We start from the raw sequence: 126,580 nt of genomic DNA on the forward strand, positions 1-126,580 counted from the left end.
TAAAATAAAGTGGTGATCCTAACTGAGGATTAAATATCAGGAATTGTGAAAAACTGAGTTCAAATGTATTTGAATAATATGTAAACTTCCGACATCAACTGTATCATTTCATACACTTCTATATCCCACTCAAGGTGTATATTCCAACCAACTTGGTGTAACTATCAATCATTACCAACATGTATTTCTTCCTTTTACAGTCCGGCATGTGAACAAAATAAATGTGCATATTTAACCAAAAAGCCTTAGGGGACTGGTAATCCCCCCTTTTGACACGTGACTCACATTCTGATTAATGGGAAAAAATGGGAAATAAGAACACCAGATTAAATAAAAATAAAACAAACATTACAACAAATCAAATTAAAACTACCCCCTTAATATCTCCAGAAGGAAAAAAATTGTACCTCATAAGGTTATAGTAAAATAGACTAGAGACAGGCTTTCCTCATTCAGGGGAAGCGCTCGCTCTCTCACCCCTGTGGTCCGAATCACACATAAGACTATTGACTAATTATAAACTTCTTCGTAATTATCCGTTTTAAATATTAGCTTTAATCTCACGCAATATCCAAATCAAATCAAATTTTATTTGTCACATACACATGGTTAGCAGATGCTAATGCGAGTGTAGCGAAATGCTTGTGCTTCTAGTTCCGACCATGCAATAATATCTAACAAGTAATCTAACCTAACAATTTCACAACAACTACCTTATACACACAAGTGTAAAGGAATGAATAAGAATATGTACATAAAAATATATGAATGAGCGATGGCCGAACGGCATAGGCAAGATGCAGTAGATGGTATCCCTAGTCTTTCTAGTGAGGGTGATCAGGCCACACCAGAAAGTCAGAACAGAAGTCAAAATTCAATTTGTGTGCTTTTTAAAGTGCATCCTTTGTTAACCGTAAAAAAAACACTAAAACCAAATTAAATAAACAAATAGTGCAAATTCAAATTCACACACAATTCACAGACCCACTCTGACTCTCACTCAGTCAAAACAGAAAACAAAGGTGGTGCTCCAAAAAGATAGACCAAAAAATCGCTCTTGACGCTGTGTAAAATGTATCGATTTATTTGCTCAAAGTTCTGGTTCAGGTGCCATGTCTGTTTCTCTGTAAAATGACAAATCAGCTGCTGTGGTGCAGTCGAAGTAGGAAAGACACACTCACGCACATTGACAAAGTTCATGTAGCCTACTGTTACCAGTTAGGCCTAATATGTTGGCTGTATATTGTATTAAATATATTTCATACCTGTTATATACTGCAGTAGTCTAATTAAGAAAGGGGGTTTCAGGCAAACATTTAGACACTAGGCTACTTCAATATAGCCCAACAATTTGTTAGATTGGCTTTTATAACACATATGTAAGACAATAGGCTAACGAGTAACAGCAAAAGCACTAGCTCATGTCAATCTAATATCCCCCATAGTACAAAAGTTGACCTATTCTATTTTGTGTGCAAAATAAATATTCCAAACATAAGGACAGTTGTGGGCACGATAGATCCCAAATTAATACAACCACTAGCTTCAAAAAACTTTTTTACACAATGAGGCTGATGCAACAGTTCAGAACATTTAACTTAAAATATAATAAACTATTATGCAAAAAACATCATTCTCAAAAGTGACAGCAATTACGCATTTTTATGGTGAAAATTATCTTCCCCAAACATGAAATTTGCACGCTTTGTATGTATGCCAGTTTGGCTCTACACCCCTTGTAAACTGGATTAATGTGCTTAATTTTAAGAAATTATTTGGCCACTTTAGTTGTGATACAAACTTTATCAAAACATATAAACTATGGGCTAGGCTACATGAGGTGTGCAACTATGATTAAAAAAAGGTACAAAAAAAGGCATTGTTTCTTGCCTTAAGCTGTGCATCATTCACAAGTGACTATATATAATTCAAAGGGATAGGCTAATATTGTCACTCAGACTATGTTACGGCTTTCTAGGTGGGAAGGAGAGTCGGACCAAAATGCGGCGTGCAGATTGCGATCCATGTTTAATAAACAAACGTAAAACACGAATCAATTACAAACACTACAAAACAAAGAACGTAACGAAAACCGAAACAGCCTATACTGGTGTAAATAAACACATAACAAGGACAACAGGACACTGAGGACAATCACCCACGAAACACTCAAAGAATATGGCTGCCTAAATATGGTTCCCAATCAGAGACAACGATAAACACCTGCCTCTGATTGAGAACCACTTCAGACAGCCATAGACTTAACTGGAACACCCCACTAAGCTACAATCCCAATACAAACACACCACATACAAAAACCCATGCCACACCCTGGCCTGACCAAATAAATGAAGATAAACACAAAATACTTCGACCAGGGCGTAACAGAACCCCCCTCCCCAAGGTGCGGACTCCTGGACGCACACAAAAAACCATAGGGGAGGGTCCGGGTGGGCGTCTGTCCAAGGTGGCGGCTCCGGCGCGGGACGTGGACCCCACTCTATCAAAGTCTTAGTCACTCCTCGCGTCCTTGGATAGTCCACCCTCGCTGCCGACCATGGCCTAGTATTCCTCACCCAGAACCCCACTGGACTGAGCTCGGGACTGAGGGACAGCTCTGGACTGAGGCAGCTCGGGACTGAGGGGTAGCTCGGGACTGAGGGGTAGCTCGGGACTGAGGGGTAGCTCGGCACTGAGAGGAAGCTCGGCACTAAGAGGAAGCTCGGCACTGAGAGGAAGCTCAGCACTGAGAGGAAGCTCAGCACTGAGAGGAAGCTCAGGCAGGTAGTTGGATCTGGCAGATCCTGGCTGGCTGGCGGTTCTGGCAGATCCTGGCTAACTGGTGCATCTGGAAGAGTCTGACTGACTGGCAGATCTGGAAGAGTCTGGCTGACTGGCAGATCTGGAAGAGTCTGGCTGACTGGCAGATCTGGAAGAGTCTGGCTGACTGGCGGATCCTGGCTGACTGGCGGATCTGGAAGAGTCTGGCTGACTGGCGGATCTGGAAGAGTCTGGCTGACTGGCAGATCTGGAAGAGTCTGGCTGACTGGCAGATCTGGAAGGGTCTGGCTGACTGGCGGATCCTGGCTGACTGGCGGATCTGGAAGAGTCTGGCTGACTGGCGGATCTGGAAGAGTCTGGCTGACTGGCAGATCTGGAAGAGTCTGGTTGACTGGCGGATCCTGGCAGACTGATGGATCTGGCTGCTCAATGCTGACTGGCGGCTCTGGCTGCTCCATGCTGACTGGCGGCTCTGGCTGCTCCATGCTGACTGGCGGCTCTGGCTGCTCCATACTGACTGACGGCTCTGGCTGCTCCATGCAGACTGGCAGCTCTGGCGGCTTCTTACAGATTGGCAGCTCTGGCGGCTTCTTGCAGACTGACAGCTCTGGCAGCTCCATGCAGACTGGCAGCTCCATGCAGACTGGCAGCTCCTTGCAGACTGGCAGCTCCTTGCAGACTGACAGCTCCTTGCAGACTGGCAGCTCTGGCTGCGCTGAACAGGCAGGAGACTCAGGCAGCGCAGGAGAGGAGAAAGGCTCTGGCAGCGCTGAACAGGTGGGAGACTCCGGCAGCGCAGGAGAGGAGGAAGGCTCTGGCAGCACTAAACAGGCGGGAGACTCCGACAGCGCAGGAGAGGAGGAAGGCTCTGGCAGCGCTGGAGAGGCGAGGCGCACTGTAGGCCTCTCTCCTCCAATTTCCCCATTAACTCATTCACAGTCTCTGCTTCGCTCACCTCCAACACCGGCTCTGGTTCTGGTCTCCTCCATGGCTCCTCACGATAAACAGTGGGAGTTGGCTCAGGTCTGACTCCTGACTCTGCCACACTCTCCCTGAGCCCCCCCCCCAATACATTTTTGGGGCTGACTCTCGGGCTTCCATCCGCGTCGCCGTGCTGCCTCTTCATACCGGCGCCTCTCCGCTTTCGTCGCCTCCAGTTCTTCCTTGGGGCGGCGATATTCTCCAGGCTGTTCCCAGGGTCCTTCTCCGTCAAGGATCTCCTCCCAAGTCCATTTCTCCAAGTAATGCAGCCTCTCCCACTGCTGCTGCTGCTTCTGTTGCTTCTCCTGCTGTTGCTGTTGCTGTTGCTGCTGCTGCTGCTGCTGCCTCTGTTGATTCTCCTGATTCCAGCGCCACTCCGCTTTCTCCGCCTCCAGTTCTTCCTTGGAGCGGCGATATTCTCCAGGCGTTGCCCAGGGTCCTTCTCTGTTTAGGATTTCCTCCAAAGTCCAGAATTCCTTATTTCGTATCTCTGCTGCTCCTGCCTGTTGACACGCCACTTGGTCCTGTTGTGGTGGGTGATTCTGTTACGGCTTTCTAGGTGGGAAGGAGAGTCGGACCAAAATGCGGTGTGTAGATTGCGATCCATGTTTAATAAACAAACGCAAAACACGAATCAATTACAAACACTACAAAACAAAGAACGTAACGAAAACCGAAACAGCCTATACTGGTGTAAATAAACACAGAACAAGGACATCAGGACACTAAGGACAATCACCCACGAAACACTCAAATAATATGGCTGCCTAAATATGGTTCCCAATCAGAGACAACGATAAACACCTGCCTCTGATTAAGAACCACTTCAGAGAGCTATAGACTTAACTAGAACACCCCACTAAGCTACAATCCCAATACAAACACACCACATACAAAAACACATGCCACACCCTGGCCTGACCAAATAAATGAAGATAAACACAAAATACTTCGACCAGGGCGTGACAGACTATTCTTGATTTAATCTTGTCTTTAAATATAGTAAATAATATACAGTATGTGGGAAATTTGTTTTGATTTAGAATGGACCATTATCATGCACCTGTCTCGAAACAGGGGTAGGGGGAAAAAAGCCTTTAAAAAGCTGATGGGATCCTCCTCTGTTTAATAGAGGCCATCACTCTGTTTTCACGCACAATTGCATATCCTATAGAAATGTTACGCAACATGAGCATATGAGCTCTCATGAAGTGTTTGATAAGATTTTCGATCACATTTGCATTGATAGAGTGATTAGAGGGTGTCAGGACCCGGTTTCGAACCTGGGTCTCCGGAGTGAGAAACAGTCACTTAACCAACTGAGCCACGAATAGTCAGCAGAACCCAGAAGATGAGGCAGACACAGCAGTACTTAAGACGGTGTATTTAATAAAGAAAAAATCCTAAAATACAAAAAATGGCAAATCCAAAAGGTGGTAGGAAAAACACAAAAGACCTCAAAAGAAACTCACCAAAAAATAAACAAAAACAAAAAAACAGAATACCACAAGAACTTCACCCGGAATCGACAAGAGCACACAGAACACTAGGGCAGGGTGCTAACATACAAACACAGAGCACAGAACTGAGGGAAACAAAGGGTTTAAATACAATCAGGGGAAACGAGACACAGGTGCAAACAATAATGGGGATCAAGGGAAAAACACAGGGACAAAAAGCACAATGGGGACATCTACTGACAAAAACCCGGAACAACCCTGGCAAAATCCTGACAGAATCCCCCTAGGAACGGCTCCTGACGTTCCTACCAGCTCTCTCAGGGTGGAGGACCCTGAACTGACGAATGAGGTCAGGGTCCAGGATGTCTTTGGCAGGAACCCAGGAGCGCTCCTCAGGACCGTAGCCTTCCCAGTCCACCAGATACTGCCAGGACCGCTGCACCCGGCGGGAATCCAGTATCCGGTGGACGGTATAAGCCGGCTGGCCTCCAATGACACGAGGCGGAGGGGGAGGTCTGTCTGCCGGGACAAGGGGAGAAAAACAACAGGTTTTAACAATGACACGTGAAATGTGGGATTAATCTTAAGGGATCTGGGTAAGTGTAGGCGATAAGAAACTGGGTTAACTCTCCTGGCAACCTTGAAGGGACCGATGTATTTTTGGGACAGCTTGCGAGACTCCACCCGTAGAGGTAAGTCTCTTGTGGAAAGCCAGACTCTCTGGCCGGGGCGCAGGGTAGGCCCGGGACGGCGACGTCTGTTGGCTTGTTGTTGATACCTCTGTGAGGAACGCATCAGATTAAGACGGGTCTTCCTCCACATAAGCCGACAGCGTCTGACGAACCTCAAGGCTGAAGGCACTCTGACTTCTGCCTCCTGGTCCGGGAACAATGGAGGAGCATAGCCAAACTGACACTCGTGCGGGGACATACCAGTGGAGGAGGAGCGCAAGGTGTTGTGCGCGTATTCGGCCCAAACAATAAAGGATGACCATGTGGACGGGTTGTCACGAGTCATACATCGGAGGGTGGTTTCCAGCTCTTGATTCATCCTCTCTGTTTGGCCGTTGGACTCCGGATGGTACCCTGAAGATAGACTGGCAGAAGCCCCCATGAGTTGGCAGAAGGCCTTCCAAAACCTTGAGGCGAACTGGGGACCTCTGTCAGAAACCACATCTTGAGGAATGCCGAAGACTCGGAACACATGATTAATTACCAACTCAGCCGTTTCCTTGGCAGAAGGTAACTTAGTCAGAGGGACGAACCTGGCCGCCTTTGAAAACCTGTCGATTATGACTAGGATAGTAGTATTGCCATGGGATGGAGGAAGTCCAGTAATAAAGTCCAATGAGATATGGGACCAGGGTCTGTGGGGAACAGGTAAAGGGTGAAGGAGTCCTTGAGGGCGGAGGTGAGAAGATTTGCCCTGGCAGCACACGGGGCAGGCATTGACGAAAGTGGCAACGTCTTCTCTTATGGTAGGCCACCAGAACTTACGCTGGATGAACTCCAAGGTGCGACCTACGCCCGGATGACAGGTGAGGCGAGAGGAGTGCCCCCACAGAAGGACCTGAGTCCTCACTGCCTTGGGGACAAACAACCGATTGGCAGGACCTCCTTTAGGGTCCGGTTCGCTAGCTTGAGCACGTCTCACAGTATCCTCAACTTGCCACGAGATCGGAGCCACAATCTTAGCAGCAGGAAGGACAGGCATGTCCGTGTCATCTCGAATGGCAGGAGCGTAGACTCGGGACAGGGCATCCGGTTTGAGATTCTTCGACCCGGGCCGATAGGTGAGGATAAACTGGAATCGATTGAAGAAAAGAGACCATCTAGCTTGTCTAGAGTTCAATCGCTTCGCCTGCTGGATATACTCCAGATTTTTGTGGTCCGTAAGCACTTGAAACGGGTGAGAAGCCCCCTCGAGCCAGTGTCTCCATTCCTTCAATGCCATCTTAACCGCTAGGAGTTCACGATCCCCACATCGTAGTTCCTCTCAGTCGGGGTAAGCCGGTGTGAGAAGAAAGCGCACGGATGAAGCTTCTTGTCTTCACCCCTCTGAGACAGGACAGCTCCAACACCAACCTCAGATGCGTCTACCTCCACCACAAATGGTTCATCCGTAGTCGGTAGTATCAGGATGGGAGCAGAGAGGACGCGCTGCTTGAGTCCTTGGAAGGCCGTCTCAGCTTCTCTTCCCCACACAAACCTTGCATTGCCACCTTTGGTTAAAGCTGAGAGAGGAGCTGCCACCAAACTGAAGTTCTTGATGAACTTGCGGTAAAAGTTTGTGAAGCCCAGGAAACGCTGAACATCCTTAACGGATTTGGGGGTGGGCCAATCCGCTACCGCCCCTACCTTCCTAGGGTCCATTTGGACTCGACCGGGTTCCACTACAAATCCCAGGAATTGTACTCGGGATGAATGGAATTCACATTTTTCCGGCTTAACGTACAGATGGCTGTCCAGGAGGCGTTTGAGTACTTGTCTGACATGCTTAGTGTGTTCTTGAAGGGAGCTCGAAAAGATGAGGATGTCATCCAAGTAAACGAACACAAATATGTTAAGCATATCCCTAAGCACATCGTTTATGAGCGCTTGGAACACCGCTGGGGCGTTGGTCAGGCCGAAGGGCATCACCAAGTATTCATAGTGACCAGTAGGCGTGTTGAAAGCGGTCTTCCACTCGTCACCAGGTCTGATCCGCACAAGATGGTATGCGTTCCGCAGGTCAAGCTTAGTGAAAACAACTGCTTCCTGGAGCAGCTCGAAGGCTGTGGCCATAAGGGGTAGCGGGTAACGGTTACGGACGGTTATGTCATTGAGTCCCCGGTAGTCGATGCAAGGACGTAATCCACCATCTTTCTTGGCCACAAAGAAAAACCCTGCTCCCGCCGGGGAGGTTGATGGACGCATGAGGCCTGCTTCCAGAGAGTCCTTGATGTAGGTATCCATAGCAGCTCGTTCGGGTGGAGATAGGGAAAAGATCCGACCCCTGGGGGGCAAGTGCCCGGAAACAGGTCGATGGGGCAATCGTAAGATCTATGGGGTGGTAGCATGGTGGCCCTCTGTTTGCTAAACACCAGTTTGAGGTCATGGTAACACTCGGGAACTCGGGTCAGGTCGATGGATTCTAAAGACTCGGGAGTAGAACTCGGGAATTCTGGAAAATACAAGTAGCTTGGCACGTAGGACCCCACTGCTTGATAGTGCCCACAGACCAGTCGATGTGAGGGTTATGGCTGTGAAGCCAGGGGTATCCAAGGACGAGAGGGAACTCGGAACAGGAGATCAAATGAAAGTTCATCAATTCCTGGTGTTGTGAAACTGAAAGTCTCAAGGAGGTAGTGACATGAGTGACAAGTCCAGATCCCAAAGGGCTTCCATCCAATGTAGTAACCCTCATGGGGTCACTTAGAGGTTCAGAGGGAACGCCATTCTCCTTCGCCCAGACACCATCCATGAAGTTACCTGCGGCTCCAGAGTCTACCAAGGCTTGAAGGTGAAGCTTGTGGTTGTCCCAGGAGAGGGTGACTGGAATGAGCAGACGGGAGTTGGACGGATGGGAGGAGGTTATGTTTCCCGTTACAGTTCCCCCGGTCTGTACGGGACAGAGCGTTTCCCTGGAGCCCGGGACACGTGGAACGGAAATGGCCCGGTTTGCCGCAATATAGACAGCGTCGCTCCCTCATCCGGCGGTCTCTCTCAGCCTGGGAGATGCGTCCAATCTGCCTGGGTTCCGGTGGAGCCAGCGATGATAAAGGTGGGGACTCGGAGCTGGGACTGATAGGGGCTAGAGGTCTACGGTTGAGTTCTCTCTCTCTCAGACGCTGGTCAATGCGTGAGGCCAACTTGATCAGGGACTCGAGATTGTCCGGTGGTTCCCGAGTGGCCAGTTCATCTTGGATAGTGTCGGAAAGGCCTTTCAGAAAGCACACCGTGAGCGCCTCGTTGTTCCAGCCACTCGCTGCTGCCACCGTGCGGAACTGGATGGCATAGTCCGTCACGCTGCGCCAACCTTGATGGAAAGTCAGGAGCTGTTTGGCTGAGTCAGAACCACTGCTTGGGCCTTGAAACACTCGTTTGAATTCCTCAGCAAAGGCAGAGTAGCTGGCACAGCAGGAACTATGGGCATCCCACACAGCAGGGTAATGATATATGCGATCTTAGACCGGTCGGTGGGAAACGACGAAGGTTGCAGCTCAAAGGAGAGAGAACATTGAGTGAGAAAGCCTTTACAAGCACTTGGATCACCTGAGAACCGTTGGGGAGGTGGAAGACGAGGTTCAGCCAGGGGGTTAACTGCCATGGGTACGTGAACCTGAGGTACTGGGACGGGAACCGTTGCCGGGGTAAGTCGATCAGATATCTGCTTTATGGAAGTCAGCATCTCCGACAGAAGATGAGAATGTCTAGCCATTAAGGCCTCTTGCTGAACCAGGGCGGCTTCGTGGCGTTGGACAGTCTCCTGGTGGTGGGACAGCGTGGCAAAAGGTCCTGGGAACTGGCTGCCTCTGGGTTCATTTTTGGCTCTGTGTTTCTGTCAGGACCCGGTTTCGAACCTGGGTCTCCGGAGTGAGAAACAGTCACTTAACCAACTGAGCCACGAATAGTCAGCAGAACCCAGAAGATGAGGCAGACACAGCAGTACTTAAGACGGTGTATTTAATAAAGAAAAAATCCTAAAATACAAAAAATGGCAAATCCAAAAGGTGGTAGGAAAAACACAAAAGACCTCAAAAGAAACTCACCAAAAAATAAACAAAAACAAAAAAACAGAATACCACAAGAACTTCACCCGGAATCGACAAGAGCACACAGAACACTAGGGCAGGGTGCTAACATACAAACACAGAGCACAGAACTGAGGGAAACAAAGGGTTTAAATACAATCAGGGGAAACGAGACACAGGTGCAAACAATAATGGGGATCAAGGGAAAAACACAGGGACAAAAAGCACAATGGGGACATCTACTGACAAAAACCCGGAACAACCCTGGCAAAATCCTGACAGAGGGACAATAGAGTGCTGAGTGCCAGGCCATTTGCAAGTTTGGTAGGCTCCTAATGACCATCAGCAGCATCAGAGCTTGGAGGAGCCTAATAACCGTGATTAATCGGTCACTTGACTGCCTTCATTACTCATGACCGCCGGTGTGGCGGTAATACGTTCAACACAACAGCCCTAGCAATAGCCATCTACTAGACATATGTGCAGTGCTTTTTACTAAACACAAGGCATCATGTATTATAGTAAAGGTCAATGTGTATTTGAATTGTTTTATCAATGTTTATTCACTTCTGAATCTCACTCTCTTCAGCCCAGCTAGTGAGTTTGAGCTGTAGTAGCAAGTGACTATGGTGTCGGATTACATTACATAGCCACCGCACTGAAGGTTGGAAAGCCCTCCTTATTGCATTCGCTGAAAGGCACCACTTCTTGGCAAAAAGATATGCATTCATGTGCCGCACTGTCCAACGAACCACAACACAGGTAATCTATCCGCATCCACATAAACTAGTTATTTCATTAACAAAGAACGTTGTATGTTGAATTCAGTTCCTTAATGTAGCCTTTGAATGTATTACACAGTCAAAACATTATGGAACTGTCAGTCTCTCTCAGTTTTCTTCTTTTGAATTATATGTGTGTTATGTACTTGAGTGAAGACCCAAAAGCGGTTTTAACAGAAAACAGAGTTCTTTTAATGAAAAAACAAGAATGGCATAGATCCTCTTCCGACGTTGTCAATGGAACAAAAGAACGTTAGTAGAGTGCAGGATGCACCTGCCAGGCAGACTCCGACAGGATAGGACAAGGTGGAAGCAAACGAGACGATAGCTTGCTTCTGGCATGAAAAACACAAACAAGAATCTGACACCGAAAGTAGCAGGAACAGAGAGAGAAATAGAGACCTAATCAGAGGGAAAAGAGGGAACAGGTGGGGAAAGGGTGAATGAGCTAGTTAGGGGAGATGTGGAACAGCTGGAGAAGGAGAGAAAGAGAAGGTAACCTAATAAGACCAGCAGAGAGAGACAGAGTGAAGAGAAAGGACAGGAACAGACATAATAAGACATGACAATGTGGCCTAATATTTAAACATTTAGATGAGTGGGGCAGGGGGGGAAAACTTAAAATACACTCATTTTAAATATGTAGTTATAAGGTATTATATAATCCAATGGTCATCTATAAGGAATTCATTCAATGAATTCATTCAATGAATTCCTTTGTCTAATATATGTATCTATTATTTCACCACTAGGAAGGGTTCACTTAATTTTAAGGGTTCATAAAATAACATTTATTAGGCATTTAGGGGTAAGAATAAAATATATGCCTAAAACGTATTAAGCCCTTTAGTCCTTTCAATAAACCATTTGGAAGACCTTATTAATAAGAGCTGTCCTAACCTGTTAGAAGCTATCAGCTGCAAGCATGCGTTTGCATGAATCTGCCTGCGTCAAAGTGTGGAAAATGGTTTGGAAATTATGAAGATGTATCAATCAATCGCATAGCCTGTCAGTGTAACGTAGGTGTTTGTGAGCAAAATGAACATTTTGCCTTCTCTGGAAGATAATGGAAATAATATTCTTCTTCTTGTTTTTCTTATTTTTTTAGTGGACCACCTTTGTTTGATGATTAACCTTGCTTGAGACCTGATGACTTGATTTAGCTTGCCAAGCTAATGTATAGGCTTTAGCTCAGTGGGCTAACACAGTCTTGTAGTAAAAAGGAGATGTGGGTTTGAAACTCGGTGGGTCACACTGGCAGTTATAAATTGATCAAGCAATGCCAGGCAATGGCTAAATAGGTACTACGTTAACTCTGAATGGAGGGAGTTTACACTTGATTTAGGAATTGGCAGTCCCATTCAAGCTCATTCCGATATCACTCGCTACCTGCAAAATTCCTGCTGCAAATTTGGCTCCTGCTTTGCACCAGTCACTGCGATCTAAGACTTCCAAGACACACCATAATGCTGGAACAAGCCCGGTGGCCAACAGACTGATCAAGCCTCTCTCTAATACAAAACACCCACCAAAATACTGTCCAAACACTACAGTTCACCTCCTGTTCTCAATTATAACTTCTTTAGAGGACATCAAAAATCCACCAACTCAAAATGTTGTAACACGATCTGTCAGATGCTTTAAGACAAGAGGACTCTCACCACGTTGTGGAGCCCCCAAAAAACAGACGGTTCTGTCTGACTGAGACATATTCCACACTTCAAGACACAGCCACGCAGAGCCTCTTGTGTCAAGTGGGCCACACACAGCAATAGAAGAGCTGTAACCAGTCAATCCTTCGAGGGAACCATTGCATCAGTACATCAATAGAGGTCTGGTTATGCTGCAGGCGGTCTCTCTGTTTATTGGCTAACTCCCCTTATTTTTAGAGGGAGCAGAGAGGGATATGTGCTAATCATGTTAATGGAAAAATTAAAACCCAAAGGACAGCCTGGTAGCTGGTTGGATGGCAACATCAGTGTTCTAGCCTTCACATGGTCAAGCCTGGAGTCACATTCATTGGGGACCTATGGAGCATACATGTCTGTACAGTACATGTGAGAAGTGATATTTTTTTATTTAGGCTACTATAGCTCATATGATTGATATATAATTATTGCTGGTAGATTTCATACCGGCCGCCCCACAGCTGAGGGTAGGACAGCAAATACTTTCCATAAACTGCAGTGAGCTCAGTAATGCCGTACAACAAACTAGTAATATGTCGGAACCTAGTCTCCATTCTTCCAGTACACAATGCACCTTCTGATATGTCCATTCATATTGTCCATGAACTTCAATCCAGTTAGCAGCATATGTTGAACGATTTGAGTGAGAACACCAACTTGGCACTGGCCCAAATGTGTGACCACAGTGATTTCTCTGCTTGCGTTGATGTTCGAGGTGCTAGGAACACCATCAATTATATCCTTTCTGCTAGGGATGACAGGATGTCGATCTTCCTCTTCCTGCTCTGGACCCCCTGGACTCCTCCGGTGCCTCTTGTGTTCTTTGTCCTCATCAGAAGACACAGCATAGAGGTTGTGAGATCTGAGTGGCAGCTCTCTATTGTCACATCCTACTTCTTCTAAGCAGCCTTTGAGTGAGTCATGACTGCCTATGACTGCTGTACACCCTCAAAATATGATCTGATTACCTGGCATTGGTTTATTAATGAGGCACGCAGTTGCACAATAATTCAAACCCAGCATATTGATTTGAATCCCTTACATATTTTAGCAGTGGTGCCATCTGCACGGTGCTGCAAATCGCTGTATAGGATGATATGTTGGTTGTCTGAGAAAGTTAATGTTTCCCAAGACAGACACTTGCAGCATGCAAGTAAGTATATCCTCCAACCCCTGGGTGTTGAATTGGAGTAAACGAAATAGCTTAGCTCACTTTGTACCATATAGTCTGGATAGGCAGACAAATGCTGATCAGCTGCACAGGTGTGCTGAGTAAGAAATGCTGCAGTGCTGTCCTCGGTGAGCAGGCTACTGCGGTGAGAGGAGAGGTCAAGGGATCTGAAATGACCAGGTGTGGGGAGCCGAGTTGTCCATGGTGCTGAAATGGGAGACACAATTGAGCTATAGTACACCGAGCTATCTATGGTGCTAGAGTTGCCAACATGGTACTTAGTGGCATTATCCATGGCACTGTATTAGTAGCCAACACGGTACTATAGTACACCTTGCTGTCTATGTTGATGAATGGCCAATTTGGTACTTAGTGGAGCTGTTTATGGGTCTGAGATGAACAGCGCTCTGCTGTGTTGAATTGATCTGTCTTTGGTGCTGAAATGAGAGCTGTTCATGGGTCTGAGATGAACAGCGCTCTGCTGTGTTGAATTGATCTGTCTTTGGTGCTGAAATGACAGCTGTTCATGGGTCTGAGATGAACAGCGCTCTGCTGTGTTGAATTGATCTGTCTTTGGTGCTGAGATGACAGCTGTTCATGGGTCTGAGATGAACAGTGCTCTGCTGTGTTGAATTGATCTGTCTTTGGTGCTGAAATGAGAGCTTTTCATGGGTCTGAGATGAACAGCGCTCTGCTGTGTTGAATTGATCTGTCTTTGGTGCTGAAATGACAGCTGTTCATGGGTCTGAGATGAACAGCGCTCTGCTGTGTTGAATTGATCTGTCTTTGGTGCTGAAATAAGAGCTGTTCATGGGTCTGAGATGAACAGCGCTCTGCTGTGTTGAATTGATCTGTCTTTGGTGCTGAAATGAGAGCTGTTCATGGGTCTGAGATGAACAGCGCTCTGCTGTGTTGAATTGATCTGTCTTTGGTGCTGAAATGACAGCTGTTCATGGGTCTGAGATGAACAGCGCTCTGCTGTGTTGAATTGATCTGTCTTTGGTGCTGAAATGACAGCTGTTCATGGGTCTGAGATGAACAGCGCTTTGCTGTGTTGAATTGATCTGTCTTGGGTGCTGAAATAAGAGCTGTTCATGGGTCTGAGATGAACAGCGCTCTGCTGTGTTGAATTGATCTGTCTTTGGTGCTGAAATGACAGCTGTTCATGGGTCTGAGATGAACAGCGCTCTGCTGTGTTGAATTGATCTGTCTTTGGTGCTGAAATGAGAGCTGTTCATGGGTCTGAGATGAACAGCGCTCTGCTGTGTTGAATTGATTTGTCTTTGGTGCTGAAATGACAGCTGTATGTCTTGCCAAGGGTTTTCAACATAATTAATCGGATTCACATCAAAATTGCAGCGACGTAAAGTACTTAAGTAAAAATACTTTTTCTCAAATTGTATTTTGCTAACTTTTACCTGAGTCATTTTCTATTAAGGTATCTTTACTTTTACTCAAGAATGACAATGTGTTACTTTTTCCACCACTGCAAAATTGCAATATTGACAATATTATAACAACAAAAAATGTATCCCCTTTTTCTCCCCAATTTTGTGATATCCAATTGCGATCTTGTTTCGTTGCTGCAACTCCCCAACCGGCTCGGCAGAGGCGAAGGTTGAGTCATGCATCCCCCGAAACATGACCCGACAAGCCGCACTTCTTAATCACACACTCGATTAACCCGGAGGAAAGCTGCACCAATGTCTTGGAGTAAACACCATTTAACTGACGACCGAAATGAGCTTGCAGGCATCCGGCTGCCACAAGGAGCTAGAGCGCGATGAGCTAAGTAAAGCCCCCGGGCCAAACCCTCCACTAACCCGGATGACGCCTGGACAATTGTGCACCGCTCTATGCAATATATTTTATTGCATCTCAGCCGCATTTAACACCCTAGAGTCAATTGACGCACCAGTGCAAAAGAAATCCCATCAAAATCCATCCGTTTTGCTCAGGGACCACAAGTGTCATGGGACCCATCTGAAGGTAACCCGTACCAGTTTTAAAAGACAAATCGAAGTGTGAAGGTAGTTTTGTACCTACCCAAAAAATGGGGTTAAATAATTATGTGTTAAAAATATCTCCTAGATTTAGGACAGACACTTCAAAACCTTATTTCTTCTGATTATTTTTTTGACTGTCCTTGAATGTGTTATTCAATGTGTTTCTATTTAGTAGTAAAGGCCAAAATTCCATGTCAGTTTAGAACCCCCCCCCCCCCCCCCCAACGATTTATACTTTAAATATATTTTGATATATCATTTTTAAACTAGTTTTATGGTCTACTATAGCGTTTTTTATATTGTCACTCGCGACCTTTGGAGTCCAACATTTCACACATCCCCCACAGAGGTGGCCAGTAATTAAGCGTTTTATATCTACCGTTTACTGTCTGCATATTTAATGTACAGTATGCCTGTTTGAATCATGGAACAGTACCTTTGGGGATATGGTGTGACCATGCATACATACTTCCATAAGAAATTAGAACCACTGTAGAAACTGATAAACAAATTAGATTGCTGTAAGAGTGCTGCACTAGTATTCAGATGGCTGAGCGCCACATCAAACCAACAGCTCTCTGTAGCAATAATGGAAAGCAAGCAAACATCTTTCAGCACCGAGGCAAACACTTCACCTGTTACTTGTGTGATTTTAGTAGCCTAGCGGTGGTGGTGGCAGTGGTAAAGATGAAGACAGTGAATGATGAGCGTTCATTTGGCAGAAATGGGCTGGACCACTACCACCTCCCATTCAATCCACTTTTGCAAACTAGCCCGGAGTTGTACGACATCCTGGGGAAATAGACGGTAGCCTGGCTGAGAACTCAAGCACACGCAGGCTTCATTCTGAAGCCCAAACTGACGTGCTGACTTCGGAACTTTGTCACACATAAAAATGAGACAGTAGAGAGAGACAGAGAGAGAGAGTCACTACAGCCCATATGTTAACGAAGGCCAGAAAGTATCACAAGAGAGTATCGTTCTTCGAAGAGGAGGACGAACAGTGCTGGTTAGAGGAAAACGACGGTGTGCATGAACATGACCTAATACCCGTTCAACAAGTCCGGAACTCGTCGGGATATTGTGCTTATAATATGTGAGTAAACTAGCCTACTGTCTATGGAGAACTCATTTTAGGCTTGATAACGTGGGCACGGGAACTGTTGATTAACATGTTTACTTAAAACTGTAGAAATCTCATGAATTATTATTTTATGACACAGACTACTTTAAATATACTTTTCTGCCTTTGGTCCAATGAAAAATCATAACTTGTCATGTGCTCTTCGAAGATCAAGACTATTCACATTTGTTGCACTGACGTCATATAAAGTCCTCCGATACGAAGCTTTTAACCTGGTAGCTAATAGTGCAATGGTGTTGTTTTGGGCCAAACGCAAATGTAGAATTATATCCTATTGTCGTAATCTTGCTGCATTTTTTTGGACATTGGCAGCGTTTGTGACAATACTTGCGCCACTTCATTCGCTTGTCACACATGACATTGTGCAGACAAGAGAGCGTCAGTTTGGTTGATAATGCATGACATGCTGACTAGACCGCGTCCGCGTGCGCCATCGCATGTTCGTTTTGTCCACCCACACCAGACGCGATCAGGACACACAGGTTGAAAAATCAACTAAACGAACTCTGAGCCAACTATATTAATTTGGGGATAGTTCGAAAAGCATTAAACATGTATGGCAATTTAGCTAGCTAGCTTGCTGTTGCTTGCAAATTTGCCCTGGGATATAAACATTGGGTTGTCACTTCTCCTCAATCAGGCTTCTTCTTCTTGGGTACAATGATTGAATAACATTTTTTTGTGTACATTTATTTTGCGACGCGAGCGGTGTTGTCAGCATGTAAGCCGACATGTAGCCTACACACACTACATGACCAAATGTATGTGGACACCTGCTCGTCAAACATCTCTTTACAATATCATGGCCATTAAATGGAGTTGGTCACCCCCCCCCCTTTGCTTCAATTACAGCCTCTACTGTTCTGGGAAAGCTTTCCACTAGATGTTGGAACATTGCTGTGGGGATTTGCTTCCATTCACCCACAAGAGCATTATTGAGATCAGGCACTGATGTTGGACGATTAGGTCTGGCTCGCAGTCGGCGTTCAAATTCATCCCAAAGGTGTTCAATGGGGTTGAGGTCAGGGCTCTGTGTAGGCCAGTCAAGTTCTTCCACAACGATCTGGACAAACCGTTTCTGAATGGACCTCGCTTTGTGCATAGGGACATTGTCATGCTGCAACAGGAAAGGGCCTTCTCCGAACTCTTGCCACAAAGTTGAAAGCACAGAATCGTGTAGAATGTCATTGTATGCTGTAGCTTTAAGATTTCCCTTCACTGGAAGTAAGGGGCCTAGCCCGAACCATGAAAAACAGCCCCAGACCATTATTCCTCCTCAACTAAACTTTTCAGTTGGCACTATGCATTTGGGCAGGTAGCGTTCTCCTGGCAACCGCCAAACCCAGATTCGTCCGTTGGACTGCCAGATGGTGAAGTGTGATTCATCACTCCAGAGAACGCATTTCCACTGCTCCAGAGTCCAATGGTGGAAAGCTTTACACAGTTTGGAACTCGGTAGTAAGTGTTGCAACCGAGGACAGATCATTTTTACACACTACGCGCTTCAGTGGTCCCACTCTGTGAGCTTGTGTGGCTTGCCACTTCGCGGCTGAGCTGTTGTTGCTCCTAGATGTTTCAACTTCACAATAACAGCACTTACAATTGACCGGGGCAGCTCTAGCAGGGCAGAAATTTGACAAACTGGCTTGTTGGAAAGGTGGCATCCTATGACGGTGCAACGTAGAAAGTTTCTGAGCTCTTCAGTAAGGCCGTTCTACTGACAATATTGATCTATGGAGATTGCATGGCTGCGTGCTCGATTTTATACACCTGTCAGCAACGGGTGTGTCTGAAGTAGCCAAATCCACTAATTTGTCCACATAGTTTTTGTGTTTATACAGTTGAAGTCAGAAGTTTACATACACTTAGGTTGGAGTCATTAAAGCTCTTTTTTCTACCACTCCACAAATTTATTGTTAACAAACTATAGTTTGGCAAGTCTACTTTGTGCATGACACAAGTCATTTTTGCAACAATTGTTTACAGACAGATTATTTCACTTAGAATTCACTGTATCACAATTCTAGTGGGCCAGAAGTTTACATACACTAAGTTGACTGTGCCTTTAAACAGCTTGGAAAATTCCAGAAAATGATGTCATGGCTTTAGAAGCTTCTGATAGGATTATGGGGTATTATGTGTAGACTGCTGAGTAAAAAAAAATCTTTAAACAATTTTAGAATAATCAAATCAAATTGTATTTGTCACATATGCAGTAATGCTTTCTCACAAGCACTTAACCAACAATGCAGTTAAGAAAATACCCCCAACAATAGCTAAAAGTAATAAATAATTAAGGAGCAGCAGTAAAATAACAAGTGAGGCTACATACAGGGGGTACCAGTACAGAGTCAATGTGCGGAGGCACCGGTGTCGAGGTAATTGAGGCAATATGTACAGTTGAAGTCGGAAGATTACACACACTTAGGTTGGAGTCAATTAAACTCGTTTTTCAACCACTCCACAAATTTCTTGTTAACAAACTATAGTTTTGGCAAGTTGGTTAGGACATCTGTGTGTATGACACAAGTAATTTATCAAACAATTGTTTACAGAGATTTCACTTATAATTAACTGTATCACAATTGCAGTGGGTCAGATGTTTACATACACTAAAGTTGACTGTGCTGTTAAACAGCTTGGAAGAATCCAGAAAATGTGATGTCAATGGCTTTAGAAGCTTCTGTTAGGCTAATTGACATCATTTAAGTCAATTGGAGGTGCACCTGTGGATGTATTTCAAGGCCTACCTTCAAACTCAGTGCCTCTGCTTGACATCAAAATCAAAAGAAATCAGTCAAGATCTCAGAAAAGAATTGTAGACCTCCACAAGTCTGGTTCATCCTTGGGAGCAATTTCCAAATGCCTGAAGGTACCACGTTCATCTGTACAAGCAATATACGCAAGTATAAACACCATGGGACCATGCAACCGTCATACCGCTCAGGAAGGAGACGCGTTCTGTCTCCAAGAGTTGAACGTACTTTGGTGCGAAAAGTGCACATCAATCCCAGAACAACAGCAAAGGATCTTGTGAAGATGCTGGAGGAAACGGCAGTACAAAAGTATCTATCTATAGCCACAGTAAAACGAGTCCTATACCGACATTACCTGAAAGGCCGCTCAGCAAGAAAGAAGCCACTGCTCCAAAACCGCCATAAAAAAGCAAGAACACGGTTTGCAACTGCTCATGGGGGCAAAGATGGTACTTTTTGGAGAAATGTCCTCTCGTCCCATGAAACAAAGATATAACTTTTTGGACATAATGACCGTCGTTATGTTTGGAGGGAAAAGGGGGAGGCTTGCAAGCTGAAGTACACCTTCCAACCATGAAGCATGGGGGTGGTAGCATCATGTTGTGGGGGTGCTTTGCTGCAGGAGGGACTGGTGCACTTCACAAAATAGATGGCATCTTGACAAAGGACAATTATGTGGATATATTGAAGCAACATCTCAAGATATTAGTCAGGAAGTTGAAGCTTGGTCACAAATAGGTCTTCCAAATGGACAATGACCCAAAGCATACTTCCAAAGTTGTGGCAAAATGGCTTAAGGACAACAAAGTCAAGGTATTGGAGTGGCCATCACAAAGCCCTGACCTATATCTTATAAAACATTTGTGGGCAGAACTGAAAAAGCGTGTGCGAGCAAGGAGGCCGACAAACCTGACTCAGTTACACCAGCTCTGTCAGTAGGAATGGGCCAAAATTCACCCAACTTATTGTGGGAAGCTTGTGGAAGGCTACACAAAACATTTGAACCAAGTTAAACAATTTTAAGGCAATGCTACCAAATACTAATTGAGTGTATGTATGCTATGCTACCAACTAATTTAGTGTTTGTTAACTTCTGACCCACTGGGAATGTGATGAAAGAAATAAACGCGGTATTAAATCATTCTCTCTACTAGTATTCTGACATTTGACATTCTTAAAATAAAGTGGTGATCCTAACAGGATTTTGCCTGTGCTTAGCCCTATTCCATTTCTTATTATCCTAAAAAACTCCCTAGTCCTGCTGATGACAACCATACCCATAACATGTGTTGTGTTGGATTTGCCCCAAACATAACACTTTGCCCATATGTCCTTAATACATGAAGTTCATTTCTTTGCCCCAAAAAATGCAGTTTTACTTTAGTGTCTGATTACAAACAGGATGCATGTTTTGCAATATTTTTATTCTGTACAGGCTTTTTCTTTTCACTTTTCACTCTGTAATTTAGGTTAGTATTGTGGAGTAACTACAATGTTGTTGATCCATCCTCAGTTATCTCCTATTACAGCCATTAAACTCTGTAACGGTTTTAAAGTTAGCATTGACATCATGGTGAAATCCCTGAGTGGTTTCCTTCCTCTCTGGCAACTGAGTTAGGAAGGGCACCTGTATCTTTGTGGTGACTGGGTGTATTTATACACCATCCAATGTGTAATTAATAACTTCACCATGCACAAAGGGATATTCAATATCTGCTTTTTTACCCATCTACTAATAGGTGACTTGCTTTGCGAGGTATTGGAAAACCTCTCTGGTCTTTGTGGTTGAATCTATATTTGAAATCCACTGCTCCACTGAGGGACCTTACATATAATTGAATGTGTGGGGTACAGATATGAGGTAGTCATTCAAAAATCTTGATAAACACTATTGCACACAGAGTGAGTCCATGCAACTTATTATGTAACTTGTTAAGCACATTTTTACTCCTGAACTTATTTAGGCTTGCCATAACAAAGGGGTTGAATACTTATTGACTCGAGACATATCTGCTTTTCATTTTTTATTAATTTGTAAAAAATTCTATAAACATAATTCCGATTTGACATGATGGGGTATTGTGTAGACCAGTGAAACAAAATCTAAATCTAATTAATGTAATATAAATTCAAGCTGTAACACAACAACATGTGGAAATAATAATGGGGTGTGAATACTTTCTGAAGCCACTTTACATCTAGCACAGTCCTTTGGTAAGTCATTTCAAAAAAATATTTTAAAAGTCAGTAACTATGGACGTAAACTCTGTGTTTTGGGTGTTTTTGATGATTAGCGAGCTGGTGCCACCTTACATTGTCAGGCTAAGCTGATTTTACGGCTGTATATTAAAAATGACGTTAGAAAAGTCAGTAGAAATACTTTAAAATGAACCTGTCAAACAGTAGACCTACCATGCCTTGCTTTAATGTGATTTGCGTCTTAGGTGTAGAGACCCTAGCCTGGTCTCTGATTTGTTTGTGCTCTTACCAACTCCATTGCTCATTGTCAAGCTCATTGTTTGGCATGACAATCAGTGACAAGGAATTGGCATGATATCACAACCAAACTGGCACTCAGGCTATGGAGACCCAATAGAATTAGAATGAGTAGAATTTATATACTGTATTTCTTCAGTCCATGGATTATTTTTTTGTGGTCTCTCAATATGGCAACACAATAGCCACTTGCGTGTTAAGAATAGTGAGAGAGGCACAGAATTCGGACAGTATTTTCAGCAGAAGATACTTTCTTGTACTCTGTCTGTAACGGGTTTCTTCCAACTCCTCCTCTGACGAAGTGGTGGAACAGGGATCGGACCAAAATGCAGCGTGGTTCGTTCGATACATCTTTAATGATGAAAAAAACACAAACAATACAAAACAACAAACGTCGAAAACCGAAACAGCCCTGACTGGTGCAACAAACACAGAGACAGGAACAATCACCCACAAACACACAGTGAAACCCAGGCTACCTAAATATGGTTCCCAATCAGAGACAACGATAATTACCTGACTCTGATTGAGAACTGCCTCAGGCAGCCATAGACCAATCTGTACACCCCACACAACCCCAAGACGAAACACAATACAAATAAACCCATGTCACACCCTGGCCTGACTCAATAAATGAAGATAACATAATAAATATAGACCAGGGCGTGACAGAACCCCCCCCCTAAGGTGCGGACTCCCGGACGCACATCAAAACAATAGGGAGGGTCCGGGTGGGCGTCTGTCCATGGTGGCGGCTCCGGCTCGGGACGTGGAACCCACTCTATGAATGTCTTAGTCCCCCCTCCTCGCGTCCTAGGATTGTCCACCCTCGCCGCCGACCATGGCCTAGTAGTCCTCACCCAGAACCCCACTGGACTGAGGGGCAGCTCGGGACAGAGGGGCAGCTCGGGACAGAGGGGCAGCTCGGGACAGAGAGGCAGCTCGGGACAGAGAGGCAGCTCGGGACAGAGGGGCAGCTCGGGACAGAGGAAGCCCAGCACTGAGAGGAAGCCCAGCACTGAGAGGAAGCCCAGCCAGATTGTTGAATTCGGCAGATCCTGGCTGACCGGCAGAACTGGAAGAGTCTGGCTGACCGGCAGATCTGGAAGAGTCTGGCTGACCGGCAGATCTGGAAGAGTCGGGCTGACTGGCAGATCTGGAAGAGTCTGGCTGACTGGCAGATCTGGAAGAGTCTGGCTGACTGGCAGATCTGGAAGAGTCTGGCTGACTGGCAGATCTGGAAGAGTCTGGCTGACTGGCAGATCTGGAAGAGTCTGGCTGACTGGCAGGTCTGGAAGAGTCTGGCTGACTGCCAGGTCTGGAAGAGTCGGGCTGACTGCCAGGTCTGGAAGAGTCTGGCTGACTGGCGGATCCTGGCAGACTGACGGCTCTGGCTGCTCCACGCTGACTGGCAGCTATGGTTACTTCATGCTGACTGGCGGCTCTGGCTGCTCCATGCTGACTGGCGGCTCTGGCTGCTACATGCAGATTGACAGCTCTGGCGGCTTCTTGCAGACTGACCGCTCTGGCTGCTCCATGCAGACTAACAGCTCTGGCAGCTCCTTGCAGACTGGCAGCTCCTTGCAGACTGGCAGCTCCATGCAGACTGGCAGCTCCATGCAGACTGACAGCTCTGGCTGCTCCAAGCAGACTGACAGCTCTGGCTGCTCCATGCAGACTGACAGCTCCTTGTAGACTGGCAGCTCCTTGCAGACTGGCAGCTCCTTGCAGACTGGCAGCTCCATGCAGACTGGCAGCTCCATGCAGACTGACAGCTCTGGCTGCTCCAAGCAGACTGACAGCTCTGGCTGCTCCATGCAGACTGACAGCTCTGGCTGCTCCATGCAGACTGACATCTCTGGCTGCTCTATGCAGACTGACAGCTCTGGCTGCTCCATGGAGACTGGCAGCTCCATGCACACTGACAGCTCTGGCTGCTCCAAGCAGATTGACAGCTCTGGCTGCTCCATGCAGACTGACAGCTCTGGCTGCTCTATGCAGACTGACAGTTCTGGCTGCTCCATGCAGACTGGCAGCTCTGGCTGCGCTAAACGGGCAGGAGACTCCGGCAACGCTGTAGAGGCGGAAGGCTCTGGCAGCGCTAAACAGGCGGGAGGCTCCAGCAGCACAGGAGAGGAGGAAGGCCCCGGCAGCGCTGGAGAGGCGAGGCGCACAGTAGGTCTGATGCGTGGTGCTGGCACTGGTGGTACTGGGCCGAGGACACGCAAAGGAAGCCTGGTGCGGGGAGCTGCCACCGGAGGGCTGGGGTGTGGAGGTGGTACTGGGTAGACCGGACCGTGCAGGCGCACTGGAGCTCTTGAGCACCGAGCCTGCCCAACCTTACCTGGTTGAATACACCCGGTCGCTCTGCCAGTGCGGCATGGTGGAATAGCCCGCACTGGGTTATGCAGGGGAAACGGGGATACCGAGCGTAAGGCTGGTGCCATGTAAGCTGTCCCAAGGAGACGCACTGGGGACCAGATGCGTAGAGCCGGCTTCATGGCGTTTGGCTCGACGCTCAATCTAGCCCGGCCGATACGCGGAGCTGGAATAGAACGCACCGGGCTATGCACCCGCACTGGAGACACCGTGCGCACCACAGCATAACACGGTGCCTGCCCGGTATCTCTAGCCCCCCGGTAAGCACAGGGAGTTTGCGCAGGTCTCCTACCTGACATAGCCATACTCCCTGTTAACCCCCCCCCCCCAAGAAATTTTTGGGGCTGACTCTCGGGCTTCCAACCGCGTCGCCGCGCTGCCTCTTCATACCAGCGTCTCTCCACTTTTCTGCCTCCAGTTCTTCCTTGGGACGGCGATATTCTCCAGGCTGTGCCCAGGGTCCTTTTCCGTCCAATATCTCCTCCCAAGTCCAGAAGTCCTGTGATCGCTGTTGCTGCCTTTGTTGCTTCTCCTGTGGCTCCTGCCTGTTGACACGTTGCTTGGTCCGTTTGTGGTGGGTGATTCTGTAACGGGTTTCTTCCAAGTCCTCCTCTGACGAAGAGGTGGAACAAGGATCGGACCAAAATGCAGCATGGTTCGTTCGATACATCTTTAATGATGAAAAAAACACGAACAATACAAAACAACAAACGTCGAAAACCGAAACAGCCCTGACTGGTGCAACAAACAGAGACAGGAACAATCACCCACAAACACACAGTGAAACCCAAGCTACCTAAATTTGGTTCCCAATCAGAGACAACGATAATCACCTGACTCTGATTGAGAACCGCCTCAGGCAGCCATAGACCAATCTGTACACCCCACACAACCCCAAGACGAAACACACTACAAATAAACTCATGTCACACCCTGGCCTGACTCAATAAATGAAGATAACATAATAAATATAGACCAGGTCGTGACACTGTCAGTGGGTATTGTTGGACCTCGACCACCCAGGAATTAAAGGTCATGAATTTCTCCAGGCAGTGACATTTGTCCTCTGAGAAGATCATCTGTGACCTTCCAAGACCTCCCGTTGTCTTTATGTAAATAAATAAAAATCCTAGACAAAAACAAACATGAAGAACGTGAACTGGGTCATTCCACAAAATGAGTGCCTTTGGCATCTCTTTGATATTTTAAGTGGATATTGTGTACAAATATAGAATTTTAAAAAGCTTGATATATTCAATGATGTCCTCTTTATTATGGACCATATGGAAAATTGATTGAATCAGAATAGAAACTGGTTGAATAAAGACTTGCTAAAGTGCCCCAAAAAAATCTGCTTTTTGGCATGCCTCTCAGTGTGACATCCACTGTGAATTCTGGGAATATTTTAACCCACTTAATCCCAACATTTATCCAAGTTTTCAACATCATTGTAAAGCCATAGGTATGTTCTTGCTTTGACTAAGTAATTTCTGAAGATTAGTGATTCAAGGTAAAAAAAAATTGGCTGAGTGCACAGTTTATCAGGTGTTGTAGCGGGTGCAACGAAATGCTTATGTCACTAGCTCCTAATATTGCAGTAAAACGTCAAACAATTAAATGTAAAAAAATTAAAAAGACATGAAGTCAAGAACGGCTGGACAAATCTGATTAACCACCCATATAGCACTGTATCAGTAATCAAATGCAATCTATACATATGTACACCAGGAGAATTTGCACAATATCAGCTCAGAATGTACAGCAGTAGATACTGTATATTAGATTAAGCAATAGCAGGAATCCAGTGTATAAATACATATGCAGTGTGTATAAACAGTGTAACTAAAATACAATGTACAGCAGTAGATACTGTATATTAGATTAAGCAATAGCAGGAATCCAGTGTATAAATACATATGCAGTGTGTATAAACAGTGTAACTAGAATACAATGTACAGCAGTCGATACTGTATATTAGATTAAGCAATAGCAGGAATCCAGTGTATAAATACATATGCAGTGTGTATAAACAGTGTAACTAAAATACAATGTACAGCAGTAGATACTGTATATTAGATTAAGCAATAGCAGGAATCCAGTGTATAAATACATATGCAGTGTGTATAAACAGTGTAACTAAAATACAATGCACAGTAATAGAAATATTATGATGAGCTACGTCGGGATTATAGTATTTAAATTCACGGTGTGAAACAGGAAGTTCAATGTCTCTAGCATATAGCAGTGTTGGGTGTGTGTACGTGTGTGCGTGTGTTTGTGAATATGAGGTGTGTGTGATGGCTTGTGTGTGTTTGTATGAGTGAGTGTGCATCACCTGGTAGACGGTTAGTGGTGGCTGTTCAACAGTCTGATGGCCTGGTAATAGAATCTGTTTTTTAGTCTTGGCTCTGATGCACCTGTACTGTCTACGTCTGTCAGACGGTAACGAAGTGAACAGCCTGTGGCTGAGGTCCTTCTTGGCCTTCCTTTGACACCGGGTGCTGTAGATGTCTGGGAGGGCAGGCAGCGTGTCTCAGGCGATTCGTTCTGGCCTTCCTTTGACACCGGGTGCTGTAGATGTCTGGTAGGGCAGGCAGCGTGTCTCAGGCGATTCGTTCTGGCCTTCCTTTGACATCGGGTGCTGTAGATGTCTGGGAGGGCATGCAGCGTGTCTCAGGCGATTCGTTCTGGCCTTCCTTTGACACCGGGTGCTGTAGATATCTGGGAGGGCAGGCAGCGTGTCTCAGGCGATTCGTTCTGGCCTTCCTTTGACACCGGGTGCTGTAGATGTCTTGGAGGGCAGGCAGCGTGTCTCAGGCGATTCGTTCTGGCCTTCCTTTGACACCGGGTGCTGTAGATGTCTGGGAGGTTAGGCAGCGTGTCTCAGGCGATTTGTTGTGCTGCCCGCACCAACTTCTGGTGAAACTATTGCTTTTAAAATATTTTTTTTCAAATGAAACAGTTAACATCTAATAGTCAAATCATAGTGTAAAAGAAGGTGAGCTGGTTCTACCTTTTTTGGCCATTTTTTGGTGTTTTGTGGTGTAAAACTGAGCAGGTTGAGCACAACACGATATCCCTGTTACCCATAGATAGACAGGATAGAAATGTTTGCAAGCTTCACTTGAACAAATTTATTTTCTTTGGACATTGTCAGGCTACTTACAATAGCGATTGAGGCCTTTGTATTGTATAATTAGTTGGGGCCGAACCTGTGACTAAATGGATTTGTCAGGTCCAGGCATTTTCTTAGGCAGTGTATCAGGCCAGTCAGTGTCCCCACCGGCTGTGACTGTAAAAAAGGCCTGTACCTGTGACTTTACCCGATGCCGAAGTTTGGCTGCCGACTAAGTTATCAGTTTGTTTACTGTTTACTATTCAGGGCCAGTGAAAATTGTCGAAGCAGCGAGTAGAGATGGTGAAGCTATGGCAGTGGATGCCCAAGAGTCTGTGGATGTCAGTCGGTTGAGAGATCCTGAAACACTAACCATGAAGGTTGATTTACTGCGCAGGTGACTCATTTTACAGGACAAACTAACAAAAATGTAAGAAACTGGACAGAATCCTGGATCTCCAGGATTTCACAGCTGAAACAACGCAGGGTATACTGTCTGAAGATGCTTCCCCTCTCAGGCCTCAGAGCCTGTGTAGGAATCTTGAGTACTTTTTACTAAGTGAAGGAGTACATTAACTTTAGTTTAGTTTTATGAAAATTACATTAGTGTCCTATTTTTATTGTTTATTTATTTTTTTGTAAAAGGATCTCAGTTTTTACCCCACCCAGTAGGTGGCAGCAATACACCTATTTGGATGTAGTATGTCAATAAAACCTTAAAGAAGAAGATTGTGCATTCATCCCTTGTGGGTTTTACATTTCCTGTCTTCCTTGTAGGCCAAGTGTTTCCTCAAGTAAGTCTAGAGTTCCCTGCTTTCCCAGTAGGTCCAGTCTATCTTGCCCACTCGGTAGGTCAAGAGTATCTCGGCCCTTCGTTAGGTCAGATGTGTCCTTCTCCCCCAGTATACTATGTTTAAAAAAAATGTATCTTTCTTTTTTTCTACTTTATACTCCTTTTTATCCCCAATTTTGTGATTTCCAATTGGTAGTTACAGTCTTGTTCCATCGCTGCAACTCATGTACGGACTCGGGAGAGGCGAAGGTCGAGAACCATGCATCCTCAAAACATGGACCTGCCAAGCCGCACTGCTTCTTGATACACTGCTCGCTTAATCCGGAATCCAGCCATACAACTGCCGACCGAAGCCAACGTGTATGCGCCCAGCCTGCCACAGGAGTCATGATGTGTGTTTGTCCTACTTTTTAATCTCAGCCCCATTCCCTCAGTATGCCTTTTCCCTTTTGCTAAGCCTTCATTATAAATAAGAATTTGTTCTTAACTGACTAGTTAAATAAAGGTTAAATAAAATGTATTAATTAATTGTATAAAATATTCTGGGCCCTAAAGTGTCCTGCGCCATTGGGCTCGGAAATAACACAGTTGTAGGCATTTGTGCAAGGGATAAGAGGTCATTAGGTAGGCCTGCTTCTTTGCGTAATCAGGTGCTTACTCAACATTGACAGGAGTGCTCTAAACCAAAGACAATGACTAAATTGACAACTCATAAATAAAATGAAATAAACCAAAACTTGTTTCTCAGAATCATAGGTTGTGCATTCTGCAAACAATGTGTCGACTCCGACAATAAGGACGGTAAAAGACTGGAATAATAGTATTTTGAATGCATTAACATAACTCACCATAACCAAACAAACGTTGTAGATTAGACATTTTAGGAATGAACTGTAAATGTGCTACTGGTGATACAGTGTATGTAATGGGGAATTGATAGACACTAACTATCAAACGCAAACAAATCAAATTAAAACAAAGTTTATTTGTCACGTGTGCCGAATACAACAGGTGTAAACCTGACAGTGAAATGCTTACTTACAGGCTCTAACCAATGGTGCCAATAAAAAGGTGTGTGTGTGTGTGTGTGTGTGTAGGTAGGTAAGTAAAGAAATAAAACAACAGTAGAAATGCATTTGAGAAAATAGAAACAGGGCTACAGTGGGGCAAAAAAGTATTTAGTCAGCCACCAATTGTGCAAGTTCTCCCACTTAAAAAGATGAGAGAGGCCTGTAATTTTCATCATAGGTACACTTCAACTATGACAGACAAAATGAGAAAAAAACATCAGAAAATCACATTGTAGGATTTTAATGAATTTATTTGCAAATTATGGTGAAAAATAAGTATTTGTTCAATGACAAAAGTTTATCTCAATAGTTTATTATAAACCCTTTGTTGGCAATGACAGAGGTCAAACGTTTTCTGTAAGTCTTCACAAGGATTTCACACACTGTTGCTGGTATTTTGGCCCATTCCTCCATACAGATCTCCTCTAGAGCAGTGATGTTTTTGGGGCTGTTGCTGGGCAACACGGATTTTCAACTCCCTCCAAATATTTTCTATGGGGTTGAGATCTGGAGACTGGGTAGGCCACTCCATGACCTTGAAATGCTTCTTACGAAGCCACTCCTTCGTTGCCCAGGTGGTGTGTTTGGGATCATTTTCATGCTGAAAGACCCAGCCACGTATCACGGCTGGTCTGGTGGTCTGGTGCATGCCCTTGCTGATGGAAGGAGGTTTTCACTCAAAATCTCACAATACATGGCCCCATTCATTCTTTCCTTTACACGGATCAGTCGTCCTGGTTCCTTTGCAGAAAAACAGCCCCAAAGCATGATGTTTCCACCCCCATGCTTCACAGTAGGTATGGTGTTCTTTGTATGCAACTCAGCATTATTTGTCCTCCAAACACGACGAGTTGAGTTTTTACCAAAATGTTATATTTTGGTTTCATCTGACCATATGACATTCTCCCAATCTTCTTCTGGATCATCCAAATGTTCTCTAGCAAACTTCAGACGGGCCTGGACATGTACTGGCTTAAGCAGGGAGACACGTCTGGCACTGCAGGATTTGAGTCCCTGGCGGCGTAGTGTGTTACTGATGGTAGGCTTTGTTACTTTGGTCCCAGCTCTCTGCAGGTCATTCACTAGGTCCCCCCATGTGGTTCTGGGATTTTTGCTCACTGTTCTTATGATCATTTTGACCCCACGGGGTGAGGTCTTGCGTGGAGCCCCAGATCGAGGGAGATTATCAGTGGTCTTGTATGTCTTCCATTTCCTAATAATTGCTCCCACAGTTGATTTCTTCAAACCAAGCTGCTTACCTATTGCAGATTCAGTCTTCCCAGCCTGGTGCAGGTCTACAATTGTGTTTCTGGTGTCCTTTGACAGCTCTTTGGTCTTGGCCATAGTGGAGTTTGGAGTGTGACTGTTTGAGGTTGTGGACAGGTGTCTTTTATACTGATAACAAGTTCAAACAGGTGCCATTAATACAGGTAACGAGTGGAGGACAGAGGAGCCTCTTAAACAAGAAGTTACAGGTCTGTGAGAGCCAGAAATCTTGCTTGTCTGCAGGTGACCAAATACCATCCCCCATAATTTGCAAATAAATTCTTTAAAAATCCTACGGGTTTGTAGGCCTCCTTGCTCACACATGCTTTTTCAGTTCTGCCCACACATTTTCTATGGGATTGAGGTCAGGGCTTTGTGATGGCCACTCCAATACCTTGACTTTGTTGTCCTAAAGTAATTTTGCCACAACTTTGGAAGTATGCTTGGGGTCATTGTCCATTTGCGACCAAGCTTTAACTTCTTGTCTGATGTCTTGAGATGTCATGCTTCAATATATTCACATAATTGTCCTTCGTCATGATGCCATCTATTTTGTGAAGTGCACCAGTCCCTCCTGCAGCAAAGCACCCCCACAACAGGATGCTACCACCCTCGTGCTTTACAGTTGGGATGGTGTTATTCGGCTTGCATTCCTCCCCATTTTTCCTCCAAACATAACGATGGTCGTAACGATGGTCATTATGGCCAAATAGTTCTATATTTGTTTCATCAGACCAGAGGACCTTTCTCCAAAAAGTACTATCTTTTTCCCCATGTGCAGTTGCAAACCGTTGTCTGGCTTTTTTTATGGTGGTTTTGGAGCAGTAGCCTCTTCCTTGCTGAGCGGCCTTTCAGGTTATGTCAATACAGGACTTGTTTTACTGTAGATATAGATACTTTTATACCTGTTTCCTCCAACATCTTCACAGGGTCTTTTGCTGTTGTTCTGGGATTGATATGCACTTTTCGCACCAAAGTACGTTCATCTCTAGGATACAGAACGTGTCTCATTCCTGACCGCAACTCCAATTGACTCAAATTATGTCAATTAGCCTGTCAGAAGCTTCTAAAGCCATGACATCATTTTCTGGAATTTTCCAAGCCGTTTAAAGGCACAGCCATCTTTTGACCCACTGGAATTGTGATACAGTGAATAGTGAAATAATCTGTCTGTAAACAATTGTTGGGAAAAAATCACTTGTCATGCACAAAGTAGATGTCCTAACCGACTTGCCAAAACTATAGTGTGTTAACAAGAAATGTGTGGAGTGGTTGAAAAACAAGTTTTAATATCCAACCTAAGTGTATGCAAACTTCTGACTTCAACTGTATATACTGTATTCTATCCTATTCTACTGTATCTTAGTCTATGCCGCTCTGACATTGCTCTTCCAAAGATTTATATTTTCTTAATTCATTTCCTTTACTTTAGAGTTGTGTGCATTGTTGTAAATTTGTTTGATATTACATTCAGTACAATACAAAACCTACAAAACCTTGTTAGACATTACTGCACTGTTGGAGCTAGAAACACAAGCATCTACTAACATCTACTAAACATGTGTATGTGACAAATAACATTTTATTTGTACAAATACTTACCAAATACCCTTGGATATTATTAAGCCAATATGAAAAACAAGTAATCGAATGTGCCTTATGCCTATGACTCTCATCTCTGGAAAGAGCAATTGCTCAGATTCAAACCTGGCTGAGAAACCCATGATATGTCAGTGCAAACTGTAGTTGTATTACTCATGCATCTGTTGTGTTTCATTAAAATGCTATTAACACCAGGAGGAGTTCTCACTCGGTATGTGTGGCGCTCTGTCACTGGCTCACCTCTCACTGAGACGGCTGGGGTGGCTGGGTTCTAATGAATACACTGCTGTCCGGCTGCCACTTTCCATTCTGTTGTGAAAGTCGGGGTGGCGTGGGGTGGTGGAATTACGTGGCTGTGGGTCAAGGAACAACAGAGACTGTGCAGACAGCAAAGATGATACCCTAGATGAGCCCTTATGCCAGAACGTAACATTAGCTCCGAGCTTATATTACTGGTCTCTTTGAATGGTGAAGGGTCTTTTAGTAGACTTTGTAAAACAGGGCTACAACTGAAGTCATCTATTTATAGGACAAAGCAGCTTGTTTTAACTTGTAGAGGGGCAATTTTCTTTATTTTTTGGTAGTAAACTTGGTGGTAAGTATGTTTGCAAAAGTCAAGGCTCTTCACAGAGGAAGTAACCATGATGTTGTTTTCTCCGTCTCTGCAAGGAAAAGGGCGGCGGACCTTGAGCTCCCCGCCCAGCGGCGGATGACAGGGGCGCGGGAGAAGGGTCGTCGACCAGCGATGCGTGGGCCGGCCTTCATGTTCAACGACCACACCACCAGCATGACCGCCGAGGAGGAGCGCTTTCTGGATGCCGCCGAGTATGGCAACATCCCTGTGGTCCGCAAGATGCTGGAGGAGTCCACCACGCTCAATGTCAACTGTGTGGACTACATGGGCCAGAACGCATTGCAGCTTGCGGTGGGCAACGAGCATCTGGAGGTGATGGAACTGCTCTTGCGGAGGGACAACCTGGCACGCATCGGTGACGCCTTACTCCTGGCTATCTCAAAAGGGTATGTTAGGATCGTGGAAGCCATCTTGGCCCATCCATCCTTCCAAGCCAGTGAGCGGCTGACGCGGAGTCCGTGTGAGCTGCAGGACGATGACTTCTACTCGTATGACGAGGATGGCACACGCTTCTCGCCCGACATCACCCCCATCATTCTGGCTGCACACTGCCAGAAGTACGAGGTGGTACACATGCTGCTGTTGAAGGGCGCTCGCATTGAGCGGCCACATGACTACTTTTGCAAGTGTCCAGAATGCACCGAGAAACAGGGCAAAGACGCTTTCAGCCACTCACGTTTGCGCATCAATGCCTACCGGGGCCTGGCTAGCCCGGCGTACCTTTCGCTGTCTAGCGAGGACCCGGTGCTCACCGCGCTGGAGCTCAGCAATGAACTGACCAAGTTGGCCAACATCGAGAAGGAGTTCAAGGTAGGACACTTTTGAGCTACTCGCACTCAGGGTTGCAAAATTCTGGAAACGTTCCTAAATTCAGTTTTTTTTAGAAATCTATTTCTAAGAACGTTCTCAAAATTGTTTGGTGTTTCAGAAAAACCTAGGAATTTGGGGATATGTACAGAATTTTGCAAACCTACTCAGAAGCTTAATGTTCAATGTCTGTTGTTTTTTTCTGCATTTAATTTGATGGCATAACCATGTTTATCGGGTTTCTTGGCATCGTACCTACTAGGGCTGGGCGATATGGCCAAAATTCAAATTTTTGACAGTATGACGGTATTTCACTATATTTTATGTTTTTGATTAATAAAAGTTCTAAATTTGCTTTATTAGTAGTATGACCCTAGGGTGGCAACACATATATTCTAAATGATTTCAATGGGTCTTTCTCCATTCTGATAATTTTATAATGTTCAGTTCAACTTCAACCTAAAATAATTTCCTACATTTCCATCAATTTCTGCATTTCCTGCACTCATTTGAGATAATTTCCACACTGCCATGATATGGGCCAAAATACTAGGCCTTATTTTTAACCAAATGTTGCAATTGTGATTTAGATCAAAACCCTTGGGTGAACTTTTGGAATCATGGAAATAGAATGTTTATTAATAATTCTATAATTGGAATATAAATAATAGTGGGCACTTTGAATAGTGTTTGACATTACAATGAATGAAAATGCCATGGATGAGTTATTGTGTCAGGGTGGGAACAAAAAGGAATGTTCAGGGTTTCCTAGGGGACCCTATAATCTTTGGCTACATTAAATCTTTATTCATATCGCCAATTTATTCATGCTTCGCGAACTAGTGATTAGCATTAGTGGCTAAAACGATTTCGCTTAAATTGCTAAGAAAATACAAACTCAATTGTTTGCAGATGTAAGAAACACAAACTAATATTGTAATTATAGAACGCTTGTGGATGTATATTAAGATCAAAATGGAAACAATGTCGTTGACTATGCAGACTGAATGAAAGTGTCTCGTAGTCAAGCAAAAACAAATGCGCTCCTTGAGTGACAGGGGTTGGGACAAGGTCTGTGGAAATCCGCTTGGAGAGAGAGAGCGGAGAGGGATGACTCAAGTAGCGGAGTAAACTATAAAAATGGGCGTTTCACACGGCGTATCACATTTAACAAACCAAACATTAAAATACCGTTATAGAAGGTAAAGTAAAAACCCAAACCGGTCCGTGCATAAATACCGGTATATAGTGAAATACGGTATATCTCCCAGCCCTAGTACCTACAAGATTGATGATTGTTATCAGGTAAAGTCTTGTACAATAGCAATGTGTTGATGCTGCTTAACTGCTCCTTTAATTTCTGCCTCATGTTTTCATTTAACACCGATGTTGTCATGTAATGAATCTTCAACCTGTGTGTGTATGTGTGTTATGCTGCTGCCACCACCAGGATAAAAAGAGCCATAAAAAAGAGACCATGCAGCACAATTGCTTCTCCCTGGTAAATATGTTTAATTACATCAATTCATTGACATTGCAGATAAACATTCTGAAATAGACTTGAATTACAAGAGCAGTTAATTGGAGATAGGGGGGGGGGGGAACTAACATGTCCTCTTAAGAACTGAGGATTTTTTTGTATGGCTTGTAAAAATGAGTTCACTGAACCACATTGCCACAAAAGCTTTTTATCCAAATTTGCTAAGGTGTCCCATGCTGTTAAACATATGAAACATTAACAACCATTTTGAGCTTGTATGATGCAACAAGCTACACTGAATTTGTTTTAAATGAGAACATTTTAGGAAAGGATGCTTGTTTGTAGTCTGGATACCAGTCTTTTTAGCTAACATTCCACTCCTTGCCACTCCCCACTGGGCACAAACTGGTTAAATCACTGTTGTTTCAACATAATTTGTCAATGTATTGTGACGTGGAATCTACATGGGATTGTTTTGAGAGGGAAATTACAACCACATGACTGTCATCATGGTAACCAATTGTCAACATTGACAAACCTTGCATAAAATATGTTGAATTTCTACCTTTGAAACAATGTCAGATCTTCAATGTAATGTCCACTGTAAGAAAAAAACTATAGGCTGGACAACACCTCCTACTGGAAAGTTGATCTACCTATAGATACCCTTTGGCAAGCCCGGTCCTGCTTAGTTTTGATATCTGTCACCAACTGTTACCAATGTGCTATCGTGAGGATGATTGTTGAAAAATCTCAATTCAGTAGATTCACTGGTGTTATCAAAGTCATTTCAAAGTGTAGGCTTAACAGAGCAAATGAAATGTAACCATACTGTATATCATCAATGATGCTATTTAGGCCTGTATGGGATTTGTGAAGTCATCAACAGCTATTGTTCAAATTCAACCCAGGATTAAACTAAAAATAGACAATACATATAGTCCTAGGTTTTCACACGTTACATAGCTCAATATCCGGCCTCATACAGGGCTTGTTATCTTTTTGCTCAGAAACCGGTTTCCTTCCATCTGTTCTCTGAATTGTCATTTTGCCTCTCTCTGTGAGAGATCATATCAGAACATGTTCTATTGAATCAAGCGCAGTAAATGGTTCCCTGCCTCTTACCACATGGTGCAATGCTTCACTTTACAGTTGGATCACAATGTTCAGGTATAAGTAACTGGAAATGTAGGAATCGGACTTGCCTAAAACTGTATTCAAATTGTCTCCCATTCTATTCTGTCTTTGGACAGATGGATTACGACAATCGATCACAATTAGAAAGAATAAAGCATTAGACATGAACAAAGTGGCAGAACAAAATACACTCTGAACGTCGAGTTGTTCCATGGAAATTAAATCAAGAATAAATGCTCTCAGCAAACAATCACATTTGGACTGTTCTCCATGCTCCTATCCGGCAGGTAGTACCGGTGCTTCGAGGCTTAGACCAACAGACTCTTAAACTGCTTCTATCCCTTGGCCATAATACTGTTAAATGGCTAACAACTACTGCTCCCCCTCACACCTACGCTGCTGCTAAAATTATTTTTAAAATGTTTATTATTGAATATTAAAACATACAATCTACTTGCAGTGAAGCCGCTTAACATTTACATTAGATTCAGACATCTAACCGATACCCATCCAGAGCAACCCACAGAAGCAACCAGGGTCCACGCCCTGCGCAAGAGCACGTTGACAGATCTCTCACAAGGTCAAAAACTGGGACCTGTCATTCTATCGTCGTTCTATCCCCAGCCCAGCAAGTCCACTCCCACTTGTCTCCAATCTAATCAAATCCACAGATTGCGAGTTGAAGATTAATACTTTTACTAAGAGTGACCGACCATGTCTCTCCAGATCGCCCAACAATGCTATTTCTAGGGTCAATTTTAGATTAATGTTATGCTTTTTCAGCCATTCCTGAACTTGAGACTGTGTATCCTCACACCATAATCTGAAGAGCTGCGATGATTGTATGACCCAAATATTCAGAAAACAATAGGTGGCAAGAATTTTATATAATAATTTAAGTCTTGAATCTTGTGTCGTTTTATTTATCAACTCTTATCAATACACCCTGTAGCATGAAAATGATACATCAGAAATCTCTTCCCAGCAATCTGCAATCCCAGATTGGTCCTCAAATTAAACTGGTATACTTTCCTATTTATGCTATTTTTAATCCTCCGCCAGTTGTGATCCTTTATATTGGGAAGACAGACCAGTTCCCTACCTCCTCCCGCTGCCACCTGCCTCCTCCAGTTGTGATCCTTTATATTGGAGAGAGACCAGTTCCCTACCTCCTCCCGCTGCCACCTGCCTCCTCCAGTTGTGATCCTTTATATTGGAGAGACAGACCAGTTCCCTACCTCCTCCCGCTGCCACCTGCCTCCTCCAGTTGTGATCCTTTATATTGGAGAGACAGACCAGTTCCCTACCTCCTCCCGCTGCCACCTGCCTCCTCCAGTTGTGATCCTTTATATTGGAGAGACAGACCAGTTCCCTACCTCCTCCCACTGCCACCTGCCTCCTCCAGTTGTGATCCTTTATATTGGACAGACAGACCAGTTCCCTACCTCCGCCAGTTGTGATCCTTTATATTGGACAGACAGACCAGTTCCCTACCTCCGCCAGTTGTGATCCTTTATATTGGACAAACAGACCAGTTCCCTACCTCCTCCCTCTGCCACCTGCTTCTTCCATTTTTGGGGTAATGCTGTAGTCAATTGGTTGTAATCTTGGATTGAGCAAACCTTCCCACACAATTCATGAAAGACATCTACCATTCCAATTTACAATATCATTTAAAAACAAAATACCATTTTCAAACATATTTTCCATAAATACAGGACTTTTATCCACCAGCACATTTGAGTTGTAAAATTATTATTGATTTGATATATTACTACCATGATGCTGCTGTTCATTGATTGCCATTAGTATCTATATATTTATCCTGCTACTGGTCACTATTACTCCTGTTTGCATGTATGTATTATCATTAGTATATTATCATAAGTATTTATATATTTCTGCTACCAGTCACTTGTCAGCCCTGTTTACATGTACTATATACACTACAAGACCAAAACTATTTGGACACCTACTCGTCAAACATCTAATTCCAAAATCATGGGCATTAATATGGAGCTGGCACCCCCTTTGCTGCTATAACAGCCTCCACTCTTTTTGAAGGTTTTCCACAAACTGTTGGAACATTGCTGCAGGGACTTGCTTCCATTCAGCCACGAGCATTAGGGGCACTGATGTTGGGCGATTAGGCCTGTCTCGCAGTCCGCGTTCCAATTCAACCCAAAGGTGGTTGATGTCTGGGCTCTGTGCAGGCCAGTCAAGTTCTTCCACACCAATCTCGACAAACCATTTTTGTATGAACCTCGCTTTGTATACGGGGGTATTGTCATGTTGAAACAGGAAAGGGCCTTCCCCGAACTCTTGCCGCAAAGTTGAAAGCACAGAATCGTGTAGAATGTCATTGTATGCTGTAGCGTTAAGATTTCCCTTCACTGCAACTAAGGCACCTAGCCCGAACCATGAAAAACAGCCCCAGACTATTATAGTTGGCACAATTCATTTGGGCAGGTAGCATTCTCCTGGCCTCTGCCAAACCCAGATTCGTCCGTCGGACTGCCAGATGGTGAAGCGTGATTCATCATTCCAGAGAATGCGTTTCCACTGCTCCAGAGTCCAATGGCGGTGAGCTTTACACCACTCCAGCCGATGCTTGGCATTGTGAATGGTGATCTTAGGCTTGTGTGCGGCTGCTCGGCCATGGAAACCCATTTCATGAAGCTCACAATGAAAAGTTATTGTGCTGACGTTGCTTCCAGCGGTAGTTTGGAAGTCGGTAGTAAGTGTTGCAACTAAGGACAGACGATTTTTACGCGTTACGTGCTTTAGCACTCGGCGGTCCCGTTCTGTGAGCTTCTGTGGCCTACCACTTCGCGACTGAGCCGTTGTTGCTCCTAGACATTTCCACTTCAAAATAACAGCACTTACAGTTGACTGGCGCAGCTCTAGCAGGACAGACATTCGACGAACTGACTTGTTGGAAAGGTGGCATACTATTCCAGTAATTTGAAGGGGTGTCCACATACACTATACATACAACATGATCTGCCTATCATGTCTACACTGACACTATTACACGCACACTCACATACACACTCTCACCACCATGCAAACACCCACCTACCACTTATGCTGTTGCTATACTGTTTACTATTATTATTATTGTTGTATATTATTATTATTATCTATACCGCTACAAGTCACTTTCTCTTAATCCCTGCCTACAGGGATGCATCTTTAATTGTGTTCTTAGAGCAAGGTTGAAACAACAATGTGATAGATTTTTTCAAAGATAATATTATTTTAATTTCCATAATTACTGCACTTTGTTGAACTAATAAAAGTGGCGTCTCGGGAGTATTGGTTATTAGCTGCGTCTATTATAGGATGATAGTACTATAATATTATAGGGATTGAATGAAGCTCAGTGTTCAATTCAAATCTCCCTATCACCATATCTAAGCCAATATAATACCAATCTCGATGAAAATTAGCAAATCAACTTGATTGGAGGTACACATCACAATCGCTGCCTCTTGTGTGAGCTGTTCGGCTGTTACCGAGAACCACATGCCAGATTTTTTAACAGGGTTGTTAGCAATTTATTTTTTTGAGTATTTCATACCCAGCTCAATTTCTAAACGTCAGATTAAAACGAGACTATAACATCCATAAAGTGACTATAGGACTTTAAAATAATGTCTGATTAAGTTTTGTCGGCGCAACAGTTTTTATTAAATGTTTAATTTATCGCCCTCAGTGCTAATTTCTGTCTGTTAAGAACCAACAATGTTCTACCTTTTTGTAGCATTTCTGACAATGCTAACATCAATTTTTAGCCGAAACTCAGAGTTCTAACACCAGATTGGTTGCTCAACACAGTTGCTTGCACCATGCTACCACTGCCGGTCATAATAAGTATATGGAACAAACCTAGGATACTGTATATAGCTAGCTATATGTTGGCATTCAAGCTGAGGTTAATCAATAAATGCAAACAAATATTTTGATTAGCTAGCTAACTAGCTAGCGTTATGTAGCTAACAAGGAAAGCTAGCTAAAAAGCTAGCTATATTTGCCAAGTAAGGTTTTTCACATAAGGCTGAAGTCGTGTGTAAACTGCTGATCTAGACACTTGCGTGTAATCGGAGCACAAACAACTATGCACAAATAAATTGGTCCTTGGCTGCTATGATAGGCAATTAACTTTAGTTAGCAAAGTAACCTTAGTCAACATAAGATTGTAACATTAGCTAATGTGTATGGCCAGTTCATGCACCACAATAGATCATACTTTCTTACACAAAACATAACTTGTTAGTTACGTTAGGTTTAAAACCACCAAATTTTGGGAACTGCCACACGACTCACGTTAATTGGTATTTTGGTATGTTATTGGGATCCCCGTTAGCTGTTGCAAAAGTTACTCTTCCTGGGGTCAACAGAAAACATAAAAAATGACATTATACAGAACATTAATAGACCAGAACAGCTTAAGGACAGAACTACATCGAGCATTGCACAGACCAAGCGAAGTATGGTAGGATGAGGTAGACAGATATCAGACAGGACAAACACTGCAGTTATCTATGCTACATTTCCTCGAAGAACAACCAAGACCACACAGCTGAGAAAACAAATAGTTTTGTTAAGAAATATATACAAAACCTTTTTTTACATACTCAGAGGACCGTTATTAGCATGTTTTAACCACTCCTATAAAACAGGTGAAGGTCTGATTTTAATTATTTCTGAAACAGGACTGAAATGGTAAATATAAAGATCCAGTTCGTTAAAAAAATTGGAGGCCCCTTACACTTCAGTGTTGTGATGCAAACATTCTAGCAAAATGCGTAGGGTTTAGAATTTAAACGGTATTGTCAGATATTATTAATCCTAATCCTAATCCTATTTTTTTTTTACATTGACGATACATTGGAGATAATATAAGGCAAGTACTGGAAACAATAGAACACTATGAAAATTCTGGGAAACCAGACCTGGTATTCATAGCTGACTTTGAAAAGGTTTTTGATAAATTACGATTGGGATTTATAAAAAATGCCTGGAATATTTAATTTTGGAGAATCACTTATACAATGGATTGAAGTTATGTATAGTTACCCGAGGTGTAAAATAGTAAATAATGGCTACTTTTCAGAAACTATTAAACTGTGAAGAGGAGTAAAACAAGGTTGTCCTCTATCGGCATATCTATTTCTTATAGCCATCGAAATGTTAGTTATTAAAATCAGATCCAACAATAATATCAAGTGGCTAGAAATCCAGGGCTTGAAAACAAAGGTGTCGTTGTACTGTGATAAAAAAATGTATCCACAATTTTGATAGAGGATCTAGATACTTTTTCTAACCTCTCATGATTACAACCAAAGTATGATAAGGGTACTACTATATTAGGTATTGGATCACACAAAATAAAACTTTTACATTACCGTGTAGTTTATTAATTAAATGGTCTGACAGTGATGTGGACATACTCAATATTCATATCCTGAAATAAATAAATATTCTCACTACAATAAATTTGAATAGAAAGATAGGAAAAATAGATAAGATCTTGCTACCATGGAAAGGAAATTACCTGTCTATTTGTGAAAAAAATCACTTGGGTTAACTCTTTAGTCCTATCCCAGTTGACCTATTTGCTTATGGCCTTGCCTACACCTAGCAACTTGTTTTTATTTTAATTTTATGAGCAAAATATATTCTATTGTATATGGAATGGCAAGCCAAACAAAATGAAATGGGCATATTTATATAATGAATATGAATTCGGAGGGGGGAAATTATTAAATATTAAAAGCATTAGACCTCTCACTAAAGGTTTCAGTCATACAAAAGTTCTACTTAAATCCGAACTGGTTCTGAAGCAGATTAGTAAGAATGTCTCACCCCATGTTCAAGAATGGCCTTTTCCCTTTATTCCAAAATATAGCTATTTTTAAAACACGCCATAGAAGGTTGGTTTAAATGTCAGTTTAATCCTCCATAAAAGACAGAACAAATAATACATCAAATATTATGGTTAAACTGAAATATACTAATTGATTTATTTAAAAAACACGTTATTTTTACAATAGAAAAAGTTCTAATCTTTGTAAATGATATAATAAATCAGACTGGTGGAGTTATGTCACACATGCAGCTAGCAAAAATATATGGTATTGTCTGCTCTACCCAAAATTACAACTAATTGCAGCATTACCGCAAAAATGGAAGGGGGGAAAAGTAAGGAACTTGTCTGTCGGCATTAAAGAACAAAATTGGTTAAAGAAAATTGTGATAAATAGAAAAGTATACCAGTTTCATTTAAGGACCAAAAAAATTGACAGCTGTGCCATATAGATTGTAAAATATTTGGGAAGTTATTTTTGATGTACCACTTCCGTGACACATGGTTTATGAACAGATACACAAAATGACTGTACATTCAAAACTACAATATTATTGCAACCAATAGAATGTTATATACATGGGGCATACAACCATCCCAGCTCTGCAGATTTTGCTGTGAAGAGGCAGAATCATCAGATAATTTGTTTTGTTACAGTATTGTCCATATGTAGCTTGTTTTTGGTCGCAGGTTCAGGAATGGCTGAATAATTGCAACATTTACCTGGAGCTAACTCTGCAAATAGTACTGCTGGGTGATTTGAAAAGTCATAGTTAATCGATCAATAATATATTCATACTTTTGGCAAAAACAACTGTAGAAACTATGAGAATAGAAAGGTTCAGAACTTTTGTAAAACAGCACAGGTGAAAAATAGATATGAAAACTGGATGTTGTTCATCGATAGGTGGGAGAGGTTGAGTGGAGCTGAAGGGTGGGACTAAAAACAATATGAAAACTAATGCAAAATATAGTGTGTCTGTAAAATGTACCGTGCCTTCAGAAAGTATTCAGATCCCTTGACTTTCGTTACAGCTATATTCTAACATTGATTAAATAAATAATGACAAATCTTAGACATTTTTTCAAATAACAAGTAAAATAGAAACTGAAATATCACATTTACTTACGTATTCAGACCCTTTACTCAGTACTTTGTTGAGGCACCTTTGGCAGAGATTACAGCCTCGATTTGGGGAGTTCCTCCCATTCTTCTCCAGAGATCCTCTCAAGCTCTGTCAGGTTGGATGGGGAGCGTCGCTGCACAGCTTTTTTCAGGTTTATCCAGAGATGTTCGATAGGGTTCACGTCTGGGCTCTGGCTGGGTCACTCAAGGACATTCAAAGACGTGTCCCGAAGCCACTCCTTCATTGTCTTGGCTGTGTGCTTAGGGTCATTGTCCTGTTGGAAGGTGAACCTTCGCCCCAGCCAGGTCCTGAGAGCTCTGGAGCCGGTTGTCATTCAAGGATCTCTCTGTACTTTGCTCCGTTCATCTTTCCCTTGAGCCCGACCAATCTCCCAGTCCCTGCCACTGATAAACATCCCCACAGCATGATGCTGCCACTACCATGCTTCACCGTAGGGATGGTGCCAGGTTTCCTTCAGATGTGATGCTTGGCATTCAGGCCAAGCATTTCATCAGACCAGAGAATCTTATTTCTCATGGTTTGATAGTCTTTAGGTGCCTTTTGGCAAACTCCAAGTGGGCTGTCATATGCCTTTTTTCTGAAGAATGGCTTCCGTCTGGCCACTACCATAAAGGGCTGATAGGGTGGAGTGCTGCGGAGATAGTTGTCCTTCTACAAGGTTCTTCCATCTCCACACAGGAGCTCTGTCAGTGTCCATCGGGTTCTTGGTCACCTCCCTGACCAAGGCCCTTCTCCCACGATTGCTCAGTTTGGCTGGACAGCGAGCTCCAGGAAGAGTCTTGGTGGTTCCAAACTTCTTCCATTTAAGAATGTTGGGGGTCACTGTGTTTTGGGGGTCACTCTGATAAATCAAATTTAGAAGAAAAAGTCCCTATATATATATATATAACATTTTAATATTCAACAATGTTTGCGAACTAGGCCTTTATTACTCCTGTATGAGCGGAGAAATGTACTTGTTAGCAGAGCAGAGAAAAATACTCCTTAGCACCGCCCCAAAACATCTTCCTGCGGCCATGACCTGACCTCCCCCTTGTACAGTGCACAGTATTAAGATGTAAATGTATTTCCGATTTTCATACTTGAGTAATAATAACATTTTATGAAATGTGCATATATATATATAACACTGCCAAGATCATTGCACACAGATATTCTCTTAGGGTCACCACTACTGTAGGCATATGGCTCTTTTTGTCCAGCCAAGTAGTGCTCAGTTACTCAGAAATGCTAAAAGGGTTTTCTAAGAATTTGAGTTGTTTTCTCACTGATGTAGCTTCTATAACAGTATGGTTGCTAAACAAAATACAACTAAGTTTATATTATGCTCGTGTCACATATTACTTTTGTAAATTAGATCTATGCAGACGAGCTTGCATTTCCCTGTCTACAGCAGCTGACGTGGCTCTAACCTGTGTTTTCTCTCCCTCTGTCCAGAATGACTATCGCAAGCTGTCTATGCAGTGTAAGGACTTTGTAGTGGGAGTGCTTGACCTCTGTCGGGACACGGAGGAAGTGGAAGCCATTTTGAATGGAGATGTTACTGCTGAGAAGGAGGCGGGGAAGGGCCTTCGCTCTCTCCTGAGCAGGGTCAAACTGGCCATCAAGTACGAGGTGAAAAAGGTAAGTAGCTAACCGTTTCCTTTATCTATTCTAAGACCTTGCAAGCAGTTGACTTTGCTCTCTAATCTCTATCTTGTAAGTTATTTGTAGAATATACAGTAGTTCAGTCAAAACATTACCAAGACACACCACGTTACATCCAAAGGATTCCATTGTTTCTTGCCTGTGTACCAGATCTGCATCTCTGGCCCTTCTGTCCTTTCTACACCCCTCCACCGGACCTGCCTAAAATATTACCTCGTAAACTTTCACCCGAGCAACAAAAAAAAAAAAAACGAGCATGCCTTCCAACTCAACAGGGCAACTTTTGTAACATTATCTATTTCATATGCAGCATCCATCCATTTTTCATCCACATTTTGTCTCTACACTTTTTGCAACAGTTAGCAATTTGCATTGCTCCGATGCTGGGTGCTTTTGTTTTTTGCCAGAACTACAATATCTGATACTAGAAATCCCTATGCTGTACCTCCACGTTCAGGGGTCAACTAATAACTAAACATAATCTTCCTGTTCAGAGTGCCTAGATGTCACACAGCATAATTCCAACCAAAGCACAGTCAAGATATTGAATGTACATGCACAGTGAGCCTCAAAAGTATTGGGATACGTGAAATGGTACAATAACTATGAGGTTAAAGTGCAGACTGTCAGCTTTAGTTAGAGGGTATTTTCATATATTGGGTGAATTGTTTAGAAATTACAGCATTTTTTGTACATAATCTCCCCCTTTTTAGGGGACCAAAAGTATTGGTACAAATTCACTTATACTGTATGTGTGTTAAAGTAGTAAAACATTAAATATTTGGTCCCATATTCATAGGATGCAATGACCACATCAAGCTTGTGACTATACATTTGTTGGATGCATTTGTTTGTTGTTTTGGTTGTTTCAGATAGTTTTGAGGCCAATAGAAATGAATGGTATATAATGTATTAAAGAGGATGTTTGGATCCTTCCCTCTGTGCACACCATTTCATTTCAATGTGGAGTATTGGGTCATATTTGGAAAGATTGATCAATCTATGAGATTCCAACCTATTTTCAACCACTCAAAAAAGACAGCTAAAAGTTAGTTGAAATCCCAATGTGTTATCACTAAACTTTCAACCATTTTAAAAGCACAACCAAATTCCAATGGAAAATCAATGTCAGATTTTTTTATTTAGATTGTCACCTAAATGTGTTATCGCTGCACTTTCAACCATTTTAAAAGCACACCAAAGTTCAAATAGGAATACAATATCAGATATTTCATGTATTTATACAACAGCTTAATGTGTTGTCACTGTGCTTGATCTAATAGCACAACCAAATGACATTGATTACAGTTAGTTGAGATTAGAGGTCGACCGATTATGATTTTTCAACGCCGATACCAGTTATTGGAGGACCAAAAAAAGCCGATACCGATTAATCGGACGATTTTTATAAATATATTTGGAATAATGACAATTACAACAATACTGAATGAACACTTATTTTAACTTAAATAATACATCAATAAAATCAATTTAGTCTCAAATAAATAATGAAACATGTTAAATTTGGTTTAAATAATGTAAAAACAAAGTGTTGGAGGAGAAAGTAAAAGTGCAATATGAGCCATGTAAAAAAGCTAACGTTTAAGTTCCTTAATTAGAACATATGAAAGCTGGTGGTTCCTTTTAACATAAGTCTTCAATATTCTCAGGTAAGGAGTTTTAGGTTGTAGTTATTATAGGAATTATAGGACTATTTCTCTCTATACCATTTGTATTTCATATACCTTTGACTATTGGATGTTCTATAGGCACTATAGTATTGCCAGTGCAACAGTATAGCTTCCGTCCCTCTCCTCGCCCTTACCTGGGCTCAAACCAGGGACACATCGACAACAGCCACCCTCGAAGCATCGTTACCCATCGCTCCTCAAAAGCCGCGGCCCTTGCAGAGCAAGGGGAACAACTACTTCAAGTTCTCAGAGCGAGTGACGTCACCAATTGAAACTCTGTTAGCACGCACCCCGCTAACTAGCTAGCCATTTCACATCAGTTACACCAGCCTAATCTCGGGAGTTGATAGGCTTGAAGTCATAAACAGCTCAATGCTTGAAACATAGCGAAGATCTGCTGGCAAATGCACAAAAGTGCTGTTTGAATGAATGCTTACGTATCTACTGCTGCCTACCACCGCACAGTCAGACTGCTCTATCAAATCATAGACTTAATTATAATATAACACAGAAATACGAGCCTTAGGTCATTAATATGGTCAAATCCAGAAACTATCATTTCGAAAACAAAATGTTTATTCTTTCAGTGAAATACGGAACCATTCCGTATTTTATCTAATGGGTGGCATCCCTAAGTCTAAATATTGCTGTTACATTGCACAACCTTCAATGTTATGTCATGATTATGTACAATTCTGGCATATTAATTACAGTCTTTGTTAGGAAGAAATGGTCTTCACACAATTCGCAACGAACCAGGCGGCCCAAGCTGCAGCATATAACCTGACTCTGTTTGCACGGAACGCAAAAGAAGTGACACAATTTCACTAGTTAAAAGAAATTCATTTTAGCAGGCGATATTAACTAAATATGCAGGTTTAAAAATATATACTTGTGTATTGATTTTAAAGAGAGGCATTGATGTTTAACGTTAGGTACACATTGGTGCCATGACAGTGCTTTTTTTGCGAATGCGCTTGTTAAATCATCATGTAACGGTTGTCGCCTTCCTCTTCTGAGGAGGAGTAGAAAATATCAGACCAATATGCAGCGTGGTAAGTGTTCATCATATTTATTACACTGAACACCGAAAACAAACGAACAAGCAAATAAAGGAAAATTGAAACAGTCCCGTATGGTGAAAACACTGAAACGGAAAATAACCACCCACAAGCAAGAGTGGGAAAAAAGGCTACCTAAGTATGGTTCTCAATCAGAGACAACGATCGACAGCTGCCTCTGATTGGGAACCATACCAGGCCAAACACATAGAAATATAAACACAAGAACAAAACATAGAATGCCCACCCCAACTCATGCCCTGACCAACCTAAAATTGAGACATACCAAAAGGAACTAAGGTCAGGACGTGACACATCACCCGTTTGGCGAAGTAGGCTGTGATTCAGGCACTGCGTCGATTATATTTAAAGCAGGACAAGCAAGATAAACTAGTAACATCATCAACCATGTGTAGTTAACTAGTGATTATGTTAAGATTGATTGTTTTTTATAAGATAAGTTTAATGCTAGCTAGCAACTTACAATTGGCTCCTGGCTGCACTTGCACTCGCGTAACAGGTAGTCAGCCTGCCATGCAGTCTCCTCGTGGAGTGCAATGTAATCGGCCACAATCAATGTGCAAAAATGCAGATTACCGATTGTTATGAAAACTTGAAATCGGCACTAATTAATCGGCACTAATTAATCGGCCATTCCGATTAATCGGTCAACCTCTAGTTGATATTACATTAAAGTACATGGTGCACAGATAACTTTCTTGATAAAACCATTAATAAAGCAAAAGAGATACATTGATTGTAGAAGGAACAAAACTGAACTACCCCCTACGGAGATCAATGGGGAACCAGTTGATAGAGTGACCATCGGAAAGTTTTCAGACCCATTGGCATACTAGTCAGGATCGAGGCAAAGATAAACGGAGCAAAGTACATAGATCCTTGATGAAAATCTGCTCCAGAGCTCTCAGGACCTCAGACTGGGGTGAAGGTTCACCTTCCAAAAGGACAACGACCCTAAGCACACAGCCAAGACAATGCAGGAGTGGCTTTGGGACAATCTCTGAATTACCTTGAGTTCCCCAGCCAGAGTCTGGACTAGAACCCGATCAAACATCTCTGGAGAGACCTGAAAATAGCTGTGCAGCGGCGCTCCCCATCCAACCTGACAGAGCTTGAGAGGACCTGCAGAGAAGAATGCGAGAAACTCCCCAAATACAGGTGTGCCAAGTTTGTAGCGTCATACCTAAGAAGACTCCAGGCTGGAATCGCCTCGAGTCGATTGTTAGCAAACATTTCTAAACTCTTGTTTTTGCTTTGTCGTTATGGGGTTTTGTGTGTAGATTGATGAAGGGAAAAATTTTTTTTTAGAACAAAGCTGTAACCAAACAAAATGTGCAAAAAGTCAAGGGGTCTGAATACTTTCCGAAGGCACTGTATATAATTCCATAAATTTTTTCAACTGGTACTGGGAGACCTTCAAACGATTCTTGTGAGGCCTGTGGGTGTCCTAGAGCAAAACAACAACATGTACGTTCATGAGAGTATCATCTTTCCATAGAGGGGTCATAATAGTTTTGTAGGCCAAACCGTTCAGACGCTACAGACAATTCTGTGAGATTGTCCTTATCCTGTACCTGCAAAGTTCATTTTCACCTCTCAACTTGTCCCAGGCTTTTAGTACCTCCCTCACAGTACACTCATCCTACTCATCCCAAAAATGTATGAATGTCACACATTTCTCCCTTTCCAAAGAATCTTTAATAATAGACTCGCTGCTCCTTATTTATAGCCGTTCTGGCGTCGCCTTGATTCCTCATTCAACTGCATAATTAATCTGCCATATTTTCCAATTCAATCTTTGCTAGCCTCCTAGGAAAAAGGGAGAGCTGATGTAGGACAACCATGACATTAAAAATCCAAATGCACAGAGGTGTTTTATTCATTAACCTTGCACACTTGAGGATGGAACTTGTTCCTTACTACAGGTGGTAATGCACCTCGCACTGACCCTGAATTCACGAGTCTGTGTCTCGAAATGAACTTGAACAAGTGATTCTCGAAGTCCCTGGGAGCAACAGCTTGTGGGTCAATTCCATTTCGATCCAACAATTAGAATTTGAACTGGAATTGGCCACCACTCCCGTCCATTATCTTTTTCTTAAATTGGAATTGCGTGTCTATCTTTTCCCATATTATTATCAACATGTGTACCCAAACTATTTACCTCCCCTTGAGACATGTTGATGTTCTTATCTTGTGGTGTTTGGTCTTTACAGGGCAAATAACCAAATGTTTACTATTTTGAAATGGTTATGGATTGACTGGGCTGGCAGACAGTGTCAAGGAAACCCACAGAGAGAACTGTCCACTTCGTTAATGTCTCGGTGGGTTTTGATTAAACACTTCCATTACAGGGAACACCACCTCCCCAGTTCTTCCCACACCAGCCGCCACTGGCGAAAGCCTAATGCATTTCTCCCAGATTTGATCAAGCCTGTTAATGTGATTATATGAGAAGCTCTCTCTCGCACACACTCACTCACACACATATACACACACAAACACACTTTATAGGCCCACTTAAAATGCAAATGACCAACCGATGACTGGTGCCTCCACTCCAGCAGTCCCTTTTCCTGATTTCGCCCTGGTGCCTACAGGATATATTCGGAACTGGGTCTTCGTACTCATTTTCCAGACTAAACTGCGTGACAGCCTAGAGGATGAACCAGGCCTGCCACTCAGCCTCTTTTCTTCCCAGACTGCTTGCCCATTGCATTAACTTTTACATGACATATTTTATTTCCGGTTCTCTCTCTCCTCCCCTACAGTTTGTGGCCCACCCCAACTGCCAGCAGCAGCTGCTGACGATCTGGTATGAGAACCTGTCGGGCCTGAGGGAGCAGACCATCGCTGTGAAGTGCCTGGTGGTGGTGGCGGTGGCTTTTGGTCTGCCCCTACTGGCCATGGGCTACTGGTTCGCTCCCTGCAGTCGGGTAAGAGTACCACGTCCTCTGACCAAACCGCCGAGTGTCGTTTACCAACCTGAAACGGTCAGAATTCAGATGTAGTCTTGGTCAGAGCAATGTTGATGGAGTATGTTGTTTACAAGGCTGCACAAAAATAAAATGTATTGTTTCAAAACGTTAAAGAGGGGCAAAGTGCAGTTTTGTTTTTACCGTTTTGCCTCTTATTTGTCAACTCATGCGCAATTTGTCTCTCCTTCACATCGGAGTGCCGGTGCAGGCTCTTTGCATGTCTTGACCAATCAGATTCACTGAAAATACAGGTCACGTGGGCCGTGCTCAAAGCTCAAGGCATGCTCTCCACTTTCCTCCAGTAATTATTTAGCAAGCGTGATAACACATCACTCCCAACAGACACAAGCAAAAACCTATATACCTAATGTATTGCATGGAAACGAGACCATTTTTCAGTGTGATCAACTGAAGGCTACTAACAACAGAAGCTGCAGAGTGTAACCTACTATGCGCCCTGTCCTTCTGGCCAGAGTAAACGAAGTGGTAACGTTGTGTTTTTATAGACTATTTGTTTGTGAGAAAATGTGAATGGGATCAAATTAGGTTAATATTCATACTTGGGCTGACGAGGCCACCTAGACTTTTTTTCTATCCAAAATTATTAGAACGCAGTTATTTACAACTCTACAAAGTTCAAACAAATACGTATGATTTGCCCTAAACCTGCTGTTTCGAATCTCTCTTTCTTTCGCTCTCTCTGACCTGCTCTCTCGACTTCTGAATACTCGGCTATGAAAAGCCACCAACTGACATTTACTCTTGAGATGTTGGACTGTTGCAACCCTCTTTAACCAATATGGTTATTATTTGACCCTGCTGGTCATCTATGAACATTTGAACGTGTTGAAGAATAAACTGGTTTTAATGGCCATACTCTTATCTCCACCCATCATAGCCAGAAGAGGACTGGCCAACACACAAAGCTTGGTTTCTCTCTAGGTTGCTTCCTAGGTTTCTGGCAATCTGGGGAGTTTTTTGTCTAGCTACAGTGCTTCTGCATTGCTTGCTCTTTGGGGTTTTATCTGTATAGCACTTTGTGACAACTACTGATGTAAAAGAGCTTTATAAAATCAATTAGATTGATTGAATCTGATTGCTAATTGTTTTGCAATGTGAAAAGTAATATCTGCCAAACGAGTATAGATATATTTATGGCATGAAAGGCCACCCACCTCCATCATTCCTGCCACTCAGAACCTCACAACTGGAGTATGTCTCGGCTGAAATACAGAGACTGTGTTGGGACAGAATTCACCAATTGTGTTCCCTTCAATTATCTAAACTCAAACCAGAGCATATGAAGCGTATCGTGTCTAGCCCATAGAATGACATATAGAATAGTAATGTATAGGGCCTCTTTTGTCCATGTACCCTAACTCTTCCTCTTAAAAGTAAAACAAAGACACTTACAGCCACCTTTGAGTTGAGTAAGTAAGTCTAGGAATGTGAGTGCATAGTGTGTTTATTTGTTTATATTCACTTACTCTGCTTTTTATTTCACCTTTATTTAACCAGGTAGGCTACTTGAGAACAAGTTCTCCTTTACAATTGCAACCTGGCCAAGATAAAGCAAAGCAGTTCGACACATACAACAACACAGCATTCCACATGGAGTAAAACAAATATACAGTCAATAATGCAGTAGAAAAATAAGATATATAATAAAATAATAATAAATAATAAAAATAAGTCTATATACAATGTGAGCAAATGAGGTGAGAAAAGGGAAGTAAAGGCAAAAATAAAGTTACAAAAAAAAGGCCATGGTGGCATATTAAATACAATATAGCAAGTAAAACACTAAAATGGTAGATTTGCAGTGGAAGAATGAGCAAAGTAGAGGGAAATAATGGGATGCAAAGGAGCAAAATAAATAAATACAGTAGAGGGGAGAGGTAGTTGTTTGGGCTAAATTATAGATGGGCTATGTACATGTGCAGTAATCTGTGAGCTGCTCTGACAGCTGGTGCTTAAAGCTAGTGAGGGAAATAAGTATTTCCAGTTTGAGATTTTTGTAGTTGGTTCCAGTCATTGGTAGCAGAGAACTGGAAGGAGAGGCGGCCAAAGGAAGAATTGATTTGGGGGTGACCAGAGAGATAAACCTTCTGGAGCGCATGCTACAGGTGGGTGCTGCTGTGGTGACCAGCGAGCTGAGATAAGGGTGGACTTTACCTAGCAGGGTCTTATAAATTACCTCGAGCCAGTGGGTTTGGCGGCGAGTATGAAGCGAGGGCCAGCCAACGAGAGCGTACAGGTAGCAGTGGTGGGTAGTATATGGGGCTTTGGTGACAAAACGTCTGGAACTGTGATAGACTACATCCAATTTATTGCGAAGGGTATTGTAGGCTATTTTGTAAATGACATCGCCGAACATGCCAGTAGTATAGCAAGGGTCTCTTGCAACGCTCAAATGAATGTTAGTGTTACATTTTATATCTTAAGGGATGTTGTTTGCAACGTTCCAGATTTCACTATAAAAATAATTTCCATAAAGTTAAGTGGTTGTAGCATAGTTACTCTATTGACTTATGGACTGATTTCTCGCTTTGCATCCCACTGAAGTGTAAATGTGATCCTTTTTATTTTATGTAGCTGGGAAATGTCCTGCGCAGCCCCTTCATGAAGTTTGTGGCCCATGCCGCCTCCTTCATCATCTTCCTGTGCCTGCTGTTGTTCAACGCATCAGACCGCTTCCAGGGCATCAGCACCATGCCAAACGTGACCGTCACTGACCACCCCATGCAGATCTACCGGGTCAAGACCACCGAATTCAGCTGGACCGAGATGCTCATCATGGTCTGGGTCACAGGTGAGACAGGATTTATTTGTTTAACATTTTGTGGTACTGTGCAGGGTTGCACTACACCAGAGGGGCTTGGAAATGTGTGGTCAGAGGCAAGGGGATAAATCAGAGCCACGTTTCAGGGGCGCGTAAAGATTCCATAAAGTTTCAAAGGAGAACAACCTCGGTGATTAAACAATGAAGTTCAACGATGGCTAAAAGTCTAAGCCTCCAGGGGGGCTTTATTGCTATAGGCCATAGAAATGCATTGAATAACACGTTCATAAATGGAAAAATAGATATATAAGAAAGCTCAGGAAATATATATGTATATATACGATTTCCATACTTTCATTCATTTTTTTTGAACCAGTACCGAGTTACCCTCAGACAAATCCTGTGGCACTTGTGGGGGTGGTAGAGCAAAACGGAGGACATTACTGTGTTCGTGAGTGCCTTAGTAGTTTGTGGCCCAACAGCCGTTTTTGTGATAGGAACAATTTTTGGGATATCGCCTTGTCTGTCAAACAGTGCTGTAACTCTGCCACCTTCCACCACAGATGCGCAGGCACTTCAATCGACTCAGATTATTTTTTTTTAATTGAAAGTAGCTTTTCTCCAAAATTAGTACTTGTGTCAGTTAGTGATTTACCCAACAAAAGTTACCCAGACAAAATTGATTCACTGTTTACCGGATTTTCCCCTCTGAAAAGTGAGACGAGCAAAAAAAAAAAAAAAAAATTAATTCGGTGGATAAGGAATAACAGTACATTATCACATTGTCCTAGGCTATATGGACATGAACAATAGGCAAAATACTCCATTTCAGACTGATTTCATGATTATTATTAATACACAAAGTAACATCAATGATGTTATTCTATCATATTCAAACAATAATTTAAAAAAATATGTATGAATGTATTATCAGTTCATGAATCTACTTAATTGCATAGCCTAACAAATTAAAGAATGATTGACAAGAAATAATTGTAATCAAATTCAAATGTTGATCCATAATAATAAGTGACCTGAATGCATCTCTGAAGCCTTGGCGTTAACAAAATATTCATACAAATATGATTAGGCCTCTCATAGACTAGGCCTTTTAGAAAGAGGTTCAATCAAGTTAGATCTGCCAAATTAATATAGCATTGGAAAAAAATACATAAATCCAGCCTTAGAGTATAACATTTCATCATTATCCAAAAGAAAAATGTAATTTATAACATGCACAATTAGAAGCATCGATCTATATAGAGCAAGCGTGACTAAATTCGAGCCTAGGAACTTTGTTCACCGCATCCTCATTCGATTGTCTTGTCTGGCTGCCACGAAAAGCCCCCACCTGCTGATCTGCACGAAGTGTGTGCGTGCCACTGGCGATGTACTTTGCTCGACATGCTAGCTGTTTTCGGTGGTGCATCATCACTTCAAACGCATTCCGTCGGCCTGTTACCTGTTGGCCTACTACTACTGGTAGTACCGGTAAAATGTAAGTTATGAATCGCAAATCACCATACAACTGACACACTTCGATTTCATCAATCATTTTGACTTCAATTTGGTTGTCCAAAATACTATCAGCTTGCACTGTGTCTTTGCTGATGAATGCCTTGATCTCTGGCCAGTCAAATGGTTAAATTACATTGTTATTTAATCTATTAATCGCTTATGAAAATGATACAATAACCATGAATTTAACCAACTGTTTGTTTATAATGAAGGACGTCCTACATTTAACCTGGACACATAAATAGTAGGAATTTGCGTTGGCTTCAGACATGACGGCATGAAAAATTAAACATCTGCACGTCACCTGCAGGTGCGAGTGTGTGTTTCACTGTCCAATCCGAGGCTTGAACATGATCTGAGCATGTGATCTGAGGCGTTTGGTCTCTTGGATATCAACTTGGGTAAGCCTCAAGGGAGAGCGGACAGGGCATTATTCACAAAGAGCCGCATATATTGGCAAAAAAATAACGCATCTGATTTTAACTTTTTTGGGGGTGTGGAGAAAAGTGAGGCGGGGCATCCGCGAAACAGTAATTCAACTTTGTTCGGCTAAAAGTTATGGTATCAGTATTATTGTAAGGATGAGGGGACCCTCAATGGTATATAGAGCAAGTCAGGATGTCATGTGCAACCATGTGTTCTGATATACTACTCATATAGTACTATTTGGTTTTCGAAAAGACAATCAAAATATAAAAATATAATGTTTTACAAAATAAAACATTCATATACAAATTCCTTAGAATCCCTATATTTACATATATTTACCGTAGACCATATTAAACAGATATATGAAACAAACAATTCAAGATGGGGCCAACATACATGGCAGCTCTGCTTCTAACTCTTAAGCAACTTTGCAGTATTTTGTTTTTTTTGTGTGTTATTTCTTACACTATTAGCCCAGAACGTTTTTTGGTGTTATTACATACAGCTGTAAAAAGCTTTTGGATATCAGAGAGGTGGTAACTCACCAGCACTATGACCAGGAATATGACTTTCCCGAATTGGATCCTTTGTTCACACCCCCCAGGGCAATTGAGCATATCCCAAATGCTGCTCCAGGATGCCACCGCCCACTTCAAGACCAACTCAGGAGGCAGGCACACCATCTACCGCTTCCGAGTATATTACTCTCGTGTTCAGACTCTGGACAATAAAGTAGAGTAAGCTCAGGGCGAGGATCTCCTTCCAGAGAGACATCAGGGACTGTAACATACTCTGTTTCATGGAATCATGGCTCTCTCTGGATATACTGCCCCCGTCCATACAGCCAGCTGGGTTCTCAGGACATCGCACAGACAGGAATGAACATCTCACCTCACAATCAAATGCTGACTGTATTACCTCCCAAGAGAATTATCTTTGGTTATAGTCACAGCCGTGTGTATTCTGCCTCAAGCCAATACCACGATGGCCCTCAAGGAACTACACTGGACTTTATGCAAACTGGAAACCACATATCCCGTAGCTGTAGCTGGGGATTTTAACAAAGCTAATTTGAGGAAAATGCTACTCCATCCCCCGTGGCCGACGTGAGTAAGAGATTTAAGCGAGTTATCCCTCGCAAGGCTGCCGGCCCAGACGGCATCGCTAGCCGCGTCCTCAGAGCTGGCTGGAGTGGAGTGTTTTCGGACATATTCGATCTCTCCCTATCCCAGTCTGCTGTCCCCACTTGCTTCAAGATGTCCACCATTGTTGCTGTACCCAAGAAAGCAAAGGTAACTGAACTAAATGACTCACCTCTGTCGACATGTGCTTTGAGTGGCTAGTTAAGGATCATATCACGTCTACCTTATCTGACACCCTAGACCCACTTCAATTTGCTTACCGCCCCAATAGATCCACAGACAATGCATTTGCCATTGCACTGCATACTGCCCTATCCCAGCTGGACAAGAGGAATACCTATGTTAGAATGCTGTTCATTGACTAAAGCACAGCCTTCAACACCATAGTACCCTCCAAGCTCATCCTCAAGCTTGGGGCCCGGGGTCTGAACCCCGCCCTGTGCTACTGAGTTCTGGACTTCCTGACGGGCCGCCTGCAGGTGGTGAAGGTAGGAAACAACACCTCCACTTCACTGATCCTCAACACAGGGGCCCCACAAGGGTGTGTACTCAGCCCCCTCCTGTACTCCCTGTTCACCCATGACTGTGTGGCCACACACGCCTCGAACTCAATCATCAAGTTTGCAGACGACACAACCTTAGTAGGCTGATTACCAACAATGACGAGACAGCCTACAGTGAGGAGGTGAGGGACCTGGCGGAGTGGTGCCTGGAACATAACCTCTCCCTGAACGTCAACAAAAATGAAGAAGCTGATCCTGGACTTCGGGAAAAAGTAGAGGGAGCACGCCCCTATCCGCATCGACGCAACCACAGTGGAGAAGGTTGTAAAGCTTCAAGTTCTTCAGCGTACACATCACTGATGATCTGAAATGGTCCACCCACACAGACAGTGTGGTGAAAAAGGCGCAACAGAGCCTCTTCAACCTCAGGAGGCTGAAGAAATTTGGCTTGGCCCCCAAGACCCTCACAACTGGGTACTGGACTTCCTGACGGGCCGCCCCCAGGTGGTGAGGGTAGGTAACAACATCTCCTCCCCGCTGATCCTCAACACTGGGGCCCCACAAGGGTGCGTTCTGAGCCCTCTCCTGTACTCCCTGTTCACCCATGACTGCGTGGCCACGCACGCCTCCAACTCAATCATCAAGTTTGCGGACGACACAACAGTGGTAGGCTTGATTACCAACAACGACGAGACGGCCTACAGGGAGGAGGTGAGGGCCCTCGGAGTGTGGTGTCAGGAAAATAACCTCACACTCAACGTCAACAAAACTAAGGAGATGATTGTGGACTTCAGGAAACAGCAGAGGGAACACCCCCTATCCACATCGATGGAACAGTAGTGGAGAGAGTAGCAAGTTTTAAGTTCCTCGGCATACACATCACAGACAAACTGAATTGGTCCACTCACACAGACAGCATCGTGAAGAAGGCGCAGCAGCGCCTCTTCAACCTCAGGAGGCTGAAGAAATTTGGCTTGTCACCAAAAGCACTCACAAACTTCTACAGATGCACAATCGAGAGCATCCTGGCGGGCTGTATCACCGCCTGGTACGGCAACTGCTCCGCCCTCAACCGTAAGGCTCTCCAGAGGGTAGTGAGGTCTGCACAACGCATCACCGGGGGCAAACTACCTGCCCTCCAGGACACCTACACCACCCGATGTTACAGGAAGGCCATAAAGATCATCAAGGACATCAACCACCCGAGCCACTGCCTGTTCACCCCGCTATCATCCAGAAGGCGAGGTCAGTACAGGTGCATCAAAGCTGGGACCGAGAGACTGAAAAACAGCTTCTATCTCAAGGCCATCAGACTGTTAAACAGCCACCACTAACATTGAGTGGCTGCTGCCAACACACTGACACTGACTCAACTCCAGCCACTTTAATAATGGGAATTGAATGGGAAATGATGTAAATATATCACTAGCCACTTTAAACAATGCTACCTTATATAATGTTACTTACCCTACATTATTCATCTCATATGCATACGTATATACTGTACTCTATATCATCGTTTGCATCCTTATGTAATACATGTATCACTAGCCACTTTAACTATGCCACTTTGTTTACATACTCATCTCATATGTATATACTGTACTCGATACCATCTACTGTATCTTGCCTATGCTGCTCTGTACCATCACTCATTCAGATATCCTTATGTACATATTCTTTATCCCCTTACACTGTGTATAAGACAGTAGTTTAGGAATTGTTAGTTAGATTACTTGTTGGTTATTACTGCATTGTCGGAACTAGAAGCACAAGCATTTCGCTACACTCGCATTAACATCTGCTAACCATGTGTATGTGACAAATAAATTTGATTTGATTTGATTTGAAACTGATAGACAATTGAGAGCATCCTGTTGGCCTGTATGCAGCCCACAACGCGGTTAGTCATTGTGGCTGGGGCCGCGGATTTGTGGCTGTCTAGATTCCTGTTGTTTGTTGTTTTCAATTTCCCCTGTGACCTGCCCTGTCTGGAACTGTGAGGAGCAACAGCCGAACATACGTTGCTAGCAACCATGACAAAGACCAAAGCCGGCGGGAGTACCGTTGAGGACAGTGCCAGTGGTGTCTCTCTATCGCATGTGAAGGATCTTTTAAACGAACAAAAAGATACCTATAAGCAGTTGTTACAACAACAAGAAAGTTCTCCTGTTTCAAGTGTTTTGTCCAAATATTAGTGGATTCTACTAATAAAAGAATGGACGACCTGACCAGAGGTCCAGGATCTGAAGAAGAGTTTCCGGACATCCTAGGGTCAGCTCGATGAGTTGAAACAGGAGAACGGCAAGATGAAAGCAATCTGTAAGTCATTGAGAGAGGACATCAGTCCTGTCTGTGAATCCATGATAACAGTCTGTCATTTATCTGTCATTATCTCGATGGACAATCAAGGCAAAACAACATGGTTGTGGAAGGAATTGCAGTATCTCCACATGAGACCTGGATGGAGACTGAGGACAAAGTTAGCGAAATGTTCTTTGAGAAATTGAAGATGGACTACAGGAATATTGAGGTGGAGCGCTCCCACAGGACTGGAAAACCCACCACCGGCCCAGGTGATGGGCCCAGGCAGATAGTGGTCAAGTTCCTGAAGTTCAAGGACAAGGTAGCTGTTCTGGAAAGAGCCAAGAACTTGATAGGAATGTATATCTTCCTCAACGAGGACTATCCTGAAGCTGTGCGCCAGAAGAGGAAAGAACTGATCCCAGCCATGAAAGCTGCCATAGCGTGTGGGGACATTGCATACATCCGCCATGACAGGCTCATTGTCCACCCTCCCTACCAGAAGCCTGGAAGGGATGAGAGAGCCAATCCTATGGGTTCATAGCCTCAAACCCACAGCGCACACACACCAATTGATCAATGGACTGCTGAATGTATATTTTTTTCTCTTGCTTTGTCTGCTCTTTTCAATATTATGTCTCCTGCTACTCAGGAAAGGGCTGAAAATAGCCCATATTAATATATGTAGCCTTAGAAATAAGGTTCATGAAATCAATAATTTGCTAACATCAGATAACATTCATATATTAGCCATTTCTGAGAATCACTTAGATAATTAATTTGATGATACATCAGTAGCAATACAAGGATATAACATTTATAGAAGAGACAGAAATGCTTATGGGGGAGGAGTTGCTGTATATATTCAGAACCATATCCCTGTAATGCTTAGAGAAGATCTTATGTAAAGTGTTATTGAAGTGTTGTGGTTGCAGGTTCACTTGGCACGTCTAAACCCTTTTCTTTTGGGGTGTTGCTATAAGCCACCAAGTGCTAACAGTCAGTATCTAAATAATATGTGTGAAATGCTTGTAGCGTATGTGATGTAAACAGAGAGGTCTACTTTCTTGGGGACCTGAATATTGACTGGTTTTCATCAAGCTGTCCTCTCAAGAGGAAGCTTCTTACCGTAACCAGTAATCTGGTTCAGGTTATTAATCAACCTACCAGGGTGTTTACAAACACTACAGGAACAAGATCATCCATGTGTAGCAGTCACATTTTACTAATGCTGTATAACTTTGATCTAAAGCTACTGTATATCCGTACCCATTGGATGCAGTGATCACAATATAGTGGCTACATCCAGGAAAGCCAACGTTCCAACAGCCTGGCCTAAAATAGTGTATAAGAGATCATACAAAAGATTTTGCTGTGACTCATATGTGGATGATGTAAACAATATGTGTTGGTCTGTTATGATTAATGAGGAGCATCCAGATGCTGCACTTGATGAATTTATGAAATTGCTTCTTCCAATTATTGATAAACATGAACCTGTTAGAACTGTTAAGGCTCCATGGATTGATGAGGAATTGAAAAACGGTATGGTTGAAAGAGATGGGGCAAAAGGAGTGGCTAATAAGTCTGGCTGTACATCTGACTGGCTGACTTAATGCATATTGAGAAATTATGTGACTAAACTCAACAAAAAGAAGAAGAAACTTTATTATGAAGCCAAGATCAATGGTAAAAAGAATGATGTAAAAAACAGCCTATAGGGAGGAGGTCAGAAACCTGGCCGTGTGGTGCCAGAATAACAACTTATCCCTCAGCGTAACCAAGACTAAGGAGATGATTGTGGACTAGAGGAAAAGGAGGACTGAGCACACCCTCATTCTCATCGACGGGGCTGTAGTGGAGCAGGTTGAGAGGTTCATGTTCCTCGGTGTCCACATCAACAACAAACTTGAATGGTCCAAACACACCAAGACAGTTGTGAAGCGGGCACGACAAAGCATATTCCCCCTCTGGAAACTAAAATGATTTGGCATGGGTCCTGAGATCCTCAAAAGGTTCTACAGCTGCAACATCGAGAGCATGGTTGCATCACTGCCTGGTACGGCAATTGCTCGGCCTCTGACCGCAAGGCACTACAGAGGGTAGTGCGTACGGCCCAGTACATCACTAGGGCTAAGCTGCCTGCCATTCAGGACCTCTACATCAGGCGGTGTCAGAGGAAGGCCCTAAAAATTGGTAGCCAGTGGAAATTGGTAGCCAGTGGAAAGCATGGCCAGCCCGTAGAAAAATGCTTATTGAAATTCTCAATTACAGTGGATTTATCGGTGGTGACAGTGTTTCCTAGCCTCAGTGCAGTGGGCAGCTGGGAGGAGGTGCTCTTATTCTCTGTGGACTTTACAGTGTCCCAGAACCTTTTTGAGTTTGTGCTACAGGATGCAAATTTCTGTTTTAAAAACCTAGCCTAAACTTTCCTAAATGCCTGTGTACATTGGTTCCTAACTTCCCTGAAAAGTTGCATATCACGGGGGCTATTTAATGCTAATGCAGAACGCCACAGGATGTTTTGGTGCTGGTCAAGGGCAGTCAGGTCTGGAGAGAACCAAGGGCTATATCTGTTCCTGGTTCTACATTTTTTGAATGAGGCATGTTTATTTAAGATGGTGAGGAAGGCACTTAAAAAAACAGTCATTCTCTACTGACGGGATGAGGTCAATATCCTTCCAGGATACCCAGGCCAGGTCGATTAGTAAGGCCTGCTCGCTGAAGTGTTTTAGGGAGTGTTTGACAGTGATGAGGGGTGGTCGTTTGACAGCAGACCCATTACGGAGGCAGGCAATGAGGCAGTGATAGCTGAAATCTTTGAAAACTGTAGAGGTGTATTTGGAGGGCAAGTTGGTTAGGATGATATCTATGAGGGTGCCCGTGTTTACAGATTTGGGGTTGTACTTGGTGGGTTCATTGATAATTTGTGTGAGATTGAGGGCATCAAGCTTAGATTATAGGATGGCCGGGTTGTTAAGCATGTCCCAGTTTAGGTCACCTAGCAGTACAAGCTCTGAAGATAGATGGGGCCAATCAATTCACATATGGTGTCCAGGGCACAGCTGGAGGCAAAGGGTGGTCTTTAGCAAACGGCAACGGTGAGAGACTTGTTTCTGGAAAGGTAGATTTTTAAAAGTAGACGCTGGAATTGTTTGGGTACAGACCTGGACAGTAAGACAGAACTCTGCAGGCTATCTCTGCAGAAGATTGCAACACTTTGGCAGTTCTATTTTGTCGGAAAATGCTATATTTAGGGATCGGAATTTCAGGGGTTTTGGTGGTCTTCCTAAACCAAGATTCAGACACGGCTAGGACATCTGGGTTGGCAGAGTGTGCTAAAGCAGTGAATCAAACAAACTTAGGGAGGTGGCTTCTAATGTTAACATGCATGAAACCAAGGCTTTTACGGTTACAGAAGTCAACAAATGAGAGCACCTGGGTAGTAGGAGTGGAGCTAGGCACTGCATGGACTGGATTAACCTCTACATCACCAGAGGAGGAGTAGGATAGGGTTATGGCTAAAGGCTATTAGATCTGGTCGTCTGGTACGTTCAGAACAGAGAGTAAAAGGAGCAGGTTTCTGGGCGTGATAGAATAGAATCAAGGCATAATGTACAGATAAAGGGATGGTAGGATGTGAGTACATTGTAGGTATACCTAGGCATTGAGTAATGATGAGAGAGATATTGTCTCTAGAAACGTTTAAACCAGGTGATGTCACCATATATGTGGGAGGGGGAACTAATGTTTGGTTAAGGCATATTGAGCAGGGATAGAGGCTCTACAGTGAAATAAGACAATAATCACTAACCAGGACAGTAATGGACAAGGCATATTGATATTAGGGAGAGGCATCATGCATATTAATATGTATTTCCATTTCTCCTGACAGTGGAAGAACTTCTCTGGCGCGTTGCATGAACAGTGGTGCGCTTCACCCGCACTGGGCCAAAAGAGAGGCAGAGCAAGGTTGTTATAGTTTTGTGATTTAATATTTGATTTTATTTCTAGATTTTTATTAGAAATTCAGTTTAGTTTCGGTTAGTTTTCAGACCTGATTTACTCGTTTTATTATTTAATTTCAGTTTGATAAAACATTTTATTTTGTTATATAATTTAGCAAAACTTTTAGTTTTAGTGTTAGTGAAAGAAAGTAGCCTATTTGTGTGACGCTAGAAGCCGTTTATTTGTTGAAGGCCTATATTTTGTTGGGGGGGGGAGATGTTACTTCTTTCCACTAGAGGGCAGTAATAGTTAAGGTAATGGGAGAGGACGATAGACTTGGCTAGACGTAACATCTCTGTATCTGTATCATGATGGCGTCAGTGAGAGCATGGGTAGCGCCATTGAGGCCATCTCCATCTTGAAAAATAAAATGTTCTTCTTCACAATTAAAATTCGTTGGCTGATCCCACCTGATGACCCGGCTGTTACGTATCCAAATGGGGAATCAGGTCATGCCAACCGGGTCATCAGGAGGGATCAGCCAATGAAGATGTTGTGGATGTTGTGGTTAGGTTTCAATTATAAATCAATTCTAATATGACTTAGATTTAAAGGATAAGCGCCTACACTGGTGCAAGAAATATGGTGGAAGGAAACTCTCTTGACATTGTTTACACCAATCCGATGCTTTTTAAACTTTGGTAGTTTAAGTAAGAATAATCAAGTACCATTACCTTTATCTGACTGAAAGAAATGAGAAAAAAATAACCAATTAACTCATGGCACATTTGACATGTTTTGTTTATGTCATATTAACTTCTTATGGCTGCAGGGGCAGTATTGAGGAGCTTGGATGAAAGGTGCCCAGAGTAAACGGCCTGCTCCTCAGTCTCAGTTGCTAATATATGCATATTATTATTAGTATTGGATAGAAAACACTCTGAAGTTTCTAAAACTGTTTGAATGATGCCTGTGAGTATAACAGAACTCATATGGCAGGCAAAAACCTGAGAAGAAATCCAAACAGGAAGTGAGAAATCTGAGGTTGGTATATTTTCAACCCATTCCCTATTGAAATCACATTGGGATATGAATGAAGATTCACTTCCTAGGGCTTCCACTAGATGTCAGCTGTCTATAGAAACTTGAATGAGGCATCTACTGTGTTGTGGGACTAAATAAGAGGGGAATGAGTCAGCTTAATAGCCATTTCCTGGTCATGCGCATACCACATGATATCTTCCTGCGTTCCGTTCCTCCTCAAGACACAAAGGAATTCTCCGGTTGGAATTTGAATTGAAGATTTATGATAAAAACATCCTAATGATTGATTCTGTACTTAGTTTGAAATGTTTCTTCGACCTGTAATATAACTTTTTGAAGTTTTGTCCGAAGAAATGGTCGACCAGCACCAGCATTTGGATAGGTGTACCAAACGCGCTAACAAAAGTAGCTAATTGGACATAAATAACGGACATTATCGAACAAATCAAGCATTCATTGTGGACCTGGGATTCCTGGAGTGTATTCTGATGAAGATCATCAAAGGTAAGGGAATATTTATCATGTAATTTCTGATTTATGTTGACTCCAAAATGGCGGCTAATTGTATTATATTTCTGAGCGCCGTCTCAGATTATTGCATGGTTTGCTTTTTCCGGAACGTTTTTTTGAAATCGGACACAGCGGTTGCATTAAGGAGAGGTATATCTATAATTCCATGTGTATAACTTGTATTCTCATCTACATTTCTGATTTTTGGATATAAATATGAACTTTATCTAACAAAACATACATGTATTGTGTAACATGAAGTCCTATGTCATCTGATGAAGATCATCAAAGGTTAGTGATTAATTTTATCTCTATTTGTGTTTTTTGTGACGACTCTGTCTGGAAAAATGGCTTTGTTTATTCTGTGGCTTGGTGGTGACCTAACATAATCATTTGTGGTGCTTTCGCTGAAAAGCACATTTGAAATCAGACACTGGTGGGATTAACAACAAGATTACCTTTAAAACAGTATAAGATGTTTGAGGAATTTTAATTATGAGATTTCTGTTGTTTTGAATTTGGCGCCCTGCACTTTCACTGGCTGTTGTCATATCATCCGGTTAATGGGATTGCACGCCAAAGAGGTTTTAAACCTATATCATTGACTAACCCCTTCAAATAGGGTTAATAAAAACAGCTGCAACAACAGCAAACGCATAAGCAATACAACCAAGATTTTCTGATTTATTATCAAGAAGACTGTTTCAGAGAGGTGGTCGTTTTGGTCGTGCTCTTTTGCACACCAGTATTTCTACTTGCACATCACCATCTGCTCATCTATCACTCCAGTTTTAATTTGCTGAATTGTAATTACTTTGCTACTATGGCCTATTTATTGCCTTACCTCCTCACACCATTTGCGCACACTGTATATAGACTTTCTTTTTTTCAATTGTGTTATTGACTAGGTTTGTTTATTCCATGTGTAACTCTGTTGTTTTTTGTGTCGCATTACTTTGCTTTATCTTGGCCAGGTCACAGTTGTAAATGAGAACTTGTTCTCAACTAGCCTACCTGGTTAAATAAAGGTGATATTTAAAATAAAATAAAAACTTTTTGCTAACATCTCCAGCAAGCTGCACTAGCTTAGCCCACTCACACACCCTGCTCACCCTCGGATTTCTTCCCTATTAGCTACTGATGGTGATGCCCAAGGTCTATTTGAAACATCGGCATATACTGGCAGCATTTACCCGCCAGATTCAGAAGCTCGAAAATGCCATGAGAAAAAAAACTCCATTACAGTTTAGAAGAAACTAAACATAATTTAGCATGGTTTTTATTTGATTTATTTTGCAGTCAAAGATTATAGTTTCAGTATAGTTTCAGTTTTAAATGTTTTTTTGTTTTACATTTCTATCAAGGCACAAGGTGAGACCCAGATGCAGACACAGGAGGCAGATGGTTGGCGTCTTACAATGTTTATTAATCCAAAGGGGTAGGCAAGAGAATGATCGTGGACAGGCAAAAAGGTCCAAACCAGATCAGAGTCCAGGAGGTACAGAGTGGCAGACAGGCTCGTGGTCGAGGCAGGTGGGTACAAAGTTCAGAAACAGGCAAAGGTCAAAACTGGGAGGACTAGAAAAAGGAGAATGCAAAAAGCAGGGGAACGGTAAAAACGCTGCTTGACTTTAAACATAAAGACGAACTGGCACAGAGAGACAGGAAACACAGGGATAAATACCCTGGGGAAAATAAGTGACACCTGGAGGGGGTGGAGACAATCACAAGGACAGGTGAAACAGATCAGGGTGTGACAATTTCAGTTCACTATATTAACATTTTTGAAATTTAGTAGACATTCTCATCCAGAGTGATTTAGAGGAGCAATTAGGGTTAAGTGCCTTCCTCAAGGGCATCTCAACAGACTTTTCACCTATTCAGCTCAGGGATTAAAACCAGCGACCTTTTGGTTACTGGCGTAACTCTCTAAACTGCTAGGATTTTCCTTTTCAGCATATACTAAATTGTTTTTCCAAATGTAGTTTTTATTTTGGTTTTCTTTTCCTAAAATAACCTTGAGGCAGAGGCTGCCGAACTATCGTCAAAAATCAGACTAGGCACACTGCATAGTTTCAGATGGCTCTCTATCCCCACTCTTCGATCAAAACAGACACTGCATAGTTTCAGATGGCTCTCTATCCCCACTCTTCGATCAAAACAGACACTGCATAATTTCAGATGTCTCTATCCCCACTCTTCGATCAAAACAGAAATTTACATTTTTTTGTTGTGTTTGTACCAGGGCTTAGAGTTTTTAATCTGTAGTGTTTAAATAAATGCACAGTTAGATTCATTCAGTTGATTTAATAAACAAATTAAACAAATTAACCTATTTTCAGGCCCTCAATGTGGTTTCTTTAGGTAGACATTAGGTGATTACTGAATCAACACACTGCAGTCTCACTATTGCCAGTCATGTTAATTAGTGCACGACATTGCAAAACAATTCGCAATGGAAAACAAAAATGAGCATTCTTACTGGATATGTCCAGATAGTCCCTCTTCGTTTCAGATCTTTTTTTCAGTTACATACCTAATTAACACAACCCATTTCCTCTTGATGTTGTTTCCCCTGCAGACATTTTTCTCTCAGTTTCAGAAAATTTTAATCTGTTTGGTGCCTATTGAACACAACCCACAACTTTGTTGATTCCTCTGCAGGGATGATGTGGTCAGAATGTAAGGAGCTGTGGACCGAGGGGCCCAGGGAGTACATGCAGCAGCTGTGGAACGTTCTGGACTTCGGCATGCTTTCCATCTTCATTGCCGCTTTCACCGCTCGGTTCTTTGCCTTCCTCCAGGCCACCAGAGCCCAGCAGTACGTCAACGAAAAGATCCACACCACCGACCTTTCCCTAGTGACCCTACCCCCGGAGGTCAAATACTTTACCTACGGTGAGAGAAGAGCTACTGTATCGATGCACCCAATCAAATGTTATTTGTCACAGAAATAGTGACACGGGCAATACATACACAGTGAATAATATTAAGGAGTAAAAGTAGCATGGCTATATAGAGAGTACCAGTACCGAGTCGATGTGCAGGGGTACAAGGTAATTGAGGTTGCTATCAAATCAAATTTTATTGGTCACATACACGTGATTAGTAGATGTTATTGTCGGTAGTGAAGTGCTCGTCCTTCTATCTCCGACAGTGCAGTAATATCTAACAAGTAATATCTAACAAATTACACAACATATACCCAATACACACAAGTCTAAGTAGGAATGAATTAAGACTATATACATATGGACAAGTGATGTCAGAGCGGAACGGACTAAGATACAGAAAAATGTTTATACATATGAGATGAGTAATGCAAGATATGTAAACATTATTAAGTGAATGAGATACCGTAGAATAGTATAGAATACAGTATATACATATAAGATGAGTAATGCAAGATATGTAAACATTATTAAGTGAATGAGATACAGTAGAATAGTATAGAATACAGTATATACCTATGAGATGAGTAATGCTAGATATGTAAACATTTTTAAAGTGACTAGTCTTCCATTCCTTAAAGTGGCCAGTGATTCCTAGTCTGCCTATAGGCAGCAGCCTCTAATGTGCTGATGATGGCTGTTTAACAGTCTGATGGCCTTCAGATAGAAGCTGTTTTTCAGTCTCTCGGTCCCAGCTTTGATGCACCTGTACTGACCTCGCCTTGTGGATGATAGCGGGGTGAACAGGCAGTGGCTCAGGTGGTTGATGTCCTTGAGGATCTTTTTGGCCTTCCTGTGACATCGGGTGCTGTAGGTGTCCTGGAGGGCGGGTAGTTTTCCCAAGGTAAAGCGTTGGCCAGACCGCACCACCCTCTGGAGAGCCTTGCGATTGCGGGCGGCTGCAGTTGCCATACCAGGTGGTGGTACAGCCCGACAGGATGCTTTCAATTGTGCATCTATAACAATTTGTGAGGGTTTTCTCATTTCTTTAGCCTCCTGAGGTTGAAGAGGCTCTGTAGCGCCTTCTTCACCACACTGTCTGTGTGGGTGGTCCATTTCAGTTTGTTAGTGATGTGTACGCCAAGAAACCTGAAGCTTTCCACCTTCTCCACTGCGGTACCGTTGATGTAGATGGGGGATGCACCCTTTGCTGTTTCCTGACGTCCATGATCATCTCCTTTATTTTGTTGACGTTGAGTGAGAGGTTGATTTCCAGGCACCACACTCTCAGAGCCCTCACCTATTCACTGTAGACTTTCTTGTCATCGTTGGTAATCAAGCCTACTACTGTTGTGTCATCTGCAAACTTGATGATTGATTTGGAGGCGTGTATGACCATGCAGTCATGGGGGAACAGAGAGTACAGGAGGGGGCTGAGCACGCATCCTTGTGGGGCCCCATTGTTGATGATCAGCGGAGTGGAGGTGATGTTTCTGACCTTCACTACCTAGGGGCAGCTCGTCAGGAAGTCCAGGACCCAGTTGCACAGGGTGGGGTTCAGACCCAGGGGCTCAAGTTTAATGATGAGCTTGGAGGGTACTATGGTGTTGAATGCTGAGCTATAGTCAGTAAACAGTATTCTTACATAGATATTCTACTTGTCCAGATTGGACAGGGCAGTGTACAGAGTGATGGCGATTGACTTGTCTGTGGATCTATTGGGGTGGTAAGCAAATTGAAGTGGGTCTAGGGTGGCAGGTAAGGTAGAGGTGATATGATCCTTGACTAGTCTCTCAAAGCACTTCATGATGACAGAGGTGAGTGCTACAGGGCCATAGTTTTTAAGTTCAGTTACCTTTGCCTTCTTCGGTACAGGAACAATGGTGGCCATCTTGAGCATGTGGGGACAGCAGACTGGGATAGGGAGATATTGAATATGCCCGTAAACACACCAGCCAGCTGGTTAATGGTGGTTAATGGTTAACACGTTTAAATATTTTACTCAGGTTGGTCACGGAGAAGGAGAGCCCACAGTCCTTGGTAGCGGGCCACATCGGTGGCACTGTTTTTTCTTCAAATCGTGTGAAGAATGTGTTTAGCCTGTCCGGAAGCAAGATGTCAGTCTAGGCGACGTGGCTGGATTTCCTTTTGTAGTCCGTGATTGTCTGTAGTCCCTGCCACATACATCTCGTGTCTGAGCTGTTGAATTGTGACTCCACTTTGTCTCTATACTGACGTTTAGCTTGTTTGATTGCATTGCGGAGATAATAACTACACTGTTTATATTCTGGCATATTACCAGTCGCCTTGCCCTGGTTAAATGTGGTGTTGTGTGCTTTCAGTTTTGCTTGAATGCTACCATCTATCCAGGTTTTCTGGTTAGGGTAGGTTTTAATAGTCACAATGGGTACTACATCTCCTATAAACTCAGTCACCGTATCCATGTATGCGTCTAGATTATTTTCGCAAGCTACCCGGAACATATCCCAGTCCACGTGATCAAACCAATCCTGAAGCATGGATACCAATTGGTCAGACCAGCATTGAATAGTACGAAGCACGGGCACTTCCTGTTTGAGTTCCATCCTATAGGACGGGAGGAGCAAGATGGAGTCGTGGTCAGATTTGCTGAAAGGAGGGCGGGGAGGGCCTTGTAAGCATTCCGGAAGTTTGAATTGCAATGGTCGAGAGTCTTAGTAGCGCGAGTAGTACAGTCAATGTATTGATAGAACTTTGGCAGCCTAGACCTCAGATTTGCTTTGTTAAAATCCCCAGCTACTACAAATGCACCCTCAGGATATGTGGTTTCCAGTTTGCATAAAGTCCAGTGAAGTTCTTTGAGGGCTGTCAAGGTTTCGGCTTGAGGTGGGATTTAAACGCTGTGGCGATGATGGAGGAGAATTCTCTTGGGAGATAATGGTTGGCATTTAATTGTGAGGTATTCTAGGTCGGGTGAACAAAAGGACTTGAGCTCCTGTATGTTCCTAGAATTACACCATAAGTTGTTAATCATGAAACACACCCCTCCGCCCTTCTGCTTCCCGGAGAGATATTTATTCCTGTCTGCGCGATGTACTGAGAATCCTGCTGGCTTTACCGAATATCCCGAGAGAGCCATGTTTCTGTGAAAGAAAGTATGTTACAGGCCCTGATGTCTCTCTGGAAAGAAAGACTGAACATTAGCGAGTAATGTACTCGGAAGCAGTGGGTGGTGTGCGCGCCTCTATGTCAAACCAGCAGGCCACCTCGAGTGCCTCTCCTCCACCAGCGATGTTTTGGGTCGGCCTTTGGAATAAGTTTAATTTCTCTGGGAAGAGTGAACAAAGGATCTGCTCCAGGGAAGTTGTATTCCTAAGTCGTAATGCTGGTAGTTCTGATGAGTTACCGCCTCTCTAATATCCAATAGTTCTTCCCGGCTGTATGTAATGCCACAAAACATTTCCTGAGGTAATAATGTAAGTAATAGTACATAAAGAAACCAAATACTGCAAAGTGTTCTAAGAGTTCGTAGCGATGTTGCCATCTCCGTTGGGTCCATCCTCCAGTGTCTTCCAGTGCCATGTTCATATAGGTAGGGTTAAAGTGACTAAGCAAAAGTATAGAAAGCAGACAGTAGCAGTAGCGTGTGTGTGTGGCGTCAGTGTGTGTGTGTGTGTGTGTGTGTGTGTGTGTGTTGGGATGTCAGTGTGAGTGTGTGGGTGGAATCCAGTGTGTGTGCAAAGAGTGCAAGAGAGTTAGTGCAAAAAAGGGTAAATGCAGATAGTCCGGGTAGCCATTTGATGAGCTATTTAGCAGTCTTAAGGCTTGGGGGTAGAAGCTGTTCAGGGTCCTGTTGTTTCCAAACTTGGCAACAGTGTATGACTTGGGTGGCTGGAATCTTTATCCATTTTCTGGGCCTTCCTCTGACACCGCCTGGTGTAGAAGTCCTGGATGGTAGGGAGCTCGGCCCCAGGGATGTACTGGGCCGCACTCACTACTCTTTGTAGCGGCTTGTGGTCGGATGCCTTGCAGTTGCCATACCAAGCAGTGATGCAGCCAGTCAAGATGCTATCAATGGTACAGCTGTAGAACATTTTGATGATCTGAGTGCCCATGCCAAATATTTTCAGCCTCCTGAAAAGGGGGAAGTGGCACTGATGTGTCCAGTTCAGAACTGTGTGGGTGTGTATGGACCATGTTAATTCCTTATTGATGTGGACACAGAGTAACTTGAAGCTCTCGAACCTCTCCAATACAGCCCCGAACCGTTCCAATACAGCCCCCGAACCGTTCCAATACAGCCCCATCGATGTGGATGGGTGCATACTTGCCCCTCCATTTCCTGTAGTCCATGATCAGCTCCTTTATCTTGCCGTAGTTGAAATAGAGGTTGTTGTCCTGGCACCACACTGCCAGCTCACAGATTTACTCCCTATAGACTGCCTCATCGACATCGGTGATCACTCCTACCACCATCTTGTCATCGGCAAACTTGATGATGGTGTTGGAGCTGTGCGGGCCATGCAGTCGTGAGTGAACAAGGAGGAAGGGACAAAAGCATAAGGGGCCCCGTGTTAATGGTCAGCGTGTCGGATGTGTTGTTACCTACCCTGGGGGCGGCCGGTCCGGAAGTGCAGGATTGAGTTGCAGAGGGAGGCGTTCAGTCCCAGGGCCCTGAGCTTGGTGATGAACTTGGAGGGCACTATGATGTTGAATGCTGAGCTGTAGTGAATGAAATGAAAAATCCTTAATACACAGAAGCATCCAGGGTCAATGCCCTGCTCAAGGGCATGTTGACCGATCCAACCACCAGCCAAAAAAACGTAAACCCGAACTCTCCAAGACCCCCCCCCCATAGTTCCCCAATAGCTGTCCCTCAACCATTCGAGACCCCTCCCACAGGCCCTCCTGGGGAAGAAAATAAATAAATAAAAAATACATTTTATTCCATTCCCCACCCCCAATAACTCCTTAACTTGTTGACGGCATGGGTTCCCCTACAGGAACAACACCCCCCCATTCAACTCAAACGGTGGCGCAGGGAATGCAAAAATATTCCTAGAAATATTTAACCTCCACACATTAACAAGTCCAATAGCTCAAATGAAAGATAAACACCTTGTTCATCTACCCAGCGTGTCAGATTTTTAAAATGTTGTACGGCGAAAACATAGCACATATTTATGTTAAACCACCATAAAGACACAGACGATATGCAGCCATTTTGTCGAACAAAAGATGCAATCACAAACGCAGGATTAAAAGAAAAATCATTCACTAACCTTTTGAAAATCTTCATCAGATGACAGTAATATGACATGTTACACAGTACATTTATGTTATGTTCGATAATATGCATTTTATATCCATAAATCTCGGTTTACATTGACGCCATGTTCAGAAAATGCTCAAAAATGTCCGGAGAAATTATAGAAAGCTATGCCAGATAACAGAAATACTCATCATAAACTTTGACTAAAGATACATGTTCTACATATAGTTAGAAAGATACACTGGTTCTTAATGCAACCGCTGTGTCACATTTTTTTTTACGTTTCGGAATTAGTTTACTATGCAATAATCTGAGACGGCGCTCAGACGTAACAATATTTCTCCGCAATGTTAGAGTCAACAGAAATACAAAATTACAACATAAATATTCCCTTACCTTTGATGGTCTTCGATCAGAATGTAGTGGAAGGAGTCATACTTACCCAATACATCGTTTTGTTTCATAATGTCAAATTCTAGTGTCCATGTAGTAGCATATGCTACCACTTTCAGCTTTTTTGCCCAAAAAATGACTTCTGGTCCAGAATAATTGCGCATCAAAACTTCCAAATTACATATTATAGGTCGACGAAACTGGTCAAACTAAGTGCAGAATCAAGCTTCAGGATGTTATAAACGTACAAAACGAATGGCATTCCAACCGGACAATCCTAGTTCATCTGGGGCTGGCTGGAACAAAAGGAAGCTCTTTGTCCAAAGCGCGCCTCACGCACATGAAAATCCTCGCGGCACCCACAGTTTTTCACCTCATTGGTTCAAAGTTCACAGCATTTGTACCATTAAACGCTCTGCTGAATGAGGACATCTAGTGGAAGACATAGGAAGTGTTTCCAGATCCATAACTGGTTGGGAAGGGAAGGGGCGATGACGTCAAAGTTGCCCCAACTTTCAGGATTCCAAAACTAGTTTGCAAGATTGCCTGCCCTGTGAGTTCTGTTATACTCACAGACATAATTCAAACGGTTTTAGAAGCTTCAGAGTGTTTTCTATCCAATAATAATTATAATATGCATATATTAGCAATTTAGGACAGATTTTTATGCAGTTCACTATGGGCACGCAATTCATCCAAAGGGGAAATACTGCCCTCTATCTCTAACCGCACCAACAATACAATACAATGTGATTGTTGGATTTTTGTTTTAGATTCCGTCTCTCACAGTTGAAGTGTACCTATGATAAAAATGACAGACCTCTACATGCTTTGTAAGTAGGAAAACCTGCAAAATCGGCAGTGTATCAAATACTTGTTCTCCCCACTGTATATAAAATAACTTAACTGGCTGATGCAGGTTTGATACCCGTGCCGACCGCCACCGAGAGACCCATGAGGTGGCTTTTGGTTTTAATTTAGAATCCTGCAGTAATCTATATGTAATTATTAGCGGAGAGTCACGTCATATTTTTCGATACACTGTAGGCCTACCCTAGGCGACATGAGTCTCACTAGTGTTTAGTAATGTGCTGTTAAAAGTGATGTAGGTCTTATTTATTTAATGAGCGTATTGAAGTTCGAAGCAATAGGATTTGAAGCAAAAGCCTACAACTATTTTAGCACTGTTTTGCGCTGTTCTGAGACAAGCATGGGGAATGGGCTTGATAAATCAATCACATTTTATTTTCATTTAATCTCAGTTTGGATATTGGTTAGACTGGAATTAGAAAATTAGGGTGCAGAAATGTTATGCTCTTTGTGTAACCTTTTTTTAACTAGGCATGTCAGTTGAGAACAAATTATTATTTACAAGGACAGTTTACTCCTTCCTCCCTGGCAGGGAATTGAACCCTGGTGTCCCACGTGTCCTCCCTGCACGACACAGGGATTCTTTAGCTAAATAGCCCAGTGCTATATTGCCAACAGTCACGTTGTAGAGTGCCATATTTTCCGTTCCATCCTAACGAAAACACAGGGTTTTTAGTTTTTCTTGGAATAGAAAGACCATAATATTAATCAAATGAATTAAGAAAGTAGCAGTCAAAAGTTTGGACACACCTACTCATTGCAGGATTTTTCTTTATTTTTACTATTTTCTACATTGTAGAATAATAGTAAAGACATCACAACTATGAAATAACACATATGGAATTGAACCCCGGTCTCCCGCATTCATTTGTACAGCCATTATTGAAGTTACTTGAGGTCACGAGAAAGTCTGGACATGGCCTGCAATCGCCAATTGTGTGGAATTAAAGCACTTTCCCATGTTTACTATAGTATGTATTGTAGGCTATGTCTACTTGTCAGGCTGCACAATAGCCTAATAAACAGATGCAGGTGGTTTCGCGCCGCTCTGAGACAAGCATAGGGACTGGTCTTGATAAATCAATGAGATTATTATCTCCATTTGGGTATTGGTTACACTACAATTAGGGTGTGGAAATGTTATTATATTAATTTAGAATCCTCCAATCCTCTTATGCTGTAGCCTAATCACGACCATCACGTTGTATAGCACCATATTTTCATTTTTCTCGGAATAGAAACACCATAATGTTATTCAAATTATTTTAGACAAATTTCTTAAAATCAATCCATGCACCATGTTATTACAAAAAAGGTTTTAAATTCTCTGGTAATGCCAATATAGACGACTATCAAATGCTTCTCAAAGATGCCCACTAGTTGTCAAACTAGCACTAACTTGCATTAACAGAAAAAATGTCTGGCAATTAAATAACGTGCCACAGAATGCCACAGCAGCCAACAAGGTGTGCTGCAGTATGATGCAACTTTTAAAGGAGGAACCACTGTACGGTCACTATGAAGACAACGCAGTCGATGCACTTATTAATGAAGCCGGTGACTGATGTAACTGATTTCCCAAAGGAAGGGAGAGGGAGGGCCTTGTATGCGTTACTGAGTGTGGAGTAAAGGTTATTTAGAGTTGTGTCGCCTCGATTTGCATAGGTGACATGCTGGTAAGAATCTGGTAAAACAGATTTTGTTGAGTGTGGTGTTAGTGCCAGCATTGGTTTGTGGTGATAGACCGCTACAAAAACATATAGATGGGAACTCTTGTAAAATAGTATGGTCTGCAGCTTATCATGAGTGATTCTAACTTGGGCAAAAGAACAACTCTAGACTTCCTAAACATTAGAGATCGCGCACCAGCTGTTGTTATCAAAGAGACACTCTCGCCTCACCCGAGTCTGATCTTTCTAAACATTAGAGATCGCGCACCAGCTGTTGTTATCAAAGAGACACACCGCTGCCCCTCTCGCCTCGCTCGGGTCTGATCTTTCTAAACATTAGAGATCGCGCACCAGCTGTTGTTATCAAAGAGACACACCGCTGCCTCGCTCGGGTCTGATCTTTCTAAACATTAGAGATCGCATCAGCTGTTGTTATCAAAGAGACACACCGCTGCCCCTCTCGCCTCACCCGAGTCTGATCTGATCTTGACGATGCATAGAAAGAACAGAGTTGGATGTCCTCGTTCAGCCACCACTCCGAGAAACATAGGATATTACAGTTTTTTCAGGTCCCGTTGATAGGATTGTCTCAAACGGAGCTTACCCAGTTTCTTCTCCAGTGACTGCACGTTCGCCAACAAAGTAGAGGGCAATGATGGTCTACTTACATTTACATTTAAGTCATTTAGCAGACGCTCTTATCCAGAGCGACTTACAAATTGGTGAATTCACCTTCTGACATCCAGTGGAACAGCCACTTTACAATAGTGCATCTAAATCATTAAGGGGGGGTGAGAAGGATTACTTATCCTATCCTAGGTAGTCCTTGAAGAGGTGGGGTTTCAGGTGTCTCCGGAAGGTGGTGATTGACTCCGCTGTCCTGGCGTCGTGAGGGAGTTTGTTCCACCATTGGGGGGCCAGAGCAGCGAACAGTTTTGACTGGGCTGAGCGGGAACTGTACTTCCTCAGTGGTAGGGAGGCGAGCAGGCCAGAGGTGGATGAACGCAGTGCAAAAACATATTGCTTGCCAACGTAGTCAAGACACCACCTCGCTTGCCTCTCTTTCGCTGCTGCCTTCTCTTTCGAGTCCCAGGGATCAGGGCCGGGTCCGGGGTAAGCAGAATGTCCAAAAATCATCATCTAATCGAGGTTAATGATCACTGTTCTGATGTCCACAAGTTTTTCGGTCATATGAAATGATGGCAAGAAACATTATGTACAAAAAGAAATATAAGATCAGCAACAACCAAATTATTTTTAATGCAGACTTCGCCAGGAGCAGCTATCCACTGCAGCGCCATCTTCTTAAACATGTGATAAGGGGTGGCAGGGTAGCCTAGTGGTTAGAGCGTTGGACTAGTTACCGGAAGGTTGCATGTTCAAATCCCCGAGCTGATAAGGTACGAATCTGTCGTACTGCCCCTGAACAGGTTAACCCACTGTTCCTAGGCCGTCATTGAAAATAAGAATTTGTTCTGACTTGCCTAGTAAAATAAATAAATAAAAAATAAGATACAGTTGAGACAAGTAGGCATCTTGCACACATCTATAAATACCACCACAAATGTCAATACAGATGTTTCCTGATCACTTGCCCTGCAAGATGTGTAACAGTGTTAGCAATGATTATGCTTAAGGGCAGGCACACTAATCTCAAGAATCACTAGATTCTTACCGCAGGTTAAGCTCTAATTGTCTAATCATACAGAATGACTTTAAGGTCAACATTATCCACCTTGTACACTGCACGCAGAAGGGAGACAAATGATCATTAGGTATATCATTAGAACATGCAAAAGGGCAAACATTTAAAATCACAACACAACACCTGTTTTTAATTTGACATTGAGAGCGTAAGTGGCCTTTGCAAATCATGGCAGCACCTTATTTTATATTCCTGTTTCATTTAGTTTTAGCTGACGTTTACTGAGAAATTGTATGTATTGGTGCTTGTGTTGATGAATCCTAAAGGAACAAAATACTACTTTTAGGAGAATTATCATACAATTACTATTTGCTCTATTATTTCAAAACCCACAAAGACATGTTTTACAGTGGGACTGTAAAACAAAGTGTAACCCAACCATTGTGCAGAACTGTCATATAGCGCAATGCATTAAACACATTGTTCATGTTGCTGTTGCCCATTCCTCCACGTAGCAAGGGACAAGTGGCTGCCGTCGGACCCCCAGCTGATCTCAGAAGGGCTGTACGCCATCGCTGTGGTGCTGAGCTTCACACGCATCGCTTACATTCTGCCGGCTAATGAGAGCTTTGGACCACTCCAGATCTCCCTGGGCCGCACGGTCAAAGACATCTTCAAGTTCATGGTCCTATTCATCATGGTCTTCCTGGCGTTCATGATCGGCATGTTCATCCTCTATTCTTACTACTTGGGTGCCAAGGTCAACCCGGCCTTCACCACGTGAGTGCTATAGCAGACATATAGAGGACACTTGTGTATAGAGAGCACTTATTGGAATAGACATATGGTGAGACACTTATGGGAACAGACTTATAGGGACTCACCACATTTGAGAACATTAATTGATGGTCACTCAGGCAGGTCTGGAGTCAGTGACAGGAACAGTTACTCCGTAATGGACTGACAGTCAGTAGGGAGGCTTTGTACACATTCAACATTACTGTTTTGTCCCCAAAGCCCCTAAAATGAATACACTCCTAAAACATAAGACTTGAGAATACGATTGGTACACATTTATAAAGTAATACTGCTTGGGACCTATCTACATTAAAAAAAACTCCAACAAATGAGTTCTCCATTCATGTAGGGAGCTCTTTTCTTCCTCTATTGAGCCCATTCATGCAGTGCTAGCTCATTCAGTCTATCGACTCAGTCATTGTAGTGCAGAATGAAGTTGAAAATGGCCAAACTTGGACTCCCTTTCGAAGAGTTCTTCAAAACTGAATTGGAAAAGGCACCACCGAGCTTGTGGCAGCTCAGCAAAAATAACTGATTTCACACTGGAGTGGATTACCGCCAAGGTTACTGTTTCCAAGCTGAGGCTGAGAAAATGAAATCCTTCCTATTGTTATGGTTATTATTTTCCTCTATTGTTCTAGTGTCCATATTGCATTTCATTAGTCAAGCTGCCTTGGCATAAATGGAACACACACACACACACACTTACAACTGCAGCACATACACACATCTAACATTGCCAAGAGTCACAATGGTCATTTATGCTCTTACCAAGGACACCTGTGGAATTCATAAAATACAGCAACATCACCTGAAATAAAAAATATATATAATTTCATGGCAACAATTCTCACGTTATAAATGTTTCTCGAAAGGGACTTTGGCAACCAGAATACTATACACAGGATGATATATTTGATTATTAAGCAAGACATGCCAATATATTTGGTTCATTCCCCACGCACTTATAAGTTAGGCTACACATGAGGTGACATCACTTATTTACATTTATTTGCACTTTATCGCCTGTCACTTTGGGCAACAGCCAAATGTAGTTTGTGATTTCGTTAGGGCACAACAACAATCTAGAAACCCCCCTCTGATCAGCCTGTCCTATCGCTTTCTTGTCCCCTTCCTTCCTTCCTTGTCACCATAGGGTGGAGGAGAGCTTCAAGACTCTGTTCTGGTCTATATTTGGACTGTCCGAGGTGTCCTCTGTGGTGCTCAAGTACAACCACAAGTTCATCGAGAACATCGGCTATGTGCTCTATGGAATCTACAACGTGACCATGGTGGTGGTGTTGCTCAACATGCTGATCGCCATGATCAACAGCTCCTATCAAGAAATCGAGGTGAGTGACTGGTGTTGTGAAGTTGCCCCGAGATACTGATTTTGGGTAAATAAGAGAAATTCCCCACTAATCATTAAGGTTAGGATTGGGGAAGGGAAGCAGATCCTAGATCTGTACGTAGGGGGAAACTTCACCGCAGAGGTAAGTCAGTGGCATCTGTAGACCCACCATGTCATCTGATTATATTTATATGTATACTAGTTTATTTTTGTGTAATCATTTTGTATGCAGGGCATTCAGAAAGTATTAGCTTTCTCAAAATGTTACGTTACAGCCTTATTCTAAAATGAAAAAAATAATCTCATGAAGTTACACACAATAACCCATAATGGCAAAGCAAAAACAGTTTTTTAGAACTTTTTGCAAATGTGTAAAAAAAATGGAAATATCACATTTACGTAAGTGTTCAGACACTTTATTCAGTACCTTGTTGAAGCACCTTTGGCAGTGATTACAGCCTTAACTTTCTTGGATATGACGCTACAAGCTTGGCACACCTGTATTTGGGGAGTTTCTTCATTCTTCTCTGCAGATCCTCTCAAGATCTGTCAGGTTGGATGGGGAGCGTTGCTGCACAGCTATTTTCAGGTCTCTCCAGAGATGTTTGATTGGGTTCAAGAAAGGACTCAGGCTGGGCCATTCAAGGACATTCAGAGACTTGTCCCGAAGCCACTCTTCCATTGTCTTGGCTGTGTGCTTATAGTCGTTGTCCTGTTGGAAGGTGAACCTTCGCCCCAGTCTGAGGTCCTGAGAGCTCTGGAGCAGGTTTTCATCAAGTATCTCTGTACTTTGCTCCGTTCATCTTTCCCTCGATCCTGACTAGTCTCCCAGTCCCTGCCACTGAAAAACATCCCCACAGCATGATGCTGCCACCACCATGCTTCACCGTAGGGACGGTATTGCCAGGTGATGAGCGGTGCCTGGTTTCCTCCAGACGTGGCGCTTAGCATTCTGTTCAAAGAGTTCAACCTTGGGTTCATCAGACCAGAGAATTGTGTTTCTCGTGGTATGATAGTCCTTTAGACAACATAAGCAACAAGTTAGATAGGGTAGCGGCCGCATCTACACTTCGGTCCGCAGGTAGTATAACTTTTTATAACTTTTCATTACATTTCGTTATAGTACAACGGTTTGATTTGTCTAATCTTAGCAATTTCTTCTTAGCCAGCTACATAGCCGTCCTTGTATCAACGACAATTGCATAATTATCGTATTTCGTCGTCCTAACGTATCTGCCCAGCAGCTAGCTAAGCAGCTAAGCAGCTAGCTAACATCCACTGTCCACTAGCACTGTAGTAATTATTACACTCAACTGAACGACTCGATTAGCGTAGTGTCAGCTAGCTACATAGTTGTCTTCGTATCCAAGATAATTGTGCAGTTTAGAGTGTGTAGACTTAGAGTGATTATCTTAATTTACCGAGGTTAGCTAGCCAGCTATTTGTCGTCCTTAACGTAGGAAATGCTGCTAGCTAGCTAGCCAACAGCTAGCCAACCTCTACCGAATTGAACTCCAACTACCCGGTCAACATTCCGCGTCGTTCCACAGGTAGTATCACATTTTCATTTCACTTCATTACAGTACAACGGTTTGATTTGTTTGATCGTAGCTAGCCAGCTACATAGCCGTCTTTGTATCTAAGACAATTGTGTAGTCTAGAGCGATTCTCTAGGTTAGCTTTCTAGGTTAGCTGGCCAGCTATTGTCGTTCTTCTACTGTTTGAATAGCAGCACCGTAGTAACTATTACAGTACAACGGTTTGTTTTGTTTGATCGTAGCTAGCTAGATACATAGCCGTCTTTGTATCTAAGACAATTGTGTAGCCTAGAGCGATTTTCTAGGTTAGCCAGCCAGCTATTGTCGTTCTTTTAAGTAACGGAACGCAATCAACCTTGCTAGCTAGCCAGCTAGCCCCCGAATAGCAGCACTGTAGAAACTATTACACTCGACGGAACGACTTGATTAGTGTAGTGTCAACATTGCAGCCACTACCAGCTAGCCTACTCCAGCAGTACTGTTTCATTTCAATCATTTTAGTCAATAAGATTCTTGCTACGTAAGCTTAACTTTCTGAACATTCGAGACGTGTAGTCCACTTGTCATTCCAATCTCCTTTGCATTAGCGTAGCCTCTTCTGTACCCTGTTAACTATGTGTCTATCTATCCCTGTTCTCTCCTCTCTGCACAGACCATACAAACGCTCCACACCGCGTGGCCGCGGCCACCCTAATCTGGTGGTCCCAGCGCGCACGACCCACGTGGAGTTCCTGGTCTCCGGTAGCCTCTGGAACTGCCGATCTGCGGCCAACAAGGCAGAGTTCATCTCAGCCTATGCCTCCCTCCAGTCCCTCGACTTCCTGGCACTGACGGAAACATGGATCACCACAGATAACACTGCTACTCCTACTGCTCTCTCTTCGTCCACCCACGTGTTCTCGCACACCCCGAGAGCTTCTGGTCAGCGGGGTGGTGGCACCGGGATCCTCATCTCTCCCAAGTGGTCATTCTCTCTCTCTCCCCTTACCCATCTATCTATCGCCTCCTTTGAATTCCATGCTGTCACAGTTACCAGCCCTTTCAAGCTTAACATTCTTATCATTTATCGCCCTCCAGGTTCCCTCGGAGAGTTCATCAATGAGCTTGATGCCTTGATAAGCTCCTTTCCTGAGGACGGCTCACCTCTCACAGTCCTGGGCGACTTTAACCTCCCCACGTCTACCTTTGACTCATTCCTCTCTGCCTCCTTCTTTCCACTCCTCTCCTCTTTTGACCTCACCCTCTCACCTTCCCCCTACTCACAAGGCAGGCAATACGCTCGACCTCATCTTTACTAGATGCTGTTCTTCCACTAACCTCACTGCAACTCCCCTCCAAGTCTCCGACCACTACCTTGTATCCTTTTCCCTCTCGCTCTCATCCAACACTTCCCACACTGCCCCTACTCGGATGGTATCGCGCCGTCCCAACCTTCGCTCTCTCTCCCCCGCTACTCTTTCCTCTTCCATCCTTTCATCTCTTCCCTCTGCTCATACCTTCTCCAACCTTTCTCCTGACTCTGCCTCCTCAACCCTCCTCTCTTCCCTTTCTGCATCCTTTGACTCTCTATGTCCCCTATCCTCCAGGCCGGCTCGGTCCTCCCCTCCCGCTCCGTGGCTCGATGACTCATTGCGAGCTCACAGAACAGAGCTCCGGGCAGCCGAGCGGAAATGGAGGAAAACCCGCCTCCCTGCGGACCTGGCATCCTTTCACTCCCTCCTCTCTACATTTTCCTCCTCTGTCTCTGCTGCTAAAGCCACTTTCTACCACTCTAAATTCCAAGCATCTGCCTCTAACCCTAGGAAGCTCTTTGCCACCTTCTCCTCCCTTCTGAATCCTCCTCCCCTCCCCCCCCTCCTCCCTCTCTGCAGATGACTTCGTCAACCATTTTGAAAAGAAGGTCGACGACATCCGATCCTCGTTTGCTAAGTCAAACGACACCGCTGGTTCTGCTCACACTGCCCTACCCTGTGCTCTGACCTCTTTCTCCCCTCTCTCTCCAGATGAAATCTCGCTTCTTGTGACGGCCGGCCGCCCAACAACCTGCCCGCTCGACCCTATCCCCTCCTCTCTCCTCCAGACCATTTCCGGGGACCTTCTCCCTTACCTCACCTCGCTCATCAACTCATCCCTGACCGCTGGCTACGTCCCTTCCGTCTTCAAGAGAGCGAGAGTTGCACCCCTTCTGAAGAAACCTACACTCGATCCCTCCGATGTCAACAACTACAGACCAGTATCCCTTCTTTCTTTTCTCTCCAAAACTCTTGAACGTGCCGTCCTTGGCCAGCTCTCCCTCTATCTCTCTCAGAATGACCTTCTTGATCCAAATCAGTCAGGTTTCAAGACTAGTCATTCAACTGAGACTGCTCTTCTCTGCATCACGGAGGCGCTCCGCACTGCTAAAGCTAACTCTCTCTCCTCTGCTCTCATCCTTCTAGACCTATCGGCTGCCTTCGATACTGTGAACCATCAGATCCTCCTCTCCACCCTCTCCGAGTTGGGCATCTCCGGCGCGGCCCACGCTTGGATTGCGTCCTACCTGACAGGTCGCTCCTACCAGGTGGCGTGGCGAGAATCTGTCTCCTCGCCACGCGCTCTCACCACTGGTGTCCCCCAGGGCTCTGTTCTAGGCCCTCTCCTATTCTCGCTATACACCAAGTCACTTGGCTCTGTCATAACCTCACATGGTCTCTCCTATCATTGCTATGCAGACGACACACAATTAATCTTCTCCTTTCCCCCTTCTGATGACCAGGTGGCGAATCGCATCTCTGCATGTCTGGCAGACATATCAGTGTGGATGACGGATCACCACCTCAAGCTGAACCTCGGCAAGACGGAGCTGCTCTTCCTCCCGGGGAAGGACTGCCCGTTCCATGATCTCGCCATCACGGTTGACAACTCCATTGTGTCCTCCTCCCAGAGCGCTAAGAACCTTGGCGTGATCCTGGACAACACCCTGTCGTTCTCAACCAACATCATGGCGGTGGCCCGTTCCTGTAGGTTCATGCTCTACAACATCCGCAGAGTACGACCCTGCCTCACCCAGGAAGCGGCGCAGGTCCTAATCCAGGCACTTGTCATCTCCCGTCTGGATTACTGCAACTCGCTGTTGGCTGGGCTCCCTGCCTGTGCCATTAAACCCCTACAACTCATCCAGAACGCCGCAGCCCGTCTGGTGTTCAACCTTCCCAAGTTCTCTCACGTCACCCCGCTCCTCCGCTCTCTCCACTGGCTTCCAGTTGAAGCTCGCATCCGCTACAAGACCATGGTGCTTGCCTACGGAGCTGTGAGGGGAACGGCACCGCAGTACCTCCAGGCTCTGATCAGGCCCTACACCCAAGCAAGGGCACTGCGTTCATCCTCCTCTGGCCTGCTCGCCTCCCTACCATTGAGGAAGTACAGTTCCCGCTCAGCCCAGTCAAAACTGTTCGCTGCTCTGGCCCCCAATGGTGGAACAAACTCCCTCACGACGCCAGGACAGCGGAGTCAATCACCACCTTCCGGAGACACCTGAAACCCCACCACTTCAACGAATACCTAGGATAGGATAAGTAATCCTTCTCACCCCCCCCCCCCCCCCCCTTAATGACTTAGATGCACTATTGTAAGTGGCTGTTCCACTGGATGTCAGAAGGTGAATTCACCAATTTGTAAGTCGCTCTGGATAAGAGCGTCTGCTAAATGACTTAAATGTTAAATGTAGATGTCTTATCCAAAACACAAGCGGGCTTCATGTGCCTTTTATTGAGGAGTGACTTTCATCTGGCCACTCTACCATAAATGACTGATTGGTGGAGAGCTGCAGAGGTGGTTGTCCTTCTGGAAGTTTCTCCAATCTTCACAGGGGAACTCTGTACCTCTGTCAGAGTGACCATTGGGATCTTGGTCACCTCCCTTACCAAGGCCCTTCTCCCCCAAGTGGTCAGTTTGGTCGGGTGGCCAGCTCTAGGAAGAATCTTGGTGGTTCCAAACTTCCTCCATTTAAGAATGATGGAGGCCACAGTGTTGCAGAATGTTTTTAGTACCCTTCCCCAGATTTGTGCCTTGACATAATCCTGTCTCGGGAGCTCTGGACAAATCCTTCGACCTCATGGCTTGGTTTTTGCTCTGACATGCACTATCAACTGTGGAACCTTATATAGACAGGTGTGTGCCTTTCCACATCATGTCCAATCAATTGAATTTACCACTGGTGGACTCCGATCAAGTTGTAGAAACATCTCAAGGATGATCAATGGAAAGAGGATGCACCTGAGCTGAATTCTGAGTCTCATAGCAAGGGTCTGAATATTTATGTAAATAAGGTATATATGGTTTTTTAAATTTAATACATTTGCAAACATTTATAAAAACCTGTTTTCGATTTATCATCATGGGGCATTGTGTGTAGATTGATGGAACATTTTAATTTAATCCATACTTTTCAGAATAGACTGAATATACACCACATGACCAAAAGTATGTGTACACCTGCTCCTCAAACATCTCATTCCAAAATCATGGGCATTAATATGGAGTTGGATCCCCTTTGCTGCTATAACAGCCTCCACTTTTCTGGTAAGGCTTTCCACTAGATGTTGGAACATTGCTTCGGGGACTTGCTTCCATTCAACCACAAGAGCATTAGTGAGGTCGAGCACTGACGTTGGGCGATTAGGCCTGCCTTGCAGTCAGCGTTCCAATTCATCTCAAAGGTGCTCGATGAGATTGAGGTTAGGGCTCTGTGCAGGCCAGTCATGTTCTTCCACACCGATCTCGACAAACCATTTCTGTATGGACCTCACTATGTGCACAGGGGTATTGTCATGCGGAAACAGGAAAGGGCCTTCCCCCAAACTGTTGCCACAAAGTTGGGAGCACAGAATCCTCTAGAATGTCATTGTATGCTGTAGCATTAAGATTTCCCTTCACTGGAAGTAAGGGGCCTAATTTGAACCATGAAAACAGCCCCAGACTATTATTCCTCCTCCACCAAACATTACAGTTGGCACTATGCATTTGGGCAGGTAGAGTTCTCCTGGCACCCGCCAAACCCAGATTCGTCTGTGGGACTGCCAGATGGTGAAGCGTGATTCATCGCTCCAGAGAACACATTTCCACTGCTCCAGAGTCCAATGGCTGCGAGCTTTACACCACTCCAGCCGACACTTGGATTTGCACATGGTGATCTTGTGTGGTTGCTCGGCCATGGAAAACCATTTCATGAAGCTCCCGACAAACAGCTGACTTTGCTTCCAGAGGCAGTTTTGAACTCAGTGGTGAGCACTACGCGCTTGAGCACTCAACGCTCCCATTCTGTGAGCTTGTGTGGTCTACCAATTTGCGGCCGAGCTGTTGTTGCTCCTAGACCTTTCCACTTCACAAAAACAGCACTTACAGTTGACCGGGGCAGAAATGTGACAAACTGACTTGTTTGAAAGGTGGCATCCTATGACAGTGCCACGTTGAAAGTCACTGAGCTCGTCAGTAAGGCCGACGTTTGTCTTCGGAGAATGCATGGCTCTGTTATTTATTTTATACACCTGTCAGGTGCTGCTGAAATAGACGAATCCATGAATTTGAATGGGTGTCCACATACTTTTTTGTGTGTATATGTGTATATATGTGCAAAGGGAAAAGGTAAGATGAGCTGTTTGTATTTGGCTATGAAAGTGCACTGTTTGCGTGTGATCAGGGGTGTATTCATTCCACTTATTCTGTTGAAAAACATTTCTTAAACGGAAGTGAACGGAATGACACGGGGAAAAACATACCTGAATAGAAACTCTCGTTTGCAACTGTTGGACTAATGATTACCCCCTAGATAAGTTAGATGCAGGCAAGAGTGTGCAAGGTGGAATTTAATGTGTCACTGTCTGTCCATGTGTTACTGTCTGTCATCTCAACCTGTGTGCGCCTATTTTGTAAACTTTCATTCAAAGGCTAGTTTGTAGCAACCTCATGATGGGTATAGCAAAACATTTGAGTTAATGGAGTATAGAAATAAAGCCATGCTCATAAAAAAATAGCATCCTCCATTATTTATATATACACTGCTCAAAAAAATAAAGGGAACTGTAACGGTTGTCTTCTGGTGAAAGAGAGGCAGACAAAAGAGGCAGACCAAAATGCAGCGTGGTTATTTTTGTACATCTTTAATAAAGATGAATACCACAATCTACAAAACAAGAACCGTGAAAAAACCAAACCAGTCCTATCTGGTGCCACAAACACAAAGACAGGAACAATCACCCACAAAACCCAACACAAAACAGGCTAGCTAAATATGGTTCCCAATCAGAGACAATGACTAACACCTGCCTCTGATTGAGAACCATATCAGGCCAAACATAGAAATAGACAAACCAGACACACAACATAGAATGCCCACCCAGCTCACGTCCTGACCAACACTAAAACAAGGAAAACACACAAGAATGATGGTCAGAACGTGACAGGAACACTAAAATAACACATCCTAGATCTGAATGAATGAAATATTCCTTTTAAATACTTTTTTCTTTACATAGTTGAATGTGCTGACAACAAAATCACACAGAAAATATCAATGGAAATCAAATTTATCAACCCATGGAGGTCTGGATTTGGAGTGACACTCAAAATTAAAGTGGAAAACCACACTACAGGCTGATCCAACTTTGATGTAATGTCCTTAAAACAAGTCAACATGAGGCTCAGCAGTGTGTGTGGCCTCCACGTGCCTGTATGACCTCCCTACAACACGTGAGCATGCTCCTGATGTGGTGGCTGGACTAAAGCATCCGCCAACTTCTGGACAGTCTGTGGTGCAACATGGCGGTGGTGGATGGAGCGAGACATGATGTCCCAGATGTGCTCAATTGGATTCAGGTCTGGGGAACGGGCGGGCCAGTCCATAGCATCAATGCCTTCCTCTTGCAGGAACTGCTGACACACTCCAGCCACATAATGTCTAGCATTGTCTTGCATTCGGAGGAACCCAGGGCCAACCGCACCAGTATATGGTCTCACAAGGGGTCTGAGGATCTCATCTCGGTACCTAATGGCAGTCAGGCTACCACATGGAGGGCTGTGTGACCCCCCAAAGAAATGCCACCCCACACCATGACTGACCCACCGCCAAACCGGTCATGCTGGAGGATGTTGCAGGCAGCAGAACGTTCTCCACGCGTCTCCAGACTGTCACGTCTGTCACGTGCTCAGTGTGAACCTGCTTTCATCTGTGAAGTGCACAGGGCGCCAGTGGCAAATTTGCCAATCTTGGTGTTCTCTGGCAAATGCCAAACGTCCTGCGCGGTGTTGGGCTGTAAGCACAACCCCCACTTGTGGACGTTGGGCCCTCATACCACCCTCATGGAGTGTGTTTCTGACCCGTTTGAGCAGACACATGCACATTTGTGGTCTGCTGGAGGTCATTTTGCAGGGCTCTGGCAGTGCTCCTCCTGCTCCTCCTTGCACAAAGGCGGAGGTAGTGGTCCTGCTGCTGGGTTGTTGCCCTCCTAAGGCCTCCTACACGTCTCCTGATGTACTGGCATCAGGTAGCTCCTGATGCCAGTACATCTCCTGGTAGCGCCTCCATGCTCTGGACACTACGCTGACAGACACAGCAAACCTTCTTGCCACAGCTCGCATTGATGTGTCATCCTGGAGGAGCTGCACTACCTGAGCCACTTGTGTGGGTTGTAGACTCCGTCTCATGCTACCACTAGAGTGAAAGCACCGCCAGCATTCAAGTGACCAAAACATCAGCCAGGAAGCATAGGAACTGAGAAGTGGTCTGTGTCACCACCTGCAGAACAACTACTTTATTGGGGGTGTCTTGCTAATTGTCTATAATTTCCACCCGTTGTCTATTCCATTTGCACAACAGCATGTGAAATTTATTGTCAATCAGTGTTGCTTCCTAAGTGGAAAGTTTGATTTCACAGAAGTGTGATTGACTTGGAGTTACATTGTGTTGTTTAAGTGTTCCCTTTATTTTTTTGAGCAGTATATATATATTTACATTTTTTTTACAAATATGAATTAGCAGATATGGGATCATGTAGTTACCAAAAATGTGTTAAATATTCAAAATATATTTTATATTTGAGATTCTTCAAAGTAGCCACCATTTGCCTTGATGACAGCTTTGCACACGCTTGGCATTCTCTCAACCACCTTCACCTGAACCACTTCACCTGGAATTCTTTTCCAACAGTCTTGAAGGAGTCCCACATATACTGAGCACTTGTTGGCTGCTTTTCCTTCACTTCTTGTCTAACTCATTCCAAATCATCTCAATTGGGTTGAGGTCAGGTGATTGTGAAGGCCAGGTCATCTGATGCAGCACTCCATCACTCGCCTTGGTCAAGTAGCTCACCCATGCTGGTTAAGTGTGCCTTGAATAAAATAAAAAACACTGACAGTGTCACCAGAAAAGCACCTCCACACCGTCACAACTCTTCCTCCATGCTTCACGGTGGGAAGCACACGTGCAGAGATCATCCATTCACCTACTCTGCGTCTCACAAAGACACAGAGGTTGGAACAAAAAATCTCTAATTTGGACTCGTCAGATCAAAGGACAGATTTCCACTGGTCTAATGTCCATTTCTCGTGTTTCTTGGCCCAAACAAGTCTATTCTTCTTATTGGTGTCCTTTAATAGTGGTTTCTTTGCAGCAATTTGCCCATGATTCACGCAGGACTTCATGTGTCTTTTACTTGAACTCTGTGAAGCATTTATTTGGGCTGCAATTTCTGAGGCTGGTAACTCTAATGAACTTTATAAGCAGCAGCAGCAGAAACTCTGGGTCTTCCTTTCCTGTGGTGTTCCTCATGAGAGACAGTTTCATCATAGCGCTTGATGGTTTTTGTGACTGCACTTGAAGAGACCGACTGTCCTTCATGTCTTAAAGTAATGATAGACTGTTTCTCTTTGCTTATTTGAGCTGTTTTTGCCATAATATGGACTTTGTCTTTTACCAAATACATCTATCTTCCTGTATACCACCTCTACCTTGTCACAAAACTGATTGGCTCAAACGCATTAAGAAGGAAAGAAATTCCACAAATTAACTTTTAACAAGGCACACCTGTTAATTGAAACACATTCCAGGTGACTACCTCATGAAGCTGGTTGAGAGAATGCCAAGGGTGCGCAAAGCTGTCATCAAGGCAAAGGGTGGCTACTTTGAAGAGTCTCAAATATAAAATATATTTTGATTTGTTAACCTGTTGCGTCGCGCAATCCCGGATCCGGGATTCTATTTATAGCCTCAAGCTCATTAGCATAATGCAACGTTAACTATTCATGAAAATCGCAAATGAAATGAAATAAATATATTTGCTCTCAAGCTTAGACTTTTGTTAACAACACTGTCATCTCAGATTTTCAAAATATGCTTTTCAACCATAGCTAAACAAGCATTTGTGTAAGAGTATTGATTGCTAACATAGCTATAAGCCTAGAATTCAGCCAGCAACATTTTCACAAAAACAAGAAAATAATTCAAATAAAATCATTTACCTTTGAAGAACTTCACATGTTTTCAATGAGGAGACTCTCAGTTAGATAGCAAATGTTCAGTTTTTCAAAAAATATTATTTGTGTAGGACAAATCGCTCCGTTTTGTTCACGTTTGGCTATGAAAAAAACCTGTATACAGTTATAGCCTCAAGCTCATTAGCATAATGTAACGTTAACGATTTCTGAAAATCGCAAATAAAATGAAAATAATGCGCCTGCTCTCAAGCTTAGCCTTTTCTTAACAACACTGTCATCTCAGATTTTCAAAATATGCTTTTGAACCATAGCTATTCACTAATTTGTGTAAGAGTATGCTAAGCTAGCTTAGCATTTTGAGTAGCATTTAGCACGCAACATTTTCACAAAAACCAGATAACCAAATAAATAAAATCATTTACCTTTGAAGAGCTTCGGATGTTTTCAATGAGGAGACTCTCAGTTACAAATACGTCACAATGCTGCAGACACCTTGGGGAAATGACAGAAAGAGCAGGCTCATTCATCTCGCATTCACAGCCATATAAGGAGACAATGGAAAACGGAGCCTCAAAAATCCTGCTGATTTCCTGGATGCCGTTTCATCTTGGTTTTGCCTGTAGCTCATGTTCTAGGGCACGCACAGAGAATATCTTTGCAGTTCTGGAAACCTCAGAGTGTTTTCTTTCCAAAGCTATCAATTATATGCATAGTCGAGCATCTTTTTGTGACAAAATATTGCGCTTAAAACGGGCACGTCTTTTTATCGGAAAATGATATAGCGCCCCTAGAGTTTCAAGAGGTTAAACACTTTTTTGGTTACTACATGATTTCATAGTTTTTTTTATGTCTTCATTATTATTTACAATGTAGAAAATATAACAATAAAGAAAAACCTGGAATGAGTAGGTGTCCAAACTTTTGACTAGTACTGTATATCAGTGGCCGTCTGTGACGTTTATGATGAGGGAGGAAGATTAATGGCCTTATTTCTATTACAGCATATTGTATGACTGTCATTCATATTCCATTCACTCAGTTCAATGAAACAATTGAGTTTCTATTGAACAAATTCAGGTATGTTTATTCCCGTTTTGTTCCGTTTGCTTCTGTTTAAGATTTTGTTTTTTTACAGAATCGGTGGAATGAATACACCCCTGATCATACACAAACGGTTAACTTTCATAGCCACAAACAAACAGCTTGTAGTATTCCTTCTCACACACACACACACACACATATATATACACACACACACACAACCGTTCAAAAGTTTGGGGTCACTTAGAAATGCCCTTGTTTTTGAGGGGAAAGCTATTTTTATCAGAAATAGTGTAGATCAGTGGTTCTTAACCTGGGTTCGGTGAGTCAGTCTCGGGTTCGGCGGAGGTCAAGACAAATATCTGACTCATACGATTCATGATGACACGCCCCGCTTGGCCATCATTGGCTGCAGGTGATCACGCTTCATCGCTTGGCCTATCTGTGCTGCAGGGAATTTGGTGCGCTCAGTAGTCGACTTGTGACTGTCGTGATGGTACGTCTTGTGATTTCTTTCTTAGTACGTATGAAGGGATTAAAATATTATGTCGAGCAGAAAAAGAAAGTGGTCGACAAATATGGACAATATGGATTCACATGTATAATGGAACGTGATGGGAGTCAGCGTCCTAACTGCATGATTTGCAATGCCAAGTTGAGCAATTCTAGTCTAGCACCGGCAAAATTAAGAGAACACTTCCTTAAGCTGCATGGAGATGGAAAATACAAGAACACAATGCTCGCTGAATTCAAGGTGAAGAGAGCCAGATTTGATGAAAAGGCTACTCTGCCTGTTCTCGGCTTTGTACCCATCAACAAACTGATCCTCACAGCATCGTACGAAACCACACACCATTGGTGAAACACTCATAAAACCAGCTGTGTTGAAGATGGCGAATATCATGCTGGGGAAAAGAGGCTGAAGTTAAGTTATCCCAAATTCCTCTTTCAAAAGACACCATCAGCAACAGAATAGAGGACATGAGCAAAGACATCTTGGCTCAAGTAGTTGCAGATCTGATTTCAAGCCCGCAAAATTCAGCCTTCAACTCGACGAGACCACAGACGTTTCTAAGCCAGCTTGCTGTATTCATGCGCTATGTGAAAGACATTTACATTACATTTAAGTCATTTAGCAGACGCTCTTATCCAGAGCGACTTACAAATTGGTGAAATCACCTTCTGACATCCAGTGGAACAGCCACTTTACAATAGTGCATCTAAATCATTAAGGGGGGGTGAGAAGGATTACTTATCCTATCCTAGGTATTCCTTGAAGAGGTGGGGTTTCAGGTGTCTCCGGAAGGTGGTGATTGACTCCGCTGTCCTGGCGTCGTGAGGGAGTTTGTTCCACCATTGGGGGGCCAGAGCAGCGAACAGTTTTGACTGGGCTGAGCGGGAACTGTACTTCCTCAGTGGTAGGGAGGCGAGCAGGCCAGAGGTGGATGAACGCAGTGCCCTTGCTTGGGTGTAGGGCCTGATCAGAGCCTGGAGGTACTGCGGTGCCGTTCCCCTCACAGCTCCGTAGGCAAGCACCATGGTCTTGTAGCGGATGCGAGCTTCAACTGGAAGCCAGTGGAGAGAGCGGAGGAGCGGGGTGACGTGAGAGAACTTGGGAAGGTTGAACACCAGACGGGCTGCGGCGTTCTGGATGAGTTGTAGGGGTTTAATGGCACAGGCAGGGAGCCCAGCCAACAGCGAGTTGCAGTAATCCAGGCGGGAGATGACAAGTGCCTGGATTAGGACCTGCGCCGCTTCCTGTGTGAGGCAGGGTCGTACTCTGCGGATGTTGTAGAGCATGAACCTACAGGAACGGGCCACCGCCATGATGTTGGTTGAGAACGACAGGGTGTTGTCCAGGATCACGCCAAGGTTCTTAGCGCTCCGGGAGGAGGACACAATGGAGTTGTCAACCGTGATGGCGAGATCATGGAACGGGCAGTCCTTCCCCGGGAGGAAGAGCAGCTCCGTCTTGCCGAGGTTCAGCTTGAGGTGGTGATCCGTCATCCACACTGATATGTCTGCCAGACATGCAGAGATGCGATTCGCCACCTGGTCATCAGAAGGGGGAAAGGAGAAGATTAATTGTGTGTCGTCTGCATAGCAATGATAGGAGAGACCATGTGAGGTTATGACAGAGCCAAGTGACTTGGTGTATAGCGAGAATAGGAGAGGGCCTAGAACAGAGCCCTGGGGGACACCGGTGGTGAGAGCGCGTGGCGAGGAGACAGATTCTCGCCACGCCACCTGGTAGGAGCGACCTGTCAGGTAGGACGCAATCCAAGCGTGGGCCGCGCCGGAGATGCCCAACTCGGAGAGGGTGGAGAGGAGGATCTGATGGTTCACAGTATCGAAGGCAGCCGATAGGTCTAGATAGGCCTCCGTGATACAGAGAAGAGCAGTCTCAGTTGAATGACTAGTCTTGAAACCTGACTGATTTGGATCAAGAAGGTCATTCTGAGAGAGATAGCGGGAGAGCTGGCCAAGGACGGCACGTTCAAGAGTTTTGGAGAGAAAAGAAAGAAGGGATACTGGTCTGTAGTTGTTGACATCGGAGGGATCGAGTGTAGGTTTTTTCAGAAGGGGTGCAACTCTCGCTCTCTTGAAGACGGAAGGGACGTAGCCAGCGGTCAGGGATGAGTTGATGAGCGAGGTGAGGTAAGGGAGAAGGTCTCCGGAAATGGTCTGGAGAAGAGAGGAGGGGATAGGGTCAAGCGGGCAGGTTGTTGGGCGGCCGGCCGTCACAAGAAGCGAGATTTCATCTGGAGAGAGGGGAGAAAGAGGTCAGAGCACAGGGTAGGGCAGTGTGAGCAGAACCAGCGGTGTCGTTTGACTTAGCAAACGAGGATCGGATGTCGTCGACCTTCTTTTCAAAATGGTTGACGAAGTCATCTGCAGAGAGGGAGGAGGGGGGAGGGGGAGGAGGATTCAGGAGGGAGGAGAAGGTGGCAAAGAGCTTCCTAGGGTTAGAGGCAGATGCTTGGAATTTAGAGTGGTAGAAAGTGGCTTTAGCAGCAGAGACAGAGGAGGAAAATGTAGAGAGGAGGGAGTGAAAGGATGCCAGGTCCGCAGGGAGGCGAGTTTTCCTCCATTTCCGCTCGGCTGCCCGGAGCTCTGTTCTGTGAGCTCGCAATGAGTCGTCGAGCCACGGAGCGGGAGGGGAGGACCGAGCCGGCCTGGAGGATAGGGGACATAGAGAGTCAAAGGATGCAGAAAGGGAAGAGAGGAGGGTTGAGGAGGCAGAATCAGGAGATAGGTTGGAGAAGGTATGACCAGAGGGAAGAGATGATAGGATGGAAGAGGAGAGAGTAGCGGGGGAGAGAGAGCGAAGGTTGGGACGGCGCGATACCATCCGAGTAGGGGCAGTGTGGGAAGTGTTGGATGAGAGCGAGAGGGAAAAGGATACAAGGTAGTGGTCGGAGACTTGGAGGGGAGTTGCAATGAGGTTAGTGGAAGAACAGCATCTAGTAAAGATGAGGTCGAGCGTATTGCCTGCCTTGTGATTAGGGGGGGAAGGTGAGAGGGTGAGGTCAAACGAGGAGAGGAGTGGAAAGAAGGAGGCAGAGAGGAATGAGTCAAAGGTAGACGTGGGGAGGTTAAAGTCGCCCAGGACTGTGAGAGGTGAGCCGTCCTCAGGAAAGGAGCTTATCAAGGCATCAAGCTCATTGATGAACTCTCCGAGGGAACCTGGAGGGCGATAAATGATAAGGATGTTAAGCTTGAAAGGGCTGGTAACTGTGACAGCATGGAATTCAAAGGAGGCGATAGACAGATGGGTAAGGGGAGAGAGAGAATGACCACTTGGGAGAGATGAGGATCCCGGTGCCACCACCCCGCTGACCAGAAGCTCTCGGGGTGTGCGAGAACACGTGGGCGGACGAAGAGAGAGCAGTAGGAGTAGCAGTGTTATCTGTGGTGATCCATGTTTCCGTCAGTGCCAAGAAGTCGAGGGACTGGAGGGAGGCATAGGCTGAGATGAACTCTGCCTTGTTGGCCGCAGATCGGCAGTTCCAGAGGCTACCGGAGACCTGGAACTCCACGTGGGTCGTGCGCGCTGGGACCACCAGATTAGGGTGGCCGCGGCCACGCGGTGTGGAGCGTTTGTATGGTCTGTGCAGAGAGGAGAGAACAGGGATAGATAGACACATAGTTGACAGGCTACAGAAGAGGCTACGCTAAAGCAAAGGAGATTGGAATGACAAGTGGACTACACGTCTCGAATGTTCAGAAAGTTAAGCTTACGTAGCAAGAATCTTATTGACTAAAATGATTGAAATGCTACAGTACTGCTGGAGTAGGCTAGCTGGGAGTGGCTGCGTTGTTGACTTTGTAGGCTAGCTGGTAGTGGCTGCGATGTTGACACTACACTAATCAAGTCGTTCCGTCGAGTGTAATAAGACGACATGATAAAGGAAGATTTTTTATTTTGGATGCCTCTTACAACAACTAAGGCAGCCAATGTGAAGAAACTTGTGGATGCCTTCTTCAAAGACAACAATCTTTTGTGGGATATGGTTTCTGCAGTTTGTTCGGACGGAACTCCAGTCAATGGGAATAAAGTCTGGTTTTGGTGCGCTAGTGAAAGCCGATGCACCACACATCATTGTTACGCATTGTATTCTGCACAGGCATGCGTTGGCAACAAAAACCTTGCCTCCAAAACTGGCAGAAGTATTAAAAATTGTAGTGGAATGCGTGAACTATGTGCGAACTAGTGCTCTGAGGCACCGCATCTTCAGTGAGCTGTGTAAAGAAATGGGCTCTGAATTCGAGGTACTTCTGTACCATTCTAACGTTCAGTGGTTATCCCGGGGACAGGTGCTGAATCGTGTTTTTGCCGTGCGTTTGGAATTAGCCCTGTTTTTGCAAGAGAACCAGCATTGTCGTGCTGATTGCTTCAAAAATTCTGAGTTCATTCTCATTTTAGCGTACATGGCTGATATCTTCGCAGCTCTCAATCAAAAGATGCAGGGCGGTGGAGTCATCATCATCGAAGCAGAGGAAAACCTGAAGGCTTTTCAAAAAAAGCTACCGTTATGGATATGACAGAGAACAATAACTTCGCAAACTTTCCCCTGCTGGACGACTGTGTAAGTCAGATCGAAGATGTATCTGGAATCTGAGACATTTCTGTACCCGCGGAACTGAAGCAAGCAATTGCCAAACAAATTAATGAAATTAATGCTGTAAATGAATGGAAGCTACAGATTTTTTTATGGAATATCTACATTGGCGTACAGAGGCCCATTATCAGCAACCATCACTCCTGTGTTCCAAAGGCAGGGTTGTGTTAGCTAATCCAAGTTTATCATTTTAAAAGGCTAATTGATCATTACAAAACCCTTTTGCAATTATGTTAGCACAGTTGAAAACTGTTCCTCTGAATAAAGAAGCAATAAAACTGACCTTTAGACTAGTTGAGTATCTGGAGCATCAGCATTTGTGGGTTCGATTACAGGTTCAAAATGGCCAAAAACAAATAACTTTCTTCTGAAACTCATCAGTCTATTCTTGTTCTGAGAAATGATGACTATTCCATGCGAGACATATCCGTACAACGCTGTGTACTACTCCCTTCACAGAACAGCGCAAACTAGCTAACACAACGTGCCATTGGAACACAGACATGGTTGCTGATAATGGGTGTCTGTACGCCTATGTAGATATTCCATTAAAAATCAAACGTTTCCAGCTACAATAGTCATTTACGACATTAACAATGTCTACACAGTATTTCTGAACAATTTGATGTTATTTTAATGAACAAAAATGTGCTTTTCTTTCAAAACCAAGGACATTTCTAAGTGACCCCAAACTTTTGAACGCTAGTGTATATACAGTTGAAGTCGAAGTTCACATATATTTTTCAACCACTCTACAAATTTCTTGTTACCAAACTATAGTTTTGGCAAGTTGGTTAGTGTCATGCACTTTTCATGAAACAAGTAATTTTTCCAACAATTGTTTACAGACAGATTATTTCCCTTATAATTCACTGTATCACAATTCCAGTGGGTCAGAAGTTTACATACACTAAGTTGACTGTGCCTTTAAACAACTTGGAAAATTCCAGAAAACGATGTCATGGCTTTAGAAGATTCTGATAGGCTAATTGACATAATTTGAGTCAATTGGTGGTGTACCTGTGGATGTATATCAAGGCCTATCTTCAAACTCAGTGCCTCTTTGCTTGACATTATGGGAAAATCAAAAGAAATCAGCCAATAAATTGTAGACCTCCACAAGTCTGGTTCATCCTTGGGAGCAATTTCCAAATGCCGGAAGGTACCTCGTTAATCTGTACAAACGAGTGCTCAAGTATAAACACCATGGGACCACGCAGCGATCATACCACTCAGGAATGAGAAGTGTTCCGTCTCCTAGAGATGAATGTACTTTGTTGCGAAAAGTTCAAATCAATCCCAGAACAACAGCAAAGGACCTTGTGAAGATGCTGGAGGAAACAGGTACAAAGGTATCTATATCCACAGTAAAACGAGTCCTATATCGACATAACCTGAAAGGCTGCTCAGCAAGGAAGAGGCCACTGCTCAAAAACCTCCATTAAAAAAAGCCAGACTATGGTTTGCAACAGCACAAGGGGACAAAGATCGTACTTTTTGGAGAAATATCCTCTGGTCTGATGAAACAAAAATAGGACTGTTTTTAATGACCATCGTTATGTTTGGAGGAAAAAGAGGGAGGCAAGCCGAAGAACACCATCCCAACCGTAAAGCACGGGGGTGGCAGCATCATGTTGTGGCTGTGCTTTGCTGCAGGAGGTACTGGTGCACTTCACAAAATAGATGGTATCATGAAGGACATCAGTCAGGAAGTTAAAGCTTGGTCGCAAATGTGTCTTCCAAATGGACAATGACCCCTAGCATACATCCAGGTATGGCAAAATGCCTTAAGGACAACAAAGTCAAGGTATTGGAGTGGCCATCACAAAGCCCTGACCTTAACCCTATAGAAATTTTGTGGGCAGAACTGAAAAAGCATGTGCGGGCATGGAGGCCTACAAACCTGACTTAGTTACACCAGCTCTGTCAGGAGGAATGGGACAAAATGCACCCAACTTATTGTGGCGAGCTTGTGGAAGGCTACCCGAAACGTTTGACCCAACGTTTCAATTTAAAGGCAATGTTACAAATACGAATTGAGTGTATGTAAACTTCTGACCCACTGGGAATGTGAGGAAGAAATAAAAGCTGAAATAAATCATTCTCTCTACTATTATTCTGACATTTCACATTCTTAAAATAAAGTGGTGATCCTAACTGACCGAAGACAGGGAATTTTTACTGGGATTAAATGTCAGGTATTGTGAAAAACTTAGTTTATCTGGCTAAGGTGTATGTAAACTTCCGACTTCAACTGTGTATATATATATATATATATTATTCTGTTGCACAGCATATGCTAGGCAGTTATGCTCTGATGTCTCTGATTGTGAACATCAGGTCAGCAATGAATATTTCTTAAATCAGTCATTTCACGATGATCCTTGTTATGTGTAATGGGAATATCTTTCACTGTTTCATTCTTGCCTCATATGACCACAGCACAGCTGTACTAAAGCAACAATGAATCACGCCCCCTTGTGTATTATTGTTTTAATCAATCATTTTTAGATGATCCATGTTATGTGTTGTGGAAATTTCCTCTGCTAATCCACTAAACAAGCAAAAATAGGTGACATGAGGCCTCTGCTGTAATTTCCTATCAGAGACAACATTTAGTGTATGACTTTAGATGGCAGTATTAGGCAAATGCTGTTATCTAAAAGTCACAAACTATTGTTATCTCATAGATCATGCCTACAGCAAAGGAAATGAACAGGTTCTCATCAGTTCAAATAGGTTTTTGATAATGTGTGTTTGTAACATTAGCTAGCGTCACTAAGTTAATCTCTTAAGGGGGTGTTTGCTCAGAGAGAGAAATAACTTTGCTTATCTCTCAGGACGATGCGGACGTGGAGTGGAAGTTTGCACGCTCCAAGCTATGGCTGTCATACTTTGACAACGGCAAGACACTGCCTCCTCCCTTCAGCATCGTTCCCACTCCCAAGTCCTTCTACCACCACATCAGGTGGATAGTCGGCATGCTGCATTGCCGACAAAGGAGTGTGAAGAAGGATCTAGAGCTGGGGTTGGACAGTTCAAAGTCCAGGGTATGGATGGATGCATGGATGGATGGATGTGTGTGTGTGTATGTACAGTGCCTTCAGAAAGTATTCATACCCCTTGATTTATTCCATATTTGTTGTTACAGGCTGAATTCTAAATGGATTCAATATTTTTATATGCTCAAACATCTTCACGCAACAAACCATAATGACAAAGTGAAAACATGTTTATAGACATGTTAGTACATTTATTGAAAATTAAACAAAAAATATCTCATTGACACAAGTTTTCACACCCCTGAGTTAATGTTTTGTTGAAGAACTTTTGGCAGCGATTACAGCTGTGAGTCTTTCTGGGAAAGTCTCTTGTGCAACATTTTCCTATTATTCTTTTCTAAATTCTTTTATCTCTGTCAAATTGGTTGTTGATCATTGCTGGACAACCATTTTCAGGTCTTGCTACAGATTTCCAAGCAGATTTAAGTTAAAACTGTAACTCGGCCACTTAGGAACATTCACTGTCTTCTTGTTAAGCAACTCCAGTGTAAATCTGGCCTCGTGTAGATGTGGCCTTAAGTTATTGTCCTGATGAAAGGTGAATTCATCTCCCAGTGTCTGGTGGAAAGCAGACTGAACCAGTTTTCCTGTAAGATTTTCCTTGTGCTTAGCTCCATTCCGTTTCTTTTTCTGTCCTGAAAAACCCACTCATCCTTAATGATTACAAGCATACCCATAACATGATGCAACCACCACTATGCTTGATAATATGGAGAGTGGTACAGTACTCAGTAATGTGTTGTATTGGATTTGCCTCAAACATAACACTTTGTATTCAGGACAAAAAGTTAATTGCAGTATTACTTTAGTATCTTGGTGCAAGCAGGATGCATGTTTTTCAATATTTGTATTCTGTACAGGCTTCCTTCTTTTCACTCTGTCATTTAGGTTAGTATTGTGGAGTAAGTACAGTGCTGTTGATATATTAAACTCGAACTGTTTTAACGTCACCATTGGCCTCGGGTTGAAATCCCTGAGCCGTTTCCTTCCTCTCCGGCATCTGAGTTATAGGAAGAACGCCTGTGTCTTTGTTGTGACTGGGTGTATTACACCATCCAAAGTGTAATTAATAACCATGCTCAAAGAGATATTCAATGTCTTTTTTTATATATTTTTTTTCTAGCAATAGATGCCCTTCTTTGCAAGACATTGGAAAACCTCCCTGGTCTTTGTGGTTGAATCTGTGTTTGAAATTCACTGCTCGACTGGGGGACCTTACAGAGAATTGCATGTGTTGGGTACAGAGATGAGTTAGTCATTAAAAAATCATGTTAAACGCTATTATTGCACACAGAGGGAGTCCATGCAACTTATTATGTGACTTGTTAAGTACATATTTACTCCTGAACTTATTTAGGCTTGCCATAACAAAGGGGTTGAATACTTATTGACTGAAGACACTTCAGCTTTTCATTGTTTTTGTTTTTTTAATTAATCTACTTTGACCATTGTTTTCTGAGGTCTTGGCTGACTTCTTTTGATTTTCCCATAATGTCAAGCCAAGATGCACTGAGTTTGAAGGTAGGCCTTGAATCCACAGGTACACCTCCAATTGACTCAAATTATGTCAATTAGCCTATCAGAAGCTTCTAAAGCCATGAAATAATTTTCTGGAATTTTAAAAACTGTTTAAAGGCACAGTCAACTTAGTGTATGTAAGATTCTGACCCACTGGAATTGTGATACAGTGAAATAATCTGTCTGTAAACAATTGTTGGAAAAATTACTTTTGTCATGCACAAAGTAGATGTCCTAACCGACTTGCCAAAACTATAGTTTGTTAACAATAAATTTGTGGAGTGGTTGAAAAATGAGTATGTAAACTTCCGACTTCAATTGGATATGTATGGAGATGACTGTTCTCTAGAAATTCCCATTTAAGACAGATTTGAACCAATGTAGTTTGATGTCTCTCTCTACTTTGATCCCTTTGAGGACATAATTTATTTAAAACTTGAATCAGTAGGCCCCCATGGCATATATTCTTTCTCTCTGTCACCCCCTCTCTCTGTCTCTGAGGGTGCGTTGGTAAATTCGCTCTGGCTATCTACTCAAATTTCAGAGCACTCTGGTCTTAGTGTGCCAGAGCGCAGAATAATTGATTAATTTACCAACACTCAACACCGGTTGACTATGGCCAGTGTCAGTAAACATTGGAATAAAAGCATCATTAAATTGTTGCCGACCATGGCCTAGTAGTCCTCACCCAGAAACCCACTGGACTGAGGGGCAGCTCGGGACAGAGGGGCAGCTCGGGACAGAGGGGCAGCTCGGGACAGAGGGGCAGCTCGGGACAGGGGCAGCTCAGGACAGAGGAAGCCCAGCACTGAGAGGAAGCCCAGCCAGGTTGTTGAATTCGGCAGATCCTGGCTGGCTGGCAGTTCTGGCAGATCCTGGCTGACTGGCGGATCTGGAAGAGTCTGGTTGACTAGCAGAACTGGAAGAGTCTGGTTGACTAGCAGAACTGGAAGAGTCTGGTTGACTAGCAGAACTGGAAGAGTCTGGTTGACTAGCAGATCTGGAAGAGTCTGGTTGACTAGCAGATCTGGAAGAGTCTGGTTGACTAGCAGATCTGGAAGAGTCTGGTTGACTAGCAGATCTGGAAGAGTCTGATTGACTAGCAGATCTGGAAGAGTCTGGCTGACTGGCAGATCTGGAAAAGTCTGGCTGACTGGCAGATCTGGAAGAGTCTGGCTGACTGGCAGATCCTGGCAGACTGAAGGCTCTGGCTGCTCCACGCTGACTGGCAGCTCTGGCTGCTTCATGCTGACTGGCGGCTCTGGCTGCTCCATGCTGACTGGCGGCTCTGGCTGCTCCATGCAGATTGACAGCTCTGGCGGCTTCTTGCAGACTGACAGCTCTGGCTGCTCCATGCAGACTAACAGCTCTGGCAGCTCCTTGCAGACTGGCAGCTCCTTGCAGACTGGCAGCTCCTTGCAGACTGGCAGCTCCTTGCAGTCTGGCAGCTCCATGCAGACTGGCAGCTCCATGCAGACTGACAGCTCTGGCAGCTCCATGCAGACTGACAGCTCTGGCTGCTCCAAGCAGGCTGACAGCTCTGGCTGCTCCATGCAGACTGACAGCTCTGGCTGCTCCATGCAGACTGGCAGCTCTGGCTGCTCCATGCAGACTGGCAGCTCTGGCTGCTCCATGCAGACTGGCGGCTCTGGCTGCGCTAAACGGGCAGGAGACTCCGGCAACGCTGTAGAGGCGGAAGGCTCTGGCAGCGCTAAACAGGCGGGAGGCTCCAGCAGCACAGGAGAGGAAGGCTCCGGCAGCGCTGGAGAGGCGAGGCGCACAGTAGGTCTGATGCGTGGTGCTGGCACTGGTGGTACTGGGCCGAGGATACGCACAGGAAGCCTGGTGCGGGGAGCTGGGTAGACCGGACCGTGCAGGCGCACTGGAGATCTTGAGCACCGAGCCTGCCCAACCTTACCTGGTTGAATACTCCCGGTTGCTCTGCCAGTGCGGCAAGGTGGAATAGCCCGCACTGTGCTATGTAGGCGAACCGGGGACACCGAGCGTAAGGCTGGTGCCATGTAAGCTGGCCCAAAGAGACGCACTGGGGAACAGATGCGTAGAGCCGGCTTCATGGCATTTGGCTCGACGCTCAATCTAGCCCGGCCGATACGCGGAGCTGGAATAGAACGCACCGGGCTATGCACCCGCACTGGAGACAGCCCCCCGGTAAGCACAGGGAGTTTGCGCAGGTCTCCTACCTGGCGTAGCCATACTCCCTGTTAGCCACCCCCCAATAAATTATTGGGGCTGACTCTCGGGCTTCCAACCGCGCCGCCGCACTGCCTCTTCATACCAGCGCCTCTCCGCTTTTCCGCCTCCAGTTCTTCCTTGGGACGGCGATATTCTCCAGGCTGTGCCCAGGGTCCTTTTCCGTCCAATATCTCCTCCCAAGTCCAGAAGTCCTGTGATCACTGTTGCTGCCTTTGTTGCTTCTCCTGTGGCTCCTGCCTGTTGACACGTTGCTTGGTCCGTTTGTGGTGGGTGATTCTGTAACGGGTTTCTTCCAACTCCTCCTCTGACGAAGAGGTGGAACAAGGATCGGACCAAAATGCAACGTGGTTCGTTCGATACATCTTTAATGATGAAGAACACGAACAATACAAAACAACAAACGTCAAAAACCGAAACAGCCCTAACTGGTGCAACAAACACAGAGACAGGAACAATCACCCACAAACACACAGTGAAACCCAGGCTACCTAAATATGGTTCCCAATCAGAGACAACGATAATCACCTGACTCTGATTGAGAACCGCCTCAGGCAGCCATAGACTAATCTATACACCCACACAACCCCAAGACGAAACACACTACAAATAAACCCATGTCACACCCAATAAATGAAGATAACATAATAAATATAGACCAGGGTGTGACAGTTGCCATCAGCACAGTTACAGTCATCAACCCTCTATATAACATGAAAACAGCCTAAACAGCTCTACTAGGGGGAGTAAAATTGTCAGATTGAGGTGTTCTCTTATTTATGTCTGGAAGTAGCTAGCATGCTAGCCAACATTAGCCAGTTAGCTTGGGTGCTTGACTGCCATTGTGAGGTCAGAGCGCTCAAATCAAACCTACTCCTCTGCTCTGCTCCAAGTGGGAAAACCAAACGGACTAAAGCCCTGAGCTCACTCTGGCACTCCAGATTGAATTTACGAACACACCCTTACTGTCTCTCTCTGTGTCCCTCTCTCTCTTTCTCTCTCGTTTTCCCTTTACATTAACTACATTTGACCACATTGATTTCTTCTCTGAGGCATATTTCACATGGCAATCTGACAAGTGGAAAGGAAATGTTGCGGCATTCTTATCTCAATAGGCAAGCCACAAGGAAGACTCGTTGCAGTTGGTCTAAATATTGTCTTTAACAGAAACCTGCATAGTAACATAGACCCCTTTCCATTACACGACACACTGACGATGCGTGCGACTCTTGGCTGCAGTAGGAAAGCCAATCGCCATCTGCGGCCATTCAACATAGTCTAGATTTACGCTCTTATAACTTTTTGGGGATCTCATACGCTTACAGTGATGTTTTGATTCTGGCTTGAACAGTCGCTAAGATTATATTTGGTTGTGACCTTTGCAAAATAGCTATTTTGGATGCTGCAGTTGTCAGCTAGAATGCGAACGCTAATTGACATACAGTAGGCTGTAGCAAAAGCTAGCCAAAGAGCCATTTTATCTAGTTGAAGTTGGAAGTGTTTTTTTTAAGTATAATGCAGTTGACTTGCGATGATGACACAAACATTATATTAAGCAGGACATTCATACAAGCCTTAAAATCCAATTATAATCCAAAAGTAGTGTGAAATGCACATGGAAGCAACATGTAAATAGAGGCTTTTTTTTGCTGGCGTGCTATAAGAACTCCCCCGTGTTCTGCCACCAACATCGTGCTCATGAGGCAATGTTTGTAAACACAGAAAGGGGTCTATAGTGTGTTATGATGTTTGGGGTACATTGAATTCCAGTGCTTTATGGTCAGACACACGCAATTTATTTATAATATAAAAATAATTGGGGGGGGCTAGAAACAAAATGGGTTGAAACCGCTTCTGTTAAAATCAAATCAAATTGTATTTGTCACATACACATGGTTAGCAGATGTTAATGAGAGTGTAGCAAAATGCTTGTGCTTCCAGTTCCGACAATGCAGTAATAACCAACAAGTAATCTAACTAACAATTCCAAAACTAATTTCTTACACACAGTGTAAGGGGATAAAGAATATGTACATAAAGATATGAATGAGTGATGGTGCAGAGCAGCATAGGCAAGATACAGTAGATGCTATCGAGTACAGTATATACATATGAGATGACTATGTAAACAAAGTGGCATAGTTAAAGTGGCTAGTGATGCATGTATTACATAAGGATGCAGTAGATGATAGAGTACAGTATATACGTATACATATGAGATGAATAATGTAGGGTATGTAAACATTATATTAGGTAGCATTGTTTAAAGTGGCTAGTGATATATTTTACATCCTTTCCCATCAATTCCCATTATTGAAGTGGCTGGAGTTGAGTCAGTGTGTTGGCAGCAGCCACTCAATGTTAGTGGTTGCTGTTTAACAGTCTGATGGCCTTGAGATAGAAGCTGTTTTTCAGTCTCTCGGTCCCAGCTTTGATGCACCTGTACTGACCTCGCCTTCTGGATGATAGCGGGGTGAACAGGCAGTGGCTCGGGTGGGTGTTGTCCTTGATGATCTTTATGGCCTTCCTGTAACATCGGGTGGTGTAGGTGTCCTGGAGGGCAGGTAGTTTGCCCCCGGTGATACGTTGTGCAGACCTCACTACCCTCTGGAGAGCCTTATGGTTGTGGGCGGAGCAGTTGCCGTACCAGGCGGTGATACAGCCCGCCAGGATGCTCTCGATTGTGCATCTGTAGAAGTTTGTGAGTGCTTTTGGTGACAAGCCAAATTTCTTCAGCCTCCTGAGGTTGAAGAAGTGCTGCTGCGCCTTCTTCACGATGCTGTCTGTGTGAGTGGACCAATTCAGTTTGTCTGTGATGTGTATGCCGAGGAACTTAAAACTTACTACCCTCTCCACTACTGTTCCATCGATGTGGATAGGGGGGTGTTCCCTCTGCTGTTTCCTGAAGTCCACAATCATCTCCTTAGTTTTGTTGACGTTGAGTGTGAGGTTATTGTCCTGACACCACACTCCGAGGGCCCTCACCTCCTCCCTTGTTGGTAATCAAGCCTACCACTGTTGTGTCGTCCGCAAACTTGATGATTGAGTTGGAGGCATGCGTTGCCGCACAGTCGTGGGTGAACAGGGAGTACAGGAGAGGGCTCAGAACGCACCCTTGTGGGGCCCCAGTGTTGAGGATCAGCGGGGTGGAGATGTTGTTGCCTACCCTCACCACCTGGGGCGGCCCGTCAGGAAGTCCAGTACCCAGTTGCACAGGGCGGGGTTGAGACCCAGGGTCTCGAGCTTGATGACGAGCTTGGAGGGTACTATGGTGTTAAATGCCGAGCTGTAGTCGATGAACAGCATTCTCACATAGGTATTCCTCTTGTCCAGATGGGTTAGGGCAGTGTGCAGTGTGGTTGAGATTGCGTCGTCTGTGGACCTATTTGGGCGGAAAGCAAATTGGAGTGGGTCTAGGGTGTCAGGTAGGGTGGAGGTGATATGGTCCTTGACTAGTCTCTCAAAGCACTTCATGACGACGGAAGTGAGTGCTACGGGGCGGTAGTCGTTTAGCTCAGTTACCTTAGCTTTCTTGGGAACAGGAACAATGGTGGCCCTCTTGAAGCATGTGGGAACAGCAGACTGGTATAGGGATTGATTGAATATGTCCGTAAACACACCAGCCAGCTGGTCTGCGCATGCTCTGAGGGCGCGGCTGGGGATGCCATCTGGGCCTGCAGCCTTGCGAGGGTTAACACGTTTAAATGTTTTACTCACCTCGGCTGCAGTGAAGGAGAGACCGCATGTTTCCGTTGCAGGCCGTGTCAGTGGCACTGTGTTGTCCTCAACGCGGGCAAAAATGTTATTTAGTCTGCCTGGGAGCAAGACATCCTGGTCCGTGACTGAGCTGGGTTTCTTCTTATAGTCCGTGATTGACTGTAGACCCTGCCACATACCTATTGTGTCTGAGCCGTTGAATTGAGATTCTACTTTGTCTCTATACTGACGCTTAGCTTGTTTGATAGCCTTACGGAGGGAATAGCTGCACTGTTTGTATTCGGTCATATTACCAGTCACCTTGCCCTGATTAAAAGCAGTGGTTCGCGCTTTCAGTTTCACGCGAATGCTGCCATCAATCCACGGTTTCTGGTTAGGGAATGTTTTAATCGTTGCTATGGGAACGACATCTTCAACGCACGTTCTAATGAACTAGCACACCGAATCAGCGTATTCGTCAATGTTGTTGCCTGACGCAATACGAAACATGTCCCAGTCCACGTGATGGAAGCAGTCTTGGAGTGTGGAATCAGCTTGGTCGGACCAGCGTTGGACAGATCTCAGCGTGGGAGCTTCTTGTTTCAGTTTCTGTCTGTAGGCAGGATCAGCAAAATGGAGTCGTGGTCAGCTTTTCCGAAAGGGGGGCGGGGCAGGGCCTTATATGCGTTGCGGAAGTTAGAATAACAGTGATCCAAGGTTTTGCCAGCCCTGGTGGCGCAATCGATATGCTGATACATTTTAGGGAGTCTTGTTTTCAGATTAGCCTTGTTAAAATCCCCAGCTACAATGAATGCAGCCTCAGGATGTATGGATTCCAGTTTGCAAAGAGTCAAATAAAGTTTGTTTAGAGCCATCGATGTGTCTGCTTGGGGGGGAATATATACGGCTGTGATTATAATCGAAGAGAATTCTCTTGGTAGATAATGCGGTCTACATTTGATTGTGAGGAATTCTAAATCAGGTGAACAGAAGGATTTGAGTTCCTGTATGTTTCTGTGATCACACCACGTCTCTTTAGCCATAAGGCATACGCCCCCGCCCCTCTTTTTACCAGAAAGGTGTTTGTTTCTGTCGGCGCGATGTGTGGAGAAACCCGCTGGCTGCACCGCCACCGAGAGCGTCTCTCCAGTGAGCCATGTTTCCGTGAAGCAAAGAACGTTAGTCTCTGATGTCCCTCTGGAATGCTACCCTTGCTCGGATTTCATCAACCTTGTTGTCAAGAGACTGGACATTGGCGAGAAGAATGCTAGGAAATGGGGCACGATGTGCCCGTCTACGTAGTCTGACCAGAAGACCGCCTCGTTTCCCTCTTTTACGAAGTCGTTTTTTTGGGTCGCCGGCTGGGTTCCATTCCGTTGTCCTGGTTGAAAGGCAGCTAACATGCTCGTGATTGCAGAGCGGCACCAGAATTAAAAACACATCTTACATTTTGCTGTTAATAAATCCAACGTGAAACGTGATAACTAGGCCTATAGTATCATTAACTAGCATTGAAAATGTAGATCCATTCTTCTCTAGCCAATTACAAATGTCTCTCCCTATCTTCTGAATCAAGCTTGGAATGTCAGTAAAGGAGTCTATGTTTAGGATGGGGGAGGATCGCAGGTAACTTAAACATGCACACTCACAGGAAAAGATTTTCAGCTTGCCTGCAGACACTGGAATACATTTCTGAGTGACAGAGTAGGGCTTTGTTGCGTTTTGTTGTGGGACTAGAAAATAAATGCCTGGAATGTAAAAGAATGATATTAACCAGCTCCCATGATTTTTAAATAACGTTCTGTTCCAGAACATCATGGATCACTTTCGTTCCAGGTCCCATTTCTGTTCCTTGAAAGATTTAGTTATTTTTTGGTTCTGATCCGGTTCCAACCTCTGGTTAAGACTCTCATTGATAATTTGTCTATATTTTTATAATGGTTAATTGAGTATCCAGATAAAATATCCAAATGTACTTTTGTTTGTGCCTGTCTGTTTTTGCAGCTCAATCTCTTCACCCAGTCCAACCTACGCATTGCAGAGTCCCACAGCATTCTGAACCAACCCACTTGCTATCAGGTAAGCTGACCTCTCCGTCAGTCTAAATATAATGTTTAGCAAAATGTCACATTTAAAGACTGACTGCCCATAAAAAAACAACTTCTCATTTTGAAAATGGCCTATGTGGCATCAATATGAGTCAGAAACATTTATTCTTGTGTCAAAAATGACTACAAAGTATAAATAGGATCATTTTGATCATAAAACCAGTCTGGTCATAATCTGAGATTTGGGAGATGATAGGTATGTCACGATGAAGGGTACCATGACAGTTTTCCTTGGGTTGATTTCAACCCTGGCCACAGCAGCCAAGTAATCATTTACATTTTAGCTGACGCTCTTATCCAGAGAGACTTACAGAAGTGAGTGCTTACATTTTCATACTGGTCCCCTGTGGGAATCGAGCTCACAATCCTGGCATTTCAAGCGCCACACTCTACCGACTGAGCCACGCGGGATATCATCAATTAGGAGCACAGCTGCACGGTACCTGATCATAATGCACATGGTCAATTTTGTTTGACATTCAATATCCCAATGGGGCTAGTTAGGGACAATCAGTAAATGACCTCAATGTATATGGGACGAATATTTAAAAAATGTCAATAGCTCCAAATTTCAATGACTTAAAAACCTCAAGCCAATTATGAATATTAGAAATTCATATACAAATATTGAAAGCATTTGAGACAACTAAAAGATGTGCAACATTAAAATATTGTCCAATTTACTTTGTGTAATTTATTGACGGTTCCTAACCAACCCATAGAGAGGTTATCCAATGTCAAACCAACTTCGCCATGTTCGCACACCAGCCAGGTTAAGCTAATTTGCGAAAGAAGTTGGCTAGCACTAGCTTGCCTAGGCGACTTCGAGACACCTGGGCATGATTTCCCAATAGCGGTGGAACCTAGGCTTACCAGTGTGTTAGCGATGCATCTTTCCTACAACGGCCGAAGATGTAACATGCGTTTCACCACGCAGAAAGAATGGTCACTAACTGTGTCGTTGGAGCATATGTCTATACTGATAGGATCGAAAGAAAGGGATTGCTGCTCTCGGGTCAGCTTTCTCTATTCAAATCTTTCCTTAACATTATTTCACAATACACAATACTGATTATCAGCTCCTAGAGAGATATTACCACCTACGGCTGCAAATATTGATTCTGATTATTGTAATGCTTACCCAATTAAAATGCACTAAATCACTGATTTGGTACATCATTGCACGCATGTTAGGCTATACTGTACATCATTAACTATATTGAGAAGAATTACAAACAGTAGCCTAAAAGTAGCAAAATAGAACTCAATTTATTGAACATGAAATGTATGTCAATATGATTGATATAAGCCTTAAGCCTTTATTTTAATGCAGTCATCTTGGTTTTCATTTAAATAATATTTTTATACTCCGCTTGTTTATCAATTGCATAGACATCGACAACTTTGTTTTGAAGTCATCGGCAGTCACAGATGTTTAGCGGAGATCTTCTGTGTATACAGTGATGCGGGAGGGGGAAAACAATCTAACCAAGCACTTAGCTGTTCTACAAGTTGTCCGAGGCATGCGTTTACATGCATTTTCAAGTGCATTGTTAATTATGATGGTTTTGGGAAACAGCTCAGAGTTTTAACGATGCTCATACAAAGGTTCTAACGATGAACTTAGCCTTAAGATGCTTTTGGGAGACCGGGTCTTGGTTAGACTGTTTCAAGTTATCTAGAAGGATGAGTGACTGTAACTGTGTACTGTTTTGGCAGAGTGAATGTACGAACACTTGCCACTTGCAAACACACACACACAGGAGACCCACAATAAACCACCCCCTCCAAGACAACTCTCGTTTGTCTTCAGTCATGGCTGCTGCATTTGTTAATGACCAAGCTGAAGAACAAGACCAAATCAGGAAGTTTAGCCCCACTTTAACATAACAGCGTATAGGCCTACATTCTTACAATTTTCCTTCCTTGTTACAGCAAATCATGAAGCGACTCATCAAACGCTACGTTTTGAAAGCACAAGTGGACAAAGAAAATGACGAGGTCAATGAAGGTAAAGTTGCATCTTCACTTTTACTTTGAAGTACTTCATCAGAAATAGTCTTTGAGAATCTTTTGCGGTGGTTTTACACAATGCAGAAAATTAACAATTCTCAGGGGTAGAAAGAGGTCTACAAACTGCAAATTCCACAGGGTTCTCATTGGTGTTTGAAGCTCAAATAAACCGTGCTCACTGCATTGTGTACAGTATATAAAAAAATATATTGAATTATGGAGAGTGCATCAGTTCAACATTGTCATGTAGGGAATATTTCATTTGAGAACCCTTTAACATAATTCTTCAATACAAACAACTTGAACGGACCTCACATTATTTCTGTTAGGACCTCACATTATGTTACTTCGCAGGTGAACTGAAAGAAATCAAGCAGGACATCTCCAGTTTACGTTACGAACTCCTGGAAGACAAGTCTCAGGCTACAGAGGAGCTGTCCTTGCTTATCCAGAAACTGAGTGATAAACTGAACCTAGGCCCTACTACACGCTTGCCCTACAAGTGACCCACTCCCCCGCCAACCCACAGTTCAAGAGATGCAAGAGGGAAGAGTATATCAAAGCAGCCAACATCCCAGCATTTCCCCACAAACTCCACAGTAACCCATTGGCCAGGTTGTTTTGTAAATGATAATGTGCTATTTTGCACGAAGGTAGTTTAAACAGACAAAATCAGCACAAGGAAATAGCAAAAAGGATTGCCTCACTCTTCTGTTGTAGGGAGAGGCTGCCCTTAGATGTTAAGATTGGGGGAGCGGAAGCTGATCCTAGATCTGTATCTAGAGGAAACTTCACCTGAAAGCCACAATTTTCCATTATGACAAAGATAGTGTTAGAGATTTTTCAGATTAATATTAAATATTGGCGGGGGTTCTAAGCTGACATATGGAATTGTTTTAAGATGGTCATACTATGGATCATTTAGCTATTTGAATTAGAACTTTTGAACCCCTTTAGGTATCCCCAAAAAATGATTAGATAAAATATTGAATTTGGCCTTTACTACTATAGTCCAGAGAAACACATTGAATAACACATTCAAACAGTCAACAAATAAATCATGAGAAACAAGATTGAAGTGTTTGTTCTATATCTAGGAGATATAAGAAAGCTCATGGAATATATATTTTTTACACATATTTAACCACTTTTTTGGGTAGGCAGAAAACTACCTTCATGCTTCAATTTTTTTTGTAAAACCGGTACCGGTTGCCTTCAGACAAATCCCGTGACACTTGTGGGGGACATAGAGCAAAACGAAGAACATCATGTTCGTGAGAATCTCTTCTTTCCACACTGGGGTCATATAAATTCGTAGCACCGAACAGTTCGGGCGGCTACAAACAGAAGTTGTCACGTCGACGGTACCAACTTCAGACGAGTCCCCTGACACTTGTTGGGGTCGTAGAGCAAAACGGACACCACCGTTGTGTTCGTGAGAGTCTCCCCTTTCCATAGAGTGATAGGCAATCCACCTACAGACGTTTTCATGAGATCACCAATTTTCAGGGCGTCTCACCGCTCTTGCTCTGCCACCTTTCACCGCAGATGCGGAAGTGAGACATCGGCAGATGAGGTGTATTGAGATGCGTCCAATGCAAAGAAGCAGATACAGTATTTTATGCAACAAATAGTGCTATAGTCTCTGTTAAGACATATACACTTATGGCCAGGGCTATCAAACTCATGCTATGGCCCGGGGTCTGCTGGTTTTTGCTTATGCTTTTCAATTAAGACCGAAACAACCAGGTGAGGGGAGTTCCTTACTAGTCAGTGACCTTAGTTAATTAATCCAGTACAACGGAGTAGCGAAAACCCGCAGCCCCTCAGCCCTCTGTGGAACGTGTTTGACACGTGCCTTAGACAATGGTTGTGTAATACTGGTTTCATCCGTTTCTTTCTCTCGTTAGAGATTTTGAACCAAACAGTAGGTTTATCTGCCAAGAATTTCCCTCAGAAATAAAAAATAATCAGTCATTGATTAATGTCATTGTGATGTTTTTTTGCCCCCCCCCCCTCGAAATCCATCTAGTTGCAAAGGCACCTTTATTTTCTACATAAACACTGGTCTATTTGGTCTTAGTGCTTTGGCTATTTTGCAGGATTCTAGAAATGTTATGTTTTAGAAGTGTCCAGCTCTGGTCCTGGAGTGTGTAAAATGTGAATACAGCCAACAGTATAGGGGAATAACTTATAGCCTGTAACACCTTCATAAGCTCGACATTAAGATTCAGAAATGCCTATTTCAACAGCCACAGGGTGCTCATGTAAATATAAACATATAAATATCATATAAATAGAACTGGTATAATGGGCTTGAAACCCACAGCCTTTTGACTGGTAAACTCATTAGTGCACTTAAGGCCTAATTGAACTGCATGGTGGACGATCATTCTATTCATTCTAATTCTATGGATGTAACAGCCATCTGACATTATTGTTACGATATACAGCAGTTGACATTCCATCTTAGTTGGGACTTGCTTGAGCATTTCTCTCAGGTCAAATGTTACAAATTCTATATATAACATGCCTCTTGCAGTATATTCTATGCTATAACACATACTTATATGTGGGTCTCCTTATTCCGTTTAAAATTCCTTGTACTGCAAATGTCAAATACACCATACAAGGCTATGTCGAATACATTGCCACTTTATTGATCAAGGTCCTTGTGTGGGTCAACCTATTTTCTCTGTGTAGAGTAGCCCTGGTGTAAAATTGTGGATAGAAAGTGGATATTGCCTCTCCGGGGCCAGGGTTGGTTAAGCATTTATTGGTATGGTAAATATCTTTAGATTTCCTTAATAACCTATGCAGGATATTTCATTCCCTTTGTCCGATTTTTTGTCCATTTTGTAATTATACTAGGGAACAGAAACATGCATTTGAATCCATATTGTATTTGATAGAAATCCTTTCCTTAGGATGTTTTTAGACACTGTAAAGAAAGAGTTAGAAAAAACAATAACTGTAGCATTTCAGTTACAGTGGGGCAAAAAAAGTATTTAGTCAGCCACCAAATTGTGCATGTTCTCCCACTTAAAAAGATGAGAGAGGCCTGTAATTTTCATCATAGGTACACTTCAACAATGACAGACAAAATGAGAAAAAAAATCCAGAAAATCACATTGTAGGATTTTTTTATGAATTTATTTGCAAATTATGGTAGAAAATAAGTATTTGGTCACCTGCAAACAAGCAAGATTTCTGGCTCTCACAGACCTGTAACTTCTTCTTCTTCTTCCTCCACTCGTTACCTGTATTAATGGCACCTGTTTGAACTTGTTATCAGTATAAAAGACACCTGTCCACAACCTCAGACAGTCACACTCCAAACTCCACCATGGCCAAGACCAAAGAGCTGTCAAAGGACACCAGAAACAAAATTGTAGACCTGCACCAGGCTGGGAAGACTGAATCTGCAATAGGTAAGCAGCTTGGTTTGAAGAAATCAACTGTGGGAGCAATTATTAGGAAATGGAAGACATAAGACCACTGATAATCTCCCTCGAACTGGGGCTCCACGCAAGATCTCACCCCGTGGGGTCAAAATGATCACAAGAACGGTGAGCAAAAATCCCAGAACCACACGGGGGGACCTAGTGAATGACCTGCAGAGAGCTGGGACCAAAGTAACAAAGCCTACCATCAGTAACACACTACGTCGCCAGGGACTCAAATCCTGCAGTGCCAGACGTGTCCCCCTGCTTAAGCCAGTACATGTCCAGGCCTGTCTGAAGTTTGCTAGAGAGCATTTGGATGATCCAGAAGAAGATTGGGAGAATGTCATATGGTCAGATGAAACCAAAATATAACTTTTTGGTAAAAACTCAACTCGTCGTGTTTGGAGGACAAAGAATGCTGAGTTGCATCCAAAGAACACCATACCTACTGTGAAGCATTGGGGTGGAAACATCATGCTTTGGGGCTGTTTTTCTGCAAAGGTGAATGAATGGGGCCATGTATCATGAGATTGAGTGAAAACCTCCTTCCATCAGCAAGGGCATTGAAGATGAAACGTGGCTGGGTCTTTCAGCATGACAATGATCCCAAATACACCGCCCGGGCAACGAAGGAGTGGCTTTGTAAGAAGCATTTCAAGGTCCTGGAGTGACCTAGCTAGTCTCCAGATCTAAACCCCATAGAAAATCTTTGGAGAGAGTTGAAAGTCTGTGTTGCCCAGCAACAGCCCCAAAACGTCACTGCTCTAGAGGAGATCTGCATGGAGGAATGCTCCAAAATACCAGCAACAGTGTGTGAAAACCTTGTAAAGACTTACAGAAAACGTTTGACCTCTGTCATTGCCAACAAAGGGTATATAACAAAGTATTGAGATAAACTTTTGTTATTGACCAAATACTGATTTTCCACCATAATTTGCAAATAAATTCATTAAAAATCCTACAATGTGATTTTCTGGATTTTTTTTCCTCATTTTGTCTGTCATAGTTGAAGTGTACCTATGATGAAAATTACAGGCCTCTCATCTTTTTAAGTGGGAGAACAATTGTTGGCTGACTAAATGCTTTTTTTGCCCCACTGTATAGTGTTCTCTTTTCAATCTAGTTTTGAGGACAACAGAAATAGTTGAAAACAAATATTTGTATGCATACAGTTGAAGTCGGAAGTTTACACACACCTTAGCCAAATAAATTTAAACTCAGTTTTTCACAATTCCTGTCCATTTCATTTAGGGTTACCACGTTATTTTAAGAATGGAAAATGTCAGAATAATAGTAGAGTGATATATTTCAGCTTTTATTACTTTCATCACATTCCCAGTGGAACAGAAGTTTACATACACTCAATTAGTATTTGGTAGCATTGCCTTTAAATTGTTTAACTTGGGTCAAATGTTTCAGTTAGCCTTCCACAAGCTTCCCACAATAAGTTGGGTGAATTTTGGCCTATTCCTCCTGGCAGAGCTGCTGTAACCGAGTCAAGTTTTTAGGCCTCCTTGCTCGCACACGCTTTTTCAGTTCTGCACACACATTTTCGAAGGAATTGAGGTCAGGGCTTTGTGATGGCTACTCCAATGCCTTGACTTTGTGGTCCTTAAGGCATTTTTGCCACAACTTTGGAAGTATGCTTGAGGTCATTGTCCATTTGGAAGACCCATTTGCGACCAAGCTTTAACTTCCTGACTGATGTCTTGAGATGTTGCTTCAATATATCCACATAATTGTCCTCCTCATGATGCCATCTATTTTGTGAAGTGCACCAATCCCTCCTGCAGCAAAGCACCCCCACAACATGATGCTGCCACCCCATGCTTCACGGTTGGGATGGTGTTCTTCGGCATGCTAGCATCCCCATTTTTCCTCCTAACATAATGATGGTCATTATGACCAAACAGTTCTATTTTTGTTTCATCAGACCAGAGGACATTTCTCCAAAAAGTCCGATCTTTGACCCCATGTGCAGTTGCAAACCGTATTCTTGCTTTTTATGGCAGTTTTGGAGCAGTTGCTTCTTCCTTGCTGAGCAGCCTTTCAGGTTATGTCGATATAGGACTCGTTTTACTGTGGATATAGATACGTTTGTACCTGTTTCCTCCAGGATCTTCATAAGGTCCTTTGTTGTTATTCTGATATGGATTTGCACTTTTTGCACAAAAGTACGTTCATCTCTAGGAGACAGAACGCATCTCCTTCCTGAGCGGAATGACAGCTGCGCTGTCCCATGGTGTGTATACTTCTGTACTATTGTTTGTACAGATGAACGTGGAACTTTCAGGCGTTTGGAAATTGCTCCCAAGGATGAACCAGACTTGTGGAGGTCTACAATTTTTTTCTGAGGTCTTGGCTGATTATTTTCAAGCAAAGATGCACTAAATTTGAAGGTAGGCCTTGAGATACATCCACGGGTACACCTTCAATTGATTCAAATGATGTAATCAATTAGCCTATCAGAAGCTTCTAAAGCCATGACATAATTTTCTGGAATTTTCCAAACTGTTTAAAGGCACAGTCAACTTAGTGTATGTAAAATGCTGACCCACTGAAAAAATGATACAGCGAAATAATTTGTCTGTTAACAATTGTTGGAAAAACTACTTGTCATGCACAAAGTAGATGTCCTAACCGACTTGCCAAAACTATAATTTGTTAACAAGAAATTTGTGGAGTGGTTGAAAAACGAGTTTTAATGACTCCAACCTAAGTGTATGTAAACCTTCGACTTCAACTGTATATGAAAATCCATAGCTGCTGTGTTATAAAGAAGGCTTTAGATAAGCAATGGAAAACCTCATACAATATATCTCATATATATATATACAGTATGTAATATTTAAATGTGCAATATTATCAAAGAGTGATTTCTTGTAGGCCTCACCACTAGTTTTGGATAGATGCACCAACTATTTTGTGGAGAAAAGCTGGCATCATTATTTTTTTGGTTGCAGTAGGGTATTTTTTTTACATTTAACTTATGCATTTTCATATATCCATATGTATGACTTTATTTTGATGGTTATAATTACATAATTGTACAATAAGATGATCTAGAAATGATATGGTGATGCATATTTTTAACCTGTTTTCTATATAAAATTCCTTTGGAAAAAAGAGTTGGAATGATTTTGTTGTTTGTTTTGTCATAAGTAAATGTAATACAAAGGTATTAGGTAGATTTGGGACCAAAAAAATAAAACGGCAACTTTTGGAGTTTAAATACACTCTCCTCTTTTAGCACAAACAAAATGAGATGAGAAAACAAACATTGTTTAATACAAATCCAACATATTTCATGTTTTATTACAATCCTGTTTAGTCATGGGTAAATGTAATACTAAGATATTAGGTAGCAAAGCCCTTATATCGAGTATAAACCTGGTAGTAGAGCGTCACCATGAGGGAAACGTTCAAGACGTTCAATAGCACACAGTGGGATCCTTGCAAATAGTCTTTCCAAGCTAGAGGGCAATGGTGCGCTATAGGAGATTGGGATTTATGTCCCAAATCAATCAATTGCAGATAAAACAAACTACACTGAGGGTTCACTCAGACTGTATACGCTGTATTTTCAGGATAGTTGTTGTTTCTCGTCAATAACCAATAAGAATGTCTGCAAGGGAAGAAGAGGAAGAAGTGGAATTGTTTCAGGCGTTTTAATGTGGTTAATGTAGCTACCCAGTGAAAATCAAATTTTTAAAAGTTCATATTCTTTTAACTCATATCCAAATGATGTTGACTCACCCTATACTCATTTTTGTGGCCAAAGCATACATAGGAGAAAAACCCCCACCTCAAACTAAAAAAATGCTTGCTATTTCCTCATAGAACATGTCATATTCATGAGGAGGATGGGCTGGCCAATCAGCTGTCTAGAGGAGGATGAGCTGGCCAATCAGTGGTCTACATGCGTTCATATTTTTAATGACCAGTATATGCCCAAACCATTCTGTTGTTGGGATACACCCACACCATTCCAACACAGAAAACCTATTGTAATTATAGGTCATATTTATTAGAAATCTGTAAACAGGTATCTGTAAGCAGGTACTTTAACATGTCCAATACAGCATAAATATTCTGAATGTACCCACAATGTGGTTTTCTTTTATCATCAGATACACTGAATAAAAATATAAACACAACATGCAAAAATGTCAAAGATTTGAATGAGTTACAGTTCATATAAGGAAATCAGTCAATTTAAATAGATAAATGTAGCCATAATCTATTGATTTCACATGACTGGGAATACAGATGCATCTGTTGGTCACAAATACCTTAGGGTGTGGATCAGAAATCCAGTCAGTATCTGGTGTGACCATCATTTGCCTCATGCAGCACAGCATATATCCTTTGCATAGAGTTGATCAGGCTGTTGATTGTAGCCTGTGGAATGTTGTCCCACTCTTCTTCAATAATTGATCCCAGACTAACACAAGTATTGCTGTGTGAAGTTGCTGGATATTGGTGGGAACTGGAACATGCTGTCCTACACGTCTATCCAGAGCATCCCAAACATGCTTAATGGGTGACATGCTTGGTGAGTATGTAGGCCATGGAAAAACTGGGGCAGTTTCAGCTTCCAGGAATTGTGTACAGATCCTTGCGACATGGGGCCGTGCATTATCATGCTGAAACGTAAGGTGATGGAGGTAGATAGATGGATCTCGTCACGATATCTCTGTGTATTCAATACCCTGGTGAGGACAGCGAGCACGTAAATGAGCCTCCCTGAGACGGTTTTTGACAGTTTATGCAGAATCTCTTAAGTTGTGCAAACCCACAGTTTCATCAGTTGTCTGGTTGGCTGATCTCAGTTGATCACACAGGTGTAGAAGCCAGATGTGGAGGTCCTGGGCTGGCGTGGTTACACATTGTTTGTGGTTGTGAGTCCAGTTGGATGTACTGCCAAATATTACATTCTCTGGCAAACAGCTCTGGTGGATATTCCTGGAGTCAGCATGCCAATTGCACGCTCCCTCAACACTTGAGACTTCTGTGGCATTGTGTTGTGTGACTAAACAGCACATTTTAGAGTGGCCTTTTTTGTCCCCAGCACAAGGTACGTCTGTGTAATGCTCATACTGTTTAAGCAGCTTCTTGATATGCCACACCTGTCAGGTGGATGGATTATCTTGGCAAAGGAGAAATGCTCACTAACAGGGATGTAAACACATTTGTGCAAAACATTTTAGCAAAATAAACTTTTTATCCACATGGAACATTTCTGGGATCTTTTCTTTCAGTTCATGAAACATGGGACCAACACTGTTCAGTATATATCATCATGACTTAGCCAAAACAGTTGACTTTCTGCTTTCTGGCAAGTCTAACTGGTTCATTGGCTGGGGGAACACCTTTATTTCTGATACATAACACTCCTCCCAAACGTGAATGTGCAAGTCATATTGCAAAACCAACAAAGGTGTATATAAGGCCAATACAAAGAGGAGAGCAGGTATTGCATTTTGCGTTAACACACTACTTGGCTCTACAAACCACCGCTGATAGCAGAGAGTAAGTGCATGCATAGCAAAACTTTTAATCTACTCTTCTTGACTGTTTAGTTATAGGTTATGGTTGATTTGTATAAAAAGGGTAGAAAACATGCACATTCAATATATTTATGCAAGTGCTGCTGGATATTCTGAAGTAGGAAACTGACAATAAAGAACATTGACTTTGTACTGCACACTTCAGAGAGGTAACTAGTGTGCAGAGCCTTTAATTTTCTGTCTTTCTTACTAATAATTACTGTTTTTTTGTTTTCTCTTTAGTGTCTCTCACACTCACATATTTTCCAGTCCGAGGTACTGTATGTTGACCTGATCAATGTTCCATCAATGTTGAACTTTTCTGTTTTAAGAATGGACAGCTATTGAAGTGCAAAATACTGTAGCCAACATTTACCCTGGTTGTCAGTCTGTTTCTGCTCTCTTGCCAACACTTCATGTAATTTTCATGCAAAACTTGGCTATTTGAAGTAGACTTTTTAAAGGCCCAATGCAGTTAAAAACGTGATTTACCTGTGTTTTTCGATATAGATAATTGTATCATTTTTAATTTAAAACAATCACGGTAAGGTACTTAATTGTTACCCAGAAATGATTTGATATAGAGAGAAAAAATGGCTCCATTGGACCTTTTAACCTTTTCTTCTAAACACAGAAACAATCATGGATATAGAGTTTGCTTATTAAACAGTAAATTGCATTTTGCCCTTTAACTCTCTTCATAACCTTGTTGTAAGAACCAGACATTTTGTCAGGCCGTACTAGGGTTTCATTTGGTAGAGATTAGGCGCGTTCTCACTGCACCTTAGCTCAGGGCTAAGAGCCTCCTTAGCCCGGCGCTAAGAACAATGCAGTGTGAAAAGGCCTATTGTTTTCCCCTGCCCCGTATAATTAAGAATTAGAATACAGTGTATTTGAATAGGATCTCCATGGTCTGTGCTTTAACAGGTCGTGCTGAGGTCATCCGAGTGATGCTCAAAGACCAAGGGGCAGAGTTTGATGAGAAGGTCATCACCATGGAGATGTGGAAGGAGAGCACTCTCAAAGCCAGCTGTGTGAGTAACCAGTGTACCATAGTCAAGTTATGTTATTGCATTTCACATCACTTTTACATGCAGACAAAAATGTCTTCATTAATTCAGGGGTTGGTGGGAAGGGAGTAAACTTCGGGGGGGAAAAAGTACTTTCAAAAAGTGAATAAATGTGTATCCTTGGCTGAATGTTTACTGATACACCGTCAACAATGTTCTCCTAAAAAGGCAGTTTAGATAGCAACTGAGCAAACATGACACTGGCAACCCGGGCTTCTAAGCAACATTACCCATGCGGGCCTCACAGAGAAGGAGAGAACCCCTAACAAGCCTTACAGGGGGAGGTTGGATGCAAGATCAGCCAAACAGAACTTGATAAACATATCAATAGAAAACATACCTGCCACAAATACTGTCTTTATAAAAAAGCACACTCTGTGCATTATGCATAGCTCACAAGATGTTGTTCATGCACTTATAATGCATTATGAAGAGGGTATTCCTAGGAGGTATTCATCTCAGAATCATGAATTTGAATCATGACGTTGAGATGCTAAGTGATTCAGGACATGACAAATCACAATTAGGATTTTTAACAGAGGATTAGAAGTGAATTGTTGATAATTTTTCCTTTGCTTTTTGTACACAGTTGTTTGGTCAGCTCCCTATATTTGAAGACGGTGACCTCACTTTGTACCAGACCAATGCCATAAGGAGACACCTCGCACGGAAACTTGGTAAATGGAGAACAAACAGACAATCCTGCTTGCAACATATTGAAATTCATATTGACTCACCCAATATGTCTTGATCAATCCTCTGCTCCAGGACTCTATGGCAAAGACCAGAGGGAGGCTGCTCTCATTGACATGATGGATGAAGCCATTCAGGATCTCCTAAACAAATACATAAAACTGATGTTCGAGAAGGATGTAAGTGTTCAAATGTATGGTAAATGTAACCAATTTGATCTAAACCCATCGTCTCCCTCATAATACAGATCTGTTGCTGGATCTTAATTTGACCAGTTTTGTCACAGTAGTAAAATAATCCTGCAGCAGGAGGATTTGGTAATTCTCAAAAAGGCTTTTACAGAAATGTGTTTTGTTTACGTGAGAGATCTAGTGAGAGAAAGATAACTGTTTACAGTACTACTAGGGCACTTATAATTTCCTGCAGAGCAGGAAAATTCTCTGCGACAACAGTGATCAAATGAATATAGTATAGGTATAGCATAGTATAGTAGTAGTATAGTATTGACTGTAGGAAAATTTGCCACTTACCTACTGTAACTGTAACTGCAATGCAAGTTTGAGTAGATTGAGCCCCAAAATTATTAATAATGATATTTGGTTCCCCAGGACTCCGGTAAAGAGGGGTACCTTAAGGCACTGCCAACAGATCTCAAGCCCTTCGAGAAAACCCTGTCCGGCGATAAGGGAAGCTTTCTGGTTGGCGACAAGGTACATTCACTTATGTTTTCTAATTATCATCAAAGACATCAACTGGCATATACTGTACATGGGGGTAGGGGTAAGGGGTTAGGGGTTGTTTTGGACCTGGACTTCTCATGTACTCATGCTCTCTTCCTCTCTCTGGCAGATCTCCTTAGCTGACTACGCCCTGGTGATCCTGCTGATCCACCACCAAGTCCTCAGCCCCTCTTGCCTGCATGCCTTCCCCTCCCTCCAGAGCTACGTGAAGAGGCTGTGTGCCCGACCCAACCTGCATGCTTACTTTCATAGCGACGACTTCAAGAACAGACCCATCATTCCTGGGAAGAGAACCTGAAGTCTATGTGGCCTTAGTCCTCTTATCGTACCTCAATATTATATATCTAATATGCCACAATATGTTTACATTCAACCAGAATGGATCACCTTGAATTGTAATTTGGCTGTATATTGAGTACTGTGTGTCTTGGTGGAGTAGGTTTCTGTCTGTTTGTGCCTGGTACCAGTTCTACCCACTTGGAGCGAGGAGTGTTAAAAATTGTTATTGTTTAATAAAGTACATTTGCATATACATTGAATTTTCGCTATTGTTTTGTGTGTCGAAAATATTGGCAGATACGTTTTCTATAAAAGCAATAATACCCTTGAGGCTGTGGTCTATCAGATATATTGTAATGACTAGGTAGTTTTCCAGCCACCTTCTCCCAGCCGTGACAATATATCCAATATACCATGCCCTCCTGGGCTTCATTGCTTAAATATTTTAAATGTAATATTTTCCTTTTAGAATAAGTGGTAGTGGATTCTATTGACACATGTAGAAACAATTGACTAAAACATTGTCTCAAGTATTCTATTACAAACAGCAGCTCAACTTACCTACAGTGAAGAGCCAAATGTGCAAGTCATGGTTGTTGTCAGGTGTCAAGTTAAGAAAGAGTGTGAGGAGACAATATATAGGGAAGGAGGATCAGGTTTGGTATTTGCAGTCATATATAGTGAGCATTTATACTGAACAAAAATACAAACGCAACATGTAAAGTGTTGGTCCCATGTTTCATGAGCTGAAATAAAAGATCAACATGGATGTTCCATACACAAAAAAAGCTTATCCATCAAATGTTGTGCAAACATTTGTTTACATCCCTGTTTGTGAGCATTTCTCCTTTGCCAAGATAATCCATCCACCTGACAGGTGTGGCATATCACAACACAATGCCACAGATTTCTTACGTTTTGAGGGAGCGTGGCATTGGCATGCTGACTGCATGAATGTCCAACAGAGCTATTAACAGAGAATGCAATGTTAATTTCTCTACCATAAACCACCTTCAATGTCATTTTATAGGACTTGGCAGTACATCCAACTGGCCTCACAACCGCATACAATGTGTAACCACGCCAGCTCAGGGCCTCCATGTCACGAAGTACTAAGGTGAGTGGAATCAGGCGCAGAGAGCAGGTACAGTAATAGACAGTTTATTCTCCGATGTACAAAAACGATGGTCAACCCAACACACCGGGTGAATGATCCAACACAGGATCATAAAATGACCGGAGAATAAAAACCACAAGCACTCCACCAAAATGACATGAAGACAAAACAATCCCGCACAAAACAAGGGCGGGACAACCTACTACATATACAGACACTAATTAACTAAAATACACACAGGTGAAACCAATCAGACAAAACCAACAGACGAACGAAAAGGGATCGGTAGAGGCTTGTTGGACGGTGACGACGACCGCCGAGCACCGCCCGAACAGGCAGGAGAGCCAACCTCGGCGGAAGTCGTGACACTCCACATCCAGCTTTTTCACCTGCAGGATTGTCTGAGACCAGCCACCCGGACAGCTGATGAAACTGAGGATTATTTCTGTCTGTAATAAAGCCCTTTTGTGGTGGAAAAACTCATTCTGATTCACTGGGCCTGATCCACAGTGGGTGGGCCTGGCTCCCCAGTGGTTGGGCCTGGCTCCCCAGTGGCTGGGCCTGGCTCCCCAGTGGGTGGGCCTGGCTCCCCAGTGGCTGGGCCTGGCTCCCCAGTGGGTGGGCCTGGCTCCTCCTCAGTGGGTGGGCCTGGCTCCCCAGTGGCTGGGCCTGGCTCCCCAGTGGGTGGGCCTGGCTCCCCAGTGGGTGGGCCTGGCTCCCCAGTGGGAGCCCATTGATTTGCCCCTGCTTCATCATGTCAAATCCATAGATTATGGCCTAATGAATTTATTTCAATTGACTGTTTTCCTTATATTTACTGTAACTCTGAAAAATAATTGAAATTGTTGGATGTTGCATTTATGTTTTTGTTCAGTATAATTGAAAGAGACTCATTGGGCTTAGGAAATGTCAACTTTTTGCAGCTCTACTCTCTCAATTTCACAATTTACTGTGGTTTGGCCTAATTCCAGGCATGCGTGGAATTCATGGACAGTTAAACTGTAGCACGTTCATGGACCACACCTTAGAGAAGGCATTTTTAAATGCTCACATGGGGGGATATGCTTGAAGATACATCTACAGTACACTCTTAGAAAAGGGGTTTAATGGGTTCTTAGGCTGTCCCCATAGGAGAACCTTTTATAAAATCCTTGTTTGTTCCAGGTATAACTTTTTGGTTTCAGGTAGAACCCTTTCCACATAGGGTTCTACATGGAACCTGAAATGGTTCTACCTGGAACCAAAATCGGGTTTTTACCTGGAAACAAAAAGGATTCTCATATGGCGACAGCGGAAGAATGCTTTTGGAACCCTTTTTTCTAAGAGTGTAGACAGGGTGACTCAGAATGATAAACAGATTTTCTGGTATGCACTGGCTGGCCACAGAAGTTTTTATGCAGATCATAAGATTTTGCCAAGTCATAGACATTTCCATAATAGTTGTCTGTGGATGTATAGTACTCACATTTGCGTTACCCCATATTTACACCAAGAATCTTCCAGAGACATACATAAAAAAGCACACATCTTGCCTCAAGTCATTAAGCCTATATTTTTTTCCAAAGAATAGACCTAGGTTAATATTGCAGTTAAGTACACTGAACAAAAATATTAACGGAACATGCAATAATTTCAAAGATTTTACTGAGTTACAGTTCATATAAGGAAATCAGTCAATTGAAATAAATTCATTAGGCCCTAACCTATGGATTTCACATGACTGGGCAAATGAACAGCCACGAGGGGGCCTTGGAGGGCACAGGTCCACCCACTTGGAAGCTAGGCCCAGCCAATCAGAATGAGTTTTTCCCCACAAAAGGGGTTTATGACAGACAGAAATAATCCTCAACCCTGGTCATCCCTACTGCCTCTGATCTGGCGGACTCACTAAACACAAATGCTTTGAGTTACAGTTGTAAATTATGTCTGAGTGTTGGCATGTGCCCCTGGCTATCCGTATATTTAAAAAGAAAATCTTAATATAAGTAATTTGAAATTATCTATAATTTTACTTTTGATACTTAAGTATATTTTAACATTTACATTTACTTTTGATATGTAGGTACATTTAAAACAAAATACTTTCAGACTTTTACTCAAGTAGTATTTTAGTGGGTGAATTCAGTTTTTAATTTAGTGATTTTCTAGAGTAACAATTAGG

At 43.4% G+C, this 126,580-nt stretch overlaps 2 protein-coding genes across 3 annotated transcripts; both read left to right on the plus strand.

Moving 5' to 3' along the window:
* The first annotated feature begins 32,547 nt into the window (after positions 1-32,547).
* Positions 32,548-114,579, plus strand: LOC135546013 (short transient receptor potential channel 3-like). 2 transcript variants are annotated; one of them, XM_064974068.1, is made up of 12 exons: positions 32,548-33,666; positions 35,114-35,164; positions 44,738-44,923; positions 50,492-50,656; positions 53,294-53,510; positions 67,543-67,776; positions 78,114-78,378; positions 79,553-79,748; positions 99,758-99,967; positions 109,409-109,483; positions 111,448-111,523; positions 111,880-114,579. In XM_064974068.1, exons 1-12 carry the CDS (start codon positions 32,824-32,826, stop codon positions 112,029-112,031), a joined length of 2,670 nt encoding a protein of 889 aa, XP_064830140.1. In that variant the 5' UTR covers positions 32,548-32,823; the 3' UTR covers positions 112,032-114,579. The 2 variants fall into 2 exon arrangements, with proteins under 2 accessions (XP_064830140.1, XP_064830141.1); XM_064974069.1 differs by lacking the exon at positions 99,758-99,967.
* Positions 114,580-120,394: 5,815 nt separating this feature from the next.
* LOC135546014 (glutathione S-transferase P-like) lies at positions 120,395-123,557 on the plus strand. Its single transcript, XM_064974070.1, has 7 exons — positions 120,395-120,503; positions 120,764-120,796; positions 121,448-121,554; positions 122,180-122,267; positions 122,359-122,462; positions 122,892-122,993; positions 123,133-123,557. Coding segments are annotated over exons 1-7 (624 nt in total). The 5' UTR covers positions 120,395-120,502; the 3' UTR covers positions 123,322-123,557.
* Positions 123,558-126,580: the final 3,023 nt, after the last annotated feature.

The sequence above is a fragment of the Oncorhynchus masou genome, chromosome 9 (genome assembly GCF_036934945.1).
Source record: "Oncorhynchus masou masou isolate Uvic2021 chromosome 9, UVic_Omas_1.1, whole genome shotgun sequence".
Taxonomy (NCBI): domain Eukaryota; kingdom Metazoa; phylum Chordata; class Actinopteri; order Salmoniformes; family Salmonidae; genus Oncorhynchus; species Oncorhynchus masou.

What these genes read in the sequence shown, in the direction of transcription:
- LOC135546013 (XM_064974068.1), top strand. Translation starts at nt 32,824, where the DNA reads ATGTTTGCAAAAGTCAAGGCTCTTCACAGAGGAAGTAACCATGATGTT. An exon ending in AGCACAATTGCTTCTCCCTG is followed by an intron (nt 35,165 to 44,737) that starts GTAAATATGTTT and finishes CCCTCTGTCCAG; the next exon opens with AATGACTATCGCAAGCTGTC. An exon ending in TCAAGTACGAGGTGAAAAAG is followed by an intron (nt 44,924 to 50,491) that starts GTAAGTAGCTAA and finishes CCTCCCCTACAG; the next exon opens with TTTGTGGCCCACCCCAACTG.
- LOC135546014 (XM_064974070.1), top strand. An exon ending in GCACTCTCAAAGCCAGCTGT is followed by an intron (nt 121,555 to 122,179) that starts GTGAGTAACCAG and finishes TTTTGTACACAG; the next exon opens with TTGTTTGGTCAGCTCCCTAT. An exon ending in ACACCTCGCACGGAAACTTG is followed by an intron (nt 122,268 to 122,358) that starts GTAAATGGAGAA and finishes CCTCTGCTCCAG; the next exon opens with GACTCTATGGCAAAGACCAG.